The sequence below is a fragment of the Hemiscyllium ocellatum genome, chromosome 36 (assembly GCF_020745735.1).
Source record: "Hemiscyllium ocellatum isolate sHemOce1 chromosome 36, sHemOce1.pat.X.cur, whole genome shotgun sequence".
In the NCBI taxonomy this organism is placed as follows: domain Eukaryota; kingdom Metazoa; phylum Chordata; class Chondrichthyes; order Orectolobiformes; family Hemiscylliidae; genus Hemiscyllium; species Hemiscyllium ocellatum.
The window spans coordinates 41,382,398-41,526,576 of record NC_083436.1 but is presented as its reverse complement, the minus strand read 5'-3'; positions in this window follow the sequence as shown (position 1 = coordinate 41,526,576).

Here is a 144,179-nt window from a genome sequence, read left to right as displayed (position 1 = left end):
GAGATTGTCTGTTGTGTTTGGACTGTTTGTGCCTCTTGATTAAGGGGTGCCCTTTTGTGCCATCTTTCCAGAATGGTCTTTGGGAGACTAAGCCCTGGAATCTCAGTGAGTGATTTGGGTTCATCTCCAACACGATGATATGGCCCGCACAGAGATAGAGAAAGATAGAGAGAGACAGAGAGAGAGAGACAGAGAAACAGAGAGAGAGAGAGAGAGAGTGAGAGAGAGAGACAGAGCAAGAGTGAGAGGGAGAGAGAGAGGGAGAGGGAGAGAGATAATATGACTCCACAAGACAAGTAGTAAGTCAGGGCTGCATTAAATTCCCTCCTCCCAACTCTTAGAGTCAGCAGAAGCCCCCTAACCCCAAACACAACCTGATAGTTACCAGGCCCCACTCCCAATCCCATAGTTGAAATATCCTTTATTTCCTTTCACAAGCATTGATCACCCAAGCTCTGAATGCTCAGGAACCTGATCCTTTGATGCTGCATTTGATAAATGTGATTAGTGACTCTCATTCCACATACCCCGAGACCTCTGTTTTCTGTCACCCTGCACTGCTTCTTTCCACTAACCCTCCCCTACCGTTGATAAGCGAGCCCCACAATCAGATCCAGTCTCAGCTACCACCTTTTCCTTGCACTTTAATGCATGAGCTGTACTCCAAGATGTTGCCCACTCAGTCTGTGTTCCCAATCCTCTGCTACAGACTGGGGGAAGTCAGCATCTGTGTGCTGGTTGTTGGTTCCTCATTTTCTCTTCAATGTAGCTGTCTGTGCAGTCAAAGAGTGCAGTTGCCTCATGCCTGGTGCAAACCCAGTGTGGGGACCAGCATTGCAGATACACGTTACATTCATGCCTCAAACAGGCAGTACCTCTGCCACCCAAGTGTGTCTGTTCAACATCTCTAATTAGCTACCCAAAATGATGGGATAGGTCACCATCCTACCTGAGAGGCCTCCTCTGTGAAAATTGTGCGCAGGTGACAATATCATCAATCACTGGCACATTGTGCTTTAGTGAAACACTCCAAGCGCACCTACTATCTAACCCACTTCTGCCTCAGTGTGAAATGCAGGGCAAGGTTTCTGCTAAATTACATTTCACAACAGGTTTGGAAGAACACATCAAAAAGAAATCCTTCATTGCTATTCTCTCTTGAATAACACTTTCCAAACTTTCTCTCACAGTGAACCTGTTTTCAGGTTTGAAAGTTGTTGAGAGCTCTGAGTGAAGAGTGAGAATATGGGATTTGGAGGCCATGATTGGAGGGACCTGTTAGATGGGAGCACTGCTACACAGCAGTCTCAGGCTTGTGGTAACATTTCAGCTTGTGACTCTAACTTAGGGTCCTACCATCCCCTTTGAGAAACCTATTCCAGAAAACTCATGGTCAGCTCACCCAGAAGATTAAGATGCATGGGATCCATAGAGACTTGGCCACATTGCTTCCGAACTGGCTTGCCCACAGAAGGCCGAGAGTAGTGGTGGAGGGATGTTTTTCAGGTTGGAGGTCTGTGGCTAATGATGTTCCACAGGGACCCACACTGGGACCTCTGCTGTTTGTGATATATATAAATGACTTGGGTGAACATATAGATGGGTGGGCTAGTAAGTTTGCATGATGACATAAAGTTCAGTGGAGTTGTGGATAGTGTAGAAGGTTGTCAAAGGATACAGCGAGATATAGACCGGTTTCAGATATGAGCAAAGAATTGGCAGATGGAGTTTAATCTGGGCAAGTGTGAGGTGCTGTACTTTGGGAGAGCAAATGTTAATGAAGAGTATACAGTTAATGACAGGACTCTGAACAGCATTGATGTACAGAGGGATCTTGGGGGTCAAGTCTATAGCTCCCTGAAAGTGGCAATACCAGTAGATCGGGTGGGAGAAAAGGCATAGGGCATGAATTAAGTACAAGAGTCAGGATGTCATGTTGCAGCTTTGTAAGACTTTGGTTAGGCCACACCTACAGTTCTGTGTTCACTTCTGGTCACCACATTACAGGAAGGATGTGGATTTTTTGGAGAAGGTGGAGAAGAGGTTTACCAGGATGCAGCCTGGATTAGAGGGTATGAGCTATAAGGAGAGGCTAGAAAAACTTGGGCTGTTTTCTCTGGAGTAGTGGAAGCTGAGGGGAGAATTGACAGAAGTCTATAAAATTATGAGAGGCATAGGTTTGACGGTCAGAATTTTTTCTCCAGCGTTGAAATGCCTAGTACTAAGCGGCGTGCATTTAAGTTGAGTGGGAAAGTTCAAAGGGGATGTGGGGTCAAGTTTTTTATATAGAGAGTGGTAGGAGTCTGGAGTGCGCTTCCAGGGCTGGTGGGGGAGGCAGATACAAGAGGGGCATTTAAAGGACTTTTGGATAAGCACGTGAATATGCAAGGAATGGAGGGATATGGTCCACGGGCAGACTGAGGAGATTAGTTTAATTTAGCGCCATGATCGGCACATGGGCCGAAGGGCCGGTTCCTGTTTTGTACAATTCTAAGAGTAAACACAGACCATTTACATAATGAAATAAAATGATGTACTGTGGATGCTGGAAATCTGAAACAAGGTCTGAAGTTCTGTTTCTGAGAAACTCGGCAACTCTGGAGAGAGAGAAAGCATAGTTAATGTTTCAAGTTCAGAGACTCATCTCTAGAACTTCTATCATTTATAACTGGCTTATTGAAAACAAAGTCCTGATAGCCAGTCATAAAGTGTGATGATCATACCTATAAAAGCAAGCCATCATAATGCATATCCTATTTACAGATAACAGTGAAAACAAAATCTAAGTGGAAGCTCATGAACACATTGCATAATTACAAACATTTCCATATACAAATAATTAAAATATTTTGAAAAGTGCAGGTCTTCTTAATCGAGAGAATAAAAATGAAACATCTACTGTGGTCTGCCCTTTGTATTAAAGCCTATAGATCAAGTGTTGTCAAGTTGAGTTAACTAAATTCTCAATCACTTACATTTGTGTTTCTCAAAGGTTTTCATGTTAATGGCTCTTCCTGTAATGCCAAGATCAAATTTTCATGTGGAAAAAAATCATGAATTCTTTTCAACAATTATATATTTTATGTTATTAAAGAACATTTCAAGGTGACTGGATATGACAGGTTTAGTTCAAACAACTAACATTGAACCAAGCTGGTGCACTAATGTTGGTGAAACTGGTCACAGACCATTGGCAGGTGCCTTACCAGCATTGTCAGGCCTCCCTTAAGATCAAGGACCCTGGTAGAGGATGCTTCACCCACCAATTAAAGGCTAGGAATCTCTTCATCACTTAGAATCACTCCAAGGAGGAGAGGGAGATGGCGACTGCCGTCAAGAATCCAGAGAAAGTATATTTCTGTCAGGGTGAAAGGGAAGGCTGGTAGGTATAGGGAATGCTGGATGACTAAAGGAAATTGAGGGTTTGGTTTAGAAAAAGAAGGAAGCATATGTCAGGTATAGACAAGATATATCGAGTGAATCCTTTGACGAATATAAAGAAAGTAGGAATATACTTAAGAGGGAAATCTGGAGGGAAAAAAAGGGGACATGAGATAGTGTTGGCAAATAGAATTAAAGAGAATCCAAAGGGTTTTTACAAATATGTTAAGGACAAATGGGTAACCCGGGAGAGAATAGGGCCCCCCAAAGATCAGCAAGGCGGTCTTTGTGTGGAGCCACAGAAAATGGGGGAGATACGAAATGAATATTTTGCATCAGTATTTACTGTGGAAAAGGATATGGAAGATATAGACTGTAGGGAAATAGATGGTGACATCTTGCAAAATGTCCAGATTACAGAGGTGGAAGTGCTGGATGTCTTGAAATGGTTAAAGGTGGATAAATTCCCAAGACCTGGTCAGGTGCACCCTCTAACTTTGTGGAAGCTAGAGAAGCGATTGCTGGGCCTCTTGCTGAGATATTTGTGTCATCAATAGTCACAGGTGAGGTGCCGCAAGACTGGAGGTTGGCAAACGTGGTGCCACTGTTTAAAGACAAGCCAGGGAACTATGGACCAGTGAGCCTGACGTCAGTGGTGGGCAAGTTGTTGGAGGGAATCCTGAGGGACAGGAAGTACATGTATTTGGAAAGGCAAGGACTGATTCGGGATAGTCAACATGGCTTTGTGTGTGGGAAATCATGTCTCACAAACTTGATTAAGTTTTTTGAAGAAGTAACAAAGAGGATTGATGAGGGTAGAGCAGTACATGTGATCTATATGAACTTCAGTAAGGCTTTCGACAAGGTTCCCCATGGGAGACTGATTAGCAAGGTTATATCTCATGGAATAAAGGGAGAGCTAGCCATTTGGATACAGAACTGGCTCAAAGGTAGAAGACAGAGGGTGGTGGTGGAGGGTTGTTTTTCAGACTGGAGGCCTGTGACCAGTGGAGTGCCACAAGGATCGGTGCTGGGCCCTCTACTTTTTGTCATTTACATAAATGATTTGGATGCGAGCATAAGAGGTACAGTTAGTAAGTTTGCAGATGACACCAAAGTTGGAGGTGTAGTGGACAGCAAAGAGGGTTACCTCAGATTACAACAGGATCTGGACTAGATGGGCCAATGGGCTGAGATTTGGCAGATGGAGTTTAATTCAGATAAATGTGAGGTGTTGCATTTTGGGAAAGCAAATCTTAGCAGGACTTATACACTTAATGCTAAGGTCCGAGGGAGTGCTGCTGAACAAAGAGACCTTGGAGTGCAGGTTTATAGCTCCTTGAAAGTTGCAGGTAGGTAGGATAGTGAAGAAGGCATTTGGTATGCTTTCCTTTATTGGTCAGAGTATTGAGTACAGGAGCTGAGAGGTCATGTTGTGGCTGTACAGGACATTGGTTAGGCCACTGTTGGAATATTGCGTGCAATTCTGGTCTCCTTCCTATCGGAAAGATGTTGTGAAACTTGAAAGGGCTTAGAAAAGATTTACAAGGATGTTGCCAGGGTTGGAGGATTTGAGCTATAGGGAGAGGTTGAACAGGCTGGGGCTGCATTCCCTGGAGCATCAGAGGCTGAGGGGTGACCTTAGAGAGGTTTACAAAATTATGAGGGGCATGGATAGGATAAAAAGAAAAAGTCTTTTCCCTGGGGTGAGGGAGTCCAGAACTAGAGGGCATAGGTTTAGGGTGAGAGGGAAAATATATAAAAGAGACGTAAGATGAAACGTTTTCATGCAGAGGGTGGTACGTGTATGGAATTAGCTGCCAGAGGATGTGGTGGAGGCTGGTACAATTGCAACATTTAAGAGGCATTTGGATGGGTATATGAATAGGAAGGGTTTGGAGGGATATGGGCTCGGTGCTGGCAGGTGGGACTAGATTGGGTTGGGATATCTGGTTGGCATGGACGGGTTGGACCGAAGGGTCTGTTTCCATGCTATACATCTCTATGACTCTATGACTCTAATATTGTATTATCATGGGACCCAGGCCACTAGGAATGTTCACAAGAGAAAGGGAGAGAAAATGGGGCTCATGGGGTGGAGGTAGTGGGACCTGGTAGGGGTAGTTTGGATAATAAGGGCAGGAGACTGGCTCTCGGTGTGTCATTCAGAGAAACTCAACATCTGTGGACAGAGAAACACATTGAAAAGAGGATCAAGAATACTCTATACAGCTCTTTGAGCCTGTTCCCCATTCATTAAGATCATGGCTGATCACTCGACAGTCTGTTCCCAATCTTGCCCCATAATAGAGTAAAGGTTAAAATGTGATTGCTCTTCATTGATTTGTTTACACAGTAATCCAGGTTAATCACTGAGACATTAATAACAGGCAGACGTTACAACAATGGCAATGGGAAGACACTTTGAAGATCATTTCATTCAAGATTCACCTGATGGAAATTTCACGCCCCTGATACAAGCTTGGGAGATCATGTCCATTGAGCTGTTAACTGCCAAAACATTACTGCAATGTCTTGGCATTTTAAATTACTTGAAGAGCTTAAGAATCATTAGAAATAAAAGTTATTACAAAGCAGAAATAGGGCAAGGGGGAAGAGGTCACCGGAGCTATGGCACTGGAGAGCTGAATGAAGACATTTCTCCTTATATCCATTAACAGTCAAGGAACTCCAAGAGCCTCAATCAGGAGAGACTATTGTGAAGAGTCATTGTTGTCATTGAGATATTTGACCTGCTAAAATATGATGTGTGGTCCTGGGTGGACAAAGTTAAAAATGACACAACGTCATGTTAAAGTCCAACAGGTTTATTTGGAAGCATTAGCTTTCAAAACACTGTTTCTTCATCATACGGTTGTAGAGCAGAATTTTACGACACAGAATTATATATTATTTTGCTCAAAAACTGCATCAATCCATGTAAAATTTTGTAAATCCCACTTTAGAAACAGAATCAGTCTGACCTAACATTGGGACACAGACAGACTTCAACTTCACACGTTCAGTGCATTATCTGAGCTGAGGTGGCACCTATTGTTAAAAGCTATCTTGAGAATGTAACTTTAAAAAAGTTCTGGGATTTATAAATGAAGGAACCAAAGCTAACATGATCATTCTAAAAGATGAAAGACATAAGTTAAATGTAATTTTACATTCCATGACACTGCAATCCTGTTGCTATAAATTCTGTGTGTTATGATTCTGCTCCACAACCACCTGATGAAGGACCAGTGCTTTTAAAGCGATGATTTGGAGATGCCAGTGTTGGAATGGGGTGGACAAAGTTAAATATCACACAACACCAGGTTATGGTCCAACAGGTTTAATTGGAAGCACACTAGCTTTCGGAGCGCTGCTCCTTCATCAGGTGATTGTCATGGAAGGAGCGTTGCTCCGAAAGCTAGTGTGCTTCCAATTAAACCTGTTGGACTATAACCTGGTGTTGTGTGATATTTAATTCTGTTAAAATATGACCTTGCTCGACTCTGGGTGTACATCCCTCCCACCTACCCAAGCAGACTGCAACCGTTCAAGAAGTTGACTTAACACCATCTTCCTTTCCAAGTGAAATTAAGGGTCCACAATAGATGCTGGCTGGGTCAATGAAGACCACATCCCATGAATGGTTTTGACAAAAATACAGTCCAGTTTGCAGAGATGGCTAATTAACATGGAGCTGGATGACCCCTTGTAAATTAGGACAGAATAGATCTACAATTACATCTCAAAAACATACAGAAGCTAAAAGGATAAAGGCTTTGTAATGTAAAGGATTCTGTTGTCAAAAATGTTCATCCTTTAAGGTGAGAGCAGGCAAAGATTTAAAAAGGACCTGAGGGGTAACTTTTTCACACAGAGAGTAGTACATATATGGAATGAGCTGTCAGAGGAAGTGATGGAAGCTGGTACAATGACAACATTTACAACATCTGAATGGGCACATGAATAGAAAGGGTTTAGAGGGATGTGGGCCAAATGCTGGGAAAATGGGTCTTGGTCAGATTGGGATGCCTTGTCAGCATGGATGATTGGACCAAAGGAACTGTTTCCGTGCTGTATGACTCTGTGACTCTATTATGAAAGCAAATAGCTTCCACAATCTGATGACCCAGTGAGGATTGTTTTTGAGTTTTTTTACTATTGGGAAATAGGGAACGCAGTCATTAATTCAAACACATCAAGGTCTCTCAAACAGCAATGTGATAAAGGGCCAGACAGTCTGCCATTCCTTTACTGATGCTGGCTAAAAGGATTTGAGGGGAGTATCTCTGCTCTTCTTCACGTTGGTATCACAGGGTGTAGTGAAGAGTCCAGGCAGCTTCCAGGGTGTCATTCTCATCCAAAAGACTGAGCTGTCAACAGTGCCTTCATCCTACACTGTAAATCTAGATAAATGCTGGAGCATTAATGGACTTGAATGGACTATATCCGAACCAGGATTTCTGAATGCCATTTCTGGAAGCGGGGCTGAGAGCTGTCACACGGCTCTGCAGAATTCCCAAGGTTATAGACCCTGAGGGAATTGTTTGGGAACCAACAATCCCACTGAGCAACTCCCCTCCGGCTAAAAATATCCATTTAAAATTAACTTAATCAACTTCTATAAAGTGGAGAGTTCAGAGGATTCTATTGCAATGAGGTCAATGCTTACCCAGGTAAAGTTAGATCTTGAAATTTTTCATCTAGGTCTTGACTAGCTTTAAACTTTTTCCCCACCTTACTTCAACAACACCTTCTCCAGATCCATCACGCCCTCTGGACCTCAACCCAACACACTCCCTGCCCCATCTACCCCAGAGATCCATCTCCCCCTCATCACAAGACCAAAACCCAACCCCCTTCACTGGGACAGACCTGCTCCCACTCCCCATCTCCGTAGCCAATAGCAACCCTTCCCCTCATGACCAGACCAGTTCACCCATCACCCCATTACAGGACTTGATCCTTACTCCCCCTCCTCCCAGCCAACCCAATTCCACTCACCCCTACACCCACCCCTCCCCTCACCTCATGATCTGACAACCCCCATCCTCTACCCCTTTCTCAGTCTGTGAGCGATCGACACTCCTTAGAACATCTGGCCTTGTGTCTCAGAGCAGGTCTCTCAGCTGTGACTCAGTGAAAGCTTCAAGGTTTACTTTGATGACCCATCATGGGGGGGAGGTCCAAACAAATCTGTACAATCCTTACCTGTGCAACTGTCATCCAATAATACATCAAAACAGGCCCCCGGTGTTGGCAGCGTATCGAGGTTATTGGAGATGTAAACATTCTGAGTGATACAGTGAAGATCATTTACTGTGATACGCAATGCATAAAGCCAACACTGAACCGAACTCAGCAAACAGCCTTGTCGCAAGGTCAAGAGACATTGGCCAAAGACTTTGAAAGGAATGTTTGTCTTTGAATACTGGCAGCAGTAAAATATTTCAAGTTTGCGAATGCAGCCATTTGTGAGCTCACTAATATGTTCATCAGAGGCTGTGATATAGAATTTAATATGTTTGTCAAGAGATTAGAGCTTTATTAACACACCCCACTACCTGCAGTGTGATTAATATTTATAAAGCATTACAGACAGCAACAGAGCATTTATGTCACATGTGTGCTTCAGGATTTGGGGCAGAATTAAAAGTTCGCACAAGCCATCCTAACTGAGATAGCAGTAACTCATTAATGGGTTTGTTAGAGGGAGAGAGAACTTGTCTATCCAAGATTTTACATTGTGATTGTATAAAACTCACCAGAGGCTATTAGCACAGGAGATGTTAGGAAGCTCTTATCTGTAATGCTGAAGTTTATCATTCTATTTGCGTATTTCTCATACTTACTGTCAATTAAATAACAAATTAGTTGCTAGATTTATCTTCTTTCCACATGCTAGCAACCAGTGATGCTCTGCCCCACAGCCCTACGGCAGATGTTGCACTTTTACAATGAATGATATCCAATCTCACAGCACCTCGCGCTTCACAGTGTGAAAGCACCAAGAAAGTAAATGGTTCTTGTGAATGACTGCTCATCCAATGCTGGTCCTCTGACAGCGTAGCAATCTCTCATTAATAACCTTCCAGTAATGGAGCACTGTATCTGGATAGTTCCTTCAACGGCTCCCTCATTTCTACCCCTCTGACAGTGTGGCTCTCCCTCAATATTGACCATCTGACAGTGTGGCACTCCCTCAGTACAGAACCTCCGACAGTGTGGCACTCCCTCAGCACAGCCCTTCGACGGTGCAGCACTCCCTCAGCACTGACCGTCCAATGGTGCAACACTCCTCAGCACAGACCCTTTGACAGTGCAGCACTCCCTCAATACTGACCGTCTGATAGTGTGGCACTCCCTCAGTACTGACCCTCCGACAGTGCGGCTCTCCCTCAGCACAGACCCTCCGACAGTGCTGTTCTCCCTCAGCATACACCCTCCAACAGTGTGGCAGTTCCTCAGTACAGACCCTCCGACAGTGCGGCACTCCCTCAGTACTGACCCACTGACAGTGTGGCACTCCCTCAGCACAGACCGTTCAACAGTGCAGCACCCCCTCAGCACCGACCCTTCAACAGTGTGGCACTCTCCTGATACTGATCGTCCAACAGTGTGGCACTGTCTCAGTACAGACTCTCCGACAGTGTGGCACTCCCTCAGCACAGACCCTTCAAGAGCGTGGCACTCTCCTGATACTGATCGTCCAACAGTGTGGCACTCTCTCAGTACAGACTCTCCGACAGTGTGGCACTCCCTTGATACTGATCGTCCGACAGTGTGACACTCTCTCAGTACAGACCCTGACAGTATGGCACTCTCTCGATACTGATTGTCTGACAGTGTGGCACTCTCTCAGTACAGACTCTCCGATAGTCCAGCACTCCTTCAGTACTGACCCCCTGACTGTGCGGCACTCCCTCAGTACTGACCCTCTGACAGTATGGTGCTCTGTCAGCACTGACTTCTCTTAATGGTACCAGTACAAAAATATATTCTGTCTATCACACAATAGAACAATGTACTCCATGAATTTGACTTCAGGTGCTCAGTTGGCTGGAAGGCTGGTGTGTGATACAGAGTGACACCAACAACATGGGCTCAATGAGGGACTGTCTGTCTCAACCTCTCCCCTCACCCTGAGGTATGATAACCCTCAGGTTAAGCCATCATCAGTTGTCGCTCTCTCTTGAGAAAGCAGCCCTATGGTTTGGTAGAACTATTATAACTTTACCTATATTTCGCTTGACTGCAAACCATACTCAGAAAAAAAGTCTAATGGCTCATTGCTCCACTATTAATCCAGAGACATAGTTAATGCTCTAGCTTCAAACTCTATGGGTCTGGGTGGGTTACTCTCCAGAGGGTCGGTGTGAACTGGTTGGGCTGAAGGACCTGTTTCCACACTGTAGGGAATCCAATCTAATCTAATCATGCCATGGCAGATGAAGTTTGGATTCAATTAAAATCTGGAGTAAAGGGTCTAATGATGACCATGAAACTGTTATCGAATGCTGGGGGAAAGCCTCATCTGTGTCTTTAATGTCCTTTAGGGAGGGAAACTGCTGTTTTACCTGTCGGGTCTACATGTGAGTCCAGACCCACAGTAATGAGTTTGACTCTCAACTATTCTCTGGATAACAAAATGATGACCTGACCAGTGACTCCCATATCCTGTGAAGGAATAAAAAGGAAATTACTTGTGAAAGTCAGAGCAAAATATTTACTTTGAGAAGTATTTCCTGAAAGGGCAATAGTTACTGAGTAATTCTGAGTGTGCTAAAAGCCAAACCAGTCAAGCTCCTAATGTGTTAATTAACACATTCTAGAGCCTCAGCGACCCACAAGTAGAAATTTAAACAGTGTGACATTATGCATTATTTGGAAGCTTGCTGGGAAGTCACTACTTCTCCTATTTCCTTCTCCATGGCAAAATCATGTTCAATCAGCACCATTTTCTCCTATAATGTAAAGTGTTGTGATTAGTTGAAATGTCATTCCTGCATTCGTCCTGATCAAGATAAGATGGAATGCATGACTGTTCAGGAATAGTGTGTTGGTTAGCTCAGTTGGCTGGATGGCTGACTTGCAATGCAGAATGATGCTAACAGTGCAGGTTTAATTCCTAAATCAGCACCGTGAAGGACTCTCCTTCTCTACCTCTCCCCTCACCCTGAGGCATGGTGACCCTTAGGTTATACCACCACCAATTGTCTCTCAAGACAGCAGCCCTGTGGGGCATTAAGACTCTGGCAACTTTATGGAAGGATGGTCATATTCTGATGACACCCTGCACAAACAAGTTAATTTTGACTTTGGTTAATGGTGCTTCATGGAAATAAAAGTTGAAAGAGATGTATAAGTGGTGGCTGAATTGATATCACCTCATTTAGACCATCAACCCAAGGCAGAGTTAATCTTGAAAGGTTATGGTGGAGTGTAGTCCTGGGATGAGATTTCAACAAGGACAGGAGTTAATTAGGTAAACACAATGACTGCTGGAAAGCAGATTCTGGATTAGTGGTGCTGGAAGAGCACAGCAGTTCAGGCAGCATCCAAGGAGTTTACTGCTCCTCGAATGCTGCTGTGCTCTTCCAGCACCACTAATCCAGGAGTTAATTAGCTGAAGTGAATGTTGATAATCACACAAAGGTAAACAACAAATAAAGCAGAGTGCACGTCAACAATAACGATGCAAGGCATAGAGATAAAATGTGCCACTTTTTAATTACTTTAAAACAACCAGTAAATCAAATTAACTAAGTTACTAACAGCTCAGATGACAATTCTCTAAAGGGATTTTTGGTAGTGGATACACGGTGGCTCAGTGGTTAACACTGGTGCTTCACAGCACCAGGAACCTTGGTACAATTCCAGCTTTGAGCGACTGTCTGTGTGGAGGTTACACATTCGCCCTGTGTCTGTGTGGGCTTCCTCTGGGTGCTCCGGTTTCCTCCCGCAGTCCAAAGATGTGCAGGTTAGTTAAATTGGCTGTGCTAAATTGCCCACAGTTACTAACTGCTCAGATGACAAAATACCCCTGAAAGGGGTAACGTGTAGTTGAAACAGCCATTTCCACAATATCATAATAATTTATTGGGAGAACAAAGTAAGATCTCAAAGGAGACTCAAGGCTGGTCCTGACCAACAATCTTTGTAGTAATGTACAGCCCATTCTCATAACCTGGCAATAGTTGCAGAAGTGCAATAAACTGAATTAGGAAGTTAGAAACATCAAAGGTAGGAAGAGGGCATTCAGCCCTTTGAGCCTGCATCACTATTCAATATGATCATGGCTGATCATAAAATCTCAGTATCCTACTGCTGCTTTGTCTGAATTCCTTTAGTCTCAAGGGCCACATCCAGCTCCCTCTTGAATATATCTATTGACCTAGCCTCAACAGCTTCCTGTGAGAGACAATTCCACAGGTTCACAATCTCTGAGTGAAGAAAAGTTGCCTCATCTCAGTCCCAACTGGCTTACCCTTTATTCTCAGATTGTGACCCTTAGTTCTGGACATACCCAACATCGGGAGCATTCTTCCCACATCTAACCTGTCCAATTCCAATAGGATTTTATATGTTTCTCTGAGATCTCCCCTCATTCTTCTAAATTTCAAACCCAGTCAATCCAGCCTTTCCTCATCTGTCAGTCCTGCCATCCCGGGAATCAGTCTGGGTGAACCTTTGCTGGACTCCCTCAATAGCAAGAATGTCCTTCCTCAGACTAGAAGAACAGAACTGTGTACAATTGAATTGCAATAATCAAAGAATCCATCAGCTATTACTGTTTTGATTAGATTCTCTCTCATCTGGAAGCAAGTGGACCGGATTCAATCTTTTCACATCCTCTTCACAACAAGATACTTTTCTAGTTGGACCATAAGGTGACCACTCGTCTCTACACTAGACCAGGCAGATCCTGGAAGAATGTATAGCTCCATGCTATTAGTGCTGACATATATAAGTGTTGAGGCAGCATCTGAATCTCTCCCTTCCATGTGGTGTAAGGACCACACTTAGAATATTGTGAACAATTTTGCGTTCCGTAACTCAGGAAGGATGCATTGGCCAGAAGGGGTTCACGCGAATGACCCCAGGAATGAAAGACTTACCATATGAGGAATGTGTGAGGACTCTAGGCCTACACTTAATGGAGTTTATAAGGAAAAGGGGGTTCTGACTGAAACATGCAGAATACTGAATGACTTAGACAGAGTGGAACCTGGGAAGATGTCTCCATTGGCAGGAGGTACTAGGACCCAAGGGCACAACCTCAGTGTAAAGCGAAAACCCTTTTAGAACGGAGATAAGGAGAAGCTTCTTCAGCCAGAGAGTGGGGGATCTCTGCAGTTCACTGCCACAGAAGGCTATGGAGGCCAGGTCATTGAGTATATTTAAGACACAGATAGATAGGTCCTTGATAGCCAAGGGGATCAAAACGGGAAAATGGGGTAAAAAAACCTATCAGCTGTGATTGAATGACAGAGTGGATTCAATGGGCCTAATAGCCTTATTTCTGCTCCTATGCCTTATGGTCTAACAACCCCCTCATTGGTCCTAGGGAGCGAGTTTCAGGGTTTTGACCCAGCAATAGTGAAGGAATGGAGTTACAGTTCCAAGTCACGATGGTGTATGGTTTCAATGGAAACCTGGAGACGGTGGTCCCCTCCTGCATTGCTGCAATTCTGGGTGTTTTGAAGGAGTTTGGCGAATTTTGTCGCAGTTTACTCTATGCAAATTGGGCTTCCACATTTCCTTCATTACAACAGTGACAAATTTTCAAACACCAGATTGCAAAATGTTTTGGGACAACCCAAGTTTTGAAAGGCATGATAGGGGTGCGTGATTATTGTTTATGTTATTTAAATACTGTATTTAATTTCTGCTAGTGTCCACAGAACAGAATTCAGCTGACAGCACAGCTCAATGTCAACTGCAGAAACTTGCAGCAAACAGTAATAGAATTCATTAACTGCCCTGGACGTTGACTGCTTTCTGACAAGCAGAATGACCTATGGGGGGAAAAAATCTTTCTGATTGAGGGCCTTAGAGGTAATAATTAATTAAGAACAACAGTGAATAAAACAGCCACAGTTTTCCTTTTTTCTCTCAACTACATAACTGAACAATTAACCAACTATTCCCATTTCTGATTAGGTCCTCTCTGGTCTAGAGGAAACTTGACAAAATTCAAAATTCCCACATTCAGCAATTCAACATTTCTCCCATTAGAGAAACTGGGGATCCACTTTCTAAAAACAGGAGACATTAAAGGGATTGAGGTATCTAAAATGACAATGGGTTTTAATTGAGTAATTAAAGAGAAACATGTTTCCGTAGCAAGAGACTCAGTAACCACGAAATACAGATTTATACTGGAGACATTTTTGTTTGAACACCGTGAGCTGTAGTGCTCTGGAATGTATTTCTTGAAAGGACAGTGTAAACAGATGCAAAAGGAGAATGTTTTGTTAATAATTCATGGGTTATGAGTGTTGCTGGCTAGGTCAGCACTTATTGCCCATCCCTAATTGCCCAGAGGGTGGTTAACAGTCAATCACATAATGCTGTGAGTCTGGATTCACATGTAGGCCAAACCAGAGCTCTTGTGGCACTGAGTTCAAGTCCCACCTGCTCCAGAGGTGTGTCATGGAATGCCTGAACAGGTTGATTAGACGTATTTTATAGGCCAGGTAAGGATGAGGATTCCCTCCCGAAAGGGCTTTAGTAAACCAGTTGGACTTTTCCTGACAACAGCTTTATCATCATCATCGGTACGGTCACTCAGCTTTTAGCACTGCTGCCTCACAGCACCAGGAACCCGGGTTCAATTCAACCCTCGGGCGACTGTGTGGAGTTTGCACATTCTCCCTGTATCAGCGTGGGCCTCCTCCGGGTGCTCCAGTTTCCTCCTGCAGTCCAAGGATGCAGAGGTTGGATGCATTGGCCATGCTGTAATGTCCAGGCATATGTGGGTTTGGTGGATTAGCTGGGAAATGCAGAGTTATGGGAATGGGGTGGAACTGGGTGGGATACTCCTTGGAGGGTTGGTTTAAATGGGCTGAATGGCCTGCTTCTGCATTGTAGGGATTCGATTATTAGATCTCTAATTCAAGATTTTTAGCGAATTCAAGTCCCATCACCTGCCATGGCAGGATTTGAACTCAAGTCCGCCGAAATATTACCTGAGTCTCTGGATTAATCGTCTACTCCCAGCAAGTCCTTAAGGTTTTGTATGAGGCAGTTGATACCTGGAAGGGTTAACTGATATCACAACATAAACTCCATTTATCAGAATATAAAGGACTGTAGGGTGGTAATGTCCTTATGGGTTGAAGTCCCACCTGATCCAATGGTGTACAATAACATCTTAGACCAGGCTGATTAGGAAATATCTTGAAATGACTGTGCTTGGGAAGAGCTAACTGGACTTTCCCTGCTTGTAAAATTTCTGGATTTGAGTTCACCATGGGATTCCTTTTGGAAATGAATCCAACAGTTAAATGTATGATTATTTACTTTTTAACCAGAAATCAAGTGGTTTTGGAGAAACAACTAAGTAAAGCATTTAAGGATTTCAGAGATGGCATCAATTGCCTTAATTACTGTAAAAAATATAATTTTTAAAAGATTTGGGAGTGGAGGTTTTAAGCTTATGGTTACCTACTAACCCTCTCTGGACTTTGAATTCTGTTCTACAGGCTTAGGAATCAGAATAAGGAGGACACATTGAAAGCTATCAGACCCTACCCTGAAATCCTGTTCACAGCAGAAGTCCTACGGAATCTTTTAGAATTTCCAGTATTTCTCCCAACCTGGTCAAACCTGAAGAGGTGGACTGGAACCAATCACCAACATAAGACTAGAGATATAGGAGCAGATTTTAGGCCATTCAGCCCATTGAGTCTCTGCCATTCAATCATGGCTGATAGGTTTGTTGACCCCATTTTCCCGCTTTGTCCCCGTACCCCTTGATCCCCTTGGCTATCAAGAACCTATCTATCTCAGTCTTAAATGTACTCAATGACCTGCTTCCACAATGATTTCCACAGAATGATCACCACTCTCAGGCTAAAGAAGTTTAAACGGGTTTTCCCTTTGCCCTCAGGTTCTGCCCTCGGGTCCTTATCCCTCCTTCCAATGGAAACATCTTCCCAACGACCACTCTGTCCTGGCTATTCCGTACTCTGTAAGTTTCAATCAGATCCCCCATGGAATCCGAGTTTTTGGAATAAAACTATACAACTATCATCAATCTATGGCAGTCAGTAATGCAGGAAAATGGGAATTTGAGAAGTTATCCTTGTTATCCTTTGTTTCCAGACACATGGTCCACAGCCTCATAGACTCCTATAGCACGGAGACAGGCCCATTGACTCAAACTCGTCCATGCTGATCAAAATGTCCATCCACATGAACTCCACTTCCTTGCACTTGGCGCATATCCTTCTAATCCTTTCCTGTCCATGTAATTGTCCAAATGCCTTTTAAATGGTGTTAATGTACCCACCTCAACCACTTCTGCTGGCAGCTCATTCCATATGCGTAGCACCCTCTGTATAAAAAAGTTACCCCTCAGGATCCCTTTTATTCTTTCTCCTCCAACCTTAAACTGATGTCCTCTAGTCCTCAATTCCTCAACCCTGGGAAAAAGACTGAGTGCATTCACCCTATGCATGCGTTTCACGATCTTATACACTTCTATAAAGTCCCCCCTCAGTCTCCTACACTCTGCAGAAAAATAGTCTAGTTTGTCCAACCTCTCCCTGTACTCACACCCTTGAGTCCTGGCAACATCCTTGTAAATTTCTTCTGCACTCTTTCCAGTTTAATATCATTCTTCCTATAGCAAGGTAGCTAAAACTGAACACAGTACTCCAAGCGTGGCCTCACCAATATCCTGTATAACTGCAACATAGCTTCCCAACGTCTATACCCAATGCCCTGAGTGATGAAGGCCAGTGTGCCAAAAGCCCTGTCTACCTGTGACTGCACTTTCAGAGAACCATGCACCTGAACTCCAAGGTCCCTCTGTTCCACTGCACTCCTTAAGGCCCTACCATTCACCATGAAACTCCTACCTTGATGTGACTTTCCAAAATGCAAGACTTCACTCTCATCTGTATTAAACTCCATTTGCCATTTCTCAGCCCACTTCCCCACCTGATCACGGTCCTGCTGCATTTTCTGATAACTTTCTTCATTGTCCATGATACCAACTATTTTAGTATCATCTGCAAACTTATTAATCATGCCTTGTACATTCTCATCCAAGTCATTGATATACATAACAAACAGCATTGGGCTCAGCACCAACCTCTGAAGCAGTCTACTCGTCACAGGCCTTCAGTCCAACAAGCATCCTTCCACTATTAACCTCTGCTTCCTACCATCAAGCCAATTGTGTATCCAAGTTGCCAGTTCCCCTTGAATTCCATGTGATCTAACCTTCCAGAGCCGCCTACCATGTGGAACGTTATCAAAGGCCTTATTAAAATCCATATAGATTACGTCCACTGCCTTGCCCTCGTCAACCTTCCTGGTCACTTCATCAAAGAACTCCAAAAAATTTGTGAGGCATGATCTCCCATGCAAAAAGCCATGCTGACTATTCCTAATCAAACCCTGTCTTTCCAAATGCATGTACACCTTATCCCTTAGAAATCTTCTTAAATAACTTACCTACAATAGATGTTAAGTTTACTGGTCTATAGTTCCCATGTTTTTCTTTGCAGCCCTTCTTGAATAAGGGTACAAAATTTGCCAACCGCCAGTTTTCCAGAATCTTATCTGTGGCTAATGATGATGCAAAAGTATCAGCCAAAACCCCCACAATTCCAAATCTAGCCTCTTGCAGTGTTTTAGGATATATCTGGTCAGGACCAGGAGATTTATCCATCTTCATGCATTCTAATAGATCTAGCACCTCCTCTACTGTGATATGGACTGTCCCCAAGATGTGACCACTAACTTCCCAAGTTCCCAAGTCTTCATGTCTTTCTCCATAGTAAACACAGAGGAGAAATATTCATTCAGTACCCCACCCAAGTCCTGCAGTCCTACACATTCATGTCCACTTTGGTACTCAAGGTGTCCTATTCTCTCTCTAGTTATTCTTTTTCCTTTAATAGAAGAACCTCTTCGAATTCACTCTAATCTTCTCAGCAAAGGCGACTACCTGATTTCCTTCTTCAGTAAACTCCTGTATTCCCCGTATATCTCCAGGGATTCCCTTGATCCCAGCTGCCTGTACCTGAGCCAACATTCCTTTCTTTTTCTGGTCAAAGCCTCAATATCTCTTGTCATCCAGGCTTGCCTAAGTCTGTCAATCTTGCTTTTCACCCCTCACAGGACCATATTGGTTTTGAACTTTAGCTATCTCACATATAAATACCTCCCACTTGCCGAAGATCCTTTTGCCTGACAAACTACTCCAATCAACCCCTGCAAGCTCTTATCTAATTCCATTAAAATTCACCTTGCCCTAATTTAGAACTTGAAGCTGTGGACCAGTTTTGTCCCTCTCCATAACTATTTTAAAATTAATAGAACTATGGTCACTGGTCCCAAAGTGCTCCCCCACTGTCACCTCAGGCACCTGTCCTGCCTGTTTCCCAAGAGTAGGTCGAGTTTTGCCCCTTCCCGAGTAGAACCGTTTATATACTGTTTGAGGAAACTTTCCTGAATGCACTTTAAAAATTCTATCCTATCGAACCCCTTATGGCAGTCCCAGTCTATGTTAGGAAAATTAAAATCCCCTACTATTGCTCCTGCAAGTCTCCCATTGGCTTTCCTTTGCTTGACCATCATACTACTGAGATTTGACCCTTTGTGTTGTTTGACTGTCTCTGTGTGTGAGATTAATGAGATATAATTCTAATTCCAGAATCAAAGTGTAAGTGTTCACCATAGTATGCCACTTGCTTTAGAATAAGTTTTGCTCACCATTAAAAGAATATTTTGAACTTATTAAACTTTCTTTTGGATAATGGCGCAAAAGAGAAGCACTGGATCATTTTTTTGAAATTGCATCAACAAACTTTTATGGATAATGTGACTGGTGGAGTACTGGGTCTTGATTGTCAGCACATTTCTCCCATCACAGTTGTAAGTTCTACTAAAGACTTTGTGCAGCATTCTTCCACACTTGGTAACAATAACTTGGACAAGTGTCGCTGGGAAGCATTGATGGTGGTAGATCTCAGAGGCTCCAATGCACGTAGAGTTGTAGAGATGTATAGCACAGATGATCCAACATGGGCCAAAAACGGAACACTAGCAAGGCTATGGCAAATGAGCAGGGCAGCGGATTCAATTGGAAAGTTCTTTCCAAGCATTGGCACAGGATTGATAAATTGAATGGCCTCACTTTGTACTGTACCATTCTATGAATCTGTGATCAATGCTACTCAATTCTTCACTCTGAGGAGCAACAAACAGAAGAGATATAAATGCCAAGGTGTGCTACGTCTTCTCAGCACCAATCCTGCCTTATTTGGAAAACTTAACAAATGAGATAACAATCGAATGTTCCTTCATGTGTTCTGAGACTTATCCCATTCTATCTGTTACAAGCAATATTTCCTGTTCGTATGTTTGCAAAGTCTTTTCATATTCCATTTTCTAACAAGATCACAACAATTAAGGTAAACATCATGCTATCATGAATTATATTCTCAAGCAAATGGGGGCAAAGTCTAATGTTGACCGAGGCTCAGTGGGAACGCTCTCACATCTGCGTTGAGGAGATGGGTGGTTATAATCCCAACAGCAAATATCCCTGTGTGGGGGGATATACAATGCCATCATTAAAGGAGACCCCCATGATTGATTTATTTTTAATTTCTCATTATGCTCATTTGAAAACCAGATTTAAATTAAGCTGACAAATTCAAATGCCTATTAGAGGGGTAGTGCTACAAAACCAAAAGGTCAAATGAAACGTTAAATTTAAGCATCATTATGGACAGAGATATTACACTCCAGATTCTATGGCGTCCATCAGCCAGAGAAGGGATTTGGTTTTATAAATGATCAAGATTTTCCTTTTAATTAACCTGCTCAGATGTTAGTACAGATTTCTGGAGTAGGTAGGACTTAAAACTCTGGGCCCCTGGTCCAGAGGTAGGGATACTGCCACTATGCCAACAAGTCCTACATATACCCTCAAGATATTTCTAATCAAGATAGTCAGAGATGTTACTACACACTTTAGGAACAGGTAGGACTTGAATGACTGGTTCACCAATGCCCTTTCAGGAAGGAAATCTGTCTTCCTTACTTGGTCTGGCTTAAATCTGACTCCAGACCCACAGCAATCTGACTCTTAACTAGCCTTTTGTCAACTGGGAATGGGCAATAAATGCTGGCCTAGTCAGTGATACCAACAGTGACCACCTGGTCAGGTCCATGCCCACCAACAACCCACCCTCCCCTCCTGGCACATTCCCCTGCCACCGCAGGAATTGCAAAACCTGAACCCACACCTCCCCCCTCACCTCCATCCAAGGCCCGAAAGGAGCCTTCCACATCCATCAAAGTTTTACCTGCACATCCACCAATGTCATTTATTGTATCCATTGCTCCCGGTGCAGTCTCCACTACACTGGGGAGACTGGATGCCTCCTCGCAGAGCGTTTTAGGGAACATCTCCGGGACACCCGCACCAATCAACCTCACCGCCCTGTGGCCCAACATTTCAACACCACTCTGCAGGGCCTGGGCCTCCTCCACTGTCACTCCCTCACCACCCGATGCCTGGAGGAAGAACGCCTCATCTTCTGCCTCGGAACACTTCAACCCCAGGGCATTAATATGGACCTCACCAGTTTCCTCACTTCCCCTCCCCCCACCTTACCCCAATTCCAACCTTCCAGCTCATCACCATCCTCATGACCTGTCCCACTTGCCTATTTCCCTTCCAACTTATCCTCTCCACCCTCTCCTCTGACCTATCACCTGCATCCCCATCCCCTTCCACCCATTGTACTCTTTGCTACCTTCCCTCACCCCTCCTCTCTGACCTATCACCTTTATCCCCACCCCCATCCACCTATTGTACTCTTTGCTACCTTCTCCGCAGCCCCACTCACTCTCCCCACCCCCCCCCGCCCCCCCACCCCATCCCATTTATCTCTCCACCCTGGAGGCTCCCTGCCTTCATTCCTGGTGAAGGGCTTTTGCCTGAAACATTGATTTTCCTGCTACTAAGATGCTCCCTGACTGGCTGTGCTTTTCCAGCACCACTCTGATCTAGACTTTTGCCTCGTGATACCTACACCCCAAGAACAATAAAACAAAAATATCAAGACACATGGCTGAGTTAGAGGCACAAACAACACCCTTCACCTGTTTATCCTTAACCTGAACAATACAATTACCATCAAGTCAACACAGTATTTGGGAGTTACTAACTAGGTTAATAGCGCTGAGGAGAAAGAAGGGATTGGAACGTGTCTGTAAATCAAAGGAACCACAATTAGCGTGAAATAATTTTAAACTAACTACTAAGTTTGTCAACCATATAGACTACTCCAGGATGTTAATTGATAATCTCTCCAATACCATTGCAATGTGATGAAAATTCATAGGGGGACATTCAAATACAATGGGTGCATAATTCATCTCCTTTGATCTATTCAGTAGTTCTAAAGGTATTGAAGATGATTAAAGGGATGTGTTGATTGGGTGAAGTTCTTGGAGATCATGTGGACAAAGACATCAGGAAGATATCAAAGTTGGTCACATCCGGTCACATTCCCACGTTGAGGTTCAAAGTCACAAGGTTGTAAATAGTTAAGGACAAACTGATGAGCTCAACTGAATATTGACTCAGCAATACAGAGAGTAATGAGAAATAGCGAAAGCTGGGGTCAGCAATGAGTTCAGTCCTGCTGAGGCCCGTTTCATGTTCCTCTGTTGTTTATACAATTCATAATTCGCATGGGAGAAGGAACTTCTCGAAATATTAATATAAAATTTGCTGATGATTCTGAATTACACTGCAAAAATTTGCTGACACAAAACTTTACAGCCATATGCCCAGTTTCAGTGAAAATGTTGCACTTAAAGCAACATAGAAATAATGAGCAGATGAGCTAACATTTGTAAATTGGATTTAAATTTACAGTGAGGCGGCAATGCCTCGCTGCAGGAAATGTTAAAGCATATCTGAATAACGATGGGTATCCAAAGGCAATGATTCGAAATTTAAGTTATGGGCCGACGACTGTCAGCTGCTGACTGTATCAATCTGGAATGACAAAAAAACACTAGAAAATTGGCAAATTGGAGGATGAACAGGTACTTTCTTGAATCAATCCAGTACTGATATCCAGTTTAATGGTAGAGGACATCTCAAGTATTAAGGTGGGGCAAAGCAGATTATTTCAGATTACTTTAATTCCTTTTAGCTCACTGAGAAATCCACATTTAGAGTACCATTATCAGAATGACATGGAATTTTGACAGAGTAGGACTTTTCAATGGTGATGATGTGGACCAGTCAGGGCAACAAGTCAAGAGAATAAGCAAAACAGTCAGGGTCATTGATATGTAGTATAGTTCCTGATTCTTGGAACTGTATTCCTCTCACAGACCAAAGTCTGCATCTTCTGCCTTTATGAATCCTGCCCAGCATGAGGCCATTGGGTGCCTGTAATATATTCTTGAGGTTTCTCTAATTTGCTACATTGAACACCACTCCATGTCTGCTTCATCCGTGTCTTTATTTTATTTAAGAATGATCACTGTCTGACTCTCAGAAGTCTCGGTAAATTCTTCATTTATAAAATATATATAAATAATACAGATTAGCGGTCTCTAGTGCAGTCCTTCCATTAGATTGATAGATTCTTGCTGTCTCGAGGAATTAAGGGCTACGGGGAGAACACTGGTAAGTGGAGTTGAAATGCCAATCAGCCATGATTGAATGGCGGAGTGGACTCGATGGGCCGAATGGCCTTACTTCCACTCCTATGTCTTATGGTCTTATGGTCTTATGGTCTTATTCCTCACCTCTCTATTACCAGGAGGCAGTGACATAGTGGTAATGCCACTGGACTAACGATCTGGAACCTCAGATTAATGTTCTGAGGGACATGAGTTTGAATCCCACCGTGTCTGATGGTGAAAACTGAATCAAATAAAAATCTGGAATGAGGGATTTGACGGTCAATTGTTTGGCTTGCTCATGCCCTTTAGGGAAGAAAATTGTAGTCCTAACCAACTCTGGGTTATATTACTCCACAGCCACAACAAAGTGGTTGATGTTAAACTACCTTCTGGGTAATAAATGTTGGGGATAGAACAGGGACTATTTGGATACAGTGGGCTGAATGGCCTACTTTCATGTTTCATGATTGCACAGCAAAGTTGGTCTGAGTTGGTTGTTGTGAGCTGCAATAACAGGAATAGATTTGATATTGTGGGAAAAAATTATTTAAAAATCTCTTTCAAACAATGAACAATATCTCAAGATAACTGCAAACGCATTATTTACTAACAAAAACTTCATAAGGGAGAAGGTGTGAAACAAAATTGACAAATTCTCAAAGTAAAACAAGACTGGTATCATCCAAAGATTATTGGATACTCAGCAAATACTATTCTTTAAGATAGAGCATAGTCTCTTTAACAAGAATCTGGGCAGAAAGCAAACGGTCTTAAATATCATGGGGATAAGGATTGATCAACTATTTGGCAGATTGTCGTCAACATACCAATCCTGCTGAGATCATGGAACTTCATTGATGGAATCTAGTTGGTCAATACCATAGAATATGAATAGTAAGAGTTAATATTGTGAATGTTTTGATTGACTGCCTTTGGAACCAGGGAGAATCACGTCAAGGACTTCATTATTTGGTAATGTACTGTAATTACTAATTCTAAAGGAAAAAACAAATGTATCATTTAACCCTCTGCTGTTGAAGATGATTTGAGTGCAAAGCTCATGGAATCAGAGAATTTTACAGTGCAGGACGCTATTTAACCCATTGTATCTGTACCCGCTTCCAAAAGAACTACCCAGCTGGTCCCATTCTCCAGCCCTATCTCCATAACCCCCTAAATTTATCCCTTTCAAATATATATACAGCTCTCTTTCAAAACCTATTATAGAATCCACCTCCACCACTCTCCCAGGCAGTGCATTCGAAATCCTAACACCTCTGAGAAAAGATGTTTCTCCTCATCTCATTCTAACTCTCTTGCTGACAATCTTGAACCTGTGACCCCCAGTTACTGACATACCAACTAGTGGAAATAGAATATCCACCTTTTCTATAAAATTGTTCATATTTTAAAACATTATAAGGGTACGTCTTCATTTTCTCAGCTTCAAGGGGAATAACCCAATCACTCTAATCTTTCCTTGTGTCTAAATTCCTGCATTCCTGGTATCACTCTAATAAATTCTTTTGAACTCTCGCCAGGATTCCAACATCCTTCCTTAAAGAAGGTGCCCAGAATGAACACAATACTCCAAATGTTGTCTGACCAATGATGTATAGAGATTAAGCATTACTTTCTTGTTTTACTCTATGTATCTATTTATAAATCCAAGGATCCAATAAGCATCTTAACAACTGTTTCACCTTGATGGCCACGTTCAAAGAATCATGCATGTGAACCTCAAGGTCCCTTTGCTCCTCTACTCTCCGTTGTACCATTGAGTCTGTATTGTCTCTCAGTGTTTCCTCAATTAAATGCATTGCTTAACATTTCTCTGCATTGAAGTTCATCTGCCAAGTGTCTGTCCATTTGATCAAATTGTCAATATCCCTCTGAAGTTGCTCAGCATCATCCTTGCAATTCCCTATTCTCCCCAGCTTATCGGCACAATCTGCAAATTGTGTCCTCAGCACCCACCTCCAAATTGCTTTCTCTGATCCTTGGGAAACGTCTTTCAATTTGCCTGCAGTCTGAGAAATGCCCATCTTTAACTTTCCTCTGTTTTCTAACTTTTCGGCAGCTCCTAATCACTCCCAAACATTCCTCATTTGTCAACCAACCTGCAATGTGGCATGTTGTCAAATACTTTCTGAAAGTCCAAAGGCTAGTGCTTCCAAATAAACCTGTTGCACTATAACCTATTATTGTGTGGTTTTTAAATTTGTCCACTGCAGTCCAACATTGGCACCTCCACATCTTGGTTTGCAATACACAGCCAACAGCACAGGTTCAATTCCTACCCTGGCTGAGAATACTCCTCAGCCTCTCCCCTTGCCTGAGGCATGCTGACCTCCAGGTTAAGCCACTACCGTTTGCCTGGCTGTAATTAGAGAGTGGCCCTTTGGGCTGGGAAGACTATGGTGACTTTACTTAGCTCAATTAAAGCACCAGTCGAACAGAATTGTTGTTTCTGTGCAACCTTTTGCGTTGAGCCAAGCAACCTGATTCATTTTAATTGATACCAGGCTGTACATTCTAATCCATCACCTCAGACTCACAAAAGCATTTCATATCGACAGTTAGATTGCCAGCAAAGATAAATTACCTGCAACAACTCGAGTAGATTGTCACTTCTATTATTCCACTGTCACTTATCATAGTTACCTTTAACACAAAGGGAAAAGAAAGTGATTTAAATCAGCTTTCATTATGTATCGAAGGAGGGTTGATAGAGCGGAGGGAACACAGCCAGTTTTACAAAATTGTGGCACCACTGTGAGGCATCTTGCATGTCATTGGCAATGGAAATACGTGGTACACCATGATGTTGAGATGGGCACTCACGGCATATTCCAAGTTGCTCCATCTGATGGAAATTTGGATGAGAGGACTTTACGACTCTCTCCTGGGTGTGGCAGGCAGTGTTGACCAGTGTATAACTCCTGTCTTCAGAGTAATACCATGTTTATTTATGAATTACAATTGTGTTCACTTTAATAACCGGGTTTGCACCATGTTCCCAAATCGTAGCTTTTGTCTTTTCGACTTCTGGGTAGCTAGGTCAGGCCTAGCATGATCCCGGTTAATGTGTGTCAAACCTAAAGAGACTTAGCAATGATCCTGCACAAATCTTTTTTCTAAAAGATTAGATTCCCTACAGTGTGGAAACAGGTCCTTCGGCCCAACTAGTGCACACTGACCCTCTGCAGAGTAACCCAACCAAGACCCATTCCCCTATGTTTACCCCTAACGAATGCACCTAACACAATGGGCAATTTAGCATGGCCAATTCACCTGACCTGCACATCTTTGGATCGTGGGAGGAAACCGGAGCACCCGGAGGAAACCCACGTAGACACAGGGAGAACGTGCAAACTCCACACAGACGGTTGCCCGAGGTTGGAATCAAAGCCAGGTCCCTGGCGCTGTGAGGCAGCAGTGTTAATCACTGAGCCACCATGTTATCTGTTACTTTGACAGTAACAGGTCTGGCTAGTTAAGTATGGGTTCCTGAGCTCTATAAATAAATGGTGTAGAGTACAAAACCCAGGTTGCTCATGCTAAATCTATAATAAAAGGCAGCTCAGCCCCAGTTGGAGAATTATGTCCATATTCTGGGCGCTACAGTCCACTGAGGAAGGATGTGAAAATTTTGTACAGAGTGTAGACAGAACAGGTTCATCGGACTGTTGCAGACGTGAGTGATTATCGTCAAGTAGTTAGACAAGGATTGTTTTCCTCAGAGCATAGAATATTTGGATATTTGAAACCTATTATCAAGTAACAAACAAAGAGGAGGAGATTTGATAAAGGTGTTTAAAAGTCAGTAAAGAGAAAGTACTTCCAGTGTCTGAAGGTTTGGTAAGCAAAGGTCCCAAAATTAAAGCAATTGTTGAAAGAAAGACAGGGGACAAGAGGAAGAGTGTATCTATTCAATACACTGCCAGATAGGGTGGTGGAAACCACATCTGGAGAAAGCACAGCAGGTCAGGCAGCATCCGAGGAGCAAGAAAGACTTCTACTTCAGCCCAGTCCTGAAGTAAGGTTCTGCCCAAAATGCCCACTCTCCTGCTCTTCGGATGCTGCTTGACCTGCTGTGCTTTTGCCAATGCCCCCCTTTATCAGCTCTGACTCTTCAGCATCTGAGGTCCTTGCTTTGTCCTGAAAATCGTGTCTGTAACAGCCTTCAATTGGATGCATTTGGACACTTTGAAAGAGAAAAAACTTGTCAGAAAATGGGGAAAGAGGAGAGGGGTAGGACAAATTTAGCAACAAAAACAGAAATTGCCAGAATAGCTCAGCAAGTCTGGCAGCATCTGTGGAGAGAAAGCAGAGTTACCCAGTGGACCCTTCCTTAGAACTAATGGTAACTAGGAAACAGCTGGTTTTATACAGAAGGTAGGGTGGAGGGAGGGGGTAAATGATAGGTGGAGATAGAACCCAAAGAGAGAGTAGAACAGTTGGATAATGATTAGCATGGGAGAATGAATAGCCACTAATGGGGATAATTAGTGGCTAACAATGAGTTGCGTGCAATAGCAGACCATGTGATACCAAGAACTGGTTTGGGGGCTGGAGGGCGGGTGTGGTGGGGGTGGTTGGGGTTGGACATTGGTGAAAGTGCATCAAACCCTAAAACTGTTGAATTTGATATTGAGTAGCAAAGATTGTAAAGTTCCCAAGTGGAAAATGAGGTGTTGTTCTTCCAGTTTGTGCTGAGCTTCGCTGGAGCACTGCAGCAAGCCTGAGACAGAGATGTTGGCTGGGGAACAGGGTTGGGTGTTGATGTGGCAGGCAACTGGAAGCTCAGGGTCTTTTTTGTGGAGAGAACATTTATATTATGAGAAGCAGTCACCCAGTCCGCTCATTGTTCCCCGAATGTAGAGGAGACCACATTGTGAGCAGCGAATGCAGTAGACTAGGTTGTGTGAAGGACAGGTAAAGCACTGCTTTGTCTGGAAGGTGTGTTTGCCCCTGAACACTAAGAGGGAGCAAGTAAATGGGCAGGTGTTACACCTTCAGCATTTGCAGGGGAGAGTGAAAGGTCCCTGCGGACGGCTGACGGAAAAGGACAGGTGCTTTCACCTAGCTACATAGTGCCATGAGGAAGAGGGCGGACAAAGCCATGTTGGAGATTAGATACAGCTTCCCTAGATGGATATGACAGACAGACAGCAGCTGCATGTGGTCAGCTGAGAGAAGACAACGGTTGACAGCTGGATGATGGAGGGAGATGGTCTCTAGTTGATGAGATGGACCCTGCAGCCATCTAAAAGTTCTGGAAAATTCATCTGCACATAACTGGGAGGAGGAAAGGTCATGAGAACAGGCTTTACAACTGATGATGAATTTAAGAAATACTCTAAACATGGTGTTGAAAAAGATCATTTCATGTTACTGCATAGTTAATTGGGGATATCATAACCCACTGAGCAATTGTGGACTGTTTGCCGTAAGAACTGAAATTCCATGAAGAGCCTTATGGAGAGGGAACATTCTTCTCCACGTTTTAAGGTACAAGCTGCATACAGAAAGAAAATACTGTTTTATGAGTAGTGCTTTTAGTTATTTGTTACAATAAATGTTTTAAAAGTGGAAAATCTTGTCATATACTTTCAGCTTTAAACACTGAGAAGTTGCAAGTCTCTACAAAAATTGTTACAATGATTTTATGAATGTTGTCCTGTCTGGAGCAACAAGGTTCTATGCATGAGGTGAATGGAAATGATAGGCTTTTGTGTCTCAGCTGATACTCCCAAAACACTTCTTCATCTCACAGAACAGCAACCTTATCTGTTACAACCAGGTTTATCTGACAAGTAAATACACGTTTGTCTTTAATCGCATTCTGAATAGGCTTGGGATCCATTCTCTTTGTACACAGAGGAAAGCAGTTCAATAAAAATACCATTTTCAATACATTAAATTGTTAAGCGATTATGCAGTATTGGGAAAGAATCCTGAGGCTGTTCGATGCAAACTGAAATTCAGAATAAATGTTACGGGTGGAGGATTCGTGGGATGGAGGGGGTGAGGGGGGAGTGATGAGAGAGGTGGGTAATGTTGTTGGGACTATATAGGAATGTACAGAGATATTCCAAAAGGCTGATTGAAATCACAGATTATTAATTCCTTCCTATTCTTCTGATGAATGAAAGTTCCATACGGTCTACTAAAATAAACTTGGGGCACAATCTTCCCAGGCCTTCAATGATGTGATCTATGGGAAGAAATTTGGGCAAATCAGTTGAGATGTCAAACGATGCCTAACTCAATGTTGAGATTGACAAGTTTCGATTTCCAACCAAATTCCAAATGCTGAGATGAGATTCATGGGCACTTAGAGGCCTATTAACAGGGAGCATCACTCATTATCATCCTCATTATTACCTAAACTCATTACATTAATGTGCAGTTTCCCATTCTCACACTTGCTGGATAAAAACTGAATTCCCGGCACGGAAGAGTAGATATTGGAGACTCTAGCTCGCTGTTTGTTCCCTCTGGACCTCCACCTTGGACGCCTGAAATGAATGTCTCAGGGCACACTCTATAGGCAGTGACCACACACACACACACACATACACACACACACACACACACAACATGCATACAACACACATATACAACACACATACATGACATGTACCACTCTCCAGACCAGTGTGGCACTGCTCCCATTAACTTACAGTATGCCTTGGCACCTCAATGTTGCTCTTTGGAGAGCACCAGCACCTTTCACTACAGTACAGCTACATGGACCCTGTGCTCAAAGACACACACCCATTTCACAGAGTGGACCCAGCTACGTCTCAGGGCTCCTTCTCTGCTTCCTTTGTGCTCCCTCACTCTGTATCTACCTAAATTCTCACAACATCCCTGCCTTGCCTTGCATTTCAGCATTTTGCTCGTCAGCCACATTTTACCAGCTTCTTTCCTTTCTGCCTTGCCTCGCTATTTAACGCTGACAAGTAGCTTGTCTGCAATCGCCAGTCACAAGCTGAGACATCTTTCTGTTTGGCACAAGAGTGTGTCGGTCCCACAGCTACATAGTATAGCAGCCACACAAACAGCAAACGCATTGAATGCGCTCCTAGAAAACACCAATGTCAAAGGGGAGTAGACCTCAGTCAAGTCAAGGAAGAATTCAGTCAATCAGGGGTGCTGGCTCGGTACATCAAAGGGCAGCTTGTGATCCCAGCCTGGGGCATAGGAATGGTCAGACCTGGTGGTCAAGTCAGGGTCTGTTCTTTGTAAGGGGTGCGGAGCCAAATATTGAGTGGCTCACCACCCGTCTTGGATTTTTGTGCCATACTGCAGGCTGTTCTCATTTGTAATGAGAGAAAGGGAGGGATGGAGTACAATGAAACTGGATGATACAGCTGGTAGCAATGGTGCAGGTGAGGGAAAGACAATTCAGTCACCCAGTCAAGTGAGCAGGCAGTACACAGGGTCTGTAGGGTTCGTACTGTGGGAGGATTGGGGTGGGCAAGCCTGACTGAAGGAAGATATTGCAAGGAACAGGGAGAATATGTTTGATTAATTGATTTTCCCGTGTACCTAAGTACAGTGGAAAACCTTGCTTGCACTCTGTACAGACAGATCAAAGTAAGCGAGGACATACAGATCATAGGGTGAAAAATGTCATGGACAGAGTGAGGCATACAGGTTACACTCCTCAGGACGTCTGCGAGCGGAGATCAACATTAACAAGATCAGCATTATCTGAAGTTAATCTGATAATGGCAGGGAACCAGCTGTTCCTGAACCTGTTGGTGCAGATGCTCAAGCTTCTGTATCTTCTGTCTGACGGAAGTGGTTGCAGGAGAGTATTCCTGGGGTGGGAGGGGTCTTGGATGATGTTGGCAACCTTTCCATGGCAACGAGAAGTTAAATGGAGTCCATGGATGGGAGGTTGGCTTCCGTGATGGTCTGGGCTGTGCACACCGCCTTCTGTAGTAGGGCATGAGATTCAATGGGAGATGGGTACAGTAGCAGAAAGAAAGTGAGTGTGTGTTCACAAAGAGATGGCGAGACTTACCTGCAGAGGGTCTTGACTTTTCTGCAGCATTGCTGTGTATTGCTTCAGATGGTTGCATTCATACGGCCTTGGATGGTAATCTCAGGGCAGGCTGGCAGGGCTTGGTGTTGTGGCCTCCTCTGAGGGTCCCGAGGTCCTGTGTGCCACGTCCTCCACAAGGTTCCTGAAACAAAGCCGTACTCTAGCTCCTCCTTTCTGTTTTGTCTGGGGCAAGAGTTGAAGGCAGCTCTAGGCTTCCCAAGCTTGACCCAGGTGTACTAAGGCCCTTTAAAGATGGCACCAGCGCCAACCATCCCGGGCTAGCTTGCAATGATGAGTCATTATGGCCACAGCGAGTGGATGAGAGGGATGTGACACGTGGTTAATAAGGTGACTTTGGACCGATCCTGTGAGAAAACTCACTCACCCTGGCAGAGAGAAACCCTTCAAGAAACCCAATGGAAAGGTTCTATTCATTCACAGGATGTACTGCAGGTTAGGCCTGATTTATTACCCATCCCTTACTGCCCTGGAACTGGGTGGCTTGCTCGAATATTTCAGAGTCAACCATTTTGCTGTGGGCTGGAGTCACATGTAGGCCTCACCAGGTAAGGATGGCTGATTTCTCTCCATTTAATGTCATTAGTGAACCAGATGGGTTTTTTTTTAAATGAATTGGCATAGATATGTGAACTCCAGTAGGCTAGATTTGTTCCTCTTTCAGAATTTTTTAATAAATTCAAACTTCACTGACTTGATGGGATTTGATGGGGAGACTGGACGCCTTCTAGCAGAGCGCTTTAGGGAACATCTCTGGGACACCCACACCAGTCAACCCCACTGTCCTGTGGCCCAACATTTCAACTGCCCCTCCCACTCTGCCGAGGACATGGAGGTTGTGGGCTTCCTTCACCGCTGTTCCCTCACCACCCGACACCTGGAGGAAGAACACCTCATCTTCCGCCTTAGAATACTTCAATCCCAGGGCAACGATGTGAACTTCACCAGTCTCCTCATTTCCCCTTCCCCCACCTCACCCCAGTTCCAAAACTTCCAGCTCAGCACTGTCCCCATGACTTGTCCTACCTGCCTATCTTTTCCACCTATCCACTCCACCCTCCTCTCTGATCTAGCTCCTTCATCCCACCCCCATCCACCCATTGCACTCTTTGCTACTTCCCCCCCCTCCCTGACCTATCACCTTCATTCCCATCCCCACTCACCTATTGTACTCTATGCTACTTTCTCCCCACCCTCACCATCCTCTCATTTATCTGTCCACGCTTTAGGCACTCTGCCTGTATTCTTGATGAAGGGCTTTTGCCTGAAACATCAATTTTCCTGCTCCTCCGATGCTGCCTGAACTATTGGGCTTTGCTAGCACCACTCTATTCCAGAATCTGGTTTCCAGTATCTGCAGTCATTGCTTTTACCCTGATGGGATTTGAACCCATGGCCACAGAACATGATGCTGGTATTCTGTATCTATCATAATCACTGCTCCACTCCCTCTCCAAACTCTGGATCATAGAATCTCTACAGTGTGGAAACAGGACCTTCACCCCAACAAGTCCACACTGACCTTCCAAACAGTAGCCCACCCAACCCCATTCCCCTATCCTATTACGCCACATTTATCCCTGACTAATGCACCTAACCTACACATCCCTGAACACTACGGGCAATTTAGCAAGGTCAATTCACCGAACCTGCACATCTTTGAATTGTGGGAGGAAATTCATGCAGACATGGGGAGAATGTGCGAACTCCACACAGACAGTCGCCCGAGGGTGGAATTGTACCCAGGGCCCTAGTGCTGTGAGGCAGCATTGCTAACCACTGTGTCACTCTGCTTGGTACAGGCAATGAGTGCTATACTATGCATCTCAAATCAATGCACAGGTTATACTAGTTTTTAATGTGTGTAACAGGTTTAGTCTCAATGTTTTAGAATCTCTTCTCCATGCTCTGGCTTGCAGTTTTTATCATTGCCGAGAGTGTGTTGCTGGGAAAGCACAGCAAGTCAGGCAGCATCCAAGGAGCAGGAGAATCGACGTTTCGGGCATAAGCCCTTCATTGGGAAACTGCTCCTCGGATGCTGCCTGACCTGCTGTGCTTTTCCAGCACCACACTCTCGACTCTGATCTCCAGCATCTGCAGTGCTCACTTTCTCCTCTTTGCAGTTTTTATCGTTGGTTAACTCTTTTGAGTTGAAAAGAAGGCTTAGCCAATCTAACAGAGTGAGCAATCAGTTCCTAGACTCACATAATAATGAAAATTGAAGATCAGTTGAAGACTACATGACATGTACTGGTCTTGCCTGTGAATACTCCATTTTGTCATAAAATTTAAAAGAAAATTGCAAGAAGGTTATAACAAGAATAAATGTAAATGTGCAAGTATCTGAGAAAGGGAAACCATGGCCTGTAAAAGGCAATATTCTGGTTCTAGTGAGAGAAATGACAGAATTTTTTTTATATTACATATTCCCGAAATAATAGTGACCCTGTCACTCCTAATTTAGCAGGCTGCACTCAATTACAGTCCGTGCTGAGCTGTGCAGTCAGTGCCACGGGGATATGCTCCCTGGATTTGGGTTGGAACTATCTAAATATAGATTTTATGCAGCAGAGAATTTAGAATATTTTCATGTCATTGGTTAGGTTTGAATTTGAATCCATGTGTCAAACCTTGGTGACATTTACTTAACTCAGTGCATCACATAGTTCTTTCAATTGCTAATTAACATGATTTTCTTTAATTCTCTCCTTTTGACCACTACAAGTCCTAGCAAATGCTTTTTTTGAAAATCACATTATTTCAACTGATCCTCCTCCATCCAGCACTTCAGTGATTCTGTTAATGAACTCTTAGTTTAGTTATGTCTAACTTTCATGGACCTGTGCTGATTTTCTCTACTTATGTTTTGCCTTGTTCTTGTGCCTGATGGTGGATTCTCTGGACGTCTCTGCCACAGGTACTGACTACCCATTGAATTACACCCTGCCCTTGCATGGAAACATTGCAATATGGATGATTCATATCATAGAAGGGGACCGCTAGCTTAAAACATTATGGAGAGTAATTCTAACTTGGTCTATACCCTTTCAGTACTACAGATACATAGATTCGGTATTACTTCAGAAATATATCCAAGCACATCTTTCTGATAAACTAAACATGAAGGATTTTGTCCCACTTTCAGGCAGTTAGATTCTCAGCAACTTTTAGGTGAAAATAATTACTCCTCCACACCCATTGATGCTTTTTATCAGTCATTTCAAACCTACACCCTGCTGTCACGGCCCTCGGATTCCAGAGCATCCCTGTGATCATGTCATGGACCTGCTTCTCACTGGGAATAAATAGCACAGCGTGGGTGGAGTTTGTTAAAAAGCAAACAGATAATAGACGGCGAGAAGCACATGGAGAGAATGATCTATCAATAATCTGAAAGTGAGAGAAGAACTTAGCATACCACTGATTGTCCTGTATTGTAATATTGCATCTGAATATGTAAGTAGTGGTCTTATAAAGCTGGAAGAATGTGGAGGTGCCAGTGTTGGACCAGGGTGGACAGAACCAGAAGTCACATGACATCAGGTTACAGGTTTATCTGAAACTACATGCTTTCAAAGGGCTGCTCCTTTGTCGGGTGAAGTGGGTGAAAAGGTCGCTTCACTTGATGAAGGAGCAGTGCTCGGAAAGCTTTTAATTTCAAATGAATCTGTTGGACTATAACCTGGCACCATGTGACTTCTGATAAAATTGGGAGACAGTTTTGACATTGCCTTCTCTTTGTCTACTCTGTCTTGAAGCCAAATTCATGGGTATAGATATAAAACTGCATGTCAATAGAACATAGAAAAATACAGCGCAGTACAGGCCCTTCGGCCCTCGATGTTGCGCCGACCAAAGCCTACCTAACCTATACTAGCCCAATAACCTCCATATGCTTATCCAATGCCCGCTTAAATGACCATAAAGAGGGACAGTCCACCACTGCTACTGGCAGGGCATTCCATGAACTCACAACCCGCTGAGTAAAGAATCTATCCCTAACATCTGTCCTATACTTACCACCCCTTAATTTAAATCTGTGTCCCCTAGTAACAGCTGACTCCATTAGCGGAAAAAGGTTCTCACTGTCAACCCTATCTAAACCCCTAATCATCTTGTACACCTCTATTAAATCTCCCCTAAACCTTCTTTTCTCCAATGAGAACAGCCCCAAGTGCCTCAGCCTTTCCTCATACGATCTTCCTACCATACCAGGCAACATCCTGGTAAACCTCCTCTGCACTCGTTCCAATGCCTCCACATCCTTCCTATAGTATGGCAACCAAAACTGTACACAATACTCCAGATGAGGCCGCACCAGAGTCTTATACAACTGCAACATGACCTCAGGACTCCGGAACTCAATTCCTCTACCAATAAAAGCCAGTACACCATATGCCTTCTTCACAGCACTATTTATCTGGGTGGCAACTTTCAGAGATCTGTGTACATGGACACCAAGATCCCTCTGCTCATCCACACTACCAAGTAGCCTACCATTAGCCCAGTAATCCATCTTCTTGTTACTCCTACCAAAGTGAATGACTTCACACTTAGCTACATTGAACTCCATTTGCCACCTTTCTGCCCAGCTCTGCAACTTATCTATATCCCGCTGTAACCTGCCACATCCTTCTTCGCTGTCCACAACTCCACCGACTTTCGTGTCATCCGCAAACTTGCTCACCCAGCTTTCAAGCCCCTCCTCTAGGTCATTAATAAAAATGACAAACAGCAATGGTCCCAAAACAGATCCTTGTGGAACACCGCTAGTAACTGCACTCCAAGATGAACTTATACCATCAACTACTACCCTCTGTCTCCTTCCAGCCAGCCATTCCTAATCCAAACCTCTAATGCACCCTCAATGCCATACCTCCTTAGTTTTTGCATTAGCCTACCATGGGGAACCTTATCGAACGCCTTGCTAAAATCCATATACATCACATCTACTGCTTTACCCTCGTCCACTTCCTTGGTCACCTTCTCAAAGAACTCAATAAGGTTTGTGAGGCACGACCTGCCCTTCACAAAACCATGCTAACTATCCTTGATCACATTATTCCTATCCAGATGTTCATAAATCCTATCCCTTACAATTCTCTCTAAGACTTTGCCCACAACAGAAGTGAGACTCACTGGCCTATAGTTACTCGGGCTATCCCTACTCCCCTTCTTGAACAAGGGGACCACATTCGCTATCCTCCAGTCTTCTGGCACTATTCCCGTAGACAATGACGACATAAAAATCAAGGCCAATGGCTCTGCTATCTCCTCCCTAGCTTCCCAGAGGATCCTAGGATAAATGCCATCAGGCCCAGGGGACTTATCTACTTTCATCCTTTCCAGTATTCCCCAGACCTCTTCCCTACATACCTCAAGGCCATCCATTCTAATCACTTGTGACTCAATATTCACATCAGCAACAGTGTCCTGTTCCTGAGTGAATACTGACGAAAAGTATTGATTTAGTGTCTCTCCAATCTCCTCTGCCTCCATGCACAACTTCCCACTACTATCCTTGACTGGACCGATACCTACCCTAGTCATCCTTTTATTCCTGACATACCTATAGAAAGCCTTTGGGTTTTTCCTAATCCCTAATAGAGTTATTGACCTCCCTATTGAGGAAAGTAGAACCTTCCTAGAATCTCTATTGAGGCCTCCGATGACTTTATATGCCCCAATTAAACCTCCCCTCAGCCTCCCTTGTTCCAATGGAAACAGATCAAACTTATTCAATCTTTCCACACATTCCTGTGTGCAAATTGTAGCCTATTTCTGACATGAAATACGCTTACATCAGCTGGAAAGAGCTGTGGGATAGCTGGAGTGTGGAGATGGTGGTTAGTTAGATGTTTCAGCTAACGCTCAGAAAATGCTTTCCATTAAGAAGGTTGAAAACTTAAAAAGTACAGTGGTTGTGGGTGGGCAGTGGGGAGGTGATTTTGAGATAGAGTTTAACAAATATACATATGAAGCTCAGAGAAGCTGTAAATGACTTTGATTCTTAATAATCTGCTAGGAGGCTGGAACCTGTACAGAGCAGAGCATGCTACTGTGCAACCTTACAACTGTGTCCAGTCTATTAATAAACATTATTCCATTAAGGTTCTTGTAGTGCATTGATAGTGTCCCTACCTAGGGACCAGGGATTGCAGTCCCAGCTGCTCTAGAAATGTGTAATAACATTGCTGAACAGCGGGACCATTAGCAACAATCTATAAACTATTTCCTGATGAAGGGCTCCTGCCGGAAACTTCAATTTTCCTGCTCCATGGATGCTGCCTGACCTGCTGTGCTTTTCCAGCACCACTCTCATCTAGACTCTGATCTCCAGCATCTGCAGTACCCACTTCCACCTAAAAAGTAAGTCTTATTTTAACCTGGACAAAGTTCCAATGAGCCTCTACCAGAACATGGAGGCTGTGAAAGCTACTATAAAAATGCAAGATTTTAAACACTTCTTTCAAACAAATCCTGTCCCCTGCTTCTACCAGATGTGCTGTCACTCATTTAAGTTCCTTTTCTTCTCCTAAGAGATTAGGTTTCTTTATTGACGTTGCAGTCTTTACGTTACAACCCTTCACTGGTTTGGAGTCTTGAGGACTTAGAGTGATGAGGCTAGCAAGTCCCACTCTGGGATTGTCCTCACGGAGAGAGAGTGTCGCCACACTGCTTTGGAAATAAATCATCTTCAAAGCTTGTGTGGGTGGACACTTCATGATTTGTCGTTGCTGTCGTTTCCATCAATTCACACTAGCCATTCCACATTTTATAGAACAGGTCAGTCTAATTTTCTCCCTTCTTTGGGTAGTGAGCCACATTCCGCATTTTTGATCCGGTGTATAACACTGGTAACATCAAGAATTCTTAATAATATTGTGTACAATATTCCAACAGGACTAGATGGGTAATCATAGGAAGGATGCTCCTGATGACTAGGGAGACCAGAAGCAGGGTCACAGTCTGAGGATAATAGGGGAACTATTTCGGACTGAGATGAGGAGAAATGTCTTCGCCCAGAGAGTGGGGAGCCTGTGCAATTCTTTACTACAGTAAGCAGTTGAGGCCGGAACATTGTGTGGTTTCAAAAAAGAGTTAGATCTAGTTATCAGAGTGAAAGAGATCAAAGGGTATGGGGAGAAAATGGGAACAGGGGACTGAGTTGGATGATCAACCACAATCATGTTGAATGGCAGAGCAGGTTTGAAGGGCTGAATGGCCTACTCCAGCTTTTATTTGCTGTGTTTCTAAATCTAAGATCTTTATTCCAACTTTGCCAGGCATTACTCACACTAGTTCCCTTTCAACCATCTCCTATCAAGAACAAAGAGTCTCAGAATTCATCACACTTGCCTCACAACTCAGTATCTCATCATGAAGAGTCAGTACAGGGATTCTTCTGTGCAGGTCCCCTGTGGTTTGATGGAAGAGAGAATATATCTTTCAATTATTGACCAGATGAAGGAAATGGTTCTGAGGCATCTGGTGGAAGACAGATCCTGGCAGGAAGAGAAAACTCCTTTTTAAATACTTATTCCTTTACACGAGTGGATCGTGCCCATCACTGAGCATGTAGATATCGCCTGACTGCATTTCTGACTTAAGAATGACACTCTCTATGGGTTTAGAAAAGTTGAATATACATTGTTCCCTCATTTGTGACTAACTGACAGCTGCAGGAGCCGGTGCAAATTACGGCCGAGCTTATTAAATGTTCACTCTTTTATAAGCAGGTTTGCATTTATATAGCACCAGCAGGTTGTCATGAAGCACTTTCCGAAGTGAAAGTGAGGACTGCAAATGCTGGAGATTAGAGTCAAGATTAGAGTGGTGCTGGAAATGCACAGCAGGTCAGGCAGCATCCGAGGAGCAGGAAAATCGACATTTAGGGCCGGAGCCCTTCATCAGGAATGAGGCTGGAAGCCTCAGGGGTGGAGAGATAAATGGGAGATGGGTGAGGCAGGGGAGAAGGTAGCTGGGAGTGCAAAAGGTGGATGGATGAAGGGGTAAAGGTGATAGGTCAGAGAGGAGAGTGGAACGGACAGGTGGGAAGGAAGATTGACAGGCGGGACAGGTCATGGGATGGTGCTGAGCTGGGAGTTTGGAACTGGGGTAAGGTGGGGGGAGGAGGAATGATGAAACTAGTGAAGTCCACATTGATGCCCTGAGGTTGACGAGTTCCGAGACAGAAGATTAGGCGTTCTTCCTCCAGGCATCGGGTGGTGAGGGAGTGGCGGTGGAGGAGGCCCAGGACCTGCATATCCTCGGCAGAGTGGGAGGGGGAGTTGAAATGTTGGGCTACAGGATGGTGGGGATGATCGGTGCAAGTGTCCCGGAGATGGTTCCCTAAAGCGCTCTGCAAGATGGCGCTCAGCCTCCCCAATGTAGAGGCAACCGCATTGGGAGCAACGGATGCAATAAATGACATTGGCGGATGTGCAGGTAAAACTTTGAAGGATGTGGAAGGCTCCTTTGGGGTCTTGGATGGAGGTGAGGGTGGAGGTGTGGGGTGTGGATGAGATGTGTTGGAGGCCATGTGGGAGGGGAACTTATGTCTTTAAAGAAGGAGGCCATCTGGTGTGTTGTGTGGTGGAACTGTTCCTCCTGGGAGCAGATACGGCAGATGCGGAGGAATTGGGAATACGGGATAGCATTTTTGCAGGAGGCAGGGTGGGAAGAGGTGTAATCCAGCTAGCTGTGGGAGTCAATGGGTTTATAAAAAATGTCAGTGTTGAGCACATTCCTGCCAATTGAGTGCTGAGAAAATACAATCACTTTGTAATAGAAACGTGACGGCTAACTCTGTCACGTAGCAAGCCCTCACAATCAGCAATGTGATAATGACCAAACAAACTGTTTCATTGATGCAGTTTGAGCAACGAATATTGGCCAGAACATCTGGGAAACCTCTTGTTCCTGATATGAGGTGCTGGATGTTCCACCTCCTCTCCACAGTCTCCCCACTGTTGTGAAGCTAGGCTGGAGATTATAAAATAAAAAGTGTGCCAATCCCAAACCATCCAGAGCTGTCTCCAATATAATACAGTGGGCAGGGAAGATGTCGGGAAAGTCATCAGTTTTTGATTTAGTCAAACCCCTTAAGTGGCTAATAAAACTTCACTTTCAGGTTTCAATCCAACTTCTTTTGGCCTTTTCTCTGATGCAGGGGAGAGCAGTGATTAGCTGAGTAACCAAGGTAGGCAGGCTGGAAGAACACAGCCTGCCAGGCAGCAACAGGAGGTGGAGAAGTCAACGTTTCAGGTGTAACCCTTCTTCTGCTCAGTAACCAAGCAGCGTTCACTGTGCAGGCGACGGTTAGGTATACTGAAAGGGGGGAATTATCCTCTGCCAGCCATCCCCACCAACATAATACAACTGCACCCCCCTTCTCCTCCCCACTCTCCCATGCCCTTTCAAATCCAGCCCATACCTCCTCACTTACTGGGCTCTGCTGGCCTTGACCATCCAAAAAGGCATGAGGGGTGATTCTTTTTAACACAGAGTTTTTGTGTTACTTCCAGAGGAAGTGGTGGATGCGGGTACAGTTACATTTCAAGATATTTGGATTATTGCATGATTAAGAAATGTTTGGAGGGATATGGGCCAAGTGCAGGCAGGTGGGACTGGTTTAATTTGGAATTATGTTTGGTGTGGACTAGTTGGATCAAAGGTCTGTTTCCATGCTGTATGACTTTATGACTATGTAGCTTGAAATCTGGGTTCCATCACATCTTCCTTGGTGGGAGCCTGACTGTAATTCCAGAATTGGTGACTGTTTAACCCTAGCGCTGTTGGGAAGACAGAGTTGCTGATCAAAACCCCAGGAGTACTGACTGAGACCTTACAATAAGATCTCATTCTTTTACAGTTTTGACCATATTTTCCACTATTCTTAATGAATTTAAGCTGGTATTCACTGGCTCAGGGTAGGACATAGAGTACCAGCCAACGTCAAAATTAGCTGAATATTTTGCAGCCACCAATAATTTCTAACGCTTCCGTTTTGAATCTTTTCTGTTGCCATCACATGCTGAAAGAGGAATTCATACCACCTTTGGGAAGGAATTGCTGCTGATGTGAGATGTAATGTGCATTGAGGCAGCTTGGCACACTCAAGGGTTCATTGACATTGAAGGGCTTTCAACATGACAACCTAAATCTCATTGGATGGAAGCTGCTCTTGTTACCAAAGTTCAGATCCTTCAGTGCCTTTCCATTGTTATGGTCAGGACATCTCAGGAGATTAAACTGTAGCTCAATGTTACTGAAGCAGGCAGAACATAGAAAGGAACTATAATTATCAGCTTCCATTATAACATCATGCCAATATGTGGCCAGCTGACAATACTACTGGACATTCCTATCAGAAAGATGTTGTGAAACTTGAAAGGGTTCAGAAAAGATTTACAAGGGTGTTGCCAGGTTGGAGGATTTGAGCTTCAAAGTTTGTGAGAAGATTTGTAGCTCGGGTGCTCGTTGTTGTGGTTCTGTTCGCCGAGCTAGGAATTTGTGTTGCAGACGTTTCGTCCCATGCCTAGGTGACATGTTTCCTCCGGCATTTATAGTGGCATTTATAAACACTGTAAATGCCGGAGGAAACATCACAGAAGCGCTTCACAGGAGGCTCCCAAGCACTGAGGATGTCACCTAGACAGGGGACGAAAAATCTGCAACACAAATTCCCAGCTCGGCGAACAGATTTGAGCTATAGGGAGAGGTTGAACAGGCTAGGGCAGTTTTCCCTGGAGTGTTGGAGGCTGAGGGGTGACCTTATAGAGGTTTACAAAATCATGAGGGGCATAGATACGATAAATAAACAAAGCTTTTTCCCTGGGCTGGGGGAGTGTAGAACTAGTGGGCATAGGTTTAGGGTGAGAGGGGAAAGAAATAAAAGAGACCTAAGGGGTAACTTTTTCACTCAGAGGGTGGTACATGTATGGAATGAGCTGCCAGAAGAAGTGGTGGAGGCTGGTACAATTGCAACATTTAAAAGGCATCTGGATGGGTATAAGAATAGGAAGGGTTTGGAGGCCGGGTGCTAGCAGGTGGGACTAGATTAGGTTGGTATATCTGGTCGGCATGGACGGGTTAGACCGAAGAGGCTATTTCTGTGCTGTACATCTCTGTGACTCTATGACTCTATGTCAAATCCAAGAATGAAATCTGGCTTGATAGATCATTTCTTTAAAAATTTTACTTATCATGGCGAGATTTCACTGAAACATAAGCGCACAAGGTACAGATTTGGTTCTAATAATAAATAGATGTTTATTGCACTTAAGACAGAAAACTAAAACATACAAAGTGACCTTAAGATTTCAGAATTTGAAATATTTTAAAGAACTCAACGCCATCACTTTACAATTATTCAAAAAGCCTATGTTGTCCTATGTTGTCCAGACTGCAGGTTTGACTTCACTGTTTTATTCTCTGCTCCTGCCCTGTGGTTCTGCTCCTTGTAGTTATTTTCAGATCAGTCTGTTCAGAGATGTTATTAAACACCTCAGGAGCAGGAGGGCACTTGAACCCAGACCTCCCAGTTTGAGAGGTATGAATACTACCACTGCACCAGAAGGACTCTTGCTTGCCCCTTGTATGCTTACACAACTAAGAGTTTAGATTTTCTTAGTTTGAATAACCAATGTAAGTTTCTAACTAAACACTCCTGGTTGGGAAATTCCACATCTAAACTCTTTTGTTGTGATAACCTATTTCCTTAACTGCTCTGAACAAACTTGGTTTTCTGAAGAGACTATATTTGTTTCTGACCATAGCTAACCACACTTTAAATTTGCACAAATGTTTTCCAATGTACAGGTTTTTCTAAGTTAAAGTCAATCCTTGATTATTCTAAACCCAAAAGCAATCTAAAGTCTTTCAATGTTTTCTCTCTCTAGTCACAACATAAACAATCTTCATAAAATTTACAGGAAGTAGATACAGGTTTAAAACCATCTTTCTGGGAATACTGGCCTGATTAATTTTTAAAGCATTTTAACAAAAATAGACCAACACGCATATGCCACTAGTTTAAAATCCAACCTGTAAAAAGTGATACTAATATACATTTAACTCACAGATTTTGTCAGCACATATTTATGAATTAATTTTATAGCACATTGTAACTTACAAGTTATATTTTAATATGAAGGTCTTTGTTTCTGTAATATACTTCTCATAGCCTGGTTGGAAGAATATATACGTATTTGTTTATAATTACAGAACTACCAATAAATGTTCCCACTCCTTTGTGATTCAATCATTGGCAGTCTTTAGCCACAATTTCTTTGATTTGATGACTAACCAAAGATAATTGATCCTGAAACTTCGGCCTGCTTTGTTTTGGAGTACAACACCCGAGAAAATAGTTTATCTATAAACAACCCAATCACATCTTTCAATTATCTTTAACCCCCTTCAGCTTCGAAACGCAAGGGAAAATAAGCTTGATCTATGCAACTGCCTTTTACTACTGAACTTTTTTAGCCCAAGAATAATTCTGATAAATTAATACTGCACTCTGATCAAGTGCAGTGTTTAAAGTCTGGTTGAAGATTTGTAGCTCGGGTGTCCGTTGTTGTGGTTCTGTTCGCCGAGCTGGAAGTTTTTGCTGCAAACGTTTCGTTCCACAACAAGTGCAGTGTATCTTGCCAAAGATGTGAAGTCCAGATTGCATTTAGGATGATAAATGGAACTTGATCAGGTGAGTATCCAACTGAAGCATACCATCCACCCCATTACATTCCAGTCCACCTTAAGACAAAGGTCAACATTCCAAAAGCCTGATAATTATTGCTTTCTGGAGCTACCCAGTAGCAATAATGATGGAAAATCAGAGTCTTCTTAAAATATTTCTCAATAGAAAGTTAGCGGTCTCAAATAAAACCAAAACTCAGTTAAAACTGGCATTCTGAAATCCAGAGTAAAGTGCTGGAGGGACACGGTATGTCTGGCAGCATCTGTGGAAAGAAAAATGGAAATAGTGCCTTGGGTCCTGTATGACTCTTTCTCAGAAGTGGCCATGTGTGACAGGATGAGACAGGGTAAAAAATAGTGTTCCAGAAGATGCAGGAGCCCTGAATCAGGGGTCACATTCGAAAGATATGGAGTAGGCCAGTTAGGGTAGAGATGAGGAGAAACATCATCGTCCAGAGTGGTGAGCCAGTGATCCCCTTCCACAGAAAGCAGTTGAGGTCAAAACATTGGATAGTTTCATGAAGATGTTAGATATAGTTATCAGGACTGAAGGGATCAATGGATAAAGGGAGAAGGTGGGAACAGTGAATTGAGTTGACTGATCAGCCATGATCAGAGAGTGAATGGTAGCGCAGGCTCGAGGGGCTGAATGGCCTAGCTCTCCTCCTATTTTCTATATTTTGATAGATAACTGCTTCCTCATTCCCTGGCCACTTTGCTGTCAAGCTCAAAAGTAATCTAGGAGGTGATGTTTTCAGGCAGCCACAAATGGATGGTGTCTATCCCGATGATAGAATTCTCTCCTTAACTCATCCTTTCTTGATGCACTGTTTATGTTCACCCAGGGTCCTCCCCACTAGCTCCTTTACCACTGGGGGCAGGTGGGGTATGCAGAGAGAGAGGGTGAATCTTCTATCAGAGAACAAGCACCTCAGGAAAATAACAAGGTGAATTCCTGACCTCACTGGCTGCATCTTCCAACCGCCTCCAATCCAGACGTCTGTCTTGAAGCTGTCTTAGAATTCTAGCTACTTGATGCTTTCCTAACAGCCGATCCATTTGCATTCAGGATGCTAACCTCGGAATTTATTATCATTGAGTTTGTGCTGCAGCTCTGGCTCTTTCACGAATGAAGATCATGAATGCACAGGAAAGTGTAGCATTAATAGAATGGTTATCATCTCAATAATCCTTGAGAGGCTGCAAATGTTGGATTAATTTACTATGAATAACAATTATGCATCACAAAGTATGCTTTCTCTCTTCCTTCTCCCATATATATGCAAATTATTTTTTCTTTTATATCTATCTGTTTCTATTTTGGTGTAGATATCACATTAAATTAACAATGGGTTTAGATTGGATTGCAATATATATGCCACACAATAGACAGGTAAAGGTCATCTCCAAAAAGACAAGCTCATTCCTGATGAAGGGCTTATGCCCGAAACGTCGATTCTCCTGCTCCTCGGATGTTGCCTGACCTTCTGTGCTTTTCCAGCGCCACAGTCTTCAGTTCTCTAATCAGCTCCACTTGACATTCAATTCCATAACCAGCATTGCATTATCACTGATCAGAACAGTAACTGGACCAAATACATGGCTATGTGAGCAGGTAAGAGGTTAGGAATCCTGCAGCAAGCTCACCTCCTGACTCCCCAAAGCCTGTCCACCATCTACAAAGCACAGGTCAGGGGTGTGATGTTATATGTCCCACTAGTCTGGATGAGTGCAGGTCAAGAAGCTCCACACTGTCCAGGACAAAGCAACTGACTGAATGGCATAACATTTCCCACCTTCAATTCTCACTCCTTCCACCATGACAAACACAATCACCATTTACAAGCTTCACTGCAACGACTCACCATGATTCCTTCAAAATCACCTTCTGAACACGGGATCTCTCGCAGCCAGAAGTACAAGGGGAGATGATACAAGAAAACACTACCATCTACAAAACCCCTCCAAGTCACACACACTACTAATTTTGAACAGTATTCCTTCTGTGTCTCCAGGTCAAAGTTCAGAACCTCCTCTCCAGCAGCATTGCCTCTACACCCCATGCACTGATATGGTTTCAGAAGATACCTTAATACCACCTTCTCAATGACAATTAGCAATGGACAACAAATGCTGGCTTAGTCAGCAACATCCAACATCACTCAAAGGGAAGAGACATAGGATGGAAAATTGAATGGCTTTTATAAGGCATCTAATCCTTCCTGCTTGATTTCTCTTTGTACAGATCTCACTGGTGACTACTTAATGGAAAAGCACAACAAGAAACATTTGTTCAGAAACTATTGTACCCCATTGCTTTTCCTCTCTCCCAACACATGGTTGACAATGCCCTCCTTTTTCAAAGACCACAATTTCTCCTCCCACGACAATGCCTTCCATTGTATCTCCTCCACTTCCTGCACCTCTCTCGTTTAACCCCCCCCTCCAACTGCAACAAAGACAGACACCCCCAGTCTTCACCTTCCACCCTACCAACCTCCGTATACTTCCCATTATCCTCCGCCATTTCCACCACCTACAGGCCCTACCACTGAAGGTACATTTCTCTCCCTACCCCATCTGCATTTTGGAGAGACCATTCCCTCCGTGATTCCCTTGTTAGGTCCAAGTCCCCTACAAACCCACCCTCCCCTCCCAGACCTTCCATTGCCATCACAAGAAATGTAAAACCTGCACCCTCACCTCCCCCCTCACCTCTGTCCAAGGCTCCAAAGGAGCCCTTCCACATCCATTGGAGATTTACTTGCAATTCCACACACATCATCTACTGCATCCGTTGCAGTTTCCTCTACATTGAGGAGACAGCATGCCAACTTACGGATCATTTCATGGATCACTGGGATACTCGCACCAACCAACCCCACCATCCTGTGGCCACTTTAACTCCCCCTCCCACTCTCCACCAAGGATATGCAGGTTCTGGGCCTGCTCTACTGCCAAACCCTAACCACGTGACGCCTGAAGGAAGAACGCCTCATCTTCCATCTTGGAACCCTCCAACCACATAGGATCAATCTGGATATCACCAGTTTCCTCATTTCCCCTCCTCCCATCTTATCCCAGTCCCAACCTTCCAACTCGGCATGACCCTTCAGAATTGTCCTACCTGTTCATCTTCTTTCCACCCATTTGCTCCAGCCTCCTCTCTGATCTTTCACTTTCACCCTCACCTTCATCCACCTTTCACATTCCCAGCTACTTTCCCCCCAGCCCCACCTGCCTCCCATTTATCTCTCAGCCTCCTGGCCCATTCGCTTCATTCCTGATGAAGGGCTTATGCCCGAAACGTTGATTCTCCTGCTCCTCGGATGCTGCCTGACCGGCTGTGCTTTTCCAGCGCCGCACTCTCGACTCTGACCTCTAGCATCTGCAGCCCTCACTTTCTCCTAACATTTTAACAGTTATGGAACCATGATGGACAAATCATTGATATTGTAGAAAATCATGGTTCTGAAGGGAAATCATGTTACATGGACATATGAACATGCACACAGACTATTGGTAGAGATAAGGAGATCTAGCTTTAGCTTTCAGAGGAGCCAGATGTACTGTATTAACTCCCTAAGGTCCTAGGAATTATGTCTGACAAAATGCAGTTCTATTTATTGCTTTTATACATCAAACATCCAAGGATAGTGCCTTTTCTATAGATATTGTACAGTCATGTGCATGACTTGTACCACAGGTGACTGATAGATCTGGGACAAGGCAAAAACAACGACGGATTAGTGATAGAAACCACCTTAATTGATTACATGACAGTGGAATACCAAATTCCACAAGGTGCCTGAATTGATCATCCAGGAAAACACCACAATCAAGATGCAAATTAACCATGAAAGTCTAAATGAGAGGCAGAACTAGGTTGAGAGGCTGAATGGTTTCTTCTAGTATCTATATGCCAATTTCCAGCAAGACATTAGGACACAATTCTCCCAGCTCTGGTGCACCATGGATGTGGCTACATTCCAAGATGTGTGATGGTTCAAGGCAGCACAATACCACCAGGACACTTTCTCCAGGGATGGGCAATAATTAATGGTCAGTGAAGCCCACATCCCAATGAATGAATGAAAGTAAACTCCAGAGTGTTAGCAAAATCTCCAATCTTCAGTTACAAATTGGGTGAGTGCAAGCAGTTAACACAATGGTGAATATTTCTGACCAATCCCCATGTCTAGGTAGATTGTGGGCATTGAAACCAATTGAAGTACCTTGCTGTCAGTCACAGTGCGTGTGCTAAATGAGTTAACGAACCTTTCTTATTCAACTTGTAGGACTTTGTTTCAAAGGTCACATTGGGGACTGGAAAAATATTTACAGGGCAGTCTCCATCAGTAATGATGAAATGTTCAATATTTCACCACAGGAAATACTATCACTAAACCCCACCACCATATTTAACATTACAGTCTCTGAAAATAATTTTTATTACAAGCCCTACCTGCCTCTGTCCTGGACTGTGTTCAGGGTGAGCCTTGTCATGATTTTAATATTTTCAAACTTGCATTCTAGAATACAAAGCAGACAAGTCGGAGATCAACCAAGGTCTTTTTGATCAAAGGCTTCACTTATGACAATAACAACTTGCAATTGTAAATCATCTGAAATGCAATGAGAATACACAACAGTTGACCAGAAAAAAGTTAACACTGGATCACATAAGGAGACAGGCCAAGGTTTTGACCATGTGCCCCCAAGAACTTAAGGAATGGCTTAATGTGTGAGACGAGGTGTGGACAAACAGGAAAGGTTAGAGTAGAAGCAGCAGAGAGATAGGGAAGGTGAGGCTATCAGGAATTGGAACACAAGAAAGAGAACTTCAAGATGCTAACAAGGAACAAGAGTAGGTTATTTGGCCCTTCGAGCTTGCTCAGTCATTTAATAAGATCATGTCTGATCCGATTTTAACCTCAATTTACCTTCCTGCCTATCTCTGATGACTTCTCAGCCCTTCAGTAATCAAGAATCTACCTACCTTTGTTTTAAAAGTCCAAAGATGTGCAGGTTAGATGATTGGGACATGCTAAATTGCCCATAGTGTTCAGGGATATGTAGGTTAGGTGCATTAGTCGGGGGTAAGTGTTGAGTAATAGGATAAGGGAATGGGTCTGGGTCGGTTACTCTTCTGAGTGTCTGTGTGGACTGTTTGGGCCAAACAGCCTATTTCCACTCTGTAGGGATTCTATGATTTCAAGATTTTGCATCCACTGCCTTTTGAGGAGGTGAATTCTAAAGACTCAAAAATCCTCAGAATTTTGTCTTCTGTCTTAAATGGGCAAATCTTTATTTTGAGACTATGACTGCTAGTTTGAGATTCTCCCACAACAGGAGACATTGCCAAAGTGAAAGCCAGTGTAGGTCAGCAAGCACTGTGCTGATGGTCAAATGGAGCATGGTGTGTTTTAATCCGTGGGCAGTAACATTAAGTAGACTTTAAACAAATTTCCAATCAACCTGCACAGAGATATTAATGGGCACATCTGAAGCAGGTGGGACATTGACCTCGTACTTCAGGCCTGGTGGTAGGGACACTACCAGTGCACCATCAGAGGCATTTGAGCAGAGTTTATAAAGGCTGATGCTAAAATGATTGTACCTTGAACAAAATTAAAAATTTCGGTAATTATTGGAAATCATTCCTTAAATAATCTATTTTGTTTCCTTTCCGTATGGTAACAGTTGAATACTGAATGAACCCAGAATAAAATAGTATCATGCATTTTTATTTTGCACACCAGCTGGGTTTGTGATGAAGTGTATGTGTGAGGTGGGTGAAAGGATTCTAGCAACCAAAACAGATTCACAAATTTCTAGCTTTCTATGGAAATCATGTAAGGTTCAGCTGGGTAGCCTTATCAGAATGCAGACTGAAAGGACATCACTCATGGCACATGACTTCATACTAATGGTTTTTATGAAGTAAGCTGTGCAATGCCTACTTACCTGGTCTATAATAACTGGTCCGTCCAGCTGCTGTTGCCTGTAGTTACTCTGACCAGGATATCTGCTGCTATGGTATATCACACTCATCCACGTCACACCATCCTCAGAGGTCCACCTACAATCACTCTGCGAAGCTGAAGTCCACCTTCTTCTTACTGCTCTCCAGGAGAATTCTCTGTTGCTGGTTAGCTCTGATCACGTAGCCCAAATGCTGACATTTCCTTTTCTAAATATCACTATTTAAAGGTTATTTTTGTTTTTCCAAACTTCGTCCTTTATCTTATCACTTGTACATGGGATGCATACCATTTATCTTGGCATCCACATTTCAAAGGCCTCTATTTTCTTCCACAGATCTTTACTTATTGTCCAGGCCTCTGATCCCACTGATGAATGAATTAACTCACACAAATGATGCTAAAATAACCGAGAGTTATTTTCCTGATCAGCTAAACTGCGAGCAAAGTTATAGCTTTTCCTTATTGTTCTCAGCACATGATGAGCAAGATTTATTTCTGGTATAGCAAATGCTCAGCTAATACAGAAGTGAAGAGTGTTCATAGATTGGATTCTATGATGTGGAGATGCCGATGCTGCACTGCAGTGGATAAAGACAGAAGTCACATGACACCAGGTTATAGTCCATCAGGTTTATTTGAAATCACAAGCTTTCAGAGCACTGCATCTGACAGATTGAATGAACAGGGACACATTACCAGCAGCAATAACAGGGTAGATTTGAAAAGGTAGTTTCCCTTTGTGACAGAACCTCAGACCAGAGGGTGTAATCAAAGAGAGAGGGGTCACACATTAAAGCGAGATATGAGGAGGAATTTCTTCTTTCAAGGAGGAGAGAATCTTTGGAAGTCTAAACTGAGGCTGGTTCATTAAATACAGTCAAGGTTGAAATAGATTTTTAATCAGTCAAGGAATCAAGCATTATGGGGAAAATGCAGCAAAGTGGTGTTGAGGATTCATAATCGCATTGAACGGCTTACTTCTGCTGCTATGTCTTACGGTTGTATGGGAAAAAGAGAAAGGGATAGAAGGACAATCTGATAAATGAGGCGGAGAGTCATGAGACAAGGCTGGTGTGCAGCATTAACACCGATGGACCAGCTGGGCTGAATGGCTCGTTTTTTTGTGCTGTACATTTTGTGAACAAAATTTCAGTTTTAAATAAGAATACCTAGGTCCTTTGGCATTCTGTGTTTTGGTAATTAGTTACACCTTTAAGTCATTAAAAGTCTTCTTTAAAAAATAATATTTGTTCGAAGTGCTTGTAAAGTCTGTCGACGTTACCCAATGACAATATTGTATTCCTAACTTTAGTGAATGAGGACATTTCATTCCTCGCTGCAATTAAATCTCTGCCCCTAAATACTTGACTAATCATTGCCTGTGAATTAGTGGTTGCTCTGGCAGAGGGTGTGATGGAAATAGTCAATGTTCAGCCCATGACCTGCTGTTCAGTAGGGACAGCAAATGATTGATAGCACTAATGAGCAGCAATCACTTGTACACAGCTATCAGCCCGAGCTCTAATTACTCATTTGTTGAGCAAAGCGAACAGTAACTTTTGCCCTGACAGATAAAGGTTAGTGAAACAAACTCATTGTCTCCCTTTCTCAGGGTTACAGCAGAAGCGGTGTACTTGGGTGAGATGCCTGAAATCACATGAGTAAGATCTATGAACACCTCGACAGGTCACCTAGAAAATCACACATGTCGTCAAAGCTATTAGATAAAGCACCCTCAGCACAGAAAATCCATCAACTAACAAAAAGGAAATCCTTTTATCTTTTCTTGGAATGTGGAGGTCACACACATGTCTGACGTTTACCGTATTTACCTGTAATAAGTCTGCATCGCAAACTAGGTATCCAGCCAAGTGAGCTAACTAACTCCCAGACAGTGGGTCCCATTCCTGCACCAGTTGAGGTTCTCATGAAGGACTCTCCTTCCCATCCTCCCTCCTCGCCTGAGATGTGCTGACCCTCAAGTAAAACCACGATCAGTTCTCTTTCTCTCTCTCTAATGAGAGCAGCGCTATGGCTTTCTGGAACTATGGTGCCTGCACTTAGTGTAGGTGCATAACATTCAACTCCATGTAAAAAATGACCCCTGATTATTAACCATTTGTAATTTTTCACTGATTTAATGTCAAAGCCAACCTCAGTTTCTTACAGATCAAAGCCCAGAATGCTCAGAAGGAAAACTGAATTCCTGCAGTTGTTTTGGGTGGTTTAGGATGCTGAACACTGTGGAAACTGTTGATGTGCACTCCACTACATTCAGTGGATTATAAGATTCATTAAACCTCTATATTAAAGACAGTACCTCCCTGTCTCCTTTTAAATGTTCTCAAAAATACAATACAATTTGATTGAAATGTACAAATACTCACTAAAAAGACTTACATAAAGGCCAAAATGTTCAAGTCTTGTTTTTTTGCTTATTTAAAAGACTAAGGTTTGTTGATAAATAACTATAGTCTGATTACAAGAGAAGAACGTATAACAATCAGCCTGCGTTAGAAATCAGGATCAAACACGGATGAGCAAACAAAACTGGTCATAAAATTGCTGGGAAAATCCTCGTGAAGAGACGTGAGGGATGGTTCCGCCCTGACGGGCAGATGATGCAAATTGAAAGTTAATGGCGATCATAAAAACTTTTCCCAATAATTGCTTTCAATTTATTCCAACATTAATAATTGATAATGGAATTTCATCAATCAATTGGTAAGGAAAAGAATGGCCATCAATTGTTGAAAGTAAGCCAATAACTTGATACAATACAATTCAATACAGCACAGGAACAGGCCCTTCGGCCCACCAAGGCTGAACTGACTCTAATGCCTATTTAGATCAGCTACCAAATGCCCATACGTGGATTCAATCCCTCCGTTCGCCTCCCGCTCATATGCCTATCAAGATACACTTTAAATGTTGCTAATGTGCCTGCTTCCACCACATCCACTGACACTACCCTCTGAGAGAAAAATGTCCCCCACACTTCTCCCCTAAACTATTCCCCTCTCACCTTGAACCTGTATCTTTTTCAAGTTGACCTATTCCCTCTCCGAAAAAGCTTCTGACTATCCACCTTATCTATGTCTGTCATAATTTTGTAGACCTCAGTATGGTTGTCCCTCAGCCTCCATCTTTCTAGTGCAAACAATCCGAGATTATCCAACCTCACCTCATAACTAAAACCCTCCAGACCAGACAACATCCTGGTAAACCTTCTCTCCACCCCGCCCAAAACATCCATGTTCTTCTGGTAGCATGCACTGCACGTAAATTTCCAAATGTGGCCTAACTAAAGGTTTGTACAGCCGAAACAGAACTTGCCAAGTTTTATGTTCGATGCCCCAGCTGAGGAAGGTAAGCATATGCCTTCCTGACAACCTTATCCACCCGTGATACATTTTAGTTGATGGGACGGTGGGATGATTCTTTTGGATTTAAGGTGTTATTGCCACATTGTCGATCCCCAACTGCCCTTGAGAAAGTGCTGCTGCGTCTTCTCCTTAAATTGTGAGTGATCTTTCACCAGAATAGATTTCAAGGTCAATTCAGAGGGGAGTTCAAAATCAAGCTTCCTGGAGTACAGTGGAGGGTGGGGGGAGGGTGGAGGGTGGTAAGTTAAGGGCAGCAAAATTGCTCTGTACAGGTCATTTATAGGAAAGGGAAGATGTCGAGTTATAGAGTATTACAATCAAAATACAGATGTATAATTTAAAATAAATTTGAACTTCCAGTTAATAGCCAAAATGGATGACATGACAAATTTTCACATTTCAATATTTTTCCTGTAACAAATGACTAAAAACACTGTTGACTAAGTGAGGCAGCATGATAGCTCAGTGGTTGGCATGGCTGCCTCACAGCACCAGGGACCTGGGTTTGATTCCACCCTCAGGAGACTGTCTGTGTGTGGTTTGCACATTCTCCCTGTGTCTGCCTGGGTTTCCTCTCACAGTCCAAAGATGTGCAGGTCAGGTGGATTAGCCTTGGGAAATGCAGGGTTACAGGGATGGGATGGGGTGGGGGGGATGAGTCTGGGTGGGATGCTGTTTGCAGTAGCTGTATGAATTTGATGGGCTGAATGACCAATTTCCACACTGAAGGGATTCTAAAGATAAGCACTATTTTAATTTGGCAATTTACATGTTTAACTACTAAAGGAAAATTCTTCTTTTGTGCTTCTCACGTGTCGCACTCTCCACAGAACTACAGCCCTTACAATAAACAACCCACAGTCACTCCAGGTTCCACAGAATTCATGATTTCCAACTTCACCAAATAATAACTTTGAGTAATCATCACCAAACATTTCCTTCAGTTTTTAAGAGTGTTTCTGAAAGTCATTTTCTGATTATCCTTTTCCCTTCCTCAATGGATAGCAATGGAAAGCATCCCCTTCAGTGGAGATCATTTTTATCCTGCTCCTTCTGTGGTGGCTCACAAACAACCTGTCACTTCCTCTCTCTCTCTGTTAAAAATCACACAACACCAGGTTATAGTCCAACAAGTTTAATTGGAAGCACTGCTTTCGGAGCACTGCTCTTTTATCAGGTGATTGTAGAGTATAAGATTGTAAGGCACAGAATTTATAGCAAAAGTTTACAGTGTGATGTAACTGAAATTATATATATCTTTCTGCTGGCCACACTAACTACTCTCTGTTTCCCTTCTTCGCTTTGCTGACCTGCCCCAAAAGCTTGGAGACAACAATTTAATTTATTGTAAGCACAGATGTTCTTGCCCTTTCTTCTCGGTGTGGAATTTGCTCAATAAGTCCCGTGACTAAGCCAGTGTAATAAAACAAAGAACTGCAGGAGCTGGTGATCTTAAACAAACAGAAACAGTTCACATTACCAGAACGTGGATGTTTTGGGCAGGGTGGAGAGAAGGTTTACCAGGATGTTGTCTGGTCTGGATGGTTCTAGTTATGAGGTGAGATTGGTGGAGAAATTCAGCAGGAGAAAGTGAGGACTGCAGATGCTGGAGAATCAGAGCTCAAAAATGTGTTGCTGGAAAAGCACAGCAGGTCAGGCAGCATCCAAGGAGCAGGAGAATCGACATTTCGGGCATGAGCCCTTCTTTAGGAATGAGGAAGGTGTGCCAAGCCTCATTCCTGAAGTCGGGCTCATGCCCGAAACGTCGATTCTCCTGCTCCTTGGATGCTGCCTGACCTGCTGCGCTTTTCCAGCAACATATTTTTGAGTGGAGAAACTCAGCAGGACAGGCAGAACCTATGGGCAAAAAAACAGAGTTAACACTTCGAATCCAGTGATCCTCCTTCAGAACTTAATTCTGCCATCTCTCCAGCTTCTCCAGCATTTTCTGTTTTGTTTGTTCCTTGACTGAGCCAGGTTTATTGTTAGGCAGAATTCAGAACAGTTATATAGCACTATCTTTAAACTAGGGAATACAAAACATAATAATGCTATAAAATATATTATCATAACAAAAGCACTTTCCAAAAAGCCAGGGTAGCTTACAGCTATCAATTGTTGTCAACTTTTCTAATGTAGCCCGATGTCAGGGAAATTGTTGGGTTTTCATGATAATCTGACAGCTTCTCAGTCATTTTTACAGAATATGCGGTTTATTTTTTTTCTCTAAACTTTGAGTGCCACAATGAATTTGAACTCACGTTCATAGCACTTATCATTCTGTAAATGATAGACCACTAAACTAGCTTACCCATATTGAATAGCTTAGTGGTGATTGAAGTAGGAAAGCTTGTTACTGTATTGGGTTAACACGTACATTGTGATGGTATTTGTGCACTTTTATTTAATCACAAAACTCAACAGTATTTCAGCTTTTGTTTCTCCATATAAATATACAATATTCTCAGACTTTTATCAAAGGTCCAAAGAGCGTAGAAATGAAAAAAAAAATCTTTTGTGGCATTAAAGTGGCAATGTTGCTCATTTTATCTCTGGATGCTTTTCTTGGCAAGAGATTTTAATGACTAGACACCTCCTCAGCTTATCAAGCAAGAATTGTCTGTTTGATTATAATGATTCCAGAGTTGATGGGAATTTGCATAATCACAAGGAACCAACTCTACTCCAGTCACTGCTCTCTGTAAAATGGAGATTGGCAAGACATTTTATACACACGCTTGCAATATCAGCAGACAACAGTATTATTTTCCATCTTATTGTTTTTGTTGTTTGGGTGTTAGCTGGATAGCACTCTCATTGGTGAATGTAAAGGTCATGGGTTCAAGGCCATTCTGGATAATTGAGTTGATCATGCATGTTGGCACTCCAATACGGCAGTACAGCAACATTCCAATACTCTGAATCAGTGCTGCACACTTCCAGTCCACAGTCACTTGGATCAGATGTTAAACCCAGGCATTTATGCCCTCTTCGATGGGTTTAAGGGAACCCATTAGATGCAGGAGAAAAAGCTGACCATTCAGCCCACTGAGTCTGCATGACCATTCAATGAGATCACGGCCGATCTGAAAAGCCTAGACTCCAGGTTAGGATGGATTGGCCATGCTAAATTGCCCATGGTGTCCTGCGATGCACATGCTAGATGGATTAGCCTGAGGATATGCAAGGTTACAGAGATAGGGTAGGATGCCCTCTGGAGGGGCAGTGTGGAATTGACGGGCTAAATGGCCTTATTCCACAGTGTAGGGATTCTATGAGTTATTTCACCGCATGAATCAGACTTCAGATGCAGAATGACTGAGAAATCCTCTGAACATACTGAATTTCTTCCTGAATTGAAAACTGAAAGAATGGTGGATGCTTTTAAATAGAAATTGCTGGAAAAGCTCAGCAGCTCTGAAGAAGGGTCACTTGACCTGATTTCTCTCTACTGCTACTGATGCCAGACCTGTTCCAGCAATTTCTGACTTTCTGCCCTTCCAGCTAATGCAGGGAAACCTCAAAGCAGAAAGATACAGAGGAATTGTGTATTAAAACAGAACCTGGCTGAATACCCCTGTCACAAAAGGGACAGCAATTTGTTTAAAATAAAGGGAATATGTTTACCATCTTTCAATATTGTGCACAGGGAGAGAACTGAAGTAATTGAAAACATAAAGCATGCCTTGGAGACAGTAAGGACTGCTGATGCTGGAAATCAGAGTTGATAAAAAGTGGAGTTGGATGAAGGGTCCTGATCCAAAACACTGACTTTCCTGCTCCTCCGATGCTGCCTGACCTGCTGCCCATTTACAGCTCCACATTTTATCGACATAAGCCATGCCTTTCTTTTTACACATTAGATTAACTCATAATTAACGAGGGGCATTCACTCCAATTATACATCCTAATATTCAGTATGTATGACATTTCTATTGGTGTAGGACCTGAAACATCATTGAATTGTGGTTTTTACATTCCATGCACGTTGATTCTTTGCTCTAAATGCCACACTTGCTCACCTCTTATAACACGTGCTATCGCATCTTATATGATGGGTGACTGATCCAGTGCAATCAATTCACAAACAATTATTTCAACGTTAAATACATGAGCAACAGTAAATCAAAACCTCAATCATAGACTATATCTTTTAAAAATATCCCATACACAACCAGAGAAAAGTATTTGCAGTCAGAATGAAGTGATTAGGTATTTATCTTGTTTAATTTGTACACATTCTTAATTAGCTAACACACTTTATTAATTGGATTGGGCAGGGAAAGTTTTCTTAAAGACTGACAGAGATATCGCCCATTAACCTAATTTGTCTCAGTACATTATATTGACTAGAGAAGGTGGCCAATTTAGCTAAGATTGTGCATCTACAGTGAAAAATAATCTTTTGCATTGACTGGTTGACATGTTTTTCTTTTGCATTTCAGTGCTGGTTGTACCAATTGCTGCGAAATATTGGTACAGTCAATGATTCTTTCACACCCGGCTGAACTGTCCACAGGCCAATCCTTAGGAGCTGAGGGTGTACTCTTGCTGTATGCTAACCTTGTAAAAATGGATAGCTGGAAGGAATTCATTCCTGGGTGGTTGGCAGGGCTGATATGTTACTGTCGCTGTCTGGGTTTCATCAAGAAAAGGGTAGTCAGGTTTATTTTATTTGTTCACAGGGTGTGGGTGTCATTGGCAAGGTCAGCACCTCTTGCTTATCCCCAATTGCCCACAGAGCAGCTCAGAGATGACCACATTGCTGTGGGTCTGGAGGCATATGTAATCCGGGCGGGGTGCGGTTGCCCTTTACCCTTCCCTAGTGAACCAGATGGGTCTTTACAACAGCTGATAATGGTAAAATGGTCATTGTTCGACTGACATTTTATTCCAGCTGTTGTTTGAAATGGAGTTCAGATTTCACCCATCTGCCAGGGTAGGATTCAAACTCTCATTCCTCAGAACACAGAATCCCTACAGGGTGGAAGCAGGCCATTTTGCCCAACCAGTCCATACTGACCCTCCCACCCAGACCCATCCTCCCACCATATCCCTGTAACCCTGCATTACCCATAGCTAATCCACTTAGCCTACACATTCCTGAACACTATGGGCAATTTAGCATGGCCAATCCACCCTAACCTGCCCATCTTTGGACTATGGGAGGAAACCAGATGAAACCCATGCAGACATGGGGAGAATGTGCAAACTCCAAACAGACAGCTACCCGAAGGTGGAATCAAAATCGTATCCCTGGTGCTGTGCGATAGCAGTGCCAACTACTGAGCCACCATGCCACCCGAAAGAACATCACCCTCAGGCTCTGGATCACCAGTCTAATGGCATTACCCTGACATCACCACCTGCTCACAGAGACCTATTGACCAGAAATACTTTTTATAGTTTGTGATATATACCATTTCCACTTGGTTACCATGCAGCAGATGAGACTCATTTGAATATCTCAGGTGAAGTATAGTTCCTTCGCTCCTCCTAGGGGGTATTTCAGTATCTCAGCTTCAAATGTGAACTGTAAGTCAAACCTTAAATATAGCATTTCCGTCTAACTCAGTTAACAGCTCATTAAATACATCGGCAATAGTTTTGAATTATTTACTTATGCAAAGTTACAGTCTGTTCCTCCACACCTGATAATTTAAATGTGTGTTCAGGACCAAATACTGTTTTAAACTCCCAGAACTCATACAAGTGAGTTTTTCAAATCCTACAGAGTTGAGAAGAACAATGTCAGATACTTACGTCTGCAGAATCTTCCGGAATGCTTCATGCTTCCCTCATGCTGTTTCATGCAGCGAGAGCTCCAAGTGTGCATATTAGTGCCGCTCCGGTGTGGGGTGTAGTCCATTTTATAAAGTTCACTGAGTTAGAAAGTTCTGGGCTTACAGGTCCCAGGGATCTGAGCAGAAAAATCTAGGCAGATGCTCCCACACAGTACTGAAGAACAGTAAAATAAAACAAAGAACTTTGGACGCTGGAATCTGAAACAAATACAGAAATTACTGGTGAAACTCATCAGGTCTGGCAGCATCTGTGGAGAGAGAAACAGGGTTAACATTGAGTTCAATCATCCTTCTTCAGAGCATTGCGCAGAACAGTTCTGAAGAATCATAGCAAACCCGAAACATTGACTCTGCTTTCGCTCACAAACTGTACCAAACGCTGAGCTTCTCTAGCGATTTCTGTTTGTATTACTGAAAGAGTGCTGCCTTGTCAGAGATGCCATGTTTCAGTATGAGATGTTAAGCTGAGGGTCCATCTGGGGAGAATGTGAAAGATTCAGGCCCACAACTTCAAAGCTGAGCAGAACCCTCCCCACTATCACTGCAAATATCTCCCACCACCCAACACCTAAAATAAAAGGTAATCTCATTTATATTCATGGCTGTCCATGGGAGATTGCTTTACACAAAATGGCTGTTGCATTTCCTACATTATCATCACTTTCCGAGATAATTCTTTCTCCCTTATTTACGTGTGGAATGTGCAGTCAGCTATAAGGTACTCAGCGAAGTCCTGAGGTTGCTGAAGGTGTTATAAAAGAGTGGGAGTCTCTTTTCTAAACTTCTTAAATTTCAAGCCACAATCTTTTTCTGCTTGATTTTCCATTGACAGTTATATCTGCTTAGATTGATTGTGTTGGGATTAATTCTGTTCTCTCCATGTGAGGTGCAAATGCATTGGAAGAAATATACCGCATTGTGTAATCTTTTATGTTTGTGGCAAAGTGTTCATTGTCTCACCGTAGCTACATGTAAATACACTGTGCTGCTTTGTTAGACTACACAATAACATGGTCACCTAAACAAAGAAGTACTGTTTTTAGAGAGGAATTACATTGTCTAGCTCTGTTTTGTTTCCAAGTGTACAGCATAATGATTTAAAGCCTCTCTTCCCCAGCCTGGTTTGCTGAAAATGCTGACCATGGAACTGTGAAACATTGCAGCTGCTGGAGTAAAGGCTGCTAGATGATTGAAAGGAGGACATCAGACTGATGTCAAGATTAGAGTGTTGCTGGAAAAGCACAGCAGGTCAGGCAGCATCTGAGATGTGGGAAAATCAAGGCTTCAGGCCAGAGCCCTTCATCAGGAATGGCCCAAAGCATCGGTTTTCCTGCTCCTCGGTTGCTGCCTGACCTGCTGTGCTTTTCCAGCACCATTCTAATCTTGACACTAATCTCCAGCATCCGCAGTACCCACTTTCATCTCTCAGACTGATGTGTTGGACCATATGTTTCCAGGGTCAGGCCAGCTCTGAAGAGGTTTGAAAACAGCAAACGGATCCCAATCCCACATCCCACATCCCAACACTGACTTTTTTTTTAAAACCAGCATGGAACAAGGGTCCTGCACATGCTCATGACCTGGGCGTGTGTGCATGTCAGTGTTTAGGAGTTGGGGGGGTTTTGGGGGGGGAGGGGGAGGGTGGTAGGAAGTGTCTGATACCTACCTGTAATTTTTTGTGGCTTCTAGCTAGCTCTTGAAGATTTGAACATTGAACATTACAGTGCAGTCAGTACAGGTCCTTCAGCCCTCAATGTTGCACTGACCTGTGAAACCACTCTGAAGCTGATCTAACCTACACTATTCCATTTTCATTCATATGTTTATCAGATGACTATTTAAATACCCTTAACGTTGGCGAGTCTACTACCTTTGTAGGCAGTGCGTCCATGCCCCTACCACTCTGAGTAAAGAAACTACTTCTGACATCTGTCCTGTATCTACCATCCTTCAATTTAAAGCTATACCCCTTTGTGCTAGCCATCACCATCTGAGGAAAAAGGCTCTCACTGTCCAACCTACCTAACCCTCTGATTATCTTGTATATCTCAATTAAGTCACATCTCAATCTTCTCTTTAATGAAAACAGCCTCAAGTCTCTCAGCCTTAACACATAAGACCTTCCCTCCATAACAGGCAACATCATAGAACATTGAACATAGAAAAATACAGCGCAGTACAGGCCCTTCGGCCCTCGATGTTGCACCGTTCCAAGCCCACCTAACCTACACTCGCCCACTTTCCTCCATATGCCTATCCAATGCCTGTTTAAATGCCCATAAAGAGGGTGAGTCCACCACTGTTACTGGCATGGCATTCCATGAACTCACGACTCGCTGAGTAAAGAATCTACCCCTAACACCTGTCCTATACCTACCACCCCTTAATTTAAAGCTATGCCCCCTCGTAATATCTGACTCCATACGTGGAAAAAGGTTCTCATGGTCAACCCTATCTAAACCCCTAATCATCTTGTACACCTCTATCAAGTCACCCCTAAACCTTCTCTTCTCCAATGAAAACAGCCCCAAGCGCCTCAGCCTTTCCTCATACGATCTTCCTACCATACCAGGCAACATCCTGGTAAACCTCCTCTGCACCCGTTCCAGTGCCTCCACATCCTTCCGATAGTATGGCGACCAAAACTGCACACAATACTCTAGATGCGGCCGCACCAGAGTCTTATACAACTGCAACATGACCTCAGGACTCCTGAACTCAATTCCTCTCCCAATAAAAGCCAGTACACCATAAAAGAATCCTGGTAAAAGAATCATGAACTGTGGTCTGAATAAAGGAACTTGTTGCAAAGATACATTTAAAAGATCTTTCTTATGTTCTGTCCCCTCTCTCCAATCGTCACACATCCCCTGGATCCTTCATGCCCTTCTCAAGCAATGTGCAGCGTTTACAGAATCGGTCAGCTGCAAAATAATAATGTCAGTCTTGAAATGGTCATGAGAAAGATACTTCTTCAGAAATCTGCTTTGAATCAATGTTGTTATTAGAAACTTATAAGAATGTCAAAAAGACAGTGCCATTCTTGGTTTTGCTAGCAGAGTTTCATACATTTCACACTTGCACTCAGATAATCCTTCTTGTGGTTATTACTTGGGGATAGATGTGAATGTGGGGAGGGGGAAGGGATGTGTGGAGGGAGGGTTGGAAAGCCTCAAACAACTGGGCTGGAAACCCAAAGAATCCAAGCAGACCTTCTAACCAGCCACCCCATCCTTGGTCTGTGGCAGCATTCAAACTCTTTGTGCAGGGTTCAGGTCTGGCCTCTATAGCATTCAGACCGAAGACTGAGAGAGGAGGCATTTATACAGGGATGGGTCGGCTTAAGTCAGGAAATTTTCCTGACTGGATGTTCCAACTTCAGTTGTGAAAATGCAGCTCATAAACTCTGCTTCTCTGTATACAGATGGATCCAGATCTGCAGAGCATTTCTTGCATGTTATATTCTGTTATTGTCCCATTAACATAAAAACCAGGAGCAGGAGGAGGCCATTCAGCCCCTTGGGCCTGTTCTGCCATTCAATACGATCATGGCTGATCTCATCTTGGTCTTAAATCCCGCTTCTTGCCTGCTGTCCATCACCCCTCAACCCATTACTGATGATAAACTTGCCTGTTTACCTCCTCCTTAACTGTATTCGGTGTCCGAGCATCCACTGCACACGAGGGTCATGAATTCCTCCCGTTCATGACCATTTGAGAGAAGCCATTCCCCTTCATCTCTGTTCTAAATCTGCTACCTCTTATTCTAAAACTATGAGCTCTATGAGCAGGAACCCCATCCAGGAGAAAGATATAAATAGAAAGCAGGAGACAACAGCTTCGCTTCACTTGGAGGTCACCACTGATGATGTTACCTAGCCAGGTAATGAAACGTCTGGATATCAAACCTACAGCTCAGCGAGCAAACCTACACCCTAAACTATGAGCTCTTGTTTGAGGTTGCCTCACAAAGGGGAATATCTGCTCTATCTCTGTTTCGTCTGTCCCTTTTAGCATCTTGTATGCTGCATTTAAATCTCTGCTCCTTCTTCCAAACTCTAAGGAGGATAGACCTAAACTGCTCGCTCACTCCTCATAAGCCTTTTATTTCTGGAATTAATCAAGTGAACCTTTCCTGAACTGTTTCCAATGCAGTTACATCTTTCTTCAAGATATGGAGGTGAAATGACTTCACCTGATGAAGAAGCGACACTCTGAAAGCTTAGAGTCATGGAAGCAGACCCTTCGGTTCAACCAGTCCACGCCGACCAGATATCCCAACCCAATCTAGTCCCACCTTCCAGCACCTGGCCCATATCGTTCTAAACCCTTCCTATTCATATACCCATCCAGATGCCTTTTAAATGTTGCAATTGTACCAGCGTCCACCACTTCCTCTGGCCGCTCATTTCATACACGCACCACCCTCTTGAGTGAAAACGTTGCCCCTTAGGTCTCTTTTATATCTTTCCCCTCTCACCCTAAACATATACCCACTAGTTATGGATTGCCCCTTCCCAGGGAAAAGACCTTGTCTATTTACCCTATCCATGCCCCTCATGATTTTATAAACAGCTATAAGGTCACCCCTCAGCCTCTGACGCTCCAGGGAAAACAGCCCTAGACTATTCAACGTCTCCCTGTAGCTTAGATCCCACAACCCTGGCAACATCCTTGTAAATCTTTTCTGAACCCTTTCAAGTTTCACAATACCTTTCCAATAGGAAGGAGCCCAGAATTGCATGCAATATTCCAACAGTAGCCTATCGTTTATAGTATGTAGGGCAGCACAGTGGCTCAGTGGTTAGCACTGCTTCCTCGCAGTGCCAGGGATCCAGGTTCGAGTCCAGCCTTGGGTGATTGTCTGTGTGGAGTTTACACATTCTCCCTGTGTCTGTGGGGCTTCGATATGTGGGTCACGTGAACTGGCCATGCTAAATTGCCTATAGTGATAGGTGTATTAGTAGGGAATAGGTGAATGGGTCTGTGTGGGTTACTCTTCAGAGGGTTTGTGTGGACTTGTTGGGCCGAAGGGCCTGTTTCCAGACTGTAGGGAATCTGATCTTTTCCATCACATTTTTTAAAACTAATAGAATTATGGTTGCTGTCCCCAAAGTGCTCTCCCACTGATACCTCGGTCACCTGTCCTGCCTTATTTCCCAGGAGTAGGTCAAGTTTTGCACCTTCTCTAGTAGATACATCCACGTACTGAATCAGAAACGTTTCTTGTACACACTTAGCAAATTCCTCTCCAACTAAACCCTTAACACTATGGCAGTTCCAGTCTATGTTTAGAAAGTTAAAATCCACCACCATAACCATCCTGTTATTCTTACAGATAACTGAAATCTCCTTACAAATTTGTTTCTCAATTTCCCTCTGGCTGTTAGGGGGTCTATAAAACAATCCCAATAACATGATCATCCATTTCTTATGAGGAGAAAACTTCTTCACCCAGAGAGTGGTGGCTGTGTGGAATGCTCTGCCCCAGAGGGCAGTGGAGGCCCAGTCTCTGGATTCATTTAAGAAAGAGTTGGATAGAGCTTTCAATGATAGTGGAGTCAAGGGTTATGGAGATAAGGCAGGAAGCGGATACTGATTAGGAATGATCAGCCATGATCATATTGAATGGCGGTGCAGGCTCGAAAGGCTGAATGGCCTACTCCTGCACCTATTGTCTATTGTCTATTATTTCTCAGTTCCATCCAAATAACTTGCCTGGATGTATTTCTGGGAATATCCTCCCTAAGTACAGCTGTAATGCTATCCCTTATCAAAAACGCCACTCCCCCTCCTCTCTTGTCTCCCTTTCTGTCCTTCCTGTAGCATTTGTATCCTGGAACATTAAGCTGCCAGTCCTGTCCATCCCTGAGCCATGTTTCTGATAAACCTGTTGGACTATAACCTGCGTCATGTGGCTTCTGACCTTATCCTTCAAGTAAGGGGATCAAAACTGCAGTATTCTCAATGCAATCTTGCCAATGTCTTGTACAGTTGTAGCAACACTTCCCTACTTCTATACTCTATTACTTTATCAATAAATACTAAAACACTATTTAGCTCCCTTATTATCTACTGTACCTGCATAGTTTTCTGCACGGTTATTATAGAACTATTGTCACTGCAGTTTTACCATGGAAACAGGGTCAGGAAGTAAAGGTTTATTAACATGGACAATGCACAGTTGTAAGCAGTGAAGAACAAAGGAAATCATTAGTTCATGTTGTACTTGGCAGAACACATAGATGGAAGAATCCCAGACTGAGGTGGTCAGGTCAGAAGAAATTTTAAACGTCAAGATAAAATAAAACAATGAGAGTGTGTGAGTGAAGATGATGAAGATTGATGGTGAAACAAAATAAAGTAAAGAAAACTATTTACTCAGTTGGAGAAACCAGTGATACAATATTGCTGTATTTGGTGACAGAATGAGTCACATTGAAATTGGCAGCCGGGAAAATTTCCATGGAGACTTGAGTCTAACTCAAAACACAAACTTTCTGATCAGATATAGCCAGGCAGCGGGGAAATAATAGATATCTGACAAGAGGTCAGCAAGGCAGAGACGGTGGTGATAAATGTCACGGATTTGATAGTGCACCTTGGGAAAGGAAACTGACAGACCAGGAAAAGGCTTGAACCTTTTGTTCAGGTACATTGTCAGATTCATAACTTCCCTCATTAATTTTCTCCCTCAGTCCCTTCTTGTCAGTCATGCTACTTCACTATGAGCTGCGTAGAAAACGTTATATTTTTGCATTACATTGCCAGGTCTCTATGGAAATTCTGCCTCTGCCACCAATTTAACCTGATCCTTTCTGTCAAATGTGCACCGAGTATGGTGATACTGTATCAGTCTCACTGTCTATCAGCAGCTAGCCAGTTGGCTATAAAGCTGGCCTTGTGCTTTCTTTCCCACCCATCTCACAACTGAACTTAATCTCCTTCACTGACCTTTCGTTCTGTTCTCCTTTCTCTCTTTCCTTAAAGGCTATTTGAGCATGTCCAGCTTTGACCTCAACAGCTGAGAAGGTACGTGCACTGGGACATCTATCATGGTGACCAGTCCCACTTCACCCATGTGTATGTGACCCCGTGGCTGAACACTTCAACTCCCCCTCCTATGCAGGTCCAGGGCCTCCTCCTTCGCCAAACCCTGACCACCAGGGACCTGGAGAAAGAACGCTTCATATCTCACCTTGGGACCCTGCAACCACACGGGATCAATGTGGAGTTCACCAGTTTCCTCATTTCCACTTTCACCCATTAACCCAGATCCAACCTTCCACTCGACACTGCCCTTTTGACCTGCCCATCACCATTCCCATCTATCTGCTTCCACCCTCCCCTCCAACCTATCACCATTATCCCCACCATCATTCACCTGTCGCATTCCCAGCTACCGTCCCCCCAAGTCCCACCCCCCTCCCATTTATCTCTCAGCCCCCTTGTGCCACCCCTTCATTTGTGATAAAGGGCTAATGCCTGAAACGTATGCCCTATGGCCATAGTAGTCAGAAATTGCCCGATCTTGATTAGATTAGATTACTTACAGTGTGGAAACAGGCCCTTCAGCCCAACAAGTCCACACCGACCCACCGAAGTGCAACCCACGCAGACCCATTCCCCGACATTTGCTCCTTCACCTAACACTACGGGCAATTTAGCATGGCCAATTCAACTAACTTGCACAGTTTTGGACTCTGGGAGGAAACTGGAGCACCCAGAGGAAACCCAGCAGACACGGGAAGAATGTGCAAACTCCACACAGACATTCACCTGAGCTGGGAATTGAACCTGGGTCCCTGGTGCTGTGAGGCAGCAGTGCTAACCACTGTGCCACCGTGCCGCCCAGCTCTCAGAAGCTAAACAGTCTCAGGCCTGGTTAGTACTTGGATGGCAGAGTGCATGGGAATACCAGGTGCAGTAGGCTTGTTGGGCCAAAGGCTTTGTTAAGGGGGGAATTGATGCGTGCAGCTGGAGGAATTGAGCGAAATCCTTAATGAATACTTTAGAGAAAAAGGAGTAGTGCAGTATTGGCACAGCTGCAAGTCGCTCACTCTTGGATTCCAACCTTGGGTGACTGTCTGTGTGGAGTTTGCACATTCTCCCCGTGCCTGCGTGGGTTTCCTCTTGGTGCGCCAGTTTCCTCCCATAGTCCAAAGTTGTGCAGGTTAGGTGAATTGGCCACGCTAAATTGCCCGTAGTGTTCAGGGATGTGTAGATTAGGTGCATTAGTCAGGGGTAAATACAGAATAATTAGGGTAAAGAAATGGGTCTGGGCGGGTTACTCTTCGGAGGGTAGGTGTGGACTTGTTGGGCTGAAGGGCCTGTTTCCACACTGTAGGGATTCTAAGTTCTAAGAAACGCCGATTCCCCTGCACTCGGATACTGCCTGACCTGCTGTGCTTTACCAGCCCCGTACTCCCGACTTGGAAGTGAAGCAGCCAACACTGCTCCAAGACTGAAGAGCAAGAGCAGATCTTGTGGAAAGGCCCATAGCCCCTCATCGGCTGCAGACTGTGTGATATTATTTGATTCGATTTGATTTATTACTGTCATATATATCTAGGTACAGAGAAATATTTTGCATTGTGTGCAGTACAGGCAGATCACTGGGTGATTGAACAGAGCAAAGAATAGAGTGTTCTGGCTGAAAAGAAGGTGCACAAATAGCAAGATCAACCTTAGATTTAAAATGTAAGAGGTCCAATCAGAAGTGTAATAACAGCGGGGAAGAAGCTCGAATCATTGCTACATTTGTTTAAGTTTTTCTGTGTTCTACCTGACGAAAGAGGTTGGAAGAGATTGTAACCGGGGTGGGAGGGGTCTCTGATGATGTTGGCTGCCTTTCCCAAGGCAGTTGGAAGTGTAAAGGGAGTCAGTGGATGGGAGACTGGTTTGCGTGACAGTCTGGGCTCTCATCACAACTCTCTGTAGCTTCTTACGGTCCTGGGCAAAGCAGCCACCATACCAAGCTGTGATACATCCAAATAGAATGCTACCTATGATGCATCCATAAAAGTTGGTGAGTGTCCTTATGGACATGCTGAATTTCCTTAGCCACCTACGGAAGAAGTGTTGTTGTGCAGATGACAGCGATCTCAGGAAGTTACTTTTGCTTTCAGACAGCTATCTGACAGCCTGACATGTGATGTTTAGTTTAAAAGGACTCCATCTTAATTTCTGTTCATCATAGAATCATACGGGAGAGAGGACATTGAATCTGCACTGGCAAAACCTACTGTAATCCAACTTTTGAGCACTTGGCCCATAATCATAGAGTCATAGAGATGTACACCACGGAAACAGACCCTTTGGTCCAACCCGTCCATGCCGACCAGATGTCCCAACCCAATCTAGTCCCACCTGCCAGCACCCAACCCATATCCCTCCAAACCCTTCCTATTTATATACCCATCCAAATGCCTCTTAAATGTTGCAATTGTATCAGCCTCCATCACATCCTCAGGCAGTTCATTCCATACACGTACCACCCTCTGCGTGAAAAAGTTGCCCCTTAGGTCTCTTTTATATCTTTCTCCTCTCACCCTAAAAGTGCCCACTGAGTAATTTTTAAAAGGTTGTGAGTGTACCATCCCAGACAGTGCATTCTAGATTCTCATCACCCTGACTATTCAGTCAGTCAGCCGGTCGTTCAGTCAGTTCATCAGCTGCAGATAAGCAAGCATAGAACTGTATTAGATGCATGTCTGAGAACTCTGGTGGTGCAGTTGTAGTGTCTCTACCTCTGAGCCAGGATGCTCATATTCATATCCTACCTACTCCAGTGGTGTGTCATAATATATCTGAATAGATTGAGAAAGAAATCTACAGACAACTCTGAGATGTCAAGTTAGTATACATAATTAATTACTAATAAACTTATAGATATCTGTCTCAACATATATTACTAACATATGCTAGTACATGGGCTAACATATAGGTAACCTCATTACATCATGATGACAGCAAATAGTTATTAATAGGCACAGCAAGGCATTCGCGAAAAATCATTTACTTAATCACTACTGTGTATTGAATATAGGAGTTGTGAGATCATGTTGTGGCTGTACAGGACATTGGTTAGAATACTTTTGGAATACTGCATTCAATTCTGGTCTCCCTGCTATAGGAAGGATGTTGTGAAACTTGAAAGGGTTCAGAAAACATTTAAGGATATTGCCAGTGTTGGAGGATTTGAGCGAGAGGGAGAGGCTGAATGGATTATGGCTGTTTTCCCTGGAGCATCGGAGGTTGAGGGATGATCTTATAAAGGTTTATAAAATCATGAAAGGCGTAATAGGGTAAATGGACAAGATCTTTTCTCCAGGGTAGTGGAGCCCTAAACTACAGAGCATCGGTTTAGGGTGAGAGGGGAAGGATATAAAAGAGTCCCGAAGGGGCAACTTTTTCATGCAGAGGGTGCTGCGCGTATGGAATGCGTTGCCAGAGGAAGTGTGGAGGCTGGTACAATTACAACATTTAAAAGGCATCTGGATGGCTGTGTGAGTAGGAAGGGTGTTAGAGGGATATGGCCAAATGCTGGCAAATGGGACTAGATTTAGTTGGACCAAAGGGTCTGTTTTCATGCTGTACAGTTCTATGACTCTATCATCTACTAGAGTTCAACGCTAAAGTTTATAATGACCAAGACTATCTGGTACTGAAACAGCAATCTCAGCAGAAGAATAATTGTGAGCAATTTCCCTCTCTCAGAAAATTGGGAGGTCTTGAGGTTTCTAATTTAAAAATTGCATTTTGTAAGACACCCTGGCTAGCTTCAGTTTTCAAAGCAATCCTAGACCAAAATACAGCTCAAACTGTTTTTCAAACAAGCTGTGTACCCTGTCTCCCTTATACATTTGCAGCTGCCAGTCGGCCTTTCCATGTAGTGTTCTTCTGGAACAGTGTGAAAGCAGAAAAAAAAACACACCCAAAAATCAGTCCGATTTTCTGGGAACAAACAACAGATCTGGCCACAACTTAGCTGTCTCTTTTTACAAGCTAAAGGAAAGGAAATAAAGTGCAACCATTGGTACAACAACAAGGGGAGAAACAGGAAGAATGAGAAAACGAAACAAAATAAATAAGACAAATATTACACTGCGATGCAGGTTCTTTGTATCCTGATGACATCTATAAGGCAGAAAGCTACCCAGGCAGAATGGAAAGTAAAGAGCTGAACATGGATGGGCACTCCAATCACAATCCTTAGCAGGTTTCCAAATCTCAACAAGAACAGAGATATGTATTTGTATCAATCAAATCTGAGTTTGAACGTAGTCTCCACATTGATCTCATTCATTTCAGTCAAATTTAAGCAGAACAAAACCAACAAGTTATGTCTGACAAGGTCCAACTGCAACAGCTCAGTGATTGGTCCAGCCACATACAGCAGGTCCCTGAGCAAGCACACTCTTGCTGGTCATAGGGCCACACAGTACTCTTTTATAGATGCATCATAGCAAGCATTACAGCCTGGTATGGCAACTGCTCTGCTCAAGAAATTTCAGAAAGAGTGGTGAACACTTCACAGTCCATCATGAAATCCAGCCTTCTGTCCACTGACTCCGTCTACACTTCCCGCTGCCTCGGGAAAGCAGCCAACATCAAAGACTCCTCCCACCCCTGGTATACTCTTTCCCATCCTCTTCTATCAGGCAGAAGATACAAAAGTTTCAAAATAGCAAATTTTCAACAGATTCATGAACAGCTTCTTTCCCACTGTTAGATTTATGAACATATTAGAGTTGATCTTTCTCTGAACCTTCTCTGTAGCTGGAACACTACATTCTACATTATGTTCTATTAACCTGTTCTACTTAAGTAAGGTATAATTTGTCTGATTAGCATGCAATACAATACTTTTCACTGTATCCCAGTACATGTCGAAGTAATACATCAAGAGCCTTTCATACAGTTAGGTTTGCGCTCACCTATCGACACTAATCTCACTTTCTAGCATTTAGCCCATAGTCTTGAATGCAAATAAAAACAGAAGTTGCCGGAGAAATTCAGCAGGTCTGGCAGCCTCTCTGGAGAGAAACAGAGTTAATGTTTTGAGTCCAGTGACTTCTTCAGAACTTGAATGCTACAATATCTCAAGTGCTCATCCAAATACTTTTTAAAAGTTGAGAAGTTTCCCACCCAAACTCGCTTCCAGATTCCCACCATCCACTGGGTAAAAAAACATTTTCTTCAAATCTGACCTGAATCTTTAGCAGGTCATTCAGATGTGAATTAGGACTCTCTCTGAATATAATTATCAAAGGCAAATAAATTAGTATTCCACATATATCCAAATATATTTTATCACACATCCATAGGTCAATGAAAAAAGCCAAGAGCTTGGCACATGAATTTATCTACTAGCCTGGCATCAATTAGGACTTCAATCAATTGATCAGGTCATAGAAGAATGAGAGGTGACCTCCTTGAAAGATAAGATTCTTAGAGGACTTGACCGAGAAGATGTAGAAAGGTTATTTCTCCCTGTAGGATGGTCGAGGACCAGGGGACATCATCTCAGAGTAAGGGGTTGCTCAATCTAAGACAGAGTTGAGGAGGAATCTCTTCTCTAAAAGGGCAATGCAACTCTGGAATTCCTTGCTGCAGAGGGCTGTCGGGGCTGGGTCATTACGTGTACACAAAGCTGAGATAAACAGATTTTTAATCAATGGGGGACATAAGGGTAATGGGGAAAGGGCCGAAAGTTGGAGTTGAGGATTATCAGATCAGCCATGATCACGTTGAATGGCAATGTAGATTCAATGAACTGATTGGTCTATTTCTGCTCCTATGTTCTATGGTCTGATATCTGTTTCTATTATGTATCCACTAAAGCATTATATAAATGTATAAAGATAACACACTGATGTGAACTCTTGCATGTTTATCAGAATAAGTTTCTTCCTCTTCAATGGAAGAAAAATTGAAGTCACATTATTACATAGATCTCAGAAAGGCAATGTAAGACAGCTAGATAACATCACAGTGTGTGATGCCGTTGCATCAAAGGCCTCATCCTTACTCTGGATTTATCCAATTATTCATTCAGTTGGCATTCAGGTGAACATATATCACATCAGACTGCCAAACTATTACATTTCTTTCCCCGTTATTGCTGTTTCTCCATCACTCTCTCCATCTTTCCATCATTCTTCCCCTCTCTTACACCCTCTTTGTTTCTTTTCTCCTCCTTTCAACTCTCCAGGATTCGGTGGCAAACATTCACCTTAATTTTCAGGACTATGACAAAAATTAATAAGCTTGACTGGATACAGTAGCCTATTGTTTAAATCATTACAAGGTATTACAAAGGTTTGAGTTATTGAATCCAAGGAATCTGCACTCAATTTCAGCAAGTTAAAAATCATAATCTGAAAAGACTGCTGTCAAAATCCTGATGAAGGGTCTCGACCCAAAACGTCGACCTCTCCACCTCCTGATGCTGCCTGGCTAGCTGTGTTCTTCCAGCTTCCTGTTTTTTTGCGCTATAAGCACAAGTGGCCACTCACAGAGTCATAGGGTCCTACAGTCCACGTGAGGAGTTTGCACGTTCTCCCCGTGTCTGCGTGGGTTTCCTCCGGGTGCTCCGGTTTCCTCCCACAGTCCAAAGATGTGCGGGTCAGGTGAATTGGCCATGCTAAATTGCCCATAGTGTTAGGTAAGGGGTAAATGTAGGGGTATGGGTGGGTTGCGCTTCAGCGGGTCGGTGTGGACTTGTTGGGCCGAAGGGCCTGTTTCCACACTGTAAGTAATCTAATCTAAGCATGGAGACAGGCCCATTGGCCCAAACTGGTCCATGCCAATCTAAATGATAATCTACACTAAACCCATTTCCCTGCACTTAGCCCATACCCATTTAACCCTTTCCTATCTGAGTCTTTGCCCAAACGCCTTTTAAATGTTATTAATGTACTGACTCAACCACTTCCGCTGGCAGCTCGTTCCATATGGATACCACCCTCTGTATAAAAAAGTTGCCCCTCAGGTTCCCTTTTATTCTTTCCCCTCTAACGTTAAATTGATGCCCTCTAGTTTGTGATTCCCCAACCCTGAGAAAAAGGACTGAGTGCATTCACCCTATCCATGCCTCTTATGATCTTATACACTTCTTTAAGATCCCCCTCAGTCTCCTCTGCTCTAAAGAAAAGGGTCCTAGCTTGTCCAACCTCTCCCTAGAATCCTGGCAACACTCTTGTAAATTTCTTCAACATTCTTTCCAGTTTAATAACGTCCTTCCTATAACAAGATGACCAAAACTGAACACAATATTCCAAGTGCGGCCTCACCAACATCCTATACAACTACAACATAACTTCCCAACTTCGATACTCAATGCCCTGACTGATGAAGGCCAGTGTGCCAAAAGCCATCTTCACTGCCCTGTCTACCTGTGACTCCACTTTCAGAGAATCCTGCACCTGAATTCCAAGGTCCCTCTGTTCCACTATACTCCTACTATTCACCATGAAACTCCTGTCTTGATTTGACTTTCCAAAATGCAAGACCCCACACTTCTCTACATGAAACTCCATTTGCCATTTCTCATCCACTTTCCCAGCTGATCAAGGTCCTGCTGCAATTTCTGATAACCTTCCTCACTGTACACAATGTCGCTTATTTTAGTGTCATTTGCAAACTTACTAATCACGCTTTACACATTCTCATCCAAATCATAGACATTGATAAATAGCAATGAGCCCAGCTCTGACCCTTTGTCATCAGCGTGGTGGGCCCGAAGCAGACTCATGGCAGTAGTGGCATTGAGCTTCAGTCAGTACAGTACCCAGCAACATTGGAGGCATCTGTATTGGTGAGGTCCAGCATAGACTCTTGGTGGTGAGAGTGTTGGTGGAGGTGAGGTGGTGCCGAAGAGTGGACGACTTGCATCCTCCCAGCAGCGGCATGCCGAAGGGAACTTGTGTCTGGCCATCTCACCCATGATGGAGCACTTAACAAGGAGGACTATAAAGCGAACACTTTTTCTTTGTTTCTTTCTTTTCCTGCCTTTATGTTTTGGTTTAGTTTTTCAGTGCTTTAAAATGGTGCCGGAGAGTGGAGACACTACACCACTTTTCACTGAATTGTGATACGAAACACGTGATGATAAATAAATCAAATCAAATCAAAACTATTCTCTCACAGAGACAACTCTTGAGATTTCCTTGTGAAAGTAGGACTTACATTTAAATAACAATTTCCACGATGTCAGACCATCCAAAGCACTGTACAGCCAAAGGGACTGTCCAAGTGTAGGAAACGCAGCAACAGTCAATTTGCACACAGCAAGCCCCAACAAAGAGCAGATAACCTGTTGCTCATGGGCTGAGGAACAAAATAAATAGCAACCGGAACACCAGGTAAAATCCCTGCATTTTCTTCACATAATGTCATGGGATATACGTTTACTTTGGAAATATTAATTTGCTTTGATTTTATTGTCACGTGTAGTCAAGTACAAAGTACAGGAGGACAGGAGTCCAGTGATAAGTGTATAATGTCACCACACACGGCACCATCTTGAGTACTTAGGTACAGAATCTTAGGAACAATGTAGAAAGAAAGAACAAAGTTAAAAGTTAAATATTGCAGTAATTACAGCACAGTGTAAAACATACAGAATAAAGTTAAAAGTTACACAGTGCAGACCTTATTAGGTTTAAGTAGATAATAAAAAATGCCAAAATTCAAGCATTACAGTCTCTCTGTCTATCCACAGTCCAACCACGCTTCCATTAACACCCCAGGGTGCCTGCAATCACCTGCTCTCTGATACGTACCACAGTTCAGAAAGATTGCTGACTGTTTTTTACAATAAAACACCTGCACAAAAATAGCCACATGTAACTGAAGTCAGAAGTCACATGACACCAGGTTACAGTCCAACAGGTTTATTTGAAATCACAAGCTTTCAGAGTGAAATCTGTTGGACTATAACCTGGTTGAAATAAACTAGGAGAAAGCGACGTCTGCAGATGCTGGAGAGCAGAGTCAAGAGTGTGTTGCTGGAAAAGCACAGCAGGTCAGGCAGCATCCGAAGAGCACAAGAATCAAGCCCGAAACATTGATTCTCCTGCTCCTCAGATGCTGCCTGATGTTGCTTTTCCAGCAACACACTCTCGACTATAACCTGGTGTCATGTGACTTTGTCCACCTCAGTCCAACACCGGCATCTCCACATCATAGAATGCAATCTATGAACACTCTTCACTTCTGTATTAGCTGAGCATTTGCTGTACCAGAAGTAAATCTTGACCACCATGTGCTGAGAACACTTAGGAAAAGCTTTTACTTTGCTCCCAGTTTAGCTGATCTGAAAAATGACCTTACATTATTTTAGTATCAATTGCATGAGTTAATCTGTCCATCAGTGGGACCAGAGATTGGGACAATAAGCAAAGATTCAAAGCAGCGCTCCAAAAGCTTGTGATTACAGATAAATCTGTTGGATTATAACCTGGTGTCGTGTGACCTCTGACCTTGTCCACCCTAGTCCAACACCAACACCTACACATCATGTTGAAATCCAAATATGACATTAATACATATATAAGTTATACACATTTCATCACATATAATATGGATTTACCAGCTTACAACTGAGAAAATAAAAGCACTGCAAATTTGAGGGACGGTGAATATGTCCTGGTAAGTATTACATACACTTGAGTTTTAGAGTTAGCACAATGTTGGAAATCACTCAGTGCAGTTATAACATTTATTGTTAAAATAAATCAACCACTGGGCCAATTGATAAGCACACCATTGAGAACCACCTTCCCCCAGTGCCACTTCAAGCAGCTTGTTTCTGACTGTATTTATAATATTTGAAACCTCACACAGATAGAGCAGTGGAAAGTGATAGCAGCTACACAGGCTCAGCAACTGGGTAAAGGCCACTTATAGGTCTGCTATGGAAAACCTGAGGTCACATTGCAGTTTACTTTGAGGAAGCTATTAAATGATAGGATAAGAGTTATCCTGTGGATGCAATTTTCTTTGCTTCTCTAAAGGCATTTTAGTAATCTTCTACATCTAAGGTTTCAGCAAGAAGATCAAAGCACAAGTATTATTAGTAAATTAGCTGGCTGTGTTGAAAATTGAACAGAATTAGAAAGGCAATAGAAATCTGAAGGTAATGATAAATGGAAAGGGCTCCATGGGGAGAGGGGAAGGGAGGTAGCTGGTGGAATTAACACAAATCTGTTTCTGCTTCCTCGGTGGTTCATTTTTGTAACATGGAAGATGAATCCCTGAAACCTGAGGCTCTCTCTTAAAGATTATATACAAACATCCAATTTAATGACCCTGACCTCCCAGTTGCTTGCCATCTTAAGAAACACTGTGCTCTCATGTTAACATTTCTGTCCTGGGCCTAATGCAATGAAGAACAATGCAAGCTCAAGGAACAACATTCCCGTTCTCCGCTTCGGAACTTTACAGCTTCCAGGACTCAACGGGAAGTTCCATAACTTCAGAAAATGACTGCATGATGTCTGTTCTATTCTATTTTAACATTCTCTCTCATCAACCCACCTTTGATTAGATTACCTACAGTGTAGAAACAGGCCCTTTGTCCCAACAAGTCCACACCAACCCTCTGAAGAGTAACCCACCCAAACCCATTCCCCTACCCTATGTTTACCCCTAACTAACACAATGAGCAATTTAGCATGGCTAATTCACCAGACCTACACAGGAAGGAAACTGGAGCACCCAGAGGAAACCCCCACAGACATGGGGAGAATGTGCAAACTCCACACAGACAGTCATCTGAGATGAGACTGGAATTGAACCTGGGACCCTGGTGTTGTGAGGCAGCAGTTCTAACCACTGAGCCACCGTGCCACTCCACAGTGCTACTTCCCAAAACAGACTAACAAACCATACAGGCCTTGTTTGTGTTTTGTTCATTTTGCACTTGGTCAAGAAGACTAGTTCCCTCCCTTTCACACTTTAATTTACACCCACTTTATGCCTTTTTTCGCTGTTTCTCCGAGTTAGCAAAACATCTGTGTTTGCACTGGGCCTCAAAACCATCTGACCCCCTTGCTCCTCCTCTGCCTGTCAAAATATTAAATACTTTAAAAAAATTTCTTCACACCTTTCAGTTCTAAAGAAGAGTCATTCCAAACTCGAAACATTAACGCTGTTTTTCTCTCCACAGATGCTGCCAGGCATGCTCAGTTTCTTCAGCACTTTCTGTGATTGGTTTAGATTTCCAGCAGGCACAGTACTTATTGTAGCATTAAGTTGGATAAAAACAAAATCCAATGTGGTCACGTTTACTGATATCATACTGACGCCTGTTTGGTTGTCTGACTGTGTTTCTGCTGTGAAGTGATAAATCTCTCTCTCTCTCATAATAAACTGCTTCTTCTTTCCCCTCCAGTTTAGTGCTGTTGAAGCCATCACTACTTTCTCTCATTTTTGGTTTAGAATTGTGGGTTGAAGTTGAGAATCAAACTTTGAACTTTGAGCAGAAGTTGGTTTTGGAAAGGAGGAAAGAGCAAACAAGTGATCTTTCTTGGAACTGGCTGGGAAGTTAGCTGCAGGTTAATTATTCTTCTGCGAACACTGCAGCCATTTTGACCCAGAGTTTATTACGCTCAAGAACTGGAAGCAGGTTCGATGCGGCATTTGTCAAGAAAACCAACGTTTCGGGGCAAAAGCCCTTCATCAGAAATAGAGTCAAGATTAGAGTGATGCTGGAAAAGCACAGCAGGTCAGGCAGCATCCGAGAAGCAGGAAAATCAACATTTCGGTGATGAAGGGCTTTTGCCTGAATCATTGATTTTCCTGCTCCTCGGATGCTGCCTGACCTGCTGTGTTTTTCCAGCACCACTCTGGTTTCCAGCATCTGCAGTCCTCACTTTTGCCCTGTGGTATTTGTCAGTCCAGGGGAGGAGGGTGCCAATCAGCCACTCAGATGCTGTGATTGTAATAAAGTCAGCCAGGTAGACTGCATAGAATTAGAGTCAAGGTTAGAGTGGTGCTGGAAAAGCACAGCCGGTCAGGCAGCAAGTGGGGAGCAGGAAAATCAATGTTTCAGTGATGAAGAGCTTTTGCCAGAAATTTCGATTTTCCTGCTCCTCGGATGCTGCCTGACTTGCCGCGCTTTTCCAGCACCACTCTGATCTTGACTCTAATCTCCAGCATCTGCAGTACTCACTTTCGCGGCTGAATAGAATAAGAATTCCCTAATTGGGGCTGTGAACTTGGTCCAGTCAGGGAGTCCAGGCTGAGAGATATAAACAGGGGTGTCTGCAGTTCTGCTCACTCCAGGAGCCAGACTCTGAGCTCGCTGGGTCAGTGTTATGCACTATGCACGTGTAAATAAAGGATGACTAGGTGAAATGATACCAGTCTTCGGGATGTTATCGCATCAGAGAAAACTTGTGGGGGGGGGGGGCGGTACGGGGGTGTGTGGTTATGAACAAAGAAGATTAAATTTAAATCATATACATTAATTTGATTACCTTGTTATTGTGGTTCTGCTCGCCGAGCTGGAAGTTTTTGCTGCAAACGTTTCGTTCCCTGGCTAGGGAACATCATCAGTGCTGTTGGAGCCTCGTGTGAAGCACTGCTTTGATGTTTCTTCCGGTATTTATATTGGTTTGTTCTTGCCGCTTCCGCCACAACAACGGATACCCGAGCTACAAATCTTCAATCAGATTTTAATTACCTTGTTATGATCATCTTTGTTTAAAGTTACACTATGATTAGAAATTGTTAACTTCTGTTTAAGTTATAAACTTGGCGTCTAATATCTGTTATTCTTAAAGTCTGGTTAGGAACAGTTGGGCAAATTTGAGGATCATCGAATATTTTAATATATATGTTGCGAATCCAGTGCTAGTGAGTCTGTTTTGTTCTGGCTTGCTATCCCTGTGACATAAAGGAAATGTGGCTGTTACAGCGATGATATATACAACTCTCCACTAAGAGCATTTGTAGAAATCTCAACAAACTTACATTGTACCCACAACCGAGGAGGGAAAGTAAATGTATAAGACAGGTAATGTCCATTTACAACCCATCCAGATTTACGAAGGAATAGTAAAATAGTAAGGACTACAATCGGTCATGGGGATTTTGCAATCCAAAACATAAAGGATTATAGAATGAGGAGGGGAGAATAGTTGATCCTTACACAGTTAAATTGCATTAAGGTTCTTTTATTGGCTATTAATTCCAAGCGAATGTTCAATTACAGTCAAATGTTGGGTAGTAATGTGTGTCTCCATAAACAGGGGCAGAGCGCCCAGAAAGCTTAGTCTGTCAAGCATCAGACTTTCAATTTGAGGATCTAGTTTTCAAGTCCCTGTTCACATGTGGCTTTCATACCCCTTTGCAATTCTACAGTCAAAAAACCCAAAGAACGGTGAGCCCACTGGAAATCAGAAACAAAAACAGATGTACAGGAGTATGGCACAATGTATCCCCCTACTTCTGAACTAAGAGGATTGGGTTCAAGGCTCGCCTGCTGAAAGGCTTATGCCCGAAATATCGACTCTCCTGCTCCTTGGATGCTGCCTGACCGGCTGTGCTTATCCAGCTCCATGCTTTATCGCCTCTGACTCTCCAGCATGTGCAGTCCTCACTGTCTCCAACCTGCTCCAGCATTGTGTACCAGCATCTCTGAACGGGTTGATTAGAAAATATCTATGCAGGAACAGTCTGAACTTGTATTTGTTGGGGGAAGAGTTTTATGCTAATAATACATATCTTTGTAAATAAAAGCTTCTGTTAATTGTGGATATTTTAAAGAAATAAAGAACATGGGAAAAATTTAATTTGAAAAGATATAAAGAATCTGCTTATGGAGTGGGCATTGCTATTGCCCAGCTGTCGAGTCAGAGAGAGCTACAGCACAGAAAAAAGACCCTTTGGCCAATTATGGTCTGCACTTGTGAAGAACAATCACCTAATTATTCTAATCCCCATTTCCAACCCACAATTGCACATCTTTTAATGTTATGAGTATTTCTGCCTCCATTAGCCTCACAGGCAGAGAGTTCCAAATGTCCACCACACTCTCCATGAAAAGGTATTTCCTCATATCTCCTCTAAACCCCCTGCCCCCGACATTAAATCTGTGCCCCTGATCATTGATTCATCGATGGGAAAAGTTTCTTCCATTCCACCTTCAATCTACCTGTCAGAACTTCATCCATTTTAAATATGTCCCCTCTGCTCCTAAGTCTTCTCTGCTTCAAGGAAAATAATCCTAGACTTGTAATCTCTGGAAACCCTACCAGCCCAGGCAACACGCTGGAAAATCTCCTCTGCACCCCTTCCAGCATCATCACAACCTTCCTCTAATGTGGATTACAGACTGCACGCCCCATACTCTAGCTGTGTCCTAGAGAAGTTGGCACTGGGATGCCTTCTTGAACCACTATAGGTCATGGGATGTATTTCCATCCATGGTGCTGTTAGGGTGGGAGAGCGCACAATGAAGGAATAATGGTCTAGTTCCAAGTCAGAATGATGTGTGACTTAGAGGAGAACTTACAGGGGTGGTCTTCCCATATCTCTGTTCCCATTGTTCTTCTACATGGCAGTGGTCATGGGTTTAGAAGGAACTGGAGGAGGAGCCTTGCTGATTTACTGAAATGCATCTTGTTGTTGGTACACACTGCTGCTACTGAGAGTTGCTGGTAAAAGGAGCGAATGAAGGATGCTTTGTCTTGCATGATGTCAAGTTTCTTAAGCATCATTGGAGCTGCACTCATCCAGGCATAGAGGCAGTATTCCATCATACCCCTGACTTGCACCTTGTAAATGGTAGACAGGTTCTGGAAGTCAGGAGGAGAGTAAATGTTAGGGACTAGGCCAGACCACTCAAAACATTCGTAAACAGGCTGCCCAGACCGTAACTTTGCTAATTGTTTCAGTAAGTGTACAGTGAAAATTACCCAGATTAAGTTAGCTGGGTTTTAAAACAGACAGAAACTTAACAAAATTGCAGAATGAAACACAAAGAACAGAATAAATAATACCCACAGACCTCAGCCCATCCAAACGAGACTTAATTATGCTGTTCCGAAAATACACAAGAGCCCCAATAAACAAACCCCTTTAACACAGAGTAAAAATGAAACAGAGGTTTTTAGTCAAATTTAGAAGGGCAGAAGGAGAGAGAGAAGTTCCAGTCTCAACTGACTGACTTCAGCAGACTTTCTTCACATACCCCACTGCTGAGCTGAATGAACTAAAGTTCTGAACTGAACTGCACAGCTGGCCACGCCCCCAGCCACCCCAATGATAAAGGTTACTTCTAAAACATGAAAGTCTGAAGTCTGAAGACCCATTTGTTTACGTATAAACACAAAGCCTCTCAGTAAACCCTTTCATCTCTGTACCACTTTAGCTGATTCAGAGCCTGGGCTGTTTTATGACCCCCCTGAAAAATGTCAAGGACTCTGTAGCCTTGAGAAGAAGGAACAGCTTTTAGAGAGAAAAGGACCAGCTTTGTGACAGTAACTCATTGCAAAATTGCTTCCCTCTGATCTGATTGCACAGCTGCAGTACTTACATGGCTAGCCCAGTTTTAGTAGTGATCCAGGGTGACCCCCTGGGATTTTGATTCAGCGATGGGATGCTATTAGCACTCAAAGAGTGATGGCTAGAATTTCTCTTGATGGAGACAGTCATCACCTGGCATCTAAGCAATGTGACTGTTTCTTGCCAATTATCAGCCCAAGTCTAAACATTAACTAAATGTTGTTGTCATGGACTGCTTCAGTATCTGAGTAATCGCGAATGGTGCTGAATGTTGCACGATCATCAGTGATCATCCCCAATTCTGACTTTATGATGGAGGGAAGATCATTGATGAAGCAGCAGAAGATGGTTGGGCCTAGGACACTACCCTGAGGAACTCCTGCAGAGATTCTCTGGAGCTGAGATGACTGACCTCTAACAACTGCAACCATCCAGCTATGTGCCAGATATGACTCTAAACAGCAGCAACTCATCAACATCAGGTTTATGAGGGCTCCTTGATGTAACACTTGATGTCAAGGTCAGCCACTCTCACCTCACTTATTTGTGACTTTTATATTTATGAGCCTTTAATGTTGGATTTCTTCCAGAAATGCAAGGATTTACTCAGTATCAGCGGAAAGGGATGCAACTATTTGTCCTAACTGATTTATTTGCACCTGCTTGGAGATTTTGATGACTGGTAGAGTTTCTAATGGAGCAAACTCAGAAAGTGCACAGTTGGCATGTTCCAAGGACCTGCAGTATCGTTTTGTTTGTGTGATCTACATGCCTTGGCTTTTCAGGCACAGACTGAGAGTCCTTCATTTGTCCTTCAGGATTATATCAGCAATTGATCAACAACTGCCAGAAGGAACAAGAGTTGAAAAGTGTGGCGCTGGAAAAGCACAGCAGGTTAGGCTGCATCCGAGGAAGAGAGCAGCCTGTTGAAGGGCTTATGCCCAAAATGTCAAATCTCCTGCTCCTCAGATGCTGCCTGACCTGTTGCGCTTTTCCAGCGTCACACTTTTCGACTCTGATCTCCAGCATCCACAGTCCTCACTTTCTCCTAGCAGAAGGGACAAGTCCTCTATTTGGACATCTGATCCTGCAGAGGATAAAACTAACAAAAGAGTGCATGTTTTCAAAACATTTCTGGAAAGATTAAGTCACAACTAGCAGGAAGTAACAAAGCAAGTGTTTTAAAAATTCTGCCCTGGGGATGTGATGTTACTGGTGTTGTATGAGTCTGAAAGGCTTAACACTGAAGAGGATCAGATGGGCCATCCACTGTGATGTCACCACATGGACTTGTGGGTGGAAAAAATTAGGATGTCCCAGGGAATGAGATTTAACATGTGGTCGTTCTCAAAGTCTGAGAGCTGCATTGAATAGACTGCAATGGAAGGAATGAAGGGGACTCTTCAAGATGGCGGCAAACCCCTTACATGAAAGTTAACAGACATTTGGAGACCTGGGCCATCCCTTGGAGGTGTAGAGTTGAGGTAGCTGGAGACTTTCTTAAAAAGCTACCCCCACCCAAATCTTAGCCAGAAAGCTACACATTTTACATTCATTTAAGGATTATGTGCATCTTTAGCTGGGCCAGAAATAATTGTCCTTCTATAACAGTCCTGGAGAAAGTGGTGGTGAGTTGCCTTCTTGAATGATAGCCAACTATGTATTATAGCTACATTCACAATGTCTTTCAGGAGGGAACTGAAGGATTTTGATCCGGTGGCCCTGAAGGAATTGCAATATATTTCCAAGTAGGTTGATGTGCAGCTTGGAGAGGAACATTTAGTGGTAGTGTTCCCATGTAACTACTGCCTTTCCCCTTTCAAACCCTGGAACTGGTTGTGGGTCTGAAATATGCTCTCTAAGGATGTTTGGTGAATTTTTGCAATCCATCTTGTAGATAGTACACATTGCTGCTGTCGGTGATGGAGAGAGTTGATGTTTATGGATGTGGCGTCAATCAAGTGGGTTGCTTTGTCCTGGATGGTGTCGAGCTTCTTGAGAGTTGTTGGAGCAGCACCCTTCCATCACCCTCCTGACTTGTACCTTGTAGATGGTGGACAGGTTTTGGGGAGTCAGGAGGTGAGTTGCTCATTATAAAATTGCTACTTTCTGATCCGATTGTGTGGCTGCATTGTTTATATAGCCAGTCCCTTTCGAATTCTGTTCGATGGTAACCCCGAGGGAATCAGGAGAGAGGTATGTTATATACTGTTGGATTCCTAACCTCTGACCTGTCCTTGTGGTGACTGTGTTGTGATGGGGCTAGTGTCATTTCTGGCCCCAACTGAAAAATTGCACTCTTCCTCCTCTGGATGGAGTATTAATTAGCTGCAACAAAAATGGGAAATTACTGCAGAAACTCAGCAGGTGGTGTCATCTCTGAATAAAAAGGAGAGTTAACGTTTTGGGTCCAGAGACCCCTCTTCGGAACTTGCTGAATTGGCCAACCCTCATTGCTTTCCTTAACACTCTGTCACCTCCTTTCACATCCATGGAAATGGTTGAAGGGGAGGATAGTGCCAGGGAGTTGAAATGTGGGTCTGTCTACACCATATTTTGCACCTACCTAGCTCGAATCTTCGGGCTAAAATGAAAAAAAACCCACAAGCTTTACATTTTCTGGAAAATTAATGTCTGCTGTATGTATTTACTCATTGATCGGCTAATCAATTTACTCATTGATTTCCACATGAACAATATGCAAGTGTTTGACTTGGTCCAAGAATTAATCTTACAGTCAAAGAATCCCTATTGTGTGGAAGCAGGACATTTGGCCCATCAAATCCACACTGCCCCTCCAAAGAGAATCCCATCCAGACCCATCTATCTACCCTATATTTCTCTATGGCCAATCCGCCTAGCCAGCTCATCCATGGACACGATGGTCAATTTAGCATAGCCAATCCACCTAGCCTGCACATCTTTGGAATATGGGAAGAAACCCCACAAGGGGAGAACATTCAAACTCCACACACATTGACCTGAGGCTAGAATTGAACCCAAGTCCGTGGTGCTGTGAGGCAGCAATGCTAACCATTGAACACCGTGCCATCCCATGGTGAGGATATGCAAAATTTCACATCTGATTGATGTGACCTGGAGGTTTACAGCAATGAACAAAACATAAAAGGAAATGATAACTAAAAAGTGACATTACAGTCTGCACCACCTCTCGTAGAGTAAGTTTGTTTGACTGGGGGTAACCAGACGCAAACACTTGTCTCAAAGAACAAAGTCACTCCATCCAGACGTTCCTTTATCTGAGGGTTAAAGGAGTTCGTGTGGGGTCAGTCGGTTCCATAGGCAGGTGCTGAGGAAGGAGATTGCTGCCTGACCTGCTGCGCTTTTCCAGCAACACATTTTCAGTTCCTTTATCTGAGTTGATTAATTGCAGAAATGTCAATTGATCAGCCTCAATGTGGTTGGATCACAATCTGTCTCCCCTCTTCGTGGCATTAATACAAGGACAGATGTTACTCATATTGGAATTTGAGCTTTTTAAACTGGGCCCGGTCGTTTATCAATTTAGCTGTGAGGATAGACAAACGACAAAGCTGCTCGATGATATCAGGAAATGATCACCCACACCAGAATAAAGAGAAGATACTACAAATTGCAGTAAAGCTGTATCAGTGAATGAGCACAATCTCACTTTACTGCACTTTTGTAAATGGATAATCTGTAGTATGTTTGAAAATACATAGCAGGGCTTGTAGTTTGAACTGATAAATTTATATTATTCTCTGCTCCCTAGCTCAAAGCTAATGCTATGGTAATTGACCAATCTGAATGGTAGAAATCAGATCTTTAAGCTTCATACAAGTTTCTAACAACCATTTGATGACACATTAGGAAAACACATAGCATGATGGAATGCTTCCCACTATTATTACAACCTCACAAAACTGCAAGACATTAATGCCCAATCTATCAAAGCCTGATAAACGCCATACACGTGATGGTATAAAACACACTGGTGTCTCCAGCATCCCCACATACATCGATTCAAATGTTCCATCTCTATTTTAAGTTGAATCACAGATTTTGATTGAGGAATGATAGAGTAATTGACAGAGGGCTGAGGAGATTTAACATCCATATTTACTGATCTTTCGGAGGGGAGTCTAAAACGTGGTTCAGTCTTTAAGCCTGGAGGATTGAAACAGGCTTGGTGGTCAATGGAAATAATACCTTTCATCATGAAGGATTGATTGTTTTAATTATGCGACTGGAATGCAGTTCAGAAAAAAGCTGCGATTCAGAAAGATTATACGAGACAATCTCCCCAGAAGCCTGCTGGATGCACCAATCGGCAATGACACAGTGGAAGAGGTAACAACAATTACATTCATATAGTGCCTTTAACATGGCACTTTCTGAGTTGCTTCATGGGAATCGTTACTGTTCAAAACTGATACATCTGAATGTATGAAGCAATTTTTGTTCTTGGCATCAGTTGTGGAGAAATGATTGGTGCCTGAAACCTGTGAGTGCAGTCAGATGGACCCATTGACATTGAGTGGTTTGCAGCTTGTCAATATCAGAGGGAGCTTGCTGACCCTCAGGTTAGCTGTAACCAAAATGCAGGAGGTTGATGCTGAGTCTACCTTCTAACTCAGATTCAAGAATACCAACTTTGAGCTGTTGGCTCAAAGAGACAGAATAATACTTATTTGGGAAATTGGTTTTGTACCAAACTTCTAACCTTACCTCGGAATCTTCCCAAATTGGTGTTGTATTTGTCGAGCTACATTTGGGAATGGCTTTTAACAGATCATTTCCAACAAGATTTACAAGGATGATGCCAGGGTTGGAGGATTTGAGCTATAGGGAGAGGCTGAACAGGCTGGGGCTGTTTTCCCTGGAGTGATGGAGGCTGAGGGGTGACCTTATAGAGGTTTATAAAGTCATGAGGGGCATGGATAGGATAAATAGGCAAAGTCTTTTCTCTGGGGCCGGGGAGTCCAGAACTAAAGGGCATAGGTTTAGAGTGAGAGGGGAAAGATATAAAAGGGACCTAAGGGGCAACTTTTTCACATAGAGGGTGGTACGTGTATGGAATGAGCTGCCAGAGGATGTGGTGGAGACTGGTACAATTGCAACATTTAAGAGGCATTTGGATGGGTATATGAATAGAAAGGGTTTGGAGGGATATGTCCCAGGTGCTGGCAGGTGGGACTAGATTGGGTTGGGATATCTGGTCGGCATGGACAGGTTGGACTGAAGGGTCTGTTTCCATGCTGTACATCTCTATGACTCTATAACTTGCAAAATACATATGTATGAAAACATTATGCTCCAAAAATCTACAGGATAACGTTCCCTTTCGATGTTTAAATAGTTTCAATGGGGGTAGCATGGTAGCTCAGTGGTTAGCACTACTGCCTCACAGCGCCAGGGACCCGGGATCGATTCTACCCTTGGGTGACCATCCTTGTGGAGTTTGCACATTCTCCCTGTGTTTGTGTAGGTTTTCTCTGGGTGCTCCACTTCCTCCCATTGTCCGAAGATGTGTAACTTGGGGTGGATCGGCTACACTGAATTGTTCATAGTGTCCAGGAATGGGCAGGCTAGGTGGATTAACCACGGGAAATGTAGAGGATGAGTTTGGGTGGGATGGTCTTCAGGGACTGTAGGGACTCTGTGTAAAAATCATATACTCAACGTAAGTTTACCTGAATTATCATAAAACGCCTTAATAATAAATGCAATATTTATCATTCTGGGATAAACGTTCTCCAAGGTGTTTCAGGATTTCTGTGCTTTCCATGCCATAAGCTTGGATGGATCATATTACTGAAGAACACACTTGCTGCAAACGTTTCGTCCCCTGGCTAGGAGACATCATCAGTGCTCTGGAGCCTCCTGAGCACTGATGATGTCTCCTAGCCAGGGGATGAAACGTTTGCAACAAAAACTTTCAGCTCGGCGAACAGAACCACTACAACAAGCACCCGAGCTACAAATCTTCGCACAAACTTTGAACACTTGCTGGGAAATAATGCTTATGTGGGTAAAAATTTATCTTTGTTGAGGTATAGGCATTATCAATATGTCTTCTAACCTGATAGAACCCGGTATAATACTGATTGATCCAAAGAAAATCAATTTGGTTCACGTTGGTATGACATCTTCTGATGTTGAAATTGACAATATTTCCTTTTCACAAACACGAACTGGAGATTGGTCAAGCTCACATCTAGCGCTTCAAAAAAGCTGATGTCACCTATAATAGAGACAACCCAGTCAGCATTGATGATGCAACCTCTGTGTTTTGGAAATGTATCCTGCCTGTCAGATAATCTAAATGACAACCAAAAAAAAACAGAAGTAAGCAGCAGCAGCCAAAGCTTGTACAAAAAAAAAGGCTCTGGGGAAAGATACCTGGACCAGAACAACCTTAACACCTGGTGCCTGAGAACTTAGGGCGAAGCGCATTCCTGCTTTAGGAACCTTGTGTTTCAGTACAGGCTGGAACACTTCAGTTTTGAACTGTTATTTATTCACAAAACCTGAGTAGATGTTCAGTTAAAAAAAACAAAAACAGTAAGTTCTGGAGAAACTCAGTAGGTCTGGTAGCATCTGACAGGGAGAAATAGTTATCATTCAAGCCCAGTGACTCAGTCATTTGACACAAAACATTAACTCAGAAACAGATCTGCTGAGTTTCTCCAACATTTGGTTTTGTTTCAGGTGAAGTGTGACATTTCGGGGAAAGAAAGATCTTCATAAATGTCACCTTTGAGTACCAAACAACTACCAACAATGATTTCTGGGCAAACGCTCTATTGTCAGTAATGAGTTGCTCTTAGTGTTCCCCATGTGTTAGCTGCTGTAAGCTACACAGTGAAGACTAAGTTCTCATTGAGACAGATGTCTTGGAGTTTAAGCACAACACTAATTATTTGCATTGTTATACATTATAATGCTTACAAAGTCTGGGTCTATGCTTCCTAATCACATAAAGATACAATAACTGCAATTGGCCTCCTCTGCTATATCACATTTGCAGATGTGATGTTCCAACTTTCTTTAAAAGCTACACGGATAGTCATCAGACCTACACAATAGTAGACAATAAGATATCCCTTCCTTCATAGGACAGAGATTTCAGAAGCACAGGGTGCTGAGGCAGTGGTTTGATCTTCAGTACTGCTGTTACATTTAAGAAAGATTTGAATAAAAGTAAGTCAGACTGCAGAATCAGAAATGTTACACACATTCCAGAAACATTAAATTGTCACTTTATTTGGCATACAGGAGAGGTCAACCAACCTGTATCCAATTTAGTCCACAAGGTTTTATCTGCATTTTAACTTAACTAGAAATTTAAACTAATGTTCAACTGAAATAGCCTTTTCATTAAAAAAAGTTGAAGAATTAATTTATTCATCTATAAAGGAACAGAAATGCTTATGTCAAATGTAAAATTAATCTGCACTCCTTCACACGTTGTATTGAAAAATCAAGGCTGCACAGACATTTCCTTCTAAAAAATTAAAGATTATTCCAATTTCAATTAATGTGGGATTTGCTGCTATTTAACTATTTCAGTGTTGTCCCACTCAGTTTCCTGTGTCACCTCCTTTATAAGTGGGATGTTATCAGCTTTGATGATAACTAGCTGTTAAATCTTGAAGAACCTTAATGGAAATTGACAAACTTAGTGTCCTCAGGCATTGAAAGTACTTTAATGGAGTAATCAGAAAACCAATTTTGCCTGGATATTAGCTTTGTCATACAATTAGAAGACAGACAGACTTGCCCTAAAATAGAAGCTTGCACTAAAGATTATCCCAAAGTGCTTCACATCCAAAGTATTTCTAACAGCAATGAAGTTATGGTGGAGCTGTGTATAATGTTGATTAGGTTGCTGCTGGAGCACTGTATACAGTTCTGGTTGCCCCACTGTAGAATGGGTGTGTTCACACTGGAGAGGGTGCAGGGGAGATTCACCAGGACGTTGCCTAGGCTGACGCCATACAGCTATGAAGAGAGACTAGATAGGTTGGGGTTGTTTCCCTGAGGGCAGAGAAGGACAGAGGCGGGACAGATGGGAAGAAATGGGGATGAGAGACTCTGATTGAGACGTTCAAAGTTCTGAGAAGCTGGGGCGGATGGCATAGAGAACCTATTCCCAATAGTAGAGGAGACAATAACAAGGAGAAACAGATTTAAAGTGAGGAGCAGGGGTTTGAGAGGGATAAGGTAATTTGTTTTGGGGGATGTCTATATGAGTCAATAAGGTACACAGTTGTATGTTATGATTTCAGTTTAGATGGTCAGGGATTGATTTTTCTTTTAAATTGGGGAACATTACCTTGGAATAAGAGGTTTCCGTTTCTTTGGTTTGTAGTTTTGGCTGAAGTTGAAGGTGTAAAACAGTTATTCCATGGTGGGGGTTAAGAAAGTGGTTACCTCACTGTAAGGAGTTCATTTTAAAACATGACAAAAAGTGATTGGTTAAAACTCTGAAACAGTTATTTGAAGCTGAGAAAGTCTATGCTCACTTGTATGAAGGTTGATGGTAATATCAGCTAGGATTTTAGCAGCAATGCTATGCATGAATACAAAGGAATGAGAATATGCAAAGAGCATATATTTACACATTATTGATTCTATCCTCAATCTAAGACAAATAGAAAATAAATTCTGGTGCCAACTAGAGCACATGAAATGTTCTCATTCATATTTCAACCTCTGTCTTTTTATCTAATACAGACAAAATTCTTCTTTGTATCCCAGTCTAATGTTAAAGCTAGCCTATTTGAGCTGCAAGTTCAGAGGTAGTAGTGAATAGTACGTTTATTCCGATTCTGGATACTGATTTTCAGACATCAAATGATTCAAGACCTTGTCACTAATATAAAAGCAATAATATCTCAGTTGGATGTGCAATGTTAATCTGAACACAAACTATAACCATTTTGGGAAGTTTTTAATTGGCTCTTTACAACTCAAACTCATTTTGTTGTAAATGGTCGGGAATTTTGGGCAGCACAGTGGCACAGTGGCTAGCACTGCTGCCTCACAGCGCTAGAGACCTGGGTTCAATTCCCGACTCAGGCGACTGACTGTGTGGAGTTTGCACGTTCTCCCCGTGTCTGCGTGGGTTTCCTCCGGGTGCTCCGGTTTCCTCCCACAGTCCAAAGATGTGCGGGTCAGGTGAATTGGCCATGCTAAATTGTCCGTAGTGTTAGGTAGGGGTATGGGTGGGTTGCGCTTCGGCGGGTCGGTGTGGACATGTTGGGCCGAAGGGCCTGTTTCCACACTGTAAGTCTAATCTAATCTAAACGAATCATCGCAAAATTGTGCAAAATTTCAGCGTTTCGTAAATTCTCAAATATTCTTCAATATCTTTAAGACATGCAACTTAAGATATTGTATGATCTTGTTTTTACATTCAATAAAATATCATCTATAACTTCATGTTTGAACTCCCTCCCTCAAATCCTTCAGTGCCCAAATCTCTATCCATTACAATCTTGAAATATTCAATGTTTCAGCCTCTACTGCTTTTTTAGGTAGATGTTTCAAAAGTTCACAACTTTTCACAATTTCAGTGCTAAATGGCTGATCCCTTATTTCGAAGATTGCACCTTATTCTAGACTCAGCAGAGGAAAAGTCTCAGGGTCCAAACTGTCAAGCCCTAGATACCAATTTACAACTCCAGTCACAAGAAGAGTTCTGTCAGCTCAACATCCTCATCCTCAGAAGTTGCTCCTCTTCCTCAAGATCCTCAGCCTTCATTACATAACCTCATTGCCTGTACCAATCATGGAGAGCTTAGCACATCAGAACAGGATGGGGCACGTGACAATATCTCGACTATATTGGAGGGTCTCCCCATCTATCTCCCCCCTGAAAGACCCTTTCAAGTTGTGGAATGATATCTTCAGGACCCCTAGCATCTGCTCCATTACTGCCCTGATCACACCACACTGCTGAGTGACCAAAATATTACACCCAAAATGGCGCCTGCTGTGCTCTGATTCTTTCCCATCCCAAATACTTGTCAATTATGAATCCTGTCGTTAAGTTCAGAGAGTCCATTGGCATAGCTTAAATGATGCAGCAATATCCCTTTTGTCCCACAGCAGCTTTGGAAGTTTGGCCAGCACTCACCTCCTTTTAAGTCATTACTCTATCATCTCAGTGTTGTAGGAGTTGATGTTAAATTTGCATGCACCACTGGTATGGTGCAATCCACTTCTGACCAACATTAGACAACTAATCACATTCAATCCAAGGAAATGTTTGCAAATGAAATGCAGCTGCAAGTTGCAAATGTATACATGGTTTCGTCCTTTTTGCGAAAACGGTGCTTCCTAAGCGCAGGAAGTGAGTATATTGGAGAGCTAGTATGGTGGTTGTGAGGGAATGGCCAACTTCGGGTGCTGGTGCTTGTGGATTAGGGGTATGTGGAGCTGGTGACCATGGTTTGTACCCCAATTCAGAGGCTGTTCCAAGGCAGCAGTAAACTGATGTCGTCAGATATCCGAAATCCCAAAGCTGCTGGTAAAGCTCAGCAGGTCTGACAACTGATTTCTCTGCACTGATGCTAACGTAGAGTCGAGTGAACCTACCCTCAGAATCCTCTGAGGAAGGGCCACTTAACCCAAAACAGTAACTCCAATTTCTCGCTTCAGGTGCTGCCAGACCAGCTGAGCTTTTCCAGCAACTTCTGTTTATGTTTCTGATTTAGAGCAGCCGCAGTTCTTTCAATCTTTCTCTCCCTGCTCCCCCCCCCACCCCCACCCCAATCATGTATTCTTTCTGACCCCCATGCCGAGAAGTCTCAGCATTCAGTTTGTTCAATGCATTTGGTAAGGCAGGAAGAGGAATACTAATGGGCAAGCTACAGCATAAGGCATTTAACAAACTATAACTGCAACTAATTGGCTACTTGCTGCTGCCTAGCAAGAAACTTGCCTCACTGCTCAGTTAAAAAGCCCAAAAGATGCAGGAAGGTGCTCCCAACGTTGAGGTGGGTCTCCCTGGGTGTCTCACCCAATTCTGTCACAAATTGGTGCAAACCCACTCAGACTCCTGCAACGTTCCACCCATTAACCCCTCCTCTCTCCGCAGAGGCTGCTAGACCTGCCGCGGACTCTCCAGCACTTTATTTTAAAAACCTCAGCTCTCCAACATCCATAGTTGTTTTGCTTTTGTCTTTTCGGAGTGCAAAATTTCACCAGTGTGTAAATCTGACCCAAACGGAACATGAAATACTCGCCCTAGGTCTGAAGCCAAAGCAGAAAATGTTCGTTTGCAAGTGTGGTTTAAAAAAGATTTTTTTTTAAAAAAAGGGCTTTACTTTGGCTCAGGGGGTTTTCTGGCATTTTCCTCTTACAGCTGCTTAGTGCATGTCAGATGGGTTGGTGGGGTGGGGGTGGGGGGGTTGGTTAGAAAAAAAACAGCTTGAGGATTCAAACGATATGGGGATAGTCAACGTTCTTTCAACAATCTGTTTTATCATGAGGTAGAACCGTTTGCCTGACCCTTTCCCAGGGAGATGGTGCAGTCAGGGGAAATTGCTCTTCAGTCTGTTCAAGATATGAAAAAGAAAACCAGAACTTATGAAAGTCCTCAGAGGGTTAATTAAAATTGAGAAACTTGTTAGGTGAACGTGCTGGAATGGATGTTTAATTAACCCTTTGGGTAATTAATATCTTTTTGGACACACTTCATATGCGTGCAGTGAGACCCTTGTAATCTGCTGAGCATTGACTTGAGAGTCAAGTTGCAATGTCCCCATCGCAATCCATACAGTGCAGATCAAGCTGATGATTCAGGGTAGAAGAGATAGGTACGTGCATTCCCCTTCAATCAGCAAGTTTGAACAGTGCTACGAAACTAGAATCGGGGGCCATCAGCCTACATCGCCTGTGCTACCCTTCCAGCAATAGTTTGCATTTACATAGCACTTTAACGCGTGCAACCAGCCCACAATGCTCTGCAGGAACATCAAACAATTTGACACTGAGCCACACAAAGATGCTCGGACAGATAGCCAGAGAGGTAGGCTAAATGATAGAGCCAAACAAACTGGCAGATTGCCTACAGCTTGGCAGAACGCGAGGAGAAGCTGGATTGTTGAATATATTCATGGGTGACTTAGATTTTTAATTCAATAAGGCAGACTTCTGAGAAATAGGCAGGAGTGTAAAATTCAGGCCACAATCAGGTCTACCATGCTCTTATTCAACTGCAGGGCAGGCATGGTTGACAATTGGACGCCTGCTCCTTTCTTAAGCTCTTAAGTACCTTAAAAGACAAAAGGTGATCGAACAATTTTGTGTGGTTAAATTTAGGGGAAAAAATATTGGCTAGTGATCTGGGTAAAAATCTTAATAGTTTCATGGAATTTACTCTGCTTCTAGATCCTCTTCACTGTTTAGCACTCTCAACTGGGCAGAAAGGTTTAACAGTACACAAGAGTAGAAGCAGGCCATTCAGCCCATCAAATCTGCTCTACCATCCAATGAGATCCAAGTTTACCTGATAATCCTTCACTCCACTTTCCTGACTTTCCTACATGCTCCCTGATTACTTTTGATTAGTAAGGCAATCAATATCTCAGCCCTGAATATACGTTATGACCCAGCCTCAACAGCCTTCTGTGGTAAAGGGGTTAGATATATTTTAAATTAACACATTCAGAGGTGTTATTGAAGAGGTGGGACTTGAACCCAGGTGTCTCAGTCCAGTGGTAGGGACACTACCACTAGGCCACAAACAAGCCTGGTAAAGAAGTTAGATGTCTGAGTCCAAGCAGTTCCAGATGCGTTCATCGATAATGGAGGGCTTAAAATTGAAGACGTACAAGAGGCTAGAAAGGGAGGTGTGTGGAAATCTCAGCAGGCAATCTTCTCTAAAAACTGTGCATGACCAGTTTTTCAGCACACTGTTTGTGTAGTTGTAGTTAACAAATTTATGTTAAAACGAGGAGTGCATAGCATTTACCAAACTGTCCCATGGCACCTTATCACAATTTTATTTGTTGGGCAGGAGCAGGTTAGAGTTAGACAAAGGTCACAGCCATGGAGTGATTTGAAAATAAGAATGAGCATTTCATAATCTTCAACTGGGATTGTCAGCTGCGACACCAACTGAAAGTCTCCCCCTTCCCCCCCAACTTCAATCTAACAACTTTTTAAAAAAAATGACATTTCAGTTTTCATCTCATTACACCATTCTGAAAGACCATTCTTTGATTGATAATCATCCTCGGGTTAATTTGACACATTGTGAGAAAGGGTCACCAGACCCGATCACCTTGACGTCTTCACAGAAGCTGCCAGACCTGCTGAGCTTTTCCAGCAACTTCTGTTTTTGTATCAGTTTGACTTGGCTTGGTGTCATTGTAATCTTGAATGGTCAGCCCTTTTATGTTCCAACTGCTTCAGACCACACAGCTGGGTTTCAAATCAAGACCCAAGTGTGATCAATTCCTGTCCAAAAAGCCCCTCTCATGATTAGCACTGCTGCCTCACAGCGCCAGGGACCTGGGTTCGATTCCAGCCTCAGGTGACTGTCTGTGTGGAGTTTGCACATTCTTCCCAAGTCTGCGTGGGTTCCCTTTGGGTGTTCCAGTTTCCTCCCACAGTCCAATGATGCACAGGTTAAGTAGATTGGCTGTCATAAATTGCATGTGGTGTGCAGGTTCGGCAGATTAGCGATGGGAAATGCAGAGATTAGGTAGGGGGAAATGGGTCAGTGTGGAATTGATGGGCCAAATGGCCTGCTTCCATATTGTAGGTTTTCTATGATTCTTGAACGAATTAGATAGAATTTTTTCCAAAAAGTATCCTTCAGAGTACCATCATAGAATGTGTTTAAAGTTAAAGTTTTGAACAAACTTAATTATACACAGCATTCATTATAAATATTGGAAGTTGCACATCTCTCTCCTCTTTACAGTTTCAGCATTGACACTGTTTCATAAGATTAATAAATGGTTGGGCAAAATTGCATTTATTTGAACAGCAGCAATTCATTCTTAATCAAAGTAATTAAAAAGTGACGAACTTCATCCAAGCTTTTATAGGGCTGTCTTGTGAGTCTGGACAAACATAAATTTGTAAAACAAATGAAGCATTCCATGTGAAAAGAACAAAAAAAAAAGCAAGCATTAATATTATACTGAAACTAATGTCAAAGTGGTTCATTCTCCTGAACATATTTGCTGAAATCACAAACCTTGTGATCAAAGGAATTCTTTTCCCCCATCTTTTCTATTGCAGTATAAAACCTACAAGATTTATTCAGTGTGGGTTTGTTGGCTTTAGCACACATCTCATTATAACAATAACACCTCCCTGGCTCAGAAAAATGCTTTGAGATGAGGTCAGAGCAGAGAGGAGATCCTTAAATTTTCAATTTTCTTTTGTTTACAAGGATTCATAATCTACAGTTTGATCTTTGTCAGAAAATACCTGCATTACCACACACACATCCTCCATATTCCCTGGATAATTTTCAACAGTATACATCTTCACAAATGAAAGTACCCACACATATTGTCGAGATATTTTTAAATCTGATTTGTGCTATAACATAAGTAACTTTAGATTTTGCACTTTTTGACCTACTTTTCATCAGGAACCTATTTAAATGACAACCGTATCTCTGTTGTAGGAATTTCAATACCTCAGAGTGAGACGATTATTCAAGACTTCAAGTCCCCACTCCAGAGAACTGTTCACCCCTAGGTGCAGTACTGAGGTATCACTGAGATAGTACTACACCGCTACACCTCAACAGGAGATCTTAAGCTGGAGTCTTGCCTGTGCCTTCATTTGAGTTTAAAAAATTCTGATCCTGATTCTCCAAAGTTGTGCATGTTCTCATTAATATGCCTTGACCTATATTTATCCCTTAAGCTATGTCACAAAAATAAAGCTTACTTGATCATTATTATAGTTCTTTGTGGGGGCTTGCTGTGGACAAAATCAGCTGCCTTCTATTTTACAGCAGTGATATGAACTCACTTGCAAAGCTCTTCACTGTCTGGTGATAGTGGAAGATGTTGCAGAGTGTAAGATTTTTTAAAAAAACAGAGCCATAATCCCAATCAATTTAATCCTACATTGGAAGTGATGGACTTTCTTCCCAATCACTCCTCTCCTCCCTTCCCCTTTCCCTAATTTGGGTATTTCCGAGATGGAATGGTAAAGATGTGATGTAACAGGTCCTGTTACATCACATGCATGTTGTCACCCTAAGACTTGCAGGGGTGTTGAGCAAAGCAGATGCTTTGCTAGAGAGAAGAGAGCTCTGCTCCCAATCATCCATCTCACTTCCCTTCTCATCAGTTTGCCACTTTCCATTTGCAGAAACTCAAAAGAATCTAGTGAGATTGCAGGTATTGTGGACAGAGGGATCTGTGCACAGTCTCATGGACTGAATGATAACAGCCAAAGCAAAATGTCTTTCTTTTATTTCAAATTCCTTTGGATCTTAGGACTATAATCAGAAGATCCTGAGGCTAGTAGACAGAGGCCAGTAGAATGGAAGTACGTCCCCTTTATACTTAGCATGGAGGGGTGCCTGATAGCAGGTGTGTCTGGCAATTGGAGCGTCATTGGCAATGCCAGTGTTGACTACCCAGCCCTAGCTGTTCTCAAGATACTTGTGGTAAGCCTTCTTCTCAAACCACTGCCAACCCACAAACTCTCAAACAGTAGAGAAGAATCTTCAGCACCTTGAGTGAGGAAAAAAGCAGCAATATGTCCAAGTCAAGCTGAATACTTGGTAATGACCACTGCAGACATATGGCTCTCCTCCATCAAGCTGGCAGAAGTGATTGGTGTGATGGAACCTGCTATTTAGCTGCCTATAGCATTGAATCAGCCGAGTGCATGTACAGATAGACATACAAATGGGTTAGATCAACAGAAGTAGTTCGGGGATCTACTGGGGTTAAGAAGTAGTTCGGGGATCGGGGTTAAGCGCTGTTAGAGAGAAATATTCACAAAGTACAGACACTGGAAACACGGGTCTGACAGCTTTGTGTTGGTAACAATTGAAGAGATCAAGAGTAATTACAGAAAAGAAAGAAAAAAGATGATTGGATAACATTGAGGCATGGACTGAGGGAGGATTGGAGTTAGACAGATGATCTCAAGGGTCCCAGTAAAAACAAACCAATGATAGTTGAATATAAAAATTTCTTTTGATGCGCTGATATTTCCTACTTGGCTTTAAAGGACAGGGGATGATCAAATACACTTGTATAGAAATTGCAAGCCTTTCTTCACCTCTCGTTCAGAAACCTCTAAGTTAAACATTGTTGGCAGTTATTTGTCAGTCATCATCTAACTGGTGCACTCTTCATGGCAAAGCCTCCACTAGAGTCCACATGCCAGCCATTTGGCACTTTCAGTACAAAAATTGTTTTATTTATATTGTTTAAATGATTCAAACAATTATTAAGAAATATAAATTACCTATCAGGTATGAGGTGAAACAGGTACAAGTCTTTTCTTCAATCAGTATGGGACTGCCAGAGCAAAGCATGTCACAGGGGTAAAGGTGTCACCATGTTTCACGTAAAAGAAATAGGTCTGACTTTCTGCAAGGTCTGAGCTCAGTTTCTTCTCTCGTTTAACACACAGTTGCACTTTGTTATCTCTAGTTCTAACCCTATCTGTTGCAAATAGACTCAGGAATCAAACTGACATGGCTAAATAACTTCTGTGCAGATGGTATCATAGAGGTCAGGCAGCTGTAGTAACAAACAAGCAGGCTGTTTAGAAACAGTATTTTCTCAAGAAGTAAAAATGTCATGGCTACTGTATAATGTATGATCTATATTCATATGAACTGCATTATTTAAATGGCATCACAAACCATGATACAAATCATTGTTTTAAGTAATAGATTTTCTAAATAATTAAACCAATTAATTGCCTCATTTTACTGAGATGTTAATTGCATTATTTTACAGACTTTAAGATATTTACAGGTGCTTAAAGGAACCTAAAAAGGGAGATACTTGCAGAGTGTTAACTTAGCCCCTCTGTGATACCAGGGGAATCTCCAAAGATTGGACATAAATACCTGAAATTAAGCATTAACTCTGTTTCCTGAGGGCATTTCCATTGTTAATGGAAGAAATGAGAGAAATTTCAGGCCAATTTCAGATTCATTTTGCAAAAGTTAGTAGCTGTATTAAGATCTTGCCCAGTTCTGAAATGCACTATTAATATGCTTTAGCTTTGAAAAAAATAAGAATCAAAATATAGGGTGGACTTGTTCCTGATTTTTCACAATAACTTTAAAAACAATAAATGGAAATCCCAGGAAAAGAAAAGGTACACCAATCTTTTCAACAATGCTCGCATTGGTCACAAAATAAACCAATGGAGCCTTTCACACACAACTTGCCTTCAATAGACGGGAGAGACTAAAAAAGGTTTCCTTATAAGTATTTCCAAATTAACCTTCTCAGAAATGTTATTACATGCCACTGGAACAGGTAGGACTTGAACCCAGATGCCCTGGCTCAGAAGTAGGGATACCATCATTCTACCACAAGAGCTAGTAATCAGAGAATCAGGCCATTCAGCCTATCGATTCCAGGTCAAATCCAGAAGCTCATCCTACCCAGACCCATCCCCCTAACCTTGCATCTTCCATGGCTAACCTACCTAGTCTGCTCATTCCTGGACACTATGGACAATTTAGCATGGCCAATCCACCTAACTTCCACATCATTGGACTGTGGGAGGAAACCAGAGTACCCAGAGAAAACCCACGCAGAGACGGGGAGAACACACAAACTCCACACAGACACCTGAGGTTGAAATCAAACCTGGGACCCTGGCACTGAGGGGCAGCAGTACTAACCACTGAGCCATTGTGAAGGGGAAAGACAAGGCACTGTTCCTGCTACAGGACCCAGCACTTTTATATTTTCTAAACCAACCTGGTCAGAGATATGCCACCTCTGGAGCAAGTGGGACTTGAACCTGAGCTCCTTGGCTCAGCGGTCAGGACATTATCATTGCACCACACCGAAACCACCATTGTTTTGTAGTCAGTTAAACTCTTTTATTGCTAAAGAACTAGCCTTAAAAGGGGTACTGTAACAAAAATAATTCAAAGACAGCTTAGCAAATTCAATTCAAAGTTTTATTTGTGGAGGACTGGTGTACTCCAGCATCTAATGGGACAATCTCCAGAAATTCTGGGTGATGTCTTATAACACGGAGTTAGATTAAAACTGGTTACAATACTAATCTTGCTTAAAATTAACAGGAATCGCTCACTATTGCATTAAGCCAGCATCAAGACATGTGGCATGTCACAAGCACTACTCAAAAACCAGACTGCTGAAGAGGCCTTTCAGCCCATTGAGTCTGTACTATCAAAGCTACACTAGATTTGCACTCGTCCCACAACCTTGAACGTTGTAAAGTCAAGTGCTCATCCAAATACCTTCTTAAAAAAACAGTTGAAGTTTCCTGCCTTAACAACCCTACCAGACAGTCCTTTCCAGCTCCCTTCCACTCTCTTGTTGAAAGGATTATTTTCCCTCAAATCCCCTCTAAGCCTCTGGCCTTTTATCTTACAAAGATGACCTCCTTGTTACTGACCCTTCAATGTGGCTAATTTACTGCTTGACATGGATCATTTAAAACAGTATGATCAATGGTACATGTCATTAAGTGCTAATATTGAGGACTTTTTCTATAGGAAAGAGGTGTACAACAAAAATCACATCAAAAATAACAGTGACACAAGGGCCAAGGTGTCATGGTAACACCACTAGATTAGTAATCGAGATCTCCTATTAATTAGGGCAAAAGTTCAAATCTTACTGTAGCACCTACCCAATATCTAAGGAAAGGAATGGTAGGAATGTAGCATCTTACCTCTTTTGATATGCATTTTGCCTCCTGCAGGGGATCTTCACCCAAAGCACCAATACTTATGTTGCCAAAGCAAAATACTGCAGATTCCAGAAATCTGAAACAGGGCCAGAGAACGCTGGAGAAACTCAGCGTGGAAAAAGAAACAGAGTTAACATTTCAAGTCCAATAAGCCTCTTCTTTCAAACTGCCCTTGTAAAAAAGCTAGGCAGGAGCTCCATGGTATTAAAGATCCAGCAAATATTTTATAACAGCTCAACCATTAAACACAAATGTGACTTTACAGCCACAGAAGTAGCTGGGTTATTCAATTACAGGAGCAGCACAACTCCATTAGCTTATCATGCTCCAAGTGGCCCTGGTTTAGCTGGAGTCTGAGATCTTCACACTGTCAGGTCACATGCTGAGGCAGTGATCATGACCCTCTATATTAAAAGCATACGGACATACGATGTCTCTTAAATGTATACTGATGGAGATGGAACTGAACACTTTTCAATGACCACAGGCCATTCTCAATCACTTTAAATCCAAGTCAGTATGTTGAAATCTAGTCACAGCTATAATATCAGAAATATGACAGCCACTGCTTAAGAAGGGCTTGTGCCCGAAACGTCGAATCTCCTGTTCCTTGGATGCTGCCTGACCTGCTGCGCTTTTCCAGCAACACATTTTCAGCCACTGCATACAGCCAATTCCCACAAACAGTGACGTGATAACGACCAAATCACCTACTTTTTGTGACAATGATAAAAGGATTAAAAATTAGCCAGGACACAGGAAACATTCACTGCTCTTCTTCACAATAGAGCCACAGGATACCTCAGTCCTCCCAAATTGGCAGACAAGGTGATGGTTTAACACCTGAGTGGAAAGCACACTTCCAAAGGTGCAGCACATCCCCAGTGATACACTCATGTTTCAACCTTGAAATCTGTACCCAAACCATGGAGAGGGCTTAAAGCTACCATCTTCCAACATGATTTGGAGATGCCGGTGTTGGACTGGGGTGTACAAAGTTAAAAATCACACAACACCAGGTTATAGTCCAACAGGTTTAATTGAAAGTACACTAGCTTTCGGAGTGACGCTCCTTCATCAGATGATTGTGGAGGGCTCAATCATAACACAGAATTTATAGCAAAAATTTGCAGTGTGATGTAACTGAAACTATGCATTGAAAAATCGATTGTCTGTTAAACCTTTCATCTGGTAGAATACAGTGATAGTTTCACTTCTTTCATGTGTAAATCACAAAACCTTTTGTTAAAATGTTGCATTCTCAGGTTAGCTGTTAACAATGATGATAGCTAGGCAATATGTTGAATGTGTTAGCCCCTGTGTTCTCTGTCCATGACCTGATGTTTAGATCGATTCTAATCTAAAAAGTGAGATAACAGAGTTTGACATAAATTCATGCAGTTTTTGAGCTCAGAGTTCTACATGAATATATGCAGTTTTTCAGCAAAGTGCAATGTAACTCTGCAAGTACAAATTCACCACACAAAATATATGTGTACATGTGGGTCTTCGTCTGTTTGTGTGTGTGTCTGTCTGGGGTGGGGGTTTTGTGTGTGTGTGTGTGTGTGTGTAGTGAGTGCAGAGTGTTTTAAGTCTGTGAGGGGGTGCATGTGTGAGCATGGGAGTGTGTGTGTCGATAAGAGTGTGTGTGGGTGTCTGTGTGCGTCTGTGTGTATCTGTGTCGGTGTATGTGAGAGTGTGTGTGTGTGTGTGTGTGTGTGTGTGTGTGTGTGTGTGTGTGTGTGTGTGTGTGTGTGTGTGTGTGTAGTGCAATGGTGATCACCTGTAATGTGACATGAACCCAAGGTCCCGGTTGAGGCCCTCCCTATGGGTACCGAACTTAGGTATCAGCCTCTGCTCGGCCACTTTCCTCTGCTGCCTGTCCCGAAGTCCACCTTGGAGGATGGTCACCCGAAGGTCCGAGGCTGAATGTCCTGGACCACTGAAGTGTTCCCCAACTGGGAGGGAACCCTCCTGTCTATTGATTATTGTGCGGTGCCCATTCATCCGTTGTCGTAGCCTTTGCCGTAGCCATCTTCCAACATGGAAGCAAAGGGACATCAACTGTAACAGTATGACTAAAGCAGTGCAATAAAGTCTCATGCAACTGAACAGTGTAGTCTCATACATATCACTAAATACATACCCTACATTCTTCACATCAGTAGAATTGGAAAGAACCTCCAGTCTGTTTCTCCCAACTTTAACCTCCATCCTTTCTAACAGTTATAGCAAACAAGATCAATGAATTAAATAAATTGATATTCGTTAAGCATCTCCACGTTTGGATTTGATGTAAGGAAGCTTAAAGCATTCAATCACTGTTAGAATAATTTATACTTTCCTCCTCCTGCAATACTTACATATGTGAATCTATTCTGATTTTCTCAGCTATCTGAAGGGTTATGAAGAGCAGAGTTGATCTGATCCAGGTGATAGCAGCAATGACCATATAGAATAGTGGAGCAGGCTCAAGGGGCTGAATGGCCTCCTGCTCCTAGTTATCAAGTTCTTAACAGAGTAGGTTTATTACATCATACTTAGAAGTTAAATTATATCACATTAAAGTTACAAATAGGCTTTTACAACACATTAGTTAATTGGACATACTACTAGAATTGGTCTTACAATAGACCAACAACTGGTTAGCTCCTCCCAGCTTTTATGTCCTGCAGGGCAGGGCTCAGCTCATGATGTCAGTTAACCCTTTCAGGGCCCTATCCAACACATAGTGCTGGGATGGTTGTGTGATGGAGTAAGAATACGGACCCCTGATTTGCTCAACAAACACATGTCAGATGGAACTGTATTTGCTTTGACCCATACTAGTGGAAAGAGCTCCAGGAAACCGCCTGGGAAATCTAACAAAGTGATAGGAGATAATAGAACAACACACACAAAATAAATAGCCAGCCATTTGTGAAATTATAAACATTGGAGCATCAGCATCAATTTAACAAGTACATAAAGAGCTGTCCAATAAACATATTGTGAGGTGACAGGGTTATAACAAGAGTCATTGAAGCTCATATAAATTAGCAGTGCATGATAATATTGGCTTCGATGAAGATTTATCACCTTCCAACAAGAAGATTAATTGTTTGAATCTCATTCTATTTGACTTTTAACACGTTGCTCTTGTAGATTATAATGCAGATTATTTGTACACAATTATACTTTAATTCAGTCCACGTTTAGTTTAATTATGAACATTTCGCAAAGAAAACAATTCCAGGCCTGTCATATTTTCGAATGCAATGCATGAATGGTGCCCCACCTTTTCCTCCGCTACATTGATGACTGTATTGGCGCTACCTCGTGCTCCCACGAGGAGGTTGAACAGTTCGTCCACTTTACTAACACCTTCCACCCAGACCTCAAATTTACCTGGACCTTCTCAGGCTCCGCCCTCCCCTTCCTAGATCTCTCCATTTCTATCTCGGGCGACCGACTCAACACGGACGTTTGCTATAAACCGACCGACTCACACAGCTACCTAGATTACACCTCCTCCCACCCTGCCCCCTGTAAAAACGCCATCCCATATTCCCAATTCCTTCGCCTTCGCTGCATCTGCTCCCAGGAGGACCAATTCCAATGCCGAACAACCCAGACGGCCTCCTTCTTCAAAGACTGCAATTTCCCCTCAGACGTGGTTGACGATGCCCTCCACCGCATCTCCTCCACTTCCCGCTCCTCCGCCCTTGAACCCTGCCCCTCCAATCACCACCAGGCCAGAACCCCACTGGTCCTCACCTACCACCCCACCAACCTCCAGATACATCGTATCATCCTTCGTCATTTCCTCCACCTCCAAACAGACCCCACCACCAGGGATATATTTCTCTCCCCTCCCCTATCAGCGTTCCGGAAAGATCACTTCCTCCGTGACTTCCTTGTCAGGTCCACACCCCCCACCAACCCAACCTCCACTCCCAGCACCTTCCCCTGCAACCGCAAGAAATGCAAAACTTGCACCCACACCTCCCTCCTCACTTCCCTCCAAGTCCCCAAGGGATCCTTCCATATCCATCACAAATTCACCTGCACCTCCACACACATCATTTACTGCATCCGCTGCACCCAATGTGGCCTCCTCTATATTGGGGAAACAGGCGGAACGTTTCAGAGAACACCTCTGGAACACCTGCACCAACCATCCCAACCACCCCGTGGCTGAACACTTTAACTCCCCCTCCCACTCCACCAATGACATGCAGGTCCTTGGCCTCCTCCATCGCCAGACCATGGCAACACGACGCCTGGAAGAAGAGCACCTCATCTTCCGCCTAGGAACCCTCCAACCATAAGGGATGAATGCAGATTTGTCCAGCTTTCTCATTTCCCCTCCCCCCACCTTGTCTCAGTCTCAACCCTCAGATACAGCACCACCTTCCTAACCTGCAATCTTCTTCCCAACCTCTCCGCCCCCACCCCCTCTCCGGCCTATCACCCTCACCTTAACCTCCTTCCACCTATCACATTCCCAACGCCCCTCCCACAAGTCCCTCCTCCCTACCTTTTATCTTAGCCTGCTTGGCACACCCTCCTCATTCCTGAAGAAGGGCTTATGCCTGAAACGTCGATTCTCCTGCTCCTTGGATGCTGCCTAACCTGCTGCGCTTTTCCAGCAACACATTTTTAAGCATCACCAATTTAAGTATGGCAACAGAGCCAGCATGATGTGTACCCAGTAAAAAATGAGGTCTGCAGATGCTGGAGATCACAAATGCAAATGTGTTGCTGGTCAAAGCACAGCAGGCCAGGCAGCATCTCAGGAATAGAGAATTCGACGTTTCGAGCATAAGCCCTTCATCAGGAATATGTACCCAGTCAACTGTAACATGCAGACAGAATATAAGCAGCTGAAAATTTAAAACTGCTGCACCTACACAACAACTATACTTCAGAAAGATCGCATTGACTACAAAGCATGTTGCGGTCTTGGGGGTCATGAAAAGGCACTAAATAAATGCAAATCCTTTCTTCTCAATGCTGTGAAAGACATTGCACTTCAATGCAGTGACACTTTACAGGAGTCTTACAGGCTAAAATGTGACATTGAACGTCGGGGTTTGGTGTGTGGGTGAGCTTAAAGCAGCTTCATCAATGAAGGAAGACAGAAAGATAGTGATGGGAGAGAGCTTTAGGCTGGATATGTCAGAACCTAGGACCCTGGCAGCTGAAGGCACACCGATGGTGCAGCAATAAACTTCGGGGATGTACTGGAGAAGTTCAGAGGTCGTGGAGGGTTGAGGTAATGAACAAAACTGCAGAGACAGGGAAGGGGCCAATGCGGAATTTTACGATCAAAGGATTATTAATCCACATGGTCAATTAGGACCGTCAGCACAGACGGTCTGTTCGACTGTTTGACTTGGCATCTGTTCGAATACAGTCATCAGAATTTTAGACAGGAAACCTGCCACTCACTCCAGCTCCTTGGTGCCCACATTCTGCTCCAGGAAAATCACAGCTAAATTCATGACAAGGTTAAGTACCAGCTCTGCCAGAATAGTTCATGGGAAATCATTCTGATCCAGGAGGTTTGTGGGATACAGTCTAAGTACTCAAGGTGGGGAAAGATAGGCTCACTCTTAGTGAAAATAACTGCATTTGTTATGAGCTATGTAGTCACTAGTTGCATTGCATCTAAGATATACAATGGTCTCTTATTGAGTCATAGAGATGTACAGCATGGAAACAGACCCTTCAGTCCAACCCGTCCATGCCGACCAGATATCCCAACCCAATCTAGTCCCACCTGCCAGCACCTGGCCCATATCCCTCCAAACCCTTCCTATTCATATACCCATCCTAAATGCTTCTTAAATGTTGTAATTATACCAGCCTCCACCACGTCCTCTGACAGCTCATTCCATACATGTACCACCCTCTATGTGAAAACGTTGCCCCTTAGGTCTCTTTTATATCTTTCCCCTCTCAGCCTAAACCTATGCCCTCTCGTTCTGGACTCCCCCACCCCAGGGAAAAGACTTTGTCTATTTATCCTGTCCATGCCCCTCATGATTTTATAAGACTCTTATAAGGTCCCCCTCAGCCTCCGACACTCGAGGGAAAACAGCCCCAGCCTGTTCAGCCTCTCCCTATAACTCAAATCCTCCAACCCTGGCAACATCCTTGTCAATCTTAGTCAATTAAAGATTAAGTATACTTTCCTAATTTAGGTACATGTTGCTAATGCTGAAGCATTACACACAATCTGTGTTTCAAAGTGCATGACTTCGGGGTGGCACGATGGCTCAGTGGTTAGCACTGCTGCCTCACAGCACCAGGGACCCAGGTTCGATTCTAGCCTTGGGTGACTGTCTGTGTGGAGTTTGCATGTTCTCCCCATGTCTGTGTGGGTTTCCTCCCACAAGTCCAAAGATGTGCAGGTTAGGTGAATTGGCCATGCTAAATTGCCCATGGGGTTAGGTGGATTAGTCAGAGGGAAATGGGTCTGGGTGGGTTACTCCTTGGAGGGTCGGTGTAGACTGGTTGGGCCGAAGGGCCTGTTTCCACACTGTAAGGAATCTAATCTAATCTAAAAACTTGTAAAGTAGGTACTGAACTCTAGTTAGCTTCTATCAGGAACTATCCTAACAAACAAAACTTTTCTTCTGATGTCAGTATTAATTGTCTATTCTAATAAAATGAACCTCCTAGTTGTTGCTTTCTCTGTTTTCCTTCTGTCAGATTAATTTCAACCCCTTTTATTACATTCAGCAGCCTGAAGCGGTCAAAATTAAGCTGTATTCCTGCTTTTTTTTTGCAACTAAAATTAGTGTGAAAGATTTCTTTCATCTTCCAGATAAGCCTCTTAACCTTCTCCCTGCTTCTCTCTGGCTTTGTTTTGCACTCTCTGTGCTTTGAGTCCGTGAATTTTAGGAGTCCTTGTATGCATTCCACGCCAGTAGCTGAATGCTTAACAACTTGTTTTACACGTTTCAATTTGGATTTTATAATCTCCGCAATGATACCTCATTAATTGTGACACTTTGTCATATTTCACCATGTAGTCTGCAAGCTTTTTCTGCTTATGTTTTGTGCCTAATATTTTGAATGCAACAGAGGATTTTTTTTCCTCCATCCTGTGTAACTGAACTGATCTTGAAAGAAGATTTTAAAATGTTATTCTACAAGTGGGAATGTCTCAAATCCATTCACCTGAGACTAGTGGTGTCCAAATACTGGAAACTGTTTGTCGATTCAAATTGAGTAAACTCAAAAAGAAAAGAACTTCGCTGGACTTAAGTAAGCATTTCACCTTGTTCCACCTTTGGTTCTTGTTATTGGTCAGAAAAGCCATCAGCTGACTGGTGCTTCTGATAGTGCTGCAGTCCTTCAGTACTACTACAGGGTGTAGGTCTAGCTTGTGAGTTCAAGTCTCTCAGAGCCTTCCATTCCCAACCTTGAGTCTCTGTTGAATCTAAGACAGAAGATTGTTGAGCATAAAGAACAAACTGTCCACGCAATGGAAACCATTATAAGTTGGCTTGAAAGAATTAACTTGGAAGCTTTCGAAAAGTTCTGCCCACTGAATATAAATCTCTTCTCTGGGAGGATCTTATACTGAGTTTTTCTGCAGGAAATTATATGGACCAACTTGCTATCTCATAAGAGATATCATTGTCCCTTACACAGTGTTAATTTTGTTAACTGGTTTTAAGTACCAGTTATCTCACTGTTACGTAATGTATTTTCTTGTTACTCAGGTTGTGATAAAGGTTAATCTTTCATGTGTGAGCCCTGTATCACTAAAGGGGTTGGTAGCAGCATGTCTACCAAAGAAGATCCTGGCAAAACCAAGTGCCAGCTCTTACAACAGAAACATGGAATATGTGCTTCAGAATTTGGTCTACAGGAGACTGTTCTAGAGAGTTAAAGGAGGAAGGAGAGTGTGGGAAGAGAGAAATCAATCAGTGCAACCTGCAGAGACATGAGAGAGAGAGAGAGAGAGAGAGGGTGTGTGTGAGAGAGATTGTGTGTGTGTCAGAGAGAGGGAGAGTGTGTGTGTGAGAGAGAGAGTGTGGGCGAGAGTGTGTGTGTGTGTGTGTGAGAGAGAGAGAGCGTGTGTGTGTGTGAGAGAGTGTGTGTGTGTGAGAGAGTGTGTGTGTGTGAGTGTGTGTGTGAGACAGAGAGAGTATGTGTGTCTGAGAGAGTGTGTGTGTGTCTGAGTGTGTGAGAGAGAGTGTGTGTGTGTGTGAGAGAGAGTGTGTGTGGGAGAGAGAGTGTGTGTGTTTGTGTGTGTGTGAGAGAGAGAGAGTATGTGTATGTCTGAGAGTGTGTGTGTGTCTGAGTGTGTGAGAGTATGTGTGTGTGAGAGAGAGAGAGAAAGAGAGTGTGTGTGTGTGAGAGGGAGTGTGTGTGAGAGAGAGTGTGTGTGTCTGAGAGAGAGAGTGTGTGAGAGAAAGTGTGTGTATGTGAGAGAGTGTGTGTGTGTCTGAGAGAGAGACATGATTCACAGGGAACTCTCATGTTATTGGGAATATACAACTGTGAGGACACATGTGACTTAGATGAGGGTGCCTGAGCAACGATTAGTTATTATGAAAATGATTTGACAATATTTCCCTGATGTTGCATCAAATGTTGTCATATCTCTTCATAACCCCAACTATTACCCTCAGCACCTACATCCAATTCACAGCTGACATGCACTATAACAAACACATTCTCCAACAACCTCACCCATCCATTGCTTCCTTTCAAAGCAGTTGCTGAGAAAATCCTAGGGGCAATTTTGGCTTCTACTGAATTCCAGCAGAACCTTCAGCAAAGCATTTCACTAAGCTCAGTATTCCAAACCGCAGAGAGAATCTCATTCAATCCCTTAGCCATTAATGTGCATGCATGTGTGTGTTCACAGAGTGAGTGTACGTGAGTGCGTGTGTGTGTGTGTGTGTGTGTGTGTGGAGGGGGGGGTTGAGTGCACAGTGAGTGTACACAAGTGTGTGTGTGAACAATGAGCGTGGGTGTTCACAGAGTGAGTGTACACAAGTGAGTATGCGTATGTGTTCACAGGGTGAGTGTACATGAGTGTGTATTCAAAGAGTGTATACAAGTGTGTGTCTGTGTGCCTATGTGTGTTGACAAAGTGAGTCTAAATGAGTGTTTGTGTGTGTGTGCTCACAGAGTGAGTGCACCAGCTCATGAAGAGACAGGCACTAACTGTAACAGACCAGGTGAGTGAAATGTTGATTGACATCTACCATTTGGTGAGTGACCAATGGCTGGGAAAGAGTCAAAACGTTGCCATCTGCAACAAGAAAGAGATGATTGACAAAAATAATTGTTAAGAAAATGCAGAGGTTGGACAGCATGTGGCATACTGTGCCACACAGTGGTAGGACAAGGTATTGCACCAGGATTCCCCACATGGGGAAATTTCCAAACAGTTCTGTCAAACGGTCAACCAATTGAGATTTTTACTAACATACTACCCTCCAGGAGGATTCAGCTAAAGACTGCCAATTCCACAATTATAGTCAACTATAAATCTGTTAGTTTTAGACAAAATGACCTTAAAAAAAAATTGCATTTACTTGGACACCTTTCACAACGACAGGAAGTCTCAAACAGCCAACCGAACATTTTTGAACAGCAGTCACGACTGTGGTAACAGTAAAACAGCTGCCCATTTGGACACAGCAAGCTTCAGAAAACAACAAACAAAGCTGTGCAGGTTAGTGGGATTGGCCATGCTCAGTTGCCCTATCGTGTCAGGGATGCACAGGACAGGTGGGTTAGCCATGGGAATTATAGGGTTAAGGGCTTAGGATGGGGGTATGGATCTAGGTGAGTTGTTGTTCAGAGGGTTGGTGTAGACACGATGGGCCGAGTGGCCTCTATCTGCACTGTAAGAATTTTATGATTTGAAGATAACCTGGCTTTGAGGGATTTGAGGATTGAAAGATATATGATGACCCAGCATAGAGGTGAAATCTGCTCTGCTTCTTTTCAAAATTGTGACATAAGAACTTTTACACCCACGGCTAGGTTTAATGCTTCATTTGTAAAACTGCATTTCTGACCTGGCGGAACTGGCCCCTGTAGCACACAGAAATGTTGGTGTTGATATTTGTGTTCAAGTCATGGATTTGTACCCACGACCTTCTGATCCAGCAGTGAAAGTGTTAGCAAGTTAAGCAATGTAAGGAAAAACGGAGTCAGTTTAAAGTAAAAGAGCTTGCCTAAAATATTCAGTGCCCCAAGTAGAAAACCTTTACTCTTCTACCCAATCCGTTTCTCAAAGCGCACTTGAAGTTAGCAACCATCAAGTTGGACAGTGATTCCCCTCCAAGCCCCTCACCTTCCTGACTTGGAAATATATCACCATTCCTTCAGTATCGCTAGGTCAAAATCCTGGAATTCCCGCCCTGAGGGCATTATGGGTCAACTCACAGCAGGTGGATTGCAGTGGTTCAAGATGGCAGGTCATTCCCACCTTCTCAAGGGGCAGCTAGGGACAGGTAATAAATGCTGGGCCAACCAGTGATGTTCATGTCCCATAAACGATAGAAATAAAAAGAGATGGATAATTTTGGGATAATATTCTCAAAATACGTGGTACTGGGACCGGAAAGAAAATGAGTCGATGTGGTGGATCATTTCTGGTTTTATTGAAGTGTGGAGCAATGGACCTACTCCTGCTCGCTTGATTATGTCCTTGCCAGATGGCTGGGGCTCAGAGCTGCTGTCAAAGAGATGCTTCACTTTTGCTACACAGTCAGAGGCGTTTCGAGAATCTATTTCAAACCAGGTGTAGTCCTGGCTTCTGCAAACTGCTCACATTCTCAGACGGTTCAAATAATGGCAGCAAATCCGACACTGAAGCCCTCTATGAAAAGAAAACAAAAAGAAACACATTGCCTGTTGCAGTTTTGTACGTTATGAGTTGAGTTAAATGATGCCTCTGTTTCACAGCATTGCAATAATGTACTGTAAGAATGGTAGTGATAAACGTTTTAACTTATTTATTTTTCTATTTTTGTACTGAAGCTTGTGTACCTGGGTTCCTTTGTACCTAAGATGGTACTGTGGATATCGTACACTTTTCACTGTAATCCCGTACTGAAGTACAAATGACAATAAAACTGAAATCTGCACCTAAATCTACTGATTTTATTTTAATCATTCATGGGAGGTGAACATCGCAGGTTGGCCCAGCATTTATTGCCCATCCCTAGTTGTCCCTTGAGAAGGTGGTGGTGAACTGCTTTCTTGAACTGCTGCAGCCCTACAGTTCACATGCTGTAGGTTGATAGCGACGGAACGGTGATACATTTCCAAGTCAGGATGGTGAGTGGTTTGGAGGGGATCTTGCAAGGGCTGGTGTTCCCATGTATCTGCTGCCTTTGACCTTCTAAATAGAAGTGTCATGGGTTTGGAGGGTGCTGTCTGAAGATCTTTGGTGAACCTGGAGCGAGGTGGAGATGGCCTGCAGTGAAGATTGGGAATTGGGACAGCCCAGTCAGACCATGTGGAAATCCTTACAGAAAAACTGTGATGTTAATCTTTTCAGCTTTATTTCTTATTTTCCTAACTTATACTATGTATATCTGTAATGGAGTCTAACATTTTTCTCTATTTTCTCTCTATTTTTAGACCTAAGATTTGTCCTGAGATATGTTGTACCTAAGATGGCGACATTGTATACTTTTCACTGTACTCCTTTTTTTTATAACTTAAGTACGTATTACAATAACCCTAATTTTAATTCTGGAGATAATGCACACTACTGCTACTGAGTGTCGGTGGTGGAGGGAGTGGATATGGTGCCAATCAAGTGGGCTGCTTTAGCCTGGATGTAGTCAACTTCTTGAGTGTTGTTAGAGCTGCACCCATCCAGGCAAGTGGGGAGTATTCCATCACACTCTTGACTTGTGCCTTGTAGATGGCAGAAAGTAGTGACAATTAGTAAAAAGGAACATTTTGTGACACAAAATGGAATCTTAGGCTTTATATATGAATACATAGAGTACAAGAGGGAGATAGTCAGGCTAAACTTTTATGAAACACAGGTTAGGCATCAACTAGATTATTGCAGCCTGTTTGGAATGTCAAAATCCAATATTTAGGGGATAGCAAAGACTTGGCACTAGTTCTTTTTACTGAGATGGCATGAGGAATAAGAACTTCATTTCTATGGAGACACAACAGAAGTTAGAATCACTGTCCTTAAATCAGAGAAGGCAAGGGAAGGATTCAACATCAGGAAGGGTTTCCATACAGCAAATAAGGAGAAACTGTTCCAACTGCAGAGCGCTCCAAAACAAGGGGACATGTGTAAAATGTTGCCACCAAAGGAAGCAGAGAGGGAGATGAGCAGCACATTGTCGTGAACTGAAATGCCCTGCCCAAAATTGTTGTTGAAGAATTAGCTAAATAGATTAAAAAGGAGAAAGTCATGGCAGCAGAGGGAAAGACTAGGGACAGGGGGACGAACTGCTCAGCTCTTTGGAAGGTTACTCAATGGCCTGAATGGCTTCAATCCTTGCAGTAAATTTCGATCATTCCAAAAAGATAAGCATCTCTGCTAATTATAATTCTTGTGTTATGTGTCTATGGTAGAAATACATTGAGGAAATGGTTCAATCAGATAACTTTATACATATTCCGCCAGTTCAAACCATTTGGATACTTAAAGTAAGGCAATTATTGGGTAAGATAGATAATGTTTTTGAACAGTGAAAAAATTAAGGGTTCTGGTGAGAGGGCAATGGAGCTGAGACAACGGAAAGATCAGCTCTGATCTTGTTGAATGTTGGGGCAGGCTCGAAGGATGAGGTGGCCTACTCCTGTTCCTAGTTCTTATGTTCATATCACAAGAAAGTAAACTGTTGGATACAGATAGCAGCACATGTTATTCAGACAGAACTAAAACATGGAGCCTGGATTTTAAGTATCCTTTGAACCCAATGCAAGGGTAATTATTGACAAATCAGTGCGTCGGATTTGCAATCATGAGCTTAGGGAATCGAGTTGGGAATGGGTAAAGAAACTTAATCAGCTAGCTTTAAACAAAGCAAGACTGACAGCCTCTACTGACAGCTCCCTAAAAACTGAATGCCTTTTTGCGAGGTTCTTTTTGTGAACTGTCCTTTGACATGACCCTGAAGTTGCACTGTCATCCTCAAAGACTTCATTATGAGCGGAGATTCCCTCCTGTGCAGTTTATTGTATTTTTCTTTTTAAGTTAGCATCTCCCTCCTGCAAGTTATTTAGTCGTTTTTTTTTCCCCTGACGGGTTGATAGATGGTTCAATTATTATCACAAACTTGGCCCTCAAAGTCTCCTATCGCTGTTAATAAAAGTGATTTCAATCCTAATTCTAACTGTTGGTAAGTCAAAATCGACCACCACATACTGTCCTCATTGTGTTCAGTTCTGCTGAGGAATCTCACTGCTACAGGCAATTACACACAGGCCAATTGCTTTATCTCTGAGCACAATGCCAAGGAACCATGTCAGAAGCCACAAGTCATTTTCTTTTTTGTTTTTCTAATGTCCCAGCCTATTTTCCCTGCATTGTGCAGTGCTATTGTTTTTGAAAATTGCCTCTGAAATGCTTCATAAAGACTTGAGAGCACTTTACTCATGACGGAAAATCTATCAGTTGAATCGCGTGATGGAGCAGAGCATGTGACCCCAAAAGGCTGGATGATAGGCAAGTTCTCTGCCTGATGGATTTGGATTTAAATCAGAGTCAGATACATTCCTTGCAACTACCCTCCTGAGGCTTCGGTCTTCTGGCATTGTGACTTCCTCACGAACTTTACATCCCCAAAGCGCTGAAAGCAACATGAACAAATTGCACTCAGAGTTATGGAGCGAAATGGTCCAATTTGCTCTGTAGGAACATTATCAAACATGGTTCTTCATACCAAAATATCTCAAGAGACGTTTGAACAGGAAATCAAAGATTGTTCGAGTTAGTCAACAATGTCTGTTTCAAGTTATGCCTTAAAGGAATACAGAATCCTGACATTGTGGAAACAGGTCCTTCAGCCCAACATGTCCACACTGACTTTCCAAAGAGTATCCTATCCGTTCCCCTATTCTATATTTACCCCTGACTAATACACTTAACGCACACATCCCTGAAAACTATGGGCACAGCCAATTTACCTAACCTGGACATCTTTGGACATAAATCAGAGCACCCGGAGGAAACCCACGCAGGCACAGGGAGAATGTGCAAACTCCACACAGACAGTCACTTGAGGCTGGAATTAAACCCAAGTCCTTGTCATCGGGAAACAGTAGTGCCAACCACTGAGCCACCATGCTGCCTGTCTGGAAAGGAATTTCCAGTGCTTGAGGTCTTGGCAGTTGAAGGACAAGATGCACTGGAGAAATTCACCAAAGATCCTCAGACAGCACCTTCCAAACCCACAACCACTTCCTTCTAGAAGGACAAGGGCAGCAAATGTTTTCATTTGTTATGGGATGTGGGTGTTGCTGGCTGGCCTGTATTTATTGCCCATCCCTGGTTGTCCTTGAGCACGTGAGACTGTGTTGCCTCCTGGAACTGCTGTAGTCCACCTACTGTGAGTTGACTCACAATGCCTTCAGGGTGGGAATTCCAGGATTTTGATCCAGTGACAGTGAAGGAATGGAGATATATTTCCAAGTCAGGATGGTGAGGGGCTTGTAGGTGGTGGTGTTCTTGTGTGTCTGCTGCCCTTTTCCTTCTAGTGGTTGTCGGTTTGGAAGGTGCTGTCTAAGGATCTTTGGTGAATTCCTGCAGTATATCTTGTAAATAGTACACACTGCTGCTACTGAGCATTGGTGGTGGAGAGAGTGGATGTTTGTGGCTATGGTGTCAATCATGCGAGAATCAGTTACTTTCTGCAATATTCCTAGCCTCTGACCTGTACTTGTGGCCACTTTGTTTATGTGGCATGTCTAGTTGAATTTCTGGTGGATGGTAACCCCCAGTAAGGTGATAGTGGGGGGTTCAGTGATGATAACATCATTGATTGTCAAGGGGCAGGGGTTAGATTGTCTCTAATTGGTGATGATCATAGCCTGGCATTTGTGTGGCACGAATGATATGTGGGAACACCACCACATGCAAGACCCCATCCAAGCCACTCACTATCCTGACTCAGGTACTGTTCCTTCACTGTCGCTGAGTCAAATTGCTGGAATGCCCTCCCTGAGGATATTGTGGGTCAACCCACAGTGGGGGAACTGCAGTGGTTCAAGAAGGCAGCACATCACCACCTTCTCAAGGGCAACTAGGAATGGGCGATAATTTCCTGATGCTGCCTGACCTGCTGTGCTTTTCCAGCACCACTCTAATCTTGACTTTGATCTCCAGCATCTGCAGTTCTCACTTTTGCCATGGGCCAGTGACACCCAATAAAAACAAGGTACAGCTGCCAATGGCAGAGTAATTAGATTGGGCACCTACAACAGACCAAAGATGGAGGAACACAGATACCATGGGCAGTTATAGGGCTGGAAAAGATTATCGAGAAATGGAAGGGGTATATGGAGGGGAAGCTATATCAAGGAAACATGGGGGCATGTTTTAAAACTGAGGAGTATGATTAACCAAGAACTAATTGGTCAGTGAGAATGGATTGAGCTGGAAGAAGACAATGGAAATTTGGGTGATCTCACACCGATAGAGGGTAGACCATGAAAGATTAGGAGCAATAACCCACAATAGAAGGTAATTAAAGGCCTGGGAGAGGGATTCAGTTGCAGATGAACTGAAGTGGAATAGAGTCACATTGACATTACAGAAATACATGATCTTCCTGGTGATACTAATACCTCTCAATAGTTTTTTTTTAAACTCTTACAAAGGTTAATCCTAACCAGGTCTGGCAGAACCTTTGGAGAGAGATAGTTATGCCTAACGGGCTGCTACCATCTATGTGTGAATGATTTATATTGTCGTGTTTATTTTACAGTGAAATAGAATAAAGTACAGTGAAAAATATTTGTTTGTCACCATAATCCAGCATCATTTTGATAGTTTAAGAATAAAAGAAAACGTAAAGATATAGATGAAGGAGATGTCCATCTCTGTCCAAGTTCTGAGCCAGTTCAGAAACACCATGCTTGCCCAATGACAAAATCGCCGATCCTCAGACTCCATCCTTCACCGCTGGGCTTACCCTGCTGATGTCACCTCAGGGCTCACGCCCCACCCCACTCTGGGCTCACTTTCAACCTATGCCCTCTAGTTCTGGGTTCCCCCACCCTAGGGAAAAGACCTTGTCTGCTTATCCTATCCATACCCCTCATGATTTTATAAACCTCTATAAAGGTCACTCTTCAGCTTTCATGCTCCAGGGAAAACAGCCTCAACTTTCTTAACTTGAGGAAAAGACCTCGGATATTCACCCTATCCAATGACTCTCATGATTTTATAAAGCTCTATGAGGTCACCCCTTAGCCTCTGATGCTCCAGGGAAAACAGCCCCAGCCTGTTCAGCCTCTCCCCACAGCCCAAATCCTCCAATCCTGGCAACATCTTTGGAAATCTTTTCAGAACCCTTTCAAGTTTCACAACATCCGTCCGATAGGAGGGAGACCAGAATTGCACGCAATATTGTGTTGATTCAATCACCCAAATGGCCAATCACTTTTCCTTTGCTCTATTATCTGTAATAAAGCTTATGTAATGAACTAAAATAATTCATTTATTTAAACAGAGCATATTTAGAAAACCCCAACGGGGTTAACATCCAAGCTGTCATCTGGAATTAGAACTATGTACCATTTTCCCTAAAACACACTCACACAACACAACAGACAATAGACTCTGCAGAAATGATGCTATTTTTAAAAAGAGTAAGGCAACACCCCAGCTCATTGTGGACCAAGGTACTTCAAACAAAGGATAGAATTTGATTTATCTTCAAAGTTCATCATACTGCTTATCAATGACATCACACTGCTTATCAATGACATCACAATGCCTATCAATGACATCACACTGCTTATCAATGACATCACAATGCATATCAAAGACATCACACTGCTGATAGACATAGACTAATGGGAGATCTTTAGTTTCTATTGAAATCAAGCTGGATTTGAGCCTTTGGAAAGTGTTCAAAGTTAGTTTCTGCCAGAAATTTTAAGGTAGTCAGAAGTTCAGATTTTTGGAAGTTTATCATGTTTCCAAGATCTTCTACTGAGAGAGGGAGACATGCCATGCTTGGGGTTTACTTCTTTACAATCATCTCGATTTATGCAAATAAAATCAAGTGTATTATGAGCTGCTAGGAAACCACCTACACAGATGTCTTCATGGTCTTTTCAAAGCCAGAAATTAAAGATCACAAACGCCTTCTGTTATCTCTCTAAAACACAGCTCTGAAGAAGGGTCACTGGACCTGAAACATTAACTCTGCTTTCTCTCCACAGGTGCTGTAGGACCTGCTAACTTTTTAAAGCAACTTCTGTTTTTGTTGCAATTGTAAATGTAGGCCTAATGAGTACTAACCATATCCTGTGAAAGATATAAACAAAATATGACTGTGTGGCATTGATTTGCACAGTGATGTATTCAATTGCATGTTTTTTGATGATGTGCATCTGTCGAATGCTCAATGTGTAGTGTGTTGCTCAGACATGGGGTAACTCTCCCATTACAGAGAGAGAGAGAGCGAGAGGTCTGGCGGTGAGTTTGTCCTGAGGGTCTCCATGCTGATTTCTCTCCTACAGGGAAGATGTTGTGAAAGTGGAAAGAGTTTTGAAAAGATTTATAAGGATGTTGCCAGGGTTGGAGGATTTGAGCGATAGGGAGAGGCTGAACAGGCTGGGGCTGTTTTCCCTGGAGCACCGGAGGCTGAGAGGTGACCTTATAGAGGTTTATAAAATCATGAGGGACATGGATAGGATGAATTGCCAAGGTCTTTTTCTCAGGGAAAGGGAGTCCAAAACTAGAGGGCATAGGTTTAAGGTGAGAAGTGAAAGATTTAAAAGGGAGGGTGGTGTGTGTATGGAATGAGCTGCCAGAGGAACTGGTGGAGGCTGGTACAATTGCAGCATTTAAAAGGCAGCTGGATGGGTATATGAATACCAAGGGTTTAGAGGGATATGGACCAAATGCTGGCAAATGGGACTAAATTAATTTAGGATATCTGATCAGCATGGGCGAGTTGGACCCAAAGGTTTGTTTCCGTGTTGTATAGCTATATGATTATGACTCTGTGCCTCAGGCGAGGGGTGATGCTAGAAGGAGAGTCTTTCATCGTCAAGTGTATTACTCCCCAAACATTCCCGTGACACAAAATATAATACTCAGCAATCCAACACCATAGACTCAAGTTGAAAAGTGGAGCACATTACTCCACATCTAACACTAGACTAGATTGCCCGAATAGTGGCTCAATGTAGGATTTCGTTTGAGCCTGAGACACTAACCTGACTTCATAAATTCAAATAGATAAAGAATAAGGCATTCCATAGATTTTGATGGCGTCAGAACAAAGTCAAATATGATGATAAGGTGAGAAAGTGAAGCTGGTGTAGGAGAAGAGCCAAGAGCCCTTCAAATGACCGAGCAGACGAGAAACTCTTATTTCCTTAGCTCTATGGTCGATTCACTGCAGTATGTTACTGGGAGAACACAAGTGCAGGCCTTCGACATCTGATTAACTTGAAGGTTTTAAAAACATGGGCTTTGCATCAACATGAGTAAGGTATTTTCCTGCTTAATTTATTTTTAAGAAGTCATTCAGTTTTGCCCAGGAAGATAAATTCAGTTTCTCATTAATTAATGAATGATTAAGTAGTTTTTGTATTAAACGTCATGTTTAATCACTCATTCTACTCTTCCTCTTTTATCTGCTTTGTTTCCTCCATGTATCTTTAACAAGACATCCTCACTCTTGTTGAGGTGGTGTTTACAGGATCTGGTACTAACAGCTTTAGAGTTTGCTAAAATCCATTAGACAGTTAAATGGCCTTTTAGCAGGGACAGATAACTTGTTAGCATAACACCATCCAGTTCAGTCTTTGATTGAACAATCAGCCAGATAGCTAATTACATTCTATTGATCTGATCCAAAGGTTTTGCATTTAAATTCCAAAACTGATATCCTTGCTAGCAGTACTGCAACAAAGCCCAATTTTTCTCTCTATCTGATCATTGTGCACGGCGTTGTAAGCAACTAAAATAACCAGATGATCTGCTTAGATTTTCCATCTTGGTGGAGGTCAAAACCAGTGGGAAGTAACATAAAATGTTCACAATTAAACCTAATAAGGAAAAGCTTCTTTATCAATGCAGAGAGTACTGAGAATGTAAAACTTATTGCCATATGGAGTAGCTGATGCATACAGGATGAATGAATTTAACCAGATAGCCAAATGATGGGAAAAGGAACAGAAAGGCATATTAATCGGTAGGGATGAAGCAGATTGGAGCGGGCCTGTTTGGATCACAAAGACCAGCAGAGATCTGTGCTGATGTTTGTGCTGTTTATTTTGATAAAGTGACACACCTTCATCCGATGATAGTTTTAATTTGGTTTTCTCTCAGAGAAGGACTTACCCGACTAATACTTGGAAGGGTAAGTCCTTCTCTGATAGGACTTATCAGTTCACATGTATGAACGATAAAAGCAAAATACTGCAGCAACTGGAAAACTGAAATAAAATGAGAAAATGCTGGAGAAGCTCAGCAGGTTTGGTAGCATCCGCAGAGAGAGAGAGTTCACTGCTGCAGAGTTCTTGGATTTGAAACAGTAACTGTGTCTGTCTGTCTGTCTGTCTGTCTCTCACTGTCTCCACAAATGCTGCCAGACCTATCGAGTTTCTCCAGCACTTTGTTTTTAGTACCAGGAATGGGGTGGGTTGTCGATTAAGGAAAGGTTGTTTAGACAGGGCCTGTATCTGCTGAAGTGTAGGAGATTAAAAACAGATTATCCTTTTACTGTCAAGTGTGTTCCATTGAAGGGGTACAGTGAAAAGCATTTACAATGTCTGCCTTCTTATAGCGACAAATAAATGTGGCTGCATGATTTTGCAATGTTGAAAAATAAATTAAAAATAGGACATCATTAAAGAGTTGACATTACAGGTGCATAAATCCCTGAAAGTTGTCATCCAGGTTGATAGGGTTGTTAAGAAGGCATAGGGTGTGTTGGCGTTTATTTGGTAGCGGGACTGAGTTTCGGAGCCATGAGGTAGGTCATGCTTCACAAGACACTGGTGCGGCCGCACCTGGAGTATTGTGTACAGTTCTGGTCACCGCATTATAGGAAGGATGTGAAAGCTTTGGAAAGGGTTCAGAGGAGATTTACTAAGATATTGCCTGGTATGGAAGGGCAGCCTTACGAGGAAAGGCTGTGGGAACTGAGGCTGTTTTCGTTGGAGAGAAGAAGGTTGAGAGGTGACTTAATCAAGATGTATAAGACAATCAGAGGGTTAGATTGGGTGGACAGTGAGAGCCTTTTCCCTCGGATGGTGAAGGCTAACACGAGGGGACATACCTTTAAATTGAGAAATGATAGATTTAGGACAGATATCAGGGGCAGTTTCTTTACTCAGAGAGTAGTAGGGCGTGGAACAGCCTGCCTGCAACAGTAGTAGACTCGCCAACATCAAGGGCATTTGAATGGGCATTGGACATACATATGGATAATAATGGAATGGTGTAGGTTGGATGGGCATCAGATTAATTTTGCAGGTCGGCACAACATTGAGGGCCGAAGGGCCTGTATTGCGCTGTAACATTCCATCATCTATATTCTATGTTCTACAGTAAGGTAGGAAACTTAAAATTGATAATGGTAATGTCCTGGGGATTGTTGCTGAACAAAGAGATGTTGGAGTGTAGGTTGAAAGTAAAGTTGCAGGTAGATAGGATAGTGAAGAAAACATTTGGTATGCTTTCCTTTATTGGTCAGACTATTGAGTACAGGAGTTGGGAGGTCATGTTACGGCTGCACAGGGCATTTGTTAGGTCACTGTTGGAGTACTGCATGCAATTCTGGTCTCCTTCCTATCAGAAAGATGTTGTGAAAGTTGAAAGAGTTGTTGTTAGAGTTGGAGGGTTTGAGCTATAAGGAGAGGTTGAACAGGCTGGGGCTGTTTTCCCTGGAGCGTCAGAAGCTGAGGGGTGATGTCATAGAGGTTTATAAAATCATGAGGGGCATGGATAGGATATATAGACAAGGTCTTTTCCCTAGGTTGGGGGAGTCAAGGACTAGAGGACATAGGTTTAGGGTGAGAGGGGAAAGCTATAAAAGGGACCTAAGGGGCAACCTTTTCACACAGAGGCTGGTACGTGTATGGAATGAGCTGCCAGAGGATGTGGTGGAGGCTGGTACAACTACAACATTTAAAAGGCATTTGGATGGGTAATATGAATAGGATGAGTTTAGAGGGATATGGGCCAAGTGCTGGCAAATGGGATTAGATTAGGTTAGACTATCTGATTAGTGTGGACAAGTTGGACTGAAGGATCTGTTTCCATGCTGTACATCTCCAAGACTCTAATCGCTTTTGTGTTATCTCCGGGTCACTAAGATTACGGGTCCATTCAACCCCTTGAAACTCTCCTTATGTTTAATTCGGTCACAATTCATCCAGTAAAGAAGAGACAAGCTAAAGGGGACGTAGGCCCTTTCAAGAATGAGGAGAAAGTGAGGACTGCAGATGCTGGAGAGCAGAGTCGAGAGTGTGGTGCTGGTAAAGGCAGCATCCGAGGAGCAGGAGAATCAATGTTTAGGGCATAAGCTCTTCATCAGGAATGAGGGAGGAGGGTCCTAAGGGGGCTGACAGATAAATGGGAGGGACTGGGTCTGGGAGGGAGGCAGCTGAGAATGTGATAGTTAGATGAAGGTGGGGGGGAAGGGTGATAGGTCAGAGAGGAGGACGGAGCAGATATGTGGGAAAAGTGATGGACAGATCAGGAGGGACGGTGCCGAGTTGGAGGCTTGGGACTGGGATAATGTGGGGGGAGGGCAAATGAGGAAACTGTTGAAATCCACATTAATCCCATGTGGTTGCAGCATCCCAAGGCAGAATATGAAGGCAGAATTCCTCCGGGCATCGAGTGGCAAGGGTTTGGCGATGGAGGAGGCCCAGGGCCTGCATGTCCTTGTTGGAGTGGGTGGGGGAGTTGAAGTGTTCAGCCACAGGGCGGTGGGGTTGGTTGGTGTAGATGTCTCAGAGATGTTCTCTGAAACGATCTGCCTGACCTCATATTGCCATGCTATTCTGCTTGATCAGCTTTCCTAAATGCTCTGCTATTACATCTTTTGTAATATACTATGACATTTCCCCAATAACATTATGCTAAGTAGCCTTTAGTTGTTTGTTTTCTGCTTCCTATTTTGAGTAAGAGCATACATCAGCAGCCTTCCAATCCTCTGGATCCCTGTGAGAATCCAAGGATTCCTGAAAGATTACTTCCAGTGTATCCACAATCTCTGTAGTAAATTCCTTTAATGTCCTCGGCTATATTCCATCAGGTCCAAGGGACTTATAGGACTTTAATCCATGAATTTACCCAAACTTTTTCATGATTAATTGTTTTTTATTTCCAGTCCTTATGCTCCCTGAATATTTAAATGCTATTAATGTCTTCTCCATGCGAAGGCTGATAGGATTTATTCAACTCTTTTGCCATTTACTCATTCCCCAATTTTATCGCCCTAGCCTCATTCTCTAAGGGTAGAGAGTGTGGTGCTGGAAAAGCACAGCAGGTCAGGCAGCATCTGAGGAGCAGGAGAATCGATGTTTTGTGCGTGAGCCTCACTTTCTACTAGCATGGCAACATGAAGGGGAAAGTTACGCTTGACAGATTTACAAGAAATCCTTGAGGAGGTTAAAGCAGGATAGATAAAGGGGAAGCAGTTGATATAATATATTTGGATCTCAGAAGATAGTTGATAAGCTACCACACATTAGGGCACTTAATAAACTAACAGCCCATGGTGTTGGAGGCAGGATTGGCTCAACAATTGAACACAGAGTTGGTCTAAGGGGGACATTTTCACACTGGCAATCTGGTGTATCCCAAGGATACACCAAGTGCTGGGGGTCACAGTTATTTACAATATCGATCAACCACTTGGATAAGGACAGTGAACATGCTAAAGTCAAGTTTGTGGATGACACAAAAATTGGTAGAAAGACAATTAGTGAAGATGACACAAAGAGTCTGCAATGGGATATAGATAGCTTAACCAAATGGGCAAAAAATAGCAGATGGAATAAAATGTGGAAAAATGTGGGATTCCGCACTTTGCAGAAAAAATAGAGGAGCTGAATATTATTTAAATGGAGAAAGACTGTGGAAAGCTGTATAACAGAGGGGTTTAGTGGTTGAGAGAATCTAAGTTCAGCAAGTATTAGGGAAACCACATGAAATGTTGCCCTTTAGGTTTTAACGTACGGAATATAAAAGTAGGGAAGTTTGGTTAAAAAAAGCAAGGCACTAGTCAGACCACAGCTGGAATACTGTGAATGGTAACTAATGAAAGGTATTAGGGGCAGGCCAGGGAAGGTTCACAAGGCTGATACCAGTTATCAACACATTGTCTTCCGAGGAGAGGTTGAGTAGATTGGTCTGTACTCATTGGAGTTCCAAAGAATATGAGGTGCATTTAATTAAACATATAAGATTCTGAGGGGACTTGAGAGGGAAGATGCAGAAAAGCTGTTTCCTCTTGTAGGAAATTCCAGCACCAGTGGGCATCATCTCAGAACAAGGGGTCACCCACCTGAAATAGGGATTAGAAGGAATTTCTTCTCTGAGAGGGTAGGGAATCCATGAAATTCTTTATTGCAGAGGGCTGTTCGAGGCTGTGTTGTTCAGTATATACAAGGCTGAAACTGACAGATTTTTAATCAGAAAGGGAATCAAGAGTTATGGGAAAAAGGCAGAAAAGTGATGTAGAGAATTATCAGATCAGCCATGATCTCATTGAATGGATAAGCAGAATTGTTGGGCTGAATGGCCTACACCTGCTCCTATTTCTTATGGTTTTATGTGGTATGTTATCCCAACTCCATTCGCACACATTAGTTCCATTTCCCAAATACTTTTGCCTCAGAAAATATTCTCAATCTCTTATTGCTGGCTAGTCTTCTCTCTGTCTCTGCTACCTGACCACCATCTGGCAAACTGGGTTGGTTTGATAGTATACAGGAGATTTTAATGCAATGACCCGAAACCCATCCAAATAGTGGTAATTCTGATGGGGCAGTGCCACAGGTCCTCGTGTGTGTGAGATTCACAATGCCTCTGTGCAATACTGGGCCATCTGTGATACTCAGCTCTATCAGGGAGTGAAAATCATGTTCACGTCATTTCTCTGTCTGCTCTCATAAGGACCACACCATCATCGCCCCCAATCCATAACCGCTGTCCCTACCCCTTTTCAACGTGCTGTCATGGAGACTAACCAGAGTTTAACTTTAGCTTTGTCTGCAAAGGCGACACAAAATTCACGCCATTAAAAAAAAGATTATCTGTACACCAATTCATACAAATTTAATTAGGAGTCAATGCCAAATACAGCAGCGTTTGTTGACATCCTCAGTGCCTGGGAGGGATGGCAGTACAACACATTAGAGGAGCTGGCTGAAAGTGTCAAAGTGGACAGATAGCAGCCCGAAGACGAAGAAGGACAGAAATAAATGTCAACAGTACTTACATATTACACCTCTGGGCAAAGAGCAGCTTTCCATCTCCAGCGTCATTTGTTATTGTGAAGTGTCAACACTATCCAATGTATTCCTTCTGCTGATTCCAGACTGCGGATTTATGAATTCTCCCACCCTCTGTCTACAAGGTTTTTTTTCTCTTTCCCTGGCAGTCACTAATAAATTGTGAAGAAGAAATTCAGGAGAAGCTGGATTCCGTTCCATTCTCCCAGTTTCTCCATCTCTATCACATCTATTCTGATGATGCCCCCATCACTGGCTGCTCCTAGAGTGAGGATTCTTCCTCCATTTCCCCCCCCTCACTGTGGCTGACAGGGCCTTCAGCTGTGTACAACCACCTTCCTCATGTTCCCCACCCCTTCCCCTCTCTCCCAGAACAATGTTAGGGATCTTCTTGACTTTACTTTCCTACATTCAAAGGATCATCCACTTCCATTTTCACCAGCACCAAACACATCCTCCCCTAGTGGTTCTGTTCGCCGAGCTGGACGTTTTTGTTGCAAACGTTTCGTCCCCTGGCTAGGAGACATCATCAGTGCTCTGGAGCCTCCTGCGAAGCGCTTCTTTGATGTTTCTTCCGCTATTTATAGTGGTCTGTCCTTGCCGCTTCCGGGTGTCAGTTTCAGCTGTAGTGGTTGGTATATTGGGTCCAGGTCGATGTGTTTGTTGATGGAGTTTGTGGATGAATGCCATGCCTCTAGGAATTCCCTGGCTGTTCTCTGTCTGGCTTGCCCTATGATAGTAGTGTTTTCCCAGTCGAATTCCCATCCACAAACTCCATCAACAAACACATCGACCTGGACCCAATATACCAACCACTACAGCGGATAGCTGAAACTGACACCCGGAAGCGGCAAAGACAGACCACTATAAATACCGGAAGAAACATCAAAGAAGCGCTTCGCAGGAGGCTCCAGAGCACTGATGATGTCTCCTAGCCAGGGGACGAAACGTTTGCAACAAAAACTTCCAGCTCGGCGAACAGAACCACTACAACAAGCACCCGAGCTACAAATCTTCGCACAAACTTTGAACATCTTCCCCTACTTTCCAGCTTCAGCATTCTGCAAGAACCATTCCCTCTGCGTGGCCTTGGTCTCCTCCTCCATTGCCCCTAACTTCCTCACATCCCCATGACATCTTCCAAAGTAATTGTAACACTTGCCTGTTCACCTCCTGCCTCCTCACTATCCAAAACCCCAAACACACCTTCCAGGTGATGGGAGCATTTCACTTGTAATTCTTTCAACCCTGTCTACAGTATTCTCCACTTACATGGTGGTCTCCTTTATATTAGCAAGAGCAAACATAGACTGAGTGGCCGCTTTGTGTAACACCTCCGTTCTGTCTGTAGAATGACCCCAACCTCCCAGTTGCTTTATGTTTTAAGAAATGCCATGCTCTCATGCTATTATTTCAGTCCTGAGCCTGATGCAATGTTCCAATGAAGCACAACACCACTCGAGGAACAATATCCCCATTCTCCACTTCAGAACTTTACAGCTTCCAGGACTCAACGTTGAGTTCCATAACTTCAGAAACTGATTGTATTATACCTGTTTGCCATTTTTCTTCCATTCTCTTTTCCCTCCCAAGCTCTGTCTCTCTCTCTCTCCCTTTCTCTCGCACACGTACGCACACCACACACGCATACGCACACATACACAGGCAAACACACGTACACATACATAGGCAAATGCACACACACACACATGCAGGCGCACACGCACGTGCACACACACATGCACGCACAAACAGAAAAAGCTTTGAATTTTTTGTGTCACCTTTATTTTGCTCTCAGTGGAAAGGCCCAACTTTTCCTTATTTTACATCCATCTTATATCTTTTTCTTCCTCATTCTCCACCATTAACAGGTCTTTGACTTTGGCACTGCTGCCCCTTCACCATCTGATCCTATTGGCCTTCCACCACTTCTGTCAAAGATAGAAACAGGAAACATTTCCCAACGCCTTTTAGTTCTGAAGAAGAGTCATATCAGATTGAAGTTCTCTTCCTCTCTCTTTATGGGCGGCACGGTGGCACAGTGGTTAGCACTGCTGCCTCACAGCGCCTGTAGACCCGGGTTCAATTCCCGACTCAGGCGACTGACTGTGTGGAGTTTGCACGTTCTCCCCGTGTCTGCGTGGGTTTCCTCCGGGTGCTCCGGTTTCCTCCCACAGTCCAAAGATGTGCGGGTCAGGTGAATTGGCCAAGCTAAATTGCCCGTAGTGTTAGGTAAGGGGTAAATGTAGGGGTATGGGTGGGTTGCGCTTCGGCGGGTCGGTGTGGACTTGTTGGGCCGAAGGGCCTGTTTCCACACTGTAAGTCTAATCAAAATCTACTGATGCTGCCAGACCTGCTGAGTTTCTTGAACATTCCCGATGTTTGTTGCAGAAGGAAGCTGATGGTTTATCACGCAAAAGGGGTTGAGCTTTCTTCAGTAAATCACCCCAAAGTGCTCATCTGCAGCAAGACTTGTATTAGACCACTCCTCAATGCTCTGACACTGATGTTATCCCAGCCCCCATCTTGTTAGCAAGTCACTTGTATCCAGTGTCTAACCGCATGTAGTTCCTGCCTCAAAGCTGCTGTCTAAGAAACATTCCAAAATAACTGCACAAAGGCCAGCATCCTGTCATTATGTCACCATTTATTTACACATGAACAGTCCTCTTCAGAGTGAGGTATCAGAATGTCAGAATCTCTGACACTCCTGCTTAGAGCTGTCAGCCCAGGCTCCCTGATTGAACCACATTAACAGCCCAAATCAGGGAACTCATATTCTATGATGTCCAACTGGCTGACCTCATTAAAATCAGTACATCCCTCCCCCTCCATGTCCGAGGACGAGGTCGGTCCTCTTTCTTGGAGATCCTCCTGGGGTGTTTCAGCCACGGGTCAGGTCCCTCTGACCCGCTGTCCGATACGGGCAGAGTGTAACATACAGGGGCTCGCCTCTTTCAAGTGTTTCAGTGGAATTTCACTCTCCTTTTCCGGTGACAAAGGCATTGAGGAGGCTCTGTCCATCATGTCCATCTCTGATTCTGAGGACTCATCATTTCTTGATGGAGTGGGTGAACCAATGGCTTCTGTTAGCCTTCCTGACTATCCTGAGGGGCTGGGAACGTTTGCAGTTTCCATATGGTTCAGTACCATCACAACTACCTGAACTTAATATGTCAATGGTCCTGACCTCGCGTTGACCATGCCTCTTACCCATGCAGGGCCACTCATGTGGGTTCCTATACCAAACTCAATTCCCTGTTTGAAACCCGTATCTCTGGTTTAGTGGAGTCTTGTGTCAGCATTGACATTCCTGATGGTGTTTCACCCTCCCGTGCCCCAAGAGGGTTGAGAAGATTAGACTTATCCTGGTGTGAAGTCTTCTATCATTAGCAACTCAGTCAGTGCTATCCTTGTAGTTAAATGAGGGGTGATCCTATAATCAAATAGGAACCATGACAGTTTGGTCTCTAGCGAGGCCATGGGCTGTTCTTTTGAGCCTGCCTTCAAGGTTTGGACTATTCTTTCTGCCAGGCTGTCCTTTTATGTCAAATCCCATTCAACTTTAGAAATACCCAAATTCTCTGCTGGTAAACAATGGCCTGTTCTCTGTGACCAACACTTCCAGGAGTCTTGAAAAAGATGCTTGCAGCTTTTCTGTTGTCTTTCTCATGTTTGATGAATAAAGTCTGCATATGTCCAGCCCCTTTGAGTGGGCATCCACAATGACAAAGTATATTGAGACCGTGAAAAGACCTGCATTGTCGACCTGTAACCAAATCCAAGGTTTACCTAGCCATTCCCACAGATGTTGGAGAGGTTGTCCTTGTTGGCACTCTGGGCACGACCCCACCAATGTGACCATGTCTGCATCCAGGCCTGGCCACAGAAATAATCTCTTGCCAACATCTTCAATGTGGAGACCCCTGGAAGACCCTGGTGGAGTTCAATCAGTATCTAGCAGCAACCTTTGCTCAGAACAAACACTCTTGCTCTTTATAACAATATTCCATCCTCTACTGTGATCTGTTCTCTCCAGGTCCAAAACAATTTCAATACTAGTTGTGATGGCCCTTTGGTTTCCCCTAAAGTCACCAGTTGTGACAGTTTTGAAAAGGCCAGATCTTTCTGCATCCAAAGTCTGATATTGTCAGCTGTGACTGGGAGCGGAAACAGAAAATTTAATATCATTGCAGAGTGTTCCATTAGGGATACCAGTGTTGACATATTAAATAACGGGAGGTGACTCAATGCATCTACATTTGCTACTCAGACTCCTGGACAGTGTTCTAACTTGTAATTATTAGCACTTAGTATTTGAGCTTACTGCTAAATGTGGCCTCAGGCCATGGGTGGGATAAGAGCACTGCCTTGACCTCCTTAAGCAGACCAAATAGGGGTTTGTGGTCTGTGATTATCACAAATTTCCATCCATTATGGCATTGGTGGAATTTCTTGACTTCAAATATGACTGCCAAACCTTCCTTCTCTCTCTGGGTGTATTTACGCTCTGCATTAGCTGAAGTCATGGATGCATATGCTATTGGGTGTTCCTCTCCATTGGGCCACCTATGAGCCAATACCACTTTGAAGCTGTACAGGGAGGCATCGCATGTCAATACCAGATCTTTCTTGTGATCGTAGTGTACCAACAAGCTTAGAGGATGATAGCTGTTTCTTCACCTCACTGAAAGCTCGGGTTTGTCTGTGCGACTATTTACAAGGCTGACCCTTTTTTAGCAGTTGATGGAAAGGTGCAGGATGGAGCCAAGGTTATGTATGAATGTTCCATAATAATTTACCAGCCAAAGAAGAGACCAAAGCTCCTGGACAGACATGGGAGCTGGGACATATTTGATCAACCTGCTTTATCTTCCAACCAGTGTAACCCGGTCTTGTCGACTCTGTAGACCAAGCAGGTCACCTGGGTGCTTGGATTACACCTTTCCCTTCTTAGGTGTACTCCCACCTTGAAAAAAATGCCTTAGGACTATATCCAAATTCTCCTCATTAGTTTATTAGAATGGCGTAGACCTTGTAAGATATTCTCCATCGTCAGCTGAAAGATTGCATAAGTTAACGATACCCTGAATATTATTCTGCATATTGATACAAACCCTTATGGGTATTAATTGTAGAATATTGCTAGGAATCCTGGTCTAAACGCAATTGCAAATACGTGTGGCTCATGTCCGCCTTTGTGAATGACAGCCCCCTCTGGCAGCTTTGTGTATCAATCCTCGATGTGAGCGTTTGGGTATGTACCAGCTGTCAGAAGTGGTTTATCGCTTGTTTCAAGCCCCCATAAACACGATTGACTCCATTGGGCTTCAGAGTCAGTACAATTGGTGCTGGCCATTCCACAAACTGGACTGGTTTGATGATTCCTTCTGATTTCAGCCTCTATTTTACTCTTAAGGCAAATGGTCACTGGTGTGCAGTTACAGAACTTTTTGTGTCACTATACCTTGCTCATCAGGGCTGGACTCCTGTCACTGTCCCCCATGGTCATGTGCTCTCAACGCATTCGCTATGTTTATAGATGAGGAGCACAGCAAGTCAGACAGCATCCGAGGAGCAGGAAAGTCAATGTTTCAGGCCAAAACCCTTTGTCAGGCTTCACCCCAGAGTGCTGACTATCCTGTTCCTCAGATGCTGTCTGACCTGCTGTGCTGCTCCTGCTTCCCATCTATTGACTCTGCCTCCAGCATCTGCAGTCCTTACAGTCCCCCATTCACTAAGTTTATCTGGAGGACATCTCCGCCCCATGAGAAAACACCACGGCCCTCTCCCTCTCCAGTTACTCAGTACAATGTCAGAAAAACGTTGGCACTCACTGCTGACATTGCCGGATACTTCCCCAACTGAATTCACATCTTGAATAGAATCCAGCACCTATTACAGCAACACTTAAAAGACACAGGACCCTGTTAATGAGCATCCTAATGCTAAACTCTCAAGGTTTCACACTCCTTCTCAAGTGTGCAGTCACACCTAGCCCTGGCAATGTTTTTAAATTAATTCGCAGAATGTGGGCATCACTGGCAAGACCAGGGAATCATTGCACATCCCTAATTTCTTGGAGGGCAGTTGAAAGTCAACCATGTTTACTGTGGAGTCTGGAGTCACATGTAGGCCAGACCCAAAGGACTTTAGTGAGTCAGTTGCATCTTTTATGATGATCTACAATAGCTTCATGGTCATCAGTATATTCTTTATTCTAAATATATTTTATTGAATTCAAATTCTATAATCAGCTATGGCGGGACTTGAACCCAAGTCCCCAGATCATTAGCTGAGTTTTCGTATTAATAATTTGGTGATAATGCCAGAAGGCCATTGCATCCCCTTATGCATGAGGCTCTATGACTCAATGAGGGGATGGCACAAGTATCTGCCTTACTGTAGCTTTCAAGCACCGAGGACATCCTAAAGCACTACGCAGATCTTGTTCGGGAACCTCATTCTCTCAACTCCTCTCACCACGAATGCTGCCAGTCCTGTTGAGTACCTCTAAACATTTTATATATATTTCAGATTTCCAGATTCTGTGAATTAGCCCATTAATTTTTACTCTGTTGTGCTCTTGCTTTCAGACAAAACAGTAAATATAATTACGGATCATTTTCACAGCTCAATATAAGAGATCTATCATTACTGGAAAGGTCTAATGAATTAACTGATAGATCCAGAGCTTCAGGGTTTACGTTCAGAAACCGGTGGTCTATAACAGTGTGAAAGATTGTCAGCAAACGCAATTCATGAGGAAATATATTGTACATAAACAGTAAGCTGAGTTAATTATACAACAAATGAAAGGATTGTGTAAAGATTACTTTCAATAAGCACTTTTGTAATTAACTTCATATTTATGATGAAACAGACCATGTTTGTCATGCACTCCACACAAAGACATGAACACAGAGAGAGAAAGATAAAGAGGGAGAATATCACATAAATTGGGACAGAGCAGGAAATAGAAAGAAAATTGAAAAATTATTCACACTGACGGGTTGCAAATTCCAATGTTGTTGCCATCTGGAAAAGGGATTGGGAAGGATTGGCTAGCTGTCTGTTTTTCTAGCCAATTTACACCTACTGTACATCCTGCCTTACATCTGTCCACTTGATACCCCTCCCTTTACAGTTACCTGCTTCAGGCAGCTCCCACATCCACTCTCTCCATTAACACCCCTACACTCTTCTCCAATTTATCCCTTAACCATCAGCACGAAAACAGATTATTGGGTTATTGCAGGCAGGATCCGGTGGTGCACAATTTGGCTGAGGTGTTTCCTAAATCAGAAACAGAGATTGCGCTACAAAAACTACTTCAGTGATTGTAAAACACTTTTTAATGTTCTGATGTTTGTGAAGGTCATTGTATATATGCAATGAAAACAAAAAATGCTGGAGATCACAGCGGGTCAGGCAGCATCCTTGGAGAGAGAGCAGGCTAGCGTTTCTAAGTGGGCCTTCATCAGAGTGGAGTGTGGAGGAGGCAGCATTTATGTGATAGTGGGTGTGGGAGGTGGCGCGCTGGTGGCGAAAGGATGCTGATAGTTCAGATTAAGTGATCAGAATGTGAGGAGCACAGAAACTAACTGCCAGACAGAAAGAACAGACAGCCCCACTGGAGTGGGGAAGGGGAGGGAAGAGAGGACGGACATAGTGACAGAGAATGCAACAAGTAAAGCTAAAAGAAATGGTAGGAATGGGGGTGAAATCACAATTTGAAGGTGTTGATCTCAATATTAAGTCCTGAATGTCGTAAAGTGTCTCGTCTGAAGGTTGTTCCTCCAGTTTGCGCTATGATTCAGTGGAACACTGCAGCATGCCGAGGACAGACATGTGGGCATGTCAGCGGGATGCTGTGTTAAAGTGACCAGTTATGGGAAGGTTGAAGCCACATTTGCACACAGACCAGAGATGTTCTGCAAAATAGTGACCCAGACTGGTTTTGGTATATATGCAAACCTGTAAGAAGCACGGAATTCACAAATTTCCTCAGTGCTGGTGCAATCTTTATTGTGCTGGCTGACCCAACCTTAACTGCTCCAAACTGGAATAGAAATACAGCCCAGAGAGGTAATGGAACAAGACTGGTACATGCTAAAACACCAGTGCCACATGGTATTGGTGAGCTGGGGTTGGCTGGGGACTGTTTACATTATCCAGGAGGGGGAGCGTGATGCTGCTGGTAGTGTAGCAGTACTATCACTCAGTGAGCAAATCTGAACCTCAAGCTAATGTTTTGGAAAAATAAACACAATGCTGGAAATCTGCAACAAAAAAAATGCTGGAGGAACTCAGCTGATCTGGCAGAATCTGTGGAGAGAGAAACAGAGTTAATTTTCCAATTCCAGTGACTCTTTATCAGAACACTCTGAAGAAGGGGCACTGGACTCAAAATGTTAAATATGTATTTCTCTAAACAGATGCTGCAGACCTCCTGAATTTCAACAGCATTTCCTGTTAAAGAGTTGGAAATATAGGTTCGGATCCTGCCATGGGTAATGGTGAAATTTAATTCAGTAAAAATCATAAGTGAAAATGCTGCTCTAATGGCAACCATATTGCTATTGTTGCAAAACCCAACTTGTTCTCCAACATCCTTTGGGGAAGGAAATCATTCATCCTTACCCAGTCTGGGCTACATGTGACTCCAGACCCACAGCAATGTGGTTGACTCTTAACTACCCTCCCTTGGCAACTAGGGATGGACAATAAATGTTGCCCCAACCAGCAACACCCACATCTTATCAATCTGAAAAAAAAGCAGCATAAAGAAATTTATCTACTGTATTTTGATGAAACACTCCAGTATCTTCAGGAACTGCAGCTTAATTATCAGGACACTGTTTTGGGTAACCCTGAAGTGAAACTACTGGGATATTCAAAATAATTTGAATAGGGTGGTACAGTGGCTAACACTGCTGCCTCATAGCACCAGGGTACCAGGTTTGATTCCAGCCTCGGGTGAATTTCTGTGTGGAGTTTGCACATTCTCCCCATGGCTGCATCAGTTTCCTCCCACAGTCCAAAGATGTGCGGGTCAGGTGAATTGGCCACGCTAAATTGTCCATAGTATTAGGTGCATTAGTCAGAGGGAAATGGGTCTGGTGGGTTACTCTTCGGAGGGTTGGTGTGGCCTTGTTGAGCCGAAGGGCCTGTTTCCACACTGGAGGGAGATAATATTAAACCAAAGTCTTGCCTGTTTATTAACGAGTGACACGGTGGTTAGCACTGTTGACTTGCAGTGCCAGGGACCCAAGTTTGATACCTGCCTCAGGCAACTGTCTGTGTAGAGTTTGTACATTCTCCCTGTGTCTGTGTGGGTTTTCTCCGGGTGCTCGGGTTTCCTCCCACAATCCAAAGACGTCCAGGTTAGGGTGGATTGGCCATGCTAAATTGCCCTTAATGTCCAGGGATATGCAGGCTAGGTGGATTAGCCATGGGAAATGCTGGGTTACAGGGATAGGTTGGGGATCTGGGTGGGATGCTCTTCCGAGGGTCGATGTGGACTCAATGGGCTGAATGGCCTGATTCCACATAGTAGGGATTCTATGATGATTCCATGAAGAAGAGCTGAAGACCATGAAGGCCTCTGCATCTTGTTCCCCAAAGAGATGGAAAGGCAATTGCATGGCTAGCTGAATCTATGTTCTTCTTGTGTACCTCCTACTGCCCAGTTTCAGAGCAGCTCAGTGAAAGATCATTTTCCTGTTAGCCCCTCTCTCAGGTGGCTCAGTGGTTAGCCCTGCTGCCTCACAGTGCCAGGGACCCAGGTTTGAATCCCACTCTGTGTAGAGTTTGCATATTCTCCTCTATGACTGTGTGGGTTTCCTCCAGGTGCTCCGGTTTCCTCCCACAGTCCCAAGACGTGCAGGTTCGGTGGATTAGCCATGCTAAATTGCCCGTAGCATGCAGTTTAGATTAATTAGCTATGGTAATTACTGGGTTAGGGTTGCGAACTGGGATGCTCTTTGGAGGGTCGATGCAGAGTCAATGGGCCAAATGGCCTCTTTCCCATGTAGGGATGCTATGAATGGTAAGAGGCGATTAAACTGACCGAAAACCATTTGCTGAACTGAGACCCTGTCTACTCACCCAGGTGCAGATCCCATGGTACTATTCAAAAGAATCGCAGGGAATTCTCCTAACTGCCCTTGGCAAAATTTATTCCTCAGACTATAAGACTAAAAAATAAATCACCCAGTCATTCTCACCTTGCTGGACACCATTTCGGGGCACTTGCCTTCCAACATTGGCAACATTTCAAAGTGCCTCATTGGTTCTAACGCATTTTGGGAGATGTTTTGGGGTTGTGAAAGACGACGAAGAAATTGTTTCTTTTTTCCATTTAATCTTTTTACATATTTGAATTACCCCGAAGGGTATCATGACAAACACATCTCATAAAAATGAGCCCTTGAGGAAAGAGTGGGAGAGAATAACAGTAATTAAGAAACAATTAAGAACAATATGCTGCTGATAAAAATGATTAATGAAAGGGCATACAGATGCTGTGTTTTTTATGTGTACATGAATTATTTTACTTTCTCTGCATTTATATTGTCTCCCCAGCACATTCTCGCTGCTCCCAAGTCTTCCCTGAGACCTCCCTATATTTTGTTGCCTAGAAATGTCTCCCCCTTAAGGGCATACTTAGCATCTGCACGGCACCATCTCTGCAGCAAGTCCCACTGAGCCTGGGATGCATAACCTGTACTTCCTTCTCCCTGCCTTTTCCATGTCACATCGCCCATCACGAGATACACCCACCATGCCACCAAAACAGTGCACGTTCGATTATCACCATAAATTCAACTCACAAGCCGTAACTGATGTACCACGGGAAATGAGAAACTGGTAGCGGAGACAGGTCTATAGCGGGCAGCTAAAAGTAAAAGGCAAAGTCGCCCTAGTTCTCATGGAAAATATCGTCGTTTGCATGACTGACACGAGACTCCCTGAGCAGGTGCTCTACCCTCAGGTCTGAAACGGCAGGTGAGTCCCAGGTGGGACAGCGGAAGTGCTTCAGGGGTACCCACAAGGCCTCACTGGGGAAGTGTGGCATTCCCAATGACACCTGGCAACCACCAGCCCATACCATCCAAAGTGAGGGCGGAGCATCCGGGAAGATGTTGAGCACCTCGAGACTTGGGAAAAACTGGAAGCCCAGGGGGTGTGGGGGGACAGGGAAAGGAGGGCACTGCCACACCCACGCCCTACCCACCCCCTTCCCATGACCACCACCTGCCCCAAGTGTAACAGAGCCAGCGTTAACTGCATCGGTCTGTACAGCCACCTACAGACACACCCTGACAGTGGAAGAGAGTCATCCTCGTCCGATGATAGTCACTGGAAATATGGCTGCTTGCTGATTAGAGACAGATGATTGATGCTGACTTAACCCAAGGGTCACCTTGCCTTGGGCAAGGAGAGTACCTCATTATAATCTCAACCAAAGCAGAATTGAACCCTCACTGTTAGCATTATAGTGCTACTACAAACCAGCCAGCTATTCAACCGAGTTAATGCACAGTCAAATCCCTTTTCAATCCCTGACTCTGTGACCATCTCCAGCCCTACACCACTCCAAGATCTCTGGGGGCTCCTCCAATTTTGGGGCCCAGTGTATCTGGGATTTGAATTCCTCTACCATTGGTGACCATTCTTTGAGTTGCCTGGGTCCCAGTCACTGGGATTACCTCTCCACCTCCCTACCTCTGTCTGCTTTTCCTTTTAAGACTTTGTTCATTTGTCTGAATATCACTTTGTAGAGCTTGGCTTTCAACTTTTTTTTGCTTATGAGGTGTTTTTTATTGAAAATAAAACAGCACTTCTTTTATTTGCTGAATACTAATCCGGTCACCTTCTCATCCCCTGAACTTCAGGTAATTAATCCGACACTTAGTCTGCAGCAGGGGGCCCTCCCAGGAAAAGCGCAGCGTTGTTTGTTTCTTTCCCCAAGCACATGAGGGGTTTGGGCTGATGTGCTACGTAAATCCAGGTTGTTGTGACAGGCCGTGATGTGTTCCTGTCATCGCAAACACACGTCTCGGTCAGAAAGTGGGCCGGATGTTTTGGAGTGGTAGTCACCAAAAACAAGCTGTAGTTGGGAAAGCTGTTGTGGTGATTCTATTTTTCTTCTCGTCTCTCTCTCTCTCTCTCTGTTGAATGGTTCCTCTTGCTGTTTCTCTCTAGTGGTTCCTCTTGCTGTGCATCCACAAGGGGATTACAAATAGCTGGAAGGAGTTTTGTTCTTCTTTCCCTCTCGCGTCGGTGAGAAACTTCATCAGGAAGTCCAGTTGGGATGAGTAATGTGACAGTGGTGAGCCCTGACAGCATGCAATACAGTGGGAACAGGCATTTGGCGATGTTACTGAGCCTGGTCAGTGTAATGTGAGGGGACAAAGCAGAGACACACTGGGACCTTTTCACTTTCAGTCCTGCCGTTCATGTTGATGCTGCCAGTAGCTAGATTACAGGCTCAGCATGGAAACATTTCGGGCTGAGGGGGTTGACGATAGAGGTTGAGAGAGAGAGGGAGACAGAGATCTTTGGATTTCATTCCAGTCTCTTGGACCATGGCAAGAGGGGGAAGTCAATTACTATACCCTCTGCCACACCTCCACTCCTCCCTTTGCTCCACCCCACCCTCCTCCCCATCTCCTGGGGGGGGTCCTTGGTCCCAGGATCTGATCACTAACCTGCTCTCCTGAGAAGGTGCTCTCTTGAAGCAGGTGAGGATATCATAGAGCCATAGAACATAGAACAGTACAACACAGGAACAGGCCATTCGGCCGACAAAGTTGTACCAAACATGACGCCAAATGAAACACATCCCTTTTGCCTGCCTTTGGTCCATATCTCCTCCATTTCTTGTGTATTCTTGCATTTATCTAAAAGTCCCTTAAACACCCCAGTAGTATCTCCCTGTCCTCCTCCTGACGCTGCCTGGCCTGCTGTGTTCTGCCAGCCTCCTGCCTGTCTATTTTGGATTCCAGTATCTGCTGTTTTTTTGTCTCCACCACCATCCTAGGCAGCGTGTTCCAGACTCCTACCACTCTCTCTGCGTAAAAAAACTTACTCCTCATATCTCTTTTGAATTTTCCCCCTCCAAGAAAGAACAAAGAAAATTTCCAGCCCAGGATCAGGCCCATCAGCACTCCAAATCATATCTGATCTAAATCCACTGTCTAAACCTGCCGCCCAATTCCTAAGCATCTGTATCCCTCTGCTCCCCACCTACTCATGCATCTGTCCAGATTCACCTTAAATGAATCTACCATGCCTGCCTCTACTACCTCTGCTAGCAACACGTTCCAGGCACCTACCACCCTCTGTGTAAAGTACTTTCCACGTATATTCCCCTTTAACCTTTCTCCTCTCACCTTGAACGCGTCATCACCCTGGGAGAAAGCTTATCTCTATCCACTCTGTCTATACCCTTCATGATTTTTGTAGACCTCAATCAGGTCCCCCCTCAATCTCCTTTTTTCTAATGAAAACAATCCTAACCTACTCAACCTCTTTTCATAGCTAGCACCTTCCATACCAAGCAACAACCTCATAAAATTTGTCTGCACCCTCTCCAAAGCATTCACATCTTTTTGGTAATATGGTGACCAGAACTGTACACAGTATTCTAAGTGCAGCCGAACCAAAGTCTTGTTCAATTTTAACATGACCTGCCAGCTCTTATACTCTTATACTCAATACCCTGTCCAATGAAGGCAAGCATACCATATGCCTTTTTGACCACTCTATCCACCTGTGCAGCCACCTTCAGGATACAATGGACCTGTACTTCCAGATCTCTCTGCTCATCAACTTTTCCCAAGACTCTTCTGTTTACAGTATAGTTTGTTTAGAATTAGACCTTCCAAAATGCATCACCTCACACTTTCCCGGATTGAACTCGGATTGAATTAACCTTAAATGTATGCCCCCTGGTATTGGACATTTTCACTCTGGGAAAAAGGTTCTGACTGTCAATCCTATCTATGCATCTCATAATTTTATAGATTTCTGTCAAGTCTCCCCTCAGCCTCCGCTGCTCAAGAGAAAATAACCCAAGTTTTCCTAGCCTCTCCTTGTAGCTCAATCCCTCTAATCCAGGCAGCATCCCGGTAAACTTCTTCTGCACCCTCTCCAAAACCTCCACATCCTTCCTGTAATGTGGTGACCAGAATTAAACACAATAAATCTCTACAAGTGTGGGAGCAAGCCATTCAGTCCACTGAGTCAATACAAACCTCCGAAGAGGATCTCACCCATGCCCACCCTCCACCTTATAGTGCTACATTTCCCACTTCTGTGGACTGTGGGAGGAAACCCGTGCAGACACGGGGAGAATAAGAAACTCCACACAATAACCCGGGGCTGGAATCGAACCCAGGGCCCTGGTGTTGTGAGGCAGCAGTGTTAACTGCTAAGCCACCATGCAGCCATAGAGTTTTCAACAGCAGGGATGAGGTAATTCAGCCCACCATGTCTGTGTTAGTCATCAAACATCCATCTATTCTAAACCATTCTCCAACACTTAGCCCATAACTATGGCATTTCAAGTGCTCGCCTAAATAGTTATTAAACATCTCCACCTCCAAGTGAACATTTTATTTTTCTTAAATCCTCTCTATGCCTCCTGCTCCTTACCTTAAAACTGTGCCCCCTAGTTATTGATCCCTGTTACTCAGTCTATACTCAATCAGATCATGCCTCAGCCTTCTCTGAGCTAACCTATCTAGTATCTCTTCATGTTTGAAATGCTCCATCCCAGGCAACATCCTAGTGAAACAAAAACAGAAATCGCTGGCAAAACTCAGCAAGTCTGATGACATCTCAAGGCAGAAAGCAGAGTTTCAAATTTCAAGTCTTCATCAGAACTGATAGGAGCTGGGAAAACTGGTATTTATGTCGAAGATGAGGTTGAGGGGAAGGGAGGGGTGAGTGGATAGGTGGAGATGGAGCCCACATCTTGGCAAATCTCTTCTGTACTCTCTCAAGTGCAAAAACATCCTTCCTACAGTGTGACGACCAGCTGTGGCCTAACCAATATTCCCTACAACATCCATAACCTCTCTATAATTATATTCAACAGAGGCTATGTGGTGTTATCCAGAGTGCACAGGTTGAGTGGAGGAAGGATATAAATTTGATTTATTTATTGATGGGGAATGTGCTGCCTGAGAAGGTGACGAAAGCAGATTCAGTCGCCACTTTCAATTGGGTGGGATGTCCTCGGAGGGTAGGTGTGGACTTGTTAGGCTGAATGGCTTGTTTCCACACTCAAAATGTGTGGTGCTGGAAAAGCACAGCCAGTCAGGCAGCATCCGAGGAGCAGGAGAGTCGATGTTTCAAGCATAAGCTCTTCATCATTCCAGCTTCTGCAGTCCTCACTTCCTCCCTGTTTTCACACTGTAAGGGATTCTATGAATTGGACAGATACGGGAAAAGCAAACAAGTTGAAGGGCTGTGAAGAACATCTGAGGAATTTTCGGTGGGATATTCCTGCTTGTTTGTGAAACGCAAGCTCTTGTTAGATCCTCCAGCTTGCTCTGCATCAATAGCGTACTTCTTGTGGCACAGGGCCAGGAACAGTCCCAGGTTTAATCCCAGTGGCAGCCTGTTTTCATCTCTGCAACATTGCACTCTGGGGTGGCTCAGTCATCAGCACTGCTGCCTTTGAAGCACCAGAGACTGGGGTTCGATTCCAACCTCAGGCAACTGTCTGTGTGGAGGTTGAGCATTCTCCCCATCTCCATGTGGGTTTCCTCCCACAATCCAAAGCTGTGCAGGTTAGGTGAATTGGCCCTGCTAAATTGCCCATGGTTGTCAGGAATGTGTAAGTTAGGTGCATTAGTCAGGGGTAAATGTAGAGTAATAGGGAATGGGTTTGGGTGGGATATTCTTCAGAGGGTTCATTGTGGACTTGTTGGGCCAAAGGTCTTGTTTCCATTCTGTAGGGATTCTATGATACCCTTCACCATCCCTGAGTCACCTCCTTGCTGTAGAAAAACCCCCTTTCATGTCTACATTACCTCTAGACTAGTTTAAACCAAGTCTCCTGACCAGTCTCTCATCTGCCTCTCTATGGCCTGTGCCCTAACCTGCACCAAGTCCTGTTCACATATCACCCCTGGTGTCCAATGAAGTACATTGTCTCCCAATGCAGCAAAACCTCACCATTTAAATTCTCATCTTTGCTTTCAAGTCCCTTCCTGGCCTCTCAAGCACAGTAATCCAAGCCCTACAACTCATTTTGATCCCTTGCTCCTTCCATTATCCCACCATTGCCAGACAGACTTTCAGCTCCCTAAACTCTGGAATGGACTCCCTGAACCTCTCGGCCTCACTTGCTCCTCCTTAAAGATGCATCCTAAAACAATCTCATTGATTGAGCTTTTAGTCACCCAACTTAAAATGTTCCTTGGTGGCAAATATTGTTTTTCAGTGCTGCAGTGAAGTACCCGAGGTGGATTTACAATGTTAAAGGCAATCACTAAGTGTAAGTTGCTGTTGGCAGTGAGTTATCTGAGATCAATTCCAGATAGGGTGAGAATATGAAGGTTTTTAACAAATCACCTTGATCAGAATTGACAAAGCAGAGCCAAGACTCTGCTGAAAAGTCTGTGTGTAGGCGTTGAGTAAGAACAGTGTGATGTTACTTCAGTGTTATACAGCTTGCCAACACTCAAGTACCAAGGGTTCAGATGCAAAAAGCTGCAGCTTTCACAGGGCAAGGAGGACTACATGTGGGAAGCAAGTCCTGCCAATACTCACAACCTTCTACTAGAGGCACCAGAGAAGGACCAGATATTAGATTGAGGAGAGAACAGGAATGATAATATCAGAGAAACAGCTTCTGGAACATTCCTCGCGATCTGGTTGGGAATTTGGCACACCTTCAATCTTCTGCCCCCAGGCAGGTTGAGATAAATCTTCACGATTTTTCACTCCACTGAGATGTGACAATCTAATTTATCACCAACAAGATATTAAGGGGAACTGATAGAGTAAATAGACGTAAGGCTATTATCATGGTTTGGAATATTTAGCTTTAAAGTTGGAGGCAGACTTATCAGGAGTGAAACCAAGAATTTCTTCTATCTCCAAAAATATTTGAAACTCTCTTCAATAAAGAGACTGATACTCATTGATTCCCCCTCCACTGTTGCTGAGTCAAATCCTGGAGTTCCTGTCCTCACAACACAATGGCTATACTCACAGCCTCATGACTGCAGTGGTTCAAGAAGGCAGCTCACCACCACCATCTCAAGGGCAACTTAGGGGTGGACATTAAGTATTGTCACAGCCAGCAACGCCTGAATCCAGTGAACAAATAAAACAAAAGGTGTATCCTTACCATCTGTCAGCATTAAGGGAAATGGGGTACAAATATGGGGGCTTATATGGAGGAAAGTTACAGATCAACCATGACTGCATTAGATAGCAGAACAGACTTGTGGGGCTGAATGGCCTCTTTCTTTTTTCTTGTGTTTTTATCCAACATAGAATGACCCACAGAGTTCAGTAAGAAGGAGGTCAATCAGCTGATTTATAGCCATGTCAGCGAGAGCAACCCAGAATTGATTCCTTTGCCTCCCCACAGCTTTGTACGTTCCTCGGCTTCAATATTGGAACCTTTGAACCACACCTTTGCGCCAATGAGGGCTTTATTTTTAAACTTACCGACTCTCCAGGATTGTCTCAAAGTTTCCAGAAATTTAAAATTAATCTCCTGCACATTACAATGACCAAAACCCAGGAGAACATTCACAGCGACAATAAGAAATTCAACTTCTTTGACACTTTTTTTCCCATTAGATAAGGAGTTTAAGGTGAAACATCTATTGTTTTAGAAGGCTCAATCAAGATCAATAATAACCTTGCATTTGTTTCTGTAGCATCTTTGGTCCAAAATGCTTCAGAGGAGTTTATTATCAAACAAAACTTAACACAGAACAGGTTTGTGAAAGTACCTCCATCATGTATTCTGCAGCAGTCTGTGCTGAGTTCTGAGGAAGGGCTACTGGACGCGAAACATTAACTCTGATTTCGCTTCATCGGTTCTGCCAGACCTGCTGAGCTTTTCCAGCAACTTCTGATTTACGGCATCCACAGTTTTTTTGGTTTTGTTTTAATCTGAGAAAAACGTTCACCAATAACAATTCCTTTAGAGCAATCGTAGATGGATAATTAATGCTGGTCTTGTCAGTAATGACCACAACCTAATTCAAATTTTAAGCTGTGGAAGGCTGTGGTGAAAGTGAAAGAACAAATGTTTGCGCCATTTTATCTGGAGTCTCTGGCAGCTTGGCTTACCGAATTAAAAGAGATTTGCCACATAAATAATGTAGAATTTACACCCCAGAAGCAGACCAATTAGGCTAACTGGTCGAACTGCACAAGCTTCAATATATCCACCTCTAGCTTTCACCCTCATGCACTTATCTCACTTCCCCTTAATAGTAAAAAGGTAAGATCACCATAGTTTTCCCAGACCATGGGGCTACTGTCTCATTACAGTGAAATGACTGGTGGTGGGCTAACCTCAGGTACAAGGAGAGATTGAGAAGGAGAATTGTTTCATGGCAACTTCAGCCAATGTACGAACTGAACCCACACTCATGGCATTATGCTGTGTTACAAACCAGCTGTCCATCAACTGAGCTAACTGACCCATCAAAATCCCATCCCCCTCAAACCACTCTGTGCGGTAGTGAATTCCTGTCTAAGTAAAGAAGTTTCCTTCGATTAGATTTGTACCTAATATTATGTTGTTCACTCCTCCTCCCAATTCTACAACAAAATGAAACATTATTTACAAATACATATTTACTACTCCCACTGG